We start from the raw sequence: 144,179 nt of genomic DNA, 5'->3' as shown, positions 1-144,179 counted from the left end.
ACACTGCAACTGCACATGCAACTGCTGTAATTAACTGCACACTCGGCTATGCACAGAGAATCATGAAAAAGTGGACCTCACTAGTCAGATCCAAATATATTCATAATTATGGGTATAGTACATTCAGAGCCATGGAGGTAGAGTACATCAGTGTCTTGAAGTCGAGATTATTTAACAAAGTGTCATTATTAAAAATACTAAGTTGAAAAAAGTCAGACATGCGCATCTTTTCTTTAGCTTTATAAACAGCTAATTAACTTGTTAAAGTTAGTTTCAGCGTCATAGTTTATGCTGAAAAGTAGGATTTATTTGCTGGAGGAGACTATTTATAGATTCGTCCAATTTGTCTTTCTGGAATGTAGTAGAGGCCAAGTTTATCTTCCAAACATTATATTTGTCAAGTTATTAACATCTCTTTACAGTATGGAGAAAAAAGGGATTTTGGCATTAGCAAGCTCCTTTGCTTCCTGTTTAGGTATTGCTGATCCTGAGAAGGATCTTTAAATGTCAAAAAGTGCTCCCAGAATGACTGTACTGAAAGGTTTTTCACTAATTGTTTAGCAGTTTAATTTCATCATTAAAAAACACCCACCAAAAAAAAAAAAAAAAAAAAATCCCACATGCCACAGATTTTCCCTACGTTGAGTGAAATCTGTGGGGCATCTGCACAAGATGATCCTTCCCCTACTTCAGTTTACAAGAGGGAAAGGAAAGATACAGATTGGACTTTTGCACTCTGCATAGCAGTGGAAACAGTGCATTCTACCTACCAATGGTGCAGACCAGGCTTAGGGACTGGTTGGTCACATTATGGAATCAGGATACTATTCAGGGCAAGTGTGCACTACAGTGCTATATCAGCGCAGCTGCACTGATGCAGCTGTAGCATGTCTGGTGAAGACATGAGCGTCTCCTGCCGACATAGTGCCGGTGTGGACAGCGCAAAACTTGCGTTGCTTGTGGGGAGGGGGTTTCACACCCCTGCGTGATGTAAGTTAGATCGACTTAAGCGATACTGTAGAACTGCCCAAGAGTTACCTGAATTCGTGTGTGAATTGGTGAGAATATATGTGGCCCAATGATTGATGTTAATATCTGGGGTACTTACCTTTTATTAGTTTGCTGCTGCCTGGAACTAGACTTTATATCCCCATCTATCCTTCAGCACATTCAATAAGCTATTACTTGGTTTTATCCAAAACTTTGTTTCATTTCACCAGAAGGAGAATTAACACAGAAGCCAATACAGAGAGCCTCCGCTGGGCCAGATCCTCAACTGTTCTTCAGGAGCTGTAGTCAGTTCCCTCGCACAGGTTGGGGCAGCTATTGTAACCTGCATTAGCTTCCCTAAGGGACTATTTTGGGAACCAGGGACTTCAGGGCTCCTCTGTGCTGTGGCAGCTCTATACCATCTGATGACATCTTCCCCCAACCCCATATAGGTTTTAGAGATGCTGTGTGGCAATAGAGCAGCATAAAATGGGTGGAACACAGCACACAATTGGGATCATTGACTTTAATAGGGTTACTTCCAATTTATGCAAGTATAACTGCTGAATAGGGCCCCACTATCTCACACCACACAAGCAAATAAACCAGAGTCCAGGGCTCCTGCTCTTCTTTAGGCTACATGGCTGTAAGTTCCATGGAAGGCATGTGGGATGCAAGTTTGATTTGCAATGTAAAGGTTGAAATTCCTTAGCATTTTCAGCTGTGTCTAGCATCTATTAATAAGTAATGACATTTAAGCTCACTCATATTTGAATTGCACATAAGTTAATATTACTACTTGTGCATTGGATGTTATGGAAACCACAACTCATAGGCTTGAGGAGTTGGCAGTGTAGTGATTCATTAGCATCAATAATATTCCTGGTCAATGAAGACCTATTCTTGAACTCAGAAAATACTGCTTTCTTGGTTTCACTTAAAAAATACACAGATTTAAATATTATTTTTAATGACAAACTTGGCTGTTGGGTTGGTAGCAGAAGTATTTTGCCAAGTTTTAAAATTAATACAAACTATTTAATTTGACATTTTTATCTTGGATGCAAGTAGGTCCACATGCTGCATTTTATCATTCCAAACATATCCAGTTTTGGGTAGATTTTCACTGCTATTGTGGACATAAAAATTCCTAAATATGACTGCTGAGGCCAGTTATTGTCAATCAGATTTGCACATTGCTAAGCTCACCTCTTCAGTTATGTAAAACCCTGTACAAACAGATTGCCATATGGCTCAAGAGAACAAGTTTGTGGCTGCCTATCAAGGGGTACTCACTCAGTGCCAGTGGTGTCTCCTCCCAGCTGCCCTGGGGAATAGCTGTCCAGTGCCTCCCTCTGTGGTCTCTCCTCCATTTTCTTTTCTCTCTGCAACCCCTCTCTCGCTCCAGAAGTTGCAGCTTCTTTTTTGTGACTCAGCCGGCCAGGTCACTATGGAGACTCTCCTTCTGGGGAAATAGAGTCACACTGGACCTGCTGCCCAAGATCTGCCACTTTGTCAGTGGCTGGTAAGGGAATGCAGGCCCACCCACTACTCCAGGTTCCAGCCCAGGGACCCTACAATGTGCAGCCAAGCTCTACTCAGTTTTCAACCTTGCTGCTCCCTACTCTGCCTCCCATAGGTTTTCTTCCACCAGAATCAGGCAGGTCAGGGGACCATGCCCACTTTTTAAGATGGACATAGTTTGGGGAGGCAGGGAGGCATTGCCCCTCTAAACTGCAAGGCTTGGGAAAGTGCGGAGTGGCTCCAGCAGGGGCTGTGCTTTGCAGCAGGGGAGCTGATCACAATGCTGCAGATGCTGGATGGCAGCTGGTGGGAAGAGGAGGAGGAGGATGGGCTGCACAGCTGGTTCCTAGGGAGCTATGTGCCACCGCTGGAGGTAGCAGACCAACTACCTGGGGGTAGGGGAGGGAATGCAGGAGTTAGGGGAGAAGGGGCACAGGAATCTGATTTTGGCCTGGCCTCCCCTCTCTTCTACAAAGATTCCAGTGCCTTTGTTTTCCTCTTCACCCTTCTCTCTCCTGAGTCCACCCTTCTCTCAGGGTTAGGTTCCTACTCTTTCCCCTCTAGTACACAGACGGTGGCTGCAGACTTCCTGGCTGTAGCCTTTTCTGTTGCCAGCTTCCTGAGTTCATACTAGCCCAGCCCACACCCGTTCAGCTGAGCTTCTTCCACCAATCAGGGGTTGCTTCTTCAGCCTAAACCCCTCATGTGTGGTCTATCACACTAATTGGTCCTTCTCAGCTTCCTTTTGGTGCTGGTGTAGGATGAACACCCCATCACACTGCCTAAGGACTTCTAGTCAACACAAATGGCACTGTGTTGTGTATCACATTCACCTGGAACTTTGTGGTGAGAACAAAGATACAACTCAGATCCTCCTGCTCCAGAAGACCTTGCCAGTTGAATTACAGGAGAATGTCTGTTAGCAGTATAGAGCATATGACACACAGTTGAGCAGCTGATTCCATCCTGAAGAAGTAGTGGAACACAATCACAACAGCCTGTGCATTACAATGTATTTCATTTCAAACTCCTTCTTTTGCATGTTTGTGACAAGTCCAAATTCTTTTCCAGCATCTGAAAGTAGGCCATCAAGTTACAGATAAACCACTTTTGCAAGGTTGTGATTTAGCACATTAGACATAACTTCCCCTTTTTAGCAGATATAACTCTCATCTGTGGCACATGTTCTGCTTAAGACTCTCCTGGGAGCATGGCAAATTGTTCTTACCTTGCTTCCCAAAAAAAAGACAAAAGTCCTAGACAGTGCAGTCAGGATAATGGATCACTATTGGTATGGTTTTTCATTTAGGAAGGAAATTAACTAACTTAATATAATGTTCAGATTCACAGTTCTTCCAATATATTATTTTGTTCTTGTGTCATGGGAGGGTCTGTTGGGCAAATTACCTCTCTGTAAAGTCTTTTCTTCTTTGAAATAACTGCTCCTTTAGCTATAAGAAGCTGGACTTCATGTTTTTCTTAACTCGCCTAACACATTGACTGAGCCCTACTTTACAGTATTAATGCTCCAAGTTTAGGGCACACTTCAACTCAGTTCTATTTAATAGGGTTCTTGGAATATGCTTTTCATACACAGCTTAGTATTCCTTTTGCTCTGTGTTGTGCCCCTCACTTAACACAGCTTTCAAATACATTCAAATGAAATATAAAGTTGTCATCTATAGTTAGCAAAAGCCAATGTAAATTTTGTCCAAATAAGAACAGTAAGATTTGACTCTATGTAAAATGGGTGGGTGGTCCTAGTGCAGTTTCTAATGAATAGATATCCACAATAACCACCATCAGAATTGACATCTTTGCTGACAATCGTAACTCAAAGGCCAAAGAATGAATAGGCATGGAGTATAAAGAAGTCTCTCAATCCTACAGGTGATCCTTAGAAGCCAAGGTTAAGACTCATTGGTAGGCTATTATGGAGAAAGCAGTATTGCTATTCATGCTCTTGTATGGGTGAAGGTTTTCAGTATCCAATATGGCATACTGCACCTGCACTAACTTCACTTAAAAAAACCACAACCAAACAGACTCTAAAGCCATCAACATCTTTCATCAATTAGTTTGCTCTTGCAGAAAGAACGAGACAATTTGCACGCTCTTAACGTTAAATCATCTTGACTGTAGTTTGTTGTTGTTTTTTTTACTTGCTGCAGGAAGCATTATTTTAACATTCTGATTAGATACAGAACTAGTTTGATGGAATAATTTTGAGTAAGTAGAATATTTTGTGTCAAGCAAATCAGCAAGATTACAGCGGTTCAAAGCATAGCACTTTGCATTCTGTTAGTATTGTGTAATTCTTACTGGCATATGTCTAGTTAAAACATTGTAATGTATTTATGTCAGCATTTGTGTTAGAGAATTTAGCAAAGGCACTGCAGCAAGAAAATGAAATCTAAATTTTAAATAGAGCTTCTTGGATTACATTAAATTGATAATATGGCTGCTGCATCGTAAACCTTTTTTTTTTTTTAAAGATTAATATGTGGAGGCTGTGAACACAGAAGTGTTGTGAAAATGGTTTGCTTGAGTTTGTATTTCAGAACTCCCATGGAACCACCACTTCTGCCTTATTATTGGATTTTTTGAGCTATAGCTTAGTGAAATATTAAACTGTACTATGCATGTAATTTCTGTTTTTTGTTTTAACAGGATAAAAGATGCTTAGGTTTGAGAGTACGGCAAAGCAGCTAGCAAAATATTCTTCTAGGCCACTATGGAGACAACTATGTGCAGCCACTACAAATATACCAGTGTTAACTTTGTTCACCAAGGTAAAAAATTAGTTTGTAAAGCCAGACAGGAGGGCCTAAATATCAGCCTTCCAGGAACTGTAGGTTCAAATAGATCCCAGACGGAAAGGCTCAGCCCTTAATCTTTTAGAGGTAGAGAGATTTAGTTCCATGCAGCTTACTGTGTGGGCATCGTTTGGGTGAGACCTTATAGTTTGGTTCTACTCTATGACTCTAGAAGTGGCAAGAGGGAGCTGCAGGATTATTGTGGCTCAGTGACTCCTTAGCCTGTGGACCCAGTTTACAAGTTAAAAGTTCTTTTATTTAAGAATATGTCTACACAGCAGCTGGGAGGGCGCTTCTCAGCATAAGCAGACAGGCATGCTGGCTCTGCTCAAGCTAGCTTGCTAAAATTACAGTGGGGCCATAGTGGCATGGAAGGCTGCTTGGGCTAGCCACCCAAGTACAATCATGCCCAACCCCCACGTACATATTTGGATGGGTAGCCCAAGCTACTGCCAGTGCTGTCACGGCCACACTATCTTTAGCACATTAGTTCGAATAAAGCTAGCACAAGTGCCTGCCCATACCGGGAAGCACCCTCTCAGCTACTGTGTAGAGTACACCGTAAGTGGCTTGACCTGGGATTGGAAGGTAAAGGTGAGTTCTTTATCCTATATCACTATCCTAACAGAAGTGTTGATGGCCAATTAGGCCCTCAATGACACCTGTGCAAAAGCCGTGTCAGTCGGCCTGAAAAGGTTTAACATTAGTTCTATCAATGATGCACCAGGAGAAATAAAACCCAACCATTCCCTCTTTGGGTACGTCTTCACTTACATCCGGGTCCGGATGTAAGCAATCGATTTTCTGAGTTCGATTTATCGCGTCTGGTTAAGACGCGATAAATCGATCCCGGATCGATCCCGGAAGTGCCCCGGATCGATCCCGGAAGTGCTCGCCTTCGATGCTGGTACTCCAGCTCGGCGAGCGGAGTACGCAGCATCGACGGGGGAGCCTTCCTGCCGCGTCTGGACCGCGGTAACGTCGGACTAAGGTACTTCGAATTCAGCTACGTTATTAACGTAGCTGAATTTGCGTACCTTAGTCCGAAGTGGGGGGGTTAGTGTAGACCAGCCCTTTGTTTTGGTGGCTCTGCAGTGCTAACAGGAGTAAAAAGCAATAAGTAGTTTCTGTCTGAAGACTGAGCAGATAGGACTCTGAATGCACCCAGCAAGCACATCAGTTAAGCAGGAATGGGGGCTATTTGTATATAGTCACATTTCAATGTAGAACCTTAACTGAGATCCTGTGTTCTTTGCAGAAGTATTAATGATCCCACTTCACTTTTCATAGGAAGGAGTTTCATTTGGTGCCTTTGGCTAAAGTTTTACCTTCTGCACATTGTTTTTGTAGCATGTTATTTATTGATTTTGATTGGTGATCCCTCGATTCGAGATGATCACTACCACGGATTTACATATAGGTCCTGAGATGACTCAGGAGTCCGATACTGGTGCATGTATACAGATTGCAAAATGCTCTAAGATGAAAGTTTCTATGTAAGTGTAAACTGTTGTGAATTTTAAATAAAATGGGAAAAGTGTGAATTTTCTGAGAGAAGATGAGACTGGAGAGGCTTCCTTATCATTGAGTAATGTTTGTTTTTTTCTACCCAACCTGGAAAAAAGTGAAATTACATTACAAAAGTGCAGACTTTCTGGAAAAAGAAAAGTCAGCACTTGTTTCTTAATCAGTGGAATGTGTGTTATGAGAGGAAACATACTTTAAAGTCCCAGCTCTGTCTCTGCCATCTGATCCAGCACTGTGCTTTTTCATAATCCAAAGGGCAATAACGTAGGCAGTATTGGCATTCATTTTAGAGATTAATAATTGGAAAAAGCTCTTTTGCATGATTATTGTGCATACATACTGATTAGCAATTTGAAATTCTGTGACCAAATTTCTGATAGCAAAGTTGAAACAGTTTTCTAAACTGGCCTCTTTTGTTGAATACATGCTTAAGGTAAAGTACTTTTCACGTCTCACAGAACGTGTCATAGCACTGGCATTTACAAAACAAGATCTCACTAAACTGCAGGCTGCTTTTAATAGACCGATTTGTGCTCTCAGTTTATCCCCATTCACCCCAGGCTTGTGCTTTTTTTTTGTTTTGTTTTGTTTTGTTTTAAGTAAGGACAGGAGTAAGTATGAATGAGGCTCAGCATAAGTGAGAATGTATTGTATAAATAAAAACTTCTCCTTTCAGCCTCTTCTGTTGCCCAGCACATCTGGATATCTCTTCTGTATTAAATTCAAATTCTGTGTGCAGCTAGGGCAATTGAACATATATGCAAGCTGCTGAATGTCCCATTAAAGCAGTTTAAAGTCTGTTTGCAGAGACTCTTGGCTAGTCAGAGCACAGAATTATTTCTGGGCATGGTTCCCATTGGAACTCAATGCTGGCTTTATTAAAGGAGTAAAGTGCCATGACTTGCTTTGTTACTTAGCACTTGTCCACACACACAGACTGGAAATAAAATAGCTAAATAGTTTTAGATCCAAACCTTTACTTATTTCAATACAAGGCTTGGTTTATTTAACTGTAGTTCAATCAAAATAATAGACCCCTTAATCCAAAATAAGTGTCCCCACACAGACTTGCATCAAAATAACTGAAAGTGTGAATTCAAACTGATAAAAGCCTGGTCTAAATACACAGTTTCCCCAGTTAACTTAAAGGTGTGATTCTGCCTTTAATCTGGTGCAAATTTGTGTGTGGACAATCTTATATCAGTTTAAACCTGGTTTAAATTGTGCCTGTAAATGTATAGCTATACTGATAGGAGTATCCAAGCACCAAGTTGCATTGTTTTAACTAAGTCAGGTCTTTAACCAATTCAAATTCTAATGGTGCAACCTGCATGCTTAGACAAGCCCTAAGGCCGTGGCTACACTCGAAACTTGAAAGCGCTGCTGCAGGAGCGCTTTGAAGTGCGAGTGTAGTTGCGCGTGAGAGCTCTCCCAGCGCTGCAGGTACTCCACCTCCACGAGGGGATTAGCTTACAGCGCTGGGAGCACGGCGGCACTGTTTACACTGTAACTTGCTGCGCTCGGGGGGGTGTTTTTTCACACCCCTGAGCGAGAAAGTTGCAGCGCTGTAAAGCACCATGTAGCCAAGCCCTTAGTAAGGAGAAATGGTGCATCTCTGTCTGCCTTTCTGCCCCTACCAGCTCATTTTACCAGCTCCACTACCTTAGCAATCTTTCTTTCAGTGATAAGCCATAAAGAGTTGAGCATCCCGTAGGTTTAGTTTGAAGAGTCTAGTCTGTTACAACAGATTACATGCAACAAAATTCTGTCAGCCCTTCTCAATAACACATACGCTCAGCTGATTCACCATCACCAGCTCTTCCACGAGTTACAAACAACAGCAGCTGCACCCCAAACTTGTCCTTTAGCACCTTGCATAGGGTTTCAAACATTAAGGGTGTGTCTTCACTGTCTAGCCTACCTGACCCTACCCAAGCTAGCTTGACTCCAGCTAGCACGGGTAACAATAGCAGTGAAGAGAGCACAGCACAGGCAAGTGAGCCAAGTGTGTATCTAGGTAGGGTCCATGCTGCGCTTGTATTATCTGCGCTGAAGCCTATACTGCTTGTCTTCACTGCTGTTACTCACAAGCTGAATTCAATCTAGCTCTGGTAGACTACACAGCAAAAGGTGTGCAGAGACTAGACATACCCTAAAAAAGCTTTGGGGAGGGAGGAAAGGAATAGACATTTTCCATCTGTGAACAGTACTTCATGGCAAAGAGACAGAACCATCATGTTTTTCCTGACTATATTTTGTGTTAAATTACTATATGCCAAATAATGTACACTGATGTGTATGTGGAGTGACTCCAGGGAAGTCAAGTTTTCCAGTTATACATTGGGGAAGTGACTGTAGAAATCAACCCTATGACTATCCTATAACTTGTCTTCAGAACCATGCAGCTGTGTCAGCTTTTAGAACTTGCAACATTTCAAAAATATTTTTATTGTGGTCACAAATTAAAGGTAGAGTCAAAAATCTTAGAGGTGTTGACCGGATGAAAAGGGAGATTTCCTTTTTATTACTTATATAAAAGAGAATTTACACTCTTGCAATCTATGCTGTGCAGATTAAAGTGAGATTTTGAAAATGATGTGGCAATGAGGAGAGAACCAGCATTTGGAATAATGATAGCATGTAACATACCTAGAAACAAGTTAACAGAATAATCTGCATGTCTTATTCTTTTAAGATGATCTGCATATTTTCCTTTAGAACCTGTGCCCTCTGTGTGATGAAGCAAAAGAAGTGCTTGAGCCATATAAAAACAGGGTAATGAAATACAATACTGCGTATATTATATAGAAAGAATAGTTTCTAGGGGACCTTTCTTTGTAAAAGAAAAATTGCTTGATGTTATTTGCATCCATTAGTCTGTCTTGGGCAACCTTTTCAAGAAAGTTTTAGCACTGATTTACTAAAACTCATTTTTCAAAAGTATTTTCAGACTCTGTGGCTCAAGTAAGTGTTAGCAAACTAAACCAATGAATACAATGTTGCAGCTATTTAAAAAGCTTTTGCTACTATAACAGGGGTTCTCAAACTGGGGGTTGGGACCCCTCAGGGGGTCATGGGGTTATTATATGGGGGGGTCGCGAGCTGTCAGCCTCCACCCTGAACCCTGCTTTGCATGCAGCATTTATAATGGTGTTAAATATATAAAAAAATGTTTAATTTATAAGGGGGGGGGGGTTGCACTCAGAGGCTTGCTATGTGAAAAGGGTCACCAGTACAAAAGTTTGAGATCCACTGTACTAGAATATACATATATCTCAGGTTTATAATGCAGTTTGCAGCAAAACTGTTGTGAGACAGGTCCATCAAATATTCTTTGCCCTGTGTCACTTGAGAGTACTTTCCCACCATCCTCTCCAACTAATATTCTGTCAACTGCCTGTAGTGCACTTTGACCAGTTTTTGAACCCCAGTTGCTTGAATTTAAAGCAAGTGGTGCCAGCAATAGTAGACACAAAGAAATGCTGCACCCATGAGCAAAACAAAAAATGCCTGTCGACCCACCTGCAGAAAGAAAATGACTAAGATCATATGTGGTACAGTTTCTCACTGGAAATCCAGGGAACCATGCTGGGCTAAACATTCAGATGGTCGTTGGAAGTACACAAGCAAAGTTTGTGGCTACATCCATTTTCTGCCTGCAAAATCTGTATTTGCCCTGGCATGGAAACATAGAGGGCCTGCTGAAAATGTGACCCACCTTGTTAAAGTAAATCTGAAATGTGATGAAAGACAGCAGCTATTTTTTTTAAAGTGTCCAATGTTATAAAATGTTTAACATTTAGTTCTTTTCTTTCAAAGTTTATTTTGCAGGAAGTGGATATCACCCTTTCAGAGAACGCAGTGTGGTATGACAGATATAAGTATGACATACCTGTCTTCCATTTAAATGGGCAGTTCCTAATGAAGCATCGGGTAGACGTTAAAAAACTTGAGAACCAGCTTGTGAAGCTAGAGTTTCAAAATGGTGAAAACCAATGAAGGAAATGCAGCTATTCTGAGATTGGATTGAAGGGATTTTGAACAAATGGTTTGAAACTGTTGCATACATTATCAAACCACATTTTCTTTGGAATGTAATGTACATATTTAACATTCAAATTTTAGTTATTTGATTTATATTCCATTTTGTAGTAATGATGAAGCTCATCTGACTGAATAGCAACTCTTCATCTGCTATCCTAGATGGTTTTGTTTTTCAATGAGAGAATAAGTGCTATTCCATAGCAGCAGATAAAATGAAATGCACTTTCAGATCATTCATACACCCTGCACTGACAATAAAGGAATGTTTAAGTTATGTCTGTATGAAGTTTCTTCTGTAAGACTTTCAGAGTGTATCCCAAATGCTCATTTTGATGTAGAGGGGAGAGCTGTTATAAATGGGGAGGGGGATAAAAAAAAAAATCAAACTTATACTCTTTATAGAATTATACCTTATAGAGACCTGGATTTAGTTGTTATTCACCCGTGAAAACTGCGTGGGTGGTTTTTTTTTTTTAAAGGGATGAACATGTTACACTTAAGCCTAAAATGTCCGCTTATGTTAAACAGGGAGATTTGAGCTCTTTAGTACTCAAGTAAAAATATAAGTGAAAGTTAAATTGAACCAAGAGTGCCCAATTTTTCCTTGAAACAAGATTTAACACTGCAAACATGCCTTTCTGTGCTAGCTGCCACCTTCATGTTACTCTCTGGAATTAAAACACCTTAAGAGTTTCCTTGTAAATCTGCTGGCATGAGATAAGGTAGCTTCTCCCTTAGGCTCAGGCTACACTATTAAAAAGAAAACATGCTAGCATGCGGTTCTCTGCCACAATTAGGGATGCCCCTGTCATACCAGGGCTTTTTCTTAATTTGCCAGGGGGCACAGAAAACATGATTCTCTAATTGTATTATAGGAACAGTACTTGGATTTAGGGTTAACAGTCTTTTCAGTAGTGTAGATTGGCCCTTACGTTCTCTGACAGAACGCAAGAAAATGACATTTTAGTCCCATCTGTGACTTCACTGTATCTTAATTTAGGACTGGCAAGCTTCTACTAGTGCATTTTTGCATCACAGAGCAGAAAAGAATAATGTGGGTAGATGGAACTCCTTAAATATATTTAAGGAGGAGGATGAATTGAGAAAGTTAATTGTTGTCCTTTAGGCTGAACAGTCTATAGTACTAACTAAATAGTACTGGAAAAGTGATTTTTTTCAGTCTATTTAATCAATCCATCCATCCAAAAAGTAATGTAATTACTACATTTCTGTTCTCTTCAGCACTGTTGTATCTGAGCACCTTCCAGAATTAGGAAATTAAACAAGAAACTTGTCTTATCAAAAGGTGGGTCTTCTTCATTTTCAATCCTTAAGAAAATTCCAAACAAGGACACACACACTAAGCACCAGACAGACTTACCAAATTAAGATCAAGCATTCACTACAGAATTTCACACTAGTTTTCAGAGTCACAGAACTTCAGAAACCTGTGCCCTCTCTGAGTCCTGCAGAAAGGTGGGCATCATTAATGAAAGAGGCAGGAATGTAATTGAAACTATATTCAATTAACAAAAACCCACAGTAAAAACATGTACTTAACCCAATCGCGTAGGCTTGTTTTGGAGAATTCTCCCTCAACAACTCAGATTAGCCATTTGACATAGAAGGTAACAGAAGGGCTTGTTCCCTCACGAGTCTGAGAGTATACCCAGCTGTTGCATCTGTATAACACCCTATCACCCTGGCCTTTGATAAACTACTTCTTCCCCTTTTTATTCTTAGGTCCACTCTGCCACTTCCTTGGCCTTGATTCTCAGCTATCTTGCCCCTGTCATGACCACTTACACCTGTGCAAAGCAAGTACAAAGGGTATGGAAAATATTAGCACATCAGAACTTTGCACAGGTGTAAGTGATTGCAGCAGGGCCAAATTAAAGGCATTGTATCGTAACACACACACCAAATCCACAACCAGTTTCAACACCCATTGTATCAAAGCACCCTTCCTGCACTGGATGTTGAAAAACAGGTCTGCCCCACCCATAGTCATATTCAACCACCGAGGGGGTGTTCTTAGAAGGGAAGTAATTTCTTTGTATTTGTGCAAGGCCAGGGAGACTTTATAACATTTAGGCTACCCCTTAAAGAAGCATATTGAGAGGGTGCCTTTAAAACATGGGTCTGAATTGCCTCTATGTCAGCACACAAGTGCTAATTGGTTCCTTTCCACAATATACGAAAATTTCACAGAGCCAGAGTTTTTCCCTACTAGTTTTTTGTGATAAAATAATAGCACTGTATAGCGCATTTCATCAGTAAATTTCAAAAAGACAAAGCATTGTTACCCCTATTTTACAGATGGCATAGAGAAGTATGAGATTTGCCCTGTTTCACAAGATTAGTCAGTGACAGAGCTTGGAATAGTCAACAAGTCATAGCTATCCCTGACATAGCAGTATTTTCCCTTGTTTTTATGATATCTTCTGTGTGGGAAATCTCAGGAGCAAAAGTAAACCTTTCTGATCAGGTCAGAAGATAATGACTTGTCTGTGCCTTATTCATTAACACTGAGAGTGGGGAGTTTTATTGTTAACTACACATGGTATTTTTCTAATACTTTGTATTTTAATGTGAATGCTAACAGGATTTATAATAGCATTATTTCCATGGATCACAAATTAAATTCTTATCTCTGGGCTAACTTGTACTGAGGAGATGGAAGCTTCACAATGGTCAACCAGATGGACTTCCTAAAATAAAATCAATCTAGCTTAATAAGAGGTTGCCTCTCTCCAACCCTTCCTCCTAGGCAGGATCAGAGCTGATTCTGCATTCCTTATGCTTTCCCATACTAAATTTCTGTTCATAGAATCATAGACTTTAAGGTCAGAAGGGACCATTATGATCATCTAGTCTGACCTCCTGCACAATGCAGGCCACAGAATCTCACCCACCCACTCCTGTATCAAACTTATGTCTGAGCCATTGAAGTCCTCAAATCATGGTTTAAAGACTTCAAGGTGCAGAGAATCTTCCAGCAAGTGACCTGTGCCCCACGCTGCAGAGGAAGGCGAAAAAACCCCAGGGCCTCTGCCAATGTGAGGAAAATTCCTTCCCAACCCAAAATATGGCGATCAGCTAAACCCTGAGCATGTGGGCAAGACTCACCAGCCAGACACCTAGGAAAGAATTCTCTGTAGTAACTCAGATCCCACCCCATCTAACATCCCATCATAGGCCATTGGGCATATTTACCGCTAATAGGCAAAGACCAATTAATTGCCAAAATTAGGCTATCCCATCATACCATCCCCTCCATAAACTTATCAAGCTTAGTCTTGAAGCCAGATATGTCTTTTGCCCCCACTGCTCCCCTTGGAAGGCTGTTCCAGAACTTCACTCCTCTGATGGTTAGAAACCTTCATCTAATTTCAAGTCTAAACTTCCTGATGGCCAGTTTATATCCATTTGTTCTTGTGTCCACATTGGTACTGAGCTTAAATAATTCCTCTCCCTCCCTGGTATTTATCCTTCTGGTATATTTATAGAGAGCAATCATATCTCCCCTTAGCCTCCTTTTGGTTAGGCTAAACAAGCCAAGCTCTTGGAGTCTTCTTTCATAAGACAGGTTTTCCATTCCTCAGACCATCGTAGTAGCCCTTCTCTGTACCTGTTCCAGTTTGAATTCATCCTTCTTAAACATGGGAGACCAGAACTGCACACAGTATTCCAGATGGGGTCTCACCAATGCCTCCTTATCTCTACTGGAAATACCTCACCTGATGCATCCCAAGACTGCATTAGCTTTTTTCACAGCCATATCACATTGGCGGCTCATAGTCATCCTGTGATCAACCAATACTCCGAGGTCCTTCTCCTCCTCTGTTACTTCCAACTGATGCGTCCCCAGCTTCTAACAAAAATTCTTGTTATTAATCCCTAAATGCATGACCTTGCACTTTTCACTATTAAATTTCATCCTATTACTATTACTCCAGTTTACAAGGTCATCCAGATCTTCCTGTACGATATACCGGTCCTTCTCTGTATTGGCAATACCTACCAGCTTTGTGTCATCCGCAAACTTTATTAGCACATTCCCACTTTTTGTGGCAAGGTCAGTAATAAAAAGATTAAATAAGATTGGTCCCAAAACCGATCCCTGAGGAACTCCACTAGTAACCTCCCTCCAGCCTGACAGCCATGCCTAGATGATCCTTAACCTCCACTCCATCCTCAGTGTTTAGCGGTCCCGCTTCTTCTTTCTTTGTTTTCTTCTTATGTAGATGGCTATAGAATCTTTTACTATTGGTTTTAATTCCCTTTGCAAGGTCCAACTCTACATGGCTTTTGGCCTTTCTCACTTTATCCCTACATGTTCTGACCTCCTCAATAAGGTAGCTTTCCTTGCTGATCACTCCCATCTTCCACTCCTTGTAGGCTTTCTGCTTTTTCTTAATCACCTCTCTGAGATGCTTGCTCATCCAGCTTGGTCTACAACTCCTGCCTATGAATTTTTTCCCCTTTCTTGGGATGCCGACTTCTGATAGTTTCTGCAACTTTGACTTGAAGTAATTCCAAGCCTCCTCCACCTTTAGATCCACAAGTTCTTCCCACCTAAATCCTGTAAATCTGGGAAACAAAACAAACCACACCACCACCACCCACAGCAAAACAAACCCCCAAAGAGCACCAAAACACTGCTAGAACACCGCACACTCCCTTCACTAGCCTGTCTGTTCCTCTGCCTGCCTCTTAGTCTTCCCCCCAAACTCCCCTTGCAAACTCCCACTCAAATTCCCCTGTTTACAGCTCTGTTTGCTGGCTCCTGTGCTGCTGCCTGACTGGCTGGCTACCTTTATAGGACCCCTAGTCAGAGAAGCCCCGCCCCCTAATCAGGGCTCAGCTTCTCTCCCAGCACACTGCCCCTACCAGCCTCTACACATACAAATACAGCTACAAATAGCTACAAATACCTTCTCCTTCAACAGAAGTCCCACTCAAACTCCCGTTTACAGCTCTGTTTGCTGGCTCCTGTGCCGCTGCAGCTGTCTGTCTGTTGACTTAAATAGGAGTATTGGGGATGCAAGGAACTTGGGTTTGAGCACGCAGACCTCCTAGATTTGAGAGGTAGATTTCCCTGCTGACTAATGAAAAAGAGTACTTTCATCCATTTATTTTGGAAAAAAACTCCCCTTTCAAAGACTTTATTTTATGTACAAGATATAATGCTAAACACTCCACATTTACCTGAGAAAACATTACTACTCTCCCTATTCTCACCCTGAGACTCAGTCTCTTACCAGAGAAAGGAACATAAGAACGGCCATACTGGGTCAGACCGATGGTCCATCTAACCCAGTATCCTGGCTTCTGACAGTGGACAATGCCAGGTGCATCAGAGGGAATGAACAGAACAGGTAAGTGATTAATCCCCAGTCGCCCATTCCCAGTTTCTGGCAAACAGAGGCTAGGGGCACTTCAGAGCATGGGAGCATGGTTTTGCATCCCTGCCCATCCTGGCTAATAGCTATTGATGGACCTATCCTCCATGAATTTATCTAGTTCTTTTTTGAACCCTGTTATAGTCTTGGCCTTCACAACATCCTCTGGCAAAGAGTTCCACAGGTTGCCTGAAGAAATACTTCCTTTTATTTGTTTTAACTCTCCTGCCCATTAATTTCATTTGGTGACCCCTAGTTCTTGTGGTATGAGAAGGAGTAAATAACACTTCCTTATTAACTTTCTCCACACCAGTCATGATTTTATAGACCTCTATCATATCCCCCCTTAGTCGTTTCTTTTTCCAAGCTGAAAAGTCCTAATCTTACTAATCTCTCCTCTGAGAAAAAAAAACCTCTTCACCCTTGTCTGGCTGTACAGGCACGAAGACTGAGGTACATTTCAAATTAGAGGGTGGGGCATAGGAGAAATAGCAGAATTAAAATTCTTTCCACCAAAGGAAACACTGCAGGACAAGGTGACCGAGCAACAACGTCTCTGATGTTACTGAGTGTTGTTATAAGATCAAGGACGATAAGGCCATTGTGGAGAAACTAAATGAATTTTTTGCATCGGTCTTCATGGCTGAGGATGTGAGGGAGATTCCCAAACCTGATCCATTCTTTTTAGATGACAAATCTAAGGAACTGTCTCAGATTGAGGTGTCATTAGAGGAGGTTTTGGAACAAATTGATAAACAGTAATAAGTCACCAGGACAAGATGGTATTCACCCAACAATTCTGAGGGAATTCAAATGTGAAATTGCAGGACTACTAACTGTAGTCTGTAACCTATCATTTAAATCAGCTTCTGTATCAAATGACTGGAGGATAGCTAATGTGATGCCAATTTTTAAAAAGGGCTCCAGAGGTGACCCTGGCAATTACAGGCTGGTAAGCCTGACTTCAGTATCGGACAAACTGGTTGAAACTATAGTAAAGCACAAAATTGTCAGACATGTAGATGAACATAATTTGTTGGGGGAAGAGTCAACATGGTTTTCCTAAAGGGAAATCATGCCTCACCAATCTACTAGAATTCTTTGAGGGGGTCAACAAGCATGTGGACAAGGGGGATCCAGTGGATGTAGTGTATTTAGATTTTCAGAAAGTGTTTGAGAAGGTCCCTCACCAAAGGCTCTTAAGCAAAGTAAACTGTCATGGGATAAGAAGGAAGGTCCTCTCATGGATTGGTAACTGATTAAAATAGGAAACAAAGGGTAGGAATAAATGGTCAGTTTTCAGAATGGAGAGAGGTAAATAGTGGTGTCCCCCAGAGGTCTGTACTGGGACCAGTTCTATTCAATGTATTCACAAATGATCTGGAAAAAGGGGTAAACAGAGAGGTGGCAAAATTTGCAGATGATACAAAACTACTCAAGATAGTTAAGTCCCAGGCAGACTGCGAAGAGCTACAAACAGATCTCTCAAAACTGGGCGACTAGGCAATAAAATGGCAGACTAAATTTAATGCTGATAAATACAAAATAATGCACATTGGAAATCATAACCCCAACTATACATATAAAATGATGGGGTCTAAATTAGCTGTTACCACTCAAGAACGAGATCTTGGAGTCATTGTGGATAGTTCTCTGAAAAACATCCACTCAATGTACATCAGCAGTCAAAAAAGTGAACAGAATGTTGGGAATCATTAAGAAAGGGATAGATAAGACAGAAAATATCATATTGCCTCTATATAAATCCATGGTACGCCCACATCTTGAATACTGCATGCAGATGTGGTCACCCCATCTCAAAAAAAAAAAAAAGATATATTAGAATTGGAAAAGGTTCAGAAAAGGGCAACAAAAATTAGGGGTATGGAACGGCTGCCATATGAGGAGAGATTAATAAGACTGGGACTTTTCAGCTTGGAACAAAGATGACTAAGGGGGGGATATTATAGAGATCTATAAAATCTGACTGGTGTGGAGAAAGTAAATAAGAAAGTGTTCTTTACTCCTTCTCATAACACAAGAACTAGGGGTCACCAAATTAAAGTAATAGGTAGCAGGTTTAAAACAAACAAAAGAAAGTATATTTTCATACAACGCACAGTCAACCTGTGGAGCTCTTTGCCAGAGGAGGCCGAGACTATAACAGGGTTAAAATTAATTAATTAATTAATTAATAGAGAATAGGTCCATCAATGGCTATTAGCCAGGATGGGCAGGAATGGTGTCCCTAGCCTCTGTTTGCCACAAGCTGGGAATGGGTGACAAGGAATGGATCACTTGATGATTACCTGTTCTGTTCATTCCCTCTGGGGCACCTGGCATTGGCCACTGTTGGAAAACATGATACTGGGGGTATGGCTACACTTGCAGCTGTACAGCGCTGTGAGTTAAACCCGCCTTCGTACAGCTGAGTAGGGAAAGCGCTGCAGTCTGTCCACACGGACAGCTGCTAGCACACTGTCGCGGCCACATTTGCAGCTGCATTGGGAGCGGTGCATTATGGGCAGCTATCCCAGCATTCAAGTGGCTGCAACGTGCTTTTCAAAAGGGGGGGGGTGGGGTGGAGTGTGACAGGGAGTGTGGGGGGAGAGAGAGGGTTTTTGGCATGCTGAGAGTGTGTCAGCACACTGTCTTGTAAGTTCAGACCCCCTTGTCCCCCATGCTTCTCACTCAAAGCAAAGAGCAAAATGTTTGCTTTTTCTCTCTGAAACGGAGCTTTGAAATAGCACTTCCGCATTCCTGCAGCCGATCACAACAATGAGAAGAGTGGCCACTTGATAAGGGGATTATCACAGCGCAGTAAGTTAACTCCTCGTTCACACTGACACCCGGGAGTTGTGGCCAAGGAGCAGCAAACATTATTCCTCTCAGGGAGGTGGAGTACCAGCAGCGCTGTAGCCGTGGAGATACAGCGCTGTACGTGCCTTGCCCGTGTGGACGGGGAGTGAGGTACAGCGCTCTGGGAGGCTTTATTGCGCTGTAACTCACAAGTGTAGCCAAGGCCTGGGCTAGATGGACCTTTGATCTGAACTAGTAGGGCCATTCTTATGCACAGGGCCGTTCTAAGAGCACAGGCTGCAAGGCACCATCACTGCACTTTTGCAGACCTGCCAAATCCAAGGTTTTAACTGCTGACTACAGATTTGCTAAAGAGAAACCTGAGCAAGCTTCTGATGCCAACCTGATGCTGGCTCATCATGGGGACAATGGAAAGAATTGCATATGAAAACAGAGAATTAGTTGTATGTTTTAAGAAATAGCCCTCACACAAAAACGTTTCAGGGTCATCTTCTGTCTCCCTGTTATCACCAGTTCTAAGAACACCAGGTGTGAAATCCTGGTCCCAGTGGCAAAACTCCCATTGACTTCAGTGCAGCCAGAATGTGTGTCAGATGTAGAATTTTTAAATATCTTGACTTGCTGTGGGTTTGTTGTTGGTCGTTTTTTTTTGGGGGGGGGGGGATTAATTAGTGATAGTCTAGCTTGAGATAGCACTAACAGGGCCTCCTCTCCCTCCATTTTAGGACTTGTCACAATGAAAGAGAAAAAGGAACAATACTGGAAATATTGCATGGCAACTTGTATTATTTATTTTGGATTTACGTACAGCGTATGACATCTCATAAACATACTAAGCTCCCAGCAAATGCATGCAGTAATCCACCATGATGTTTGTTAAAGAATAACTTTAAAATTAGTAGGCATGTGCTCCTGCAGAAGCTAAATTTAGGCAAATTTGTGAAAATTTGCAGGGCTACTTTTTTTGGCAGAGGATATTGGCAAGAATGCATCTGCTCTGATATCCTTCAACAATGTGTATTGTAGAATGGCATAGTAGACATATCTAGTAACTTATTTGCCACTTATACCCAAGTTTAAAAAACAAACAAAAAAAACCCCAAACCACAACTCCCTCTTTCCTCCCCCTCCCATACCTATAACTAACAGATATGTGCCAATTTTTCATCATGCTCATTTGCTTGAATCCCTATACCCTACCCTTTGTTTGTGTCATTAGATTGTAAGCCCTGCCAGGCAGGGATTACCTCCTTTCTGTGTTTGTGCTGGATGTTGCACAATGTGACTCCAATCCTAACTGTGGCCTTTAGGCCCAAGCAAAATGTAAATATTTACTAATAGTTATTCCTCTCCCCCCCCCCCCCCCCCCGCAAAAAATAGAAGTTCTCCCTGGAATTTGGCTTATCCTTCCAGTTCCCACACTTCTAAATAGAGTTTTTCCACCTTTTCTTTAATCTCTCATTACCAAGAAAGCAATGGGAATTAAGACAAAGGCTATATTTGAGCTTTTTATACAATTCTGAATTAAAATGGGGAAAAAATCCTGTTTAGCTTAGGCCCCAGTCTTGCAAACATTTATGCAGGTATTTATCTTTAAGAATATGACTAGCCACATTGACACAGTGGTTAGCTTCACAAAGGGACTTAGGCACCTAGAAAATCACTGGGATTCACAAAGCCTGAGTTAGGTGCTCAGGCTTCCTATACCTTGAATGGAGAGAAATACATGTCTAAGAATGGGCCTCACAACAGCCAGCATGCTAGGTGGCACCCCACCTAAGCTAGCCAAAGGGATATAGTGAGGAGAGAGGGCCACTTTCAGGGAGTTTAGCACCTAAGTCCAGGCTGGAAAGAGGCATTTATTTGTGCTTGGAATTCTAAACTACAAGCCCTCTCCTGGAGGCTGGTGGCAGTGAAGCACTGCTGCTGCCAGCACCTCACTTCTAACTTTTAGCCCTGTAGTAAACATGCTCACCTGGGATGTGGGAGACCTCCTGTTCAAGTCCCACCTCTACCTGATGAGAAAAAGGGATTTAAACAGGCATCTGCAACCTCTGAGATCAGTGCTCTAACCACTGGGCTATGGGATATTCTGAGGTGGGGCTCCCTCAATCTCTCCTGTTGCAGCTGTTCCACTTTGGATAAATAATAAATCACTGGAGCCATGGGACTAGGTTCCAGGCCTTCTACACCCTAGGTGAGCATGCTAACCATTAGTCAAAAGAGTCATTCTCAGGCATCTCTCTCTTTCACTGGCCCAATGGCTTTTTAATTATTTATCCAAGGTGGAACAGCCTCAATTTGAGAGACTGAGAGAGCCACCTCCCAGAATATCCCATAGCCCAGAGATTAGGGCACTCATCTGAGAGGTAATATATCTCTCTTCAAATTCCTTCTCCTCATCAGGTAGAGAAGGATTTTAACCAAGGGCTCCCACATCCCCGTAAGAATCCTAACCACTAGGGCACCTGCTCTCCACCCCCAATTTTTGTGGAATTAGGCATTCTCTGAGCACACCTACCGGATCAGGCCCCACAGGCGAGTTAGGTGGAGCAATGCCTATCTTCCCCCTGTTCAGGCACTGCACTGGAGATTAGGCTGGAGAGAGGTGTCTAGATGTCTAGAGCAAGGCTGCAATGCACGTACCCAGAGGCAGAAACATAAGCACAGAGGGAACTTTCACTGCGAAAACTTAGGCATCCAGTGAGTTTACTACCTACAGGGTTTGGCAGCAGCTAAGCAGCAGTTTTGTGAATACCAGTGGTGCCTAAATCTCAAATGTATGGACCTAAGACCCTGTGCGAATTTAGCCCAATGTGACTACAGATGTGAGTAAAGGTAACCCCAGCTGTAAATGTTTAGAGGATTGGGGCTTAAGTGTCTTCTTGACTCTCCCAGAGCAACAGTTTCTACACATCTTTATTCAAAAAATACAACAGTAGTCTACAGACACTGTAGTTACACCAGTGTGAGGCTATAATTCTTGGACCATTATTTTAGAGTATTGGAGTTTTTTTTAAATTAAGGGCACAGTGCTGAATTTAGGATTGAGGTGGAGGCCTAGCTTCAGGAATCAAATGCTTTAAAAACCCACACCAATATATATATCAAAACCTAAGCTTCAATCCTGCAAGCTGAGGCACAAGTGCTTTTTCAGTGGGACTCCATGAGGGTGTAAGCCAGGGGTAGGCAACCTATGGCATGCGTTCCCAAGGTGGCACGCAAGCTGATTTTCAGTGGCACTCACACTGCCTGGGTCCTGGCCACCGGTCTGGGAGGCTCTGCATTTTAATTTAATTTTAAATGAAGCTTCTTAAACATTTTAAAAACCTTATTTACTTCACATACAACAATAGTTTAGTTATATTATAGACTTATAGAAAGAGACATCTAAAAATGTTAAAATGTATTACTGGATCGCGAAACCTTAAATCAGAGTGAATAAATGAAGACTCAGCACACCACTTCTGAAAGGTTCCCGACCCCTGGTGTAAGCATTTGCTGATGTAGATCAGATTGCAGGATCACGTCCTAGAAGTGATTTTTACTAAGGTCCCATCCTGTCAAGTACATGCTTAATTTTACTCAGACAAGTACTCCTGCTGAAGCCAAATGGGACTGCTCAGATGAATAGAGTTAGACAGGTGTGTAAGTTTGGGGTCTAAATGTATCTATTTTTTCAAGTACACCTCTACCCCGATATAACGCAACCCTATATAACACGAATTCGGATATAATGCGGTAAAGCAGTGCTCCAGGGGGACGGGGCTGCGCACTCCGGTGGATCAAAGCAAGTTCGATATAACACGGTTTCACCTATAACGCGGTAAGATTTTTTGACTCCCGAGGACAGCGTTATATTGGGGTAGAGGTGTATATTAGTTATTTGTATTACTATATGCCTAGGAATGCCAGCCATGGATCAGAGCATCATTGTGCTAGGCACTGTACAAAAACAGAACACCAAGACAGTTCTTGCCCTGAAGAGCTTACAATCTAAATACCTAACTGGCACCTTTGCTGCCCCCAATTTCACATGAGAGAGCATTCATGCCATGGGGGTTATTAAAAAGCCTAGTGCTAAACAATACACCTAGATGCAAAGATTGTTTTTTGCCAGTGGAAAAACAAAAAGCAAAACCCAGCAATTAAAACAAACATCTGCAGCAACATTGGTAACTAATTCATTTTTGTTTTCAGTATTCTTGTATGTGTAGAAAAGCAACACAACGAAGATGTTAAAAACCACACATTAGTGACCAAGCTTATATTTTAGGTGGGCCCAGCTGTCTCTAAGCCCTTATAATTGTAGATATTTCTTTGAGAAAATTCACTGATGGCATAAGCAGGGACAACTCTAATGAAGTCAATAGATTGACAGACATGATCACCAGTGGTGAATTTGATCCAATAAGAAGTCCCTTTATGAGGGATGGAATCAGAGGTACTTGTGACTGTGGTTTTTTAAATGTGATTTTAACATGTTGCAGTTCTCATTGACTTCAGTGGAAGTTACATGTGCACAAAGGATCCACCAAGCTCTAGATGTGCTTTCCTCTAGAATCTTTGACAGCAGGCTTTTGTTTGGTGACTTTTCTAGCAGGGAAACTGCTACGGGGTTCAACGTGTCCAACAAACTGATAATGTCTTAAATAGATAATTGTTCACTTACGTTCAAAATTAAACATTTAATTAGTCGATTTAGTGGTTAACTTTCTGTCCAAAGTCTGACACAGCCAGAATGTTAGCAAATAAAGACTCTCTCCATGCAATTGTTTCTCTTCTCTCCTGACCCTTCCTTCATCCCAGCTTCTTATGAATCAGGTTGCTTTGATTACAATTTGTGTTATAAATTAGCACTTTGAAAATGAAAAAGCTTCATTACAAACATGAATTCATTAGTCTTCATAACACACCGGAGAGTAGTTATTCCCGTTGGCCATACTTGGAAATGTTAAGTGACTTGTGCCGTGTCACAAAGGGAAGTACATGACCACAGGTGTTCGTTCCTGGATCCCAGTTTGTCCCTCCCCAGGCACTCCTCCTCTTCCAAGCCCTCTGGAGAATATTTATAGGAGCAATTCCACTCTGAAATTTAACACTATAAAAACAATACCTTCTTACTTAACAGACGTGCTTCCCTTAGTGCAGGGATCGGCAACCTTTGGCACGCGGCTCCCCAGGGTAAGCACCCTGGCGGGCTGGGCCGGTTTGTTTACCTGCCGTGTCAGCAGGTCGGCCGATCGCGCTGCTCCAGGCCAATGGGGGTGGCAGGAAGCGCTCGCCCAGCGCCGCTTCCTGCAGCCCCCATTGGCCTGGACCTGCGAACTGCGGCCAGTGGGAGCCATGATCGGCCAAACCTGCCGACGCAGCAGGTAAACAAACCAGCCCACCTCGCCAGGGTGCTTACGCTGGGGAGCTGCGTGCCAAAGGTTGCCGATCCCTGCCTTAGTGTGTTTAGTCATCTCTGCAACACAAGTTTGTACTGCTTTATTACTTTTAATGCTGCAGAACCACACAGAAAAAATGGAGTAAACTGGATTCTCTTCCTTTCTTGTGCATCATGCACAGAACTGTTTACTAGAGGCCAATTAGCTTGAATTCAGTGGAACTGCACAGATGCAACTTTAGGACATAATTTAACTAGCAGAACCTTTATTGCAAGTGATGATGCAATAAAGGAAAAAACCCAAATTGACTCTCGGAGGCCAGGCTGAGTTAAAGAAAAATATTCACTTGTTTTTACTGCAAGACTGGGTGTTGAGAGACAATGACCGCAGAACCCCAGGGCAGCATTTGCACAGTTGCATTACAGAGCAGAATTGCACTTCCAAGCTCTTTTCCTTGCACAGGTGTAAGAGATCAATCTCTTTAAAAACCATTTACATCCTCTCCCCTGCCCCCCGCTTTGTGTTACGTATTTGTTTTGTTTCTTGAATTGCAGAATAGCCTGATGGCCCTTTATGTCTTGCTTTTCCTTGCACATCTTTGCAACTAAACCCGTTAGCCAAACCAGCCCCTGAAAGGCTACAAAATGGATTTGTGTAAATAATACATTGATCTGTTTACATGCCGGGCCCTTTTATTGCTTGCTCGGCGGAGATGGAGATGCAGCAGCAGCAGGTCCTTTCAACGCAGGGTTTGGTTTTCTGCCTCCTGAAGGCTTTGACCTGGCGACTTCTCTCGGATGCGCCTCCGCTCGCTGGCCACCAGGGGTCCAGACACGCGCTGCTTCCCAGCCGCTCTTTGTCCTGCTGCTTCCCCCGCGAGCCCGCCTCCCCATCCCGTTCGGAGCTCGCGGCTGGAACCGGGGGAGGGAGGCGGCTGTCGCTGCCGGCTTGTACAAGTGGCCGCCAGTCAGGAAGCAGAGCCACGCCCCCGACTCCCTCCCCTGCCTCGCCGGCCGGGCTGCTCCAGCCCCCGCTGCTGTTCCACCTCGCTCGCTTAGCAGGTCAATGAATTGCCAGAGGCTTGAGGCTGAGGAGCTGGAGAAGCCCGACTCTGGAGCCATCCTCGAATCCCTGCCTAGCAAACATGCGCCTCTGCACTTTCTCTGATTCCCCAGCCAGGAACGTAGCTGCTTGAGAAGTTGGAAAAACCAGGAGGACTAACAGGGGCGTGTAAAGCTATCCGGAGCCACAAAAGGAGGGTGAGTGTGCACGGTGTGCAGCGAGCTCTGCTCCCACCTAAGCTGAGTTCTCGGTGGGCATGAAGTGTGTGCGTCTGTCCCTCGGGGTATAGGCTCTGTGAGCTCAGTTGTTCCATAGTAAATCCCTAGAGGATGGTAGAACTCGCCCCTGTAAAAGGTGGCCCCCACTGAAACTTGGTGGGCAATAGCAATACGAGCTGAAATATTTTTTGAAATACTAATGCGTAAAAATGTCTGTTGGAGGTCTCTCTTTAAATGATCCATCTCTAAACCAACAATTACCTGTTTGTTTTCTTGGCTGCCCCTTTGCCCACGGGTAACTCAAAACAATGTAGTTCATATTCCAAGCCACAAGCAATGACAATATGGAGTACATTGGATTTTGATAAATAATAAAATGTAAATAAAGTCACAGCATGAAAATGAACTGAAGCTAATAACTTCTGTACAGATAATTATGTTTAATGAGGATTTTTAGCAGACAGTTATATATAGTAGGGACACATACAAATAGGTTAGACCAGGTAGGATTCTGTAATGATATTCTAGTCTCCTAGGGAATTATTACAGTTTGCCTTTTGTAACTTACAATTTAAAAAAGCAACAACAATCAAGGAAATTATTTAAACACACAACTGTGAAACAAACAAATATATATTATAGCCACACACTACATATACATATGTACCCACACAAAACATGAACACACAACCATATGCTACAAACACAATTTATATATCTAAGTCATTGAAATGTACAAATAAAACTCATAATATCACAACATTTGAAGTTGCAACACAAAATAAGAGCTACAGCTCTCATACTGCATCCCTAACTCATACTTGTGTATTTTTCTCCCGCTAGGATAGGGAGAGCTATGAATACAGTTTTTTATGGAAAAATATGGCTACAATATTCATACCTTTGTCTTCCGTTTATGATTTTGTGTGGGTCTATAGTATTTCTATGTTCATATGTGATATTATACATATTCACAGTGGTTCAGTTTTAGAATTCCTGTATAGTTTCTTGTTGACCGCAAGTTTCACTGTTCTTTTTAAATATAGAGATCATTATCTGTATATATGTCTCTGTGCATGAAAATTCGTTGTGTGTACATATCACATTAACTTCTCAGGAGCATTATATAATATGAATGTGGTTTTTGGTTGTGTGGGCATGAAATTGTGATAGAAAACTCAGTCTTGAACTACCCCTGGACAGAGGGGAAAGGAGAGGCAGACTAGCGTGTTATTATGTGTGTGTTCTTCTCTGTGTGTGTGATTGCATCTGAGTCTGTCTGAGTCACTCTGTGTCCATGAACTTTACAAGCATTCAGTTCAATACCATTCAGTGCAGATTCCAGTTGCTGGTTTACTGCCAAGCAGCCAGCCAGCCAACCCACCTGTTAAAATATAACATGTACATTCCAGTCAAAGCACTTGGAAAAGCAACAAAATAACAATAAGAAATAATGTGTTATCTTAACACAGGCATGTGTATTAACTTCTGCCTTGATGTACCATAATGGAAAATGAAGTCTTTGAGTATAAGCCAAATTGCATTTTATTAGAGGTTTGGATTAGTGACTAGTCTGTTGGGGGTTTATTTGGGCAGAGAATTGAGAGTCCACATAAATGAAATATAATTTGACATATACACAACTTAATTTCTACTTGGATAAGAATGCTGTATCTATATCAGGATGGATTTCTACTTCTGTTTTTCATAATATACTGATACGTAATTTTAATTTTATTACCAAAAAAAACTGCAACAGAAATAAACAAGGGTTTATTAAAGTGACTGTTCCAGCAACTACAGTTAAGGCTGCTTCTTCAGCAATTCCATTGCAAAACCACTTCTTCACATACTTAAAAATACCCCACACATCCTGAGTCTCAGTGTAGGAACACTGTATCCTTTTTTGTGACTTAATCTTTATACAGTGGCTTGAAGATGTAAAGAGCTATGTACGTGTTAAATATTGCTGTCTATGACATTTTAAAAAATAGTTTGATTTAAATTTCAACAAGTTTTAAATGTACCAGTTTAACACTCCCTTGCACTCACCTTTAAAAATGGTTTGAACATTTAAAAAAAAGTTAAGGGAAAATAATTTGGCAAACAGTAACTACAGTACATGGAGAAATCTAACCACTTCAGGAATTACTGAGCTGTGTAAAGTAAGCGCTATCTAAGGCTATGTGTACACTGCACTTTTGTTGGTAAAACTTTTGTCGGTCAGGAGTGTGAAAAAAACCACACCTCCGATTGACAAAAGTTTTACCCACAAAAAGCACCGGTGTGGCCAGCACACCTACTGACAAAGCTACCACTCCTCGTTGGGGGTGGTTTATTTTGTCGGTGGGAGAGCGCTCTCCTGCTGACAAAGAGTGGCTACACTGTGTACCTTACAGCAGCACTGCTGTAGCGGCCCTGCTGTGCTGCTCTTAGGTGCGCAGTGTAGGCATAGCCTTACGAGAAGCAGAGTTGTAACTTTTTTCATGAGGATATTTAAGGCCTAACTAATGCCCATGGAAGTAAGTAGAAAGACACCCACTCACATCAGTGGGCTTTGGATCAGGCTGTTGATACACTTACAATACCAGAACCCACCTCGTGCTAATCCTGTGAAGAGACTGACATGGACAAATTCCTGCACCTCTGCCGATCCTCACTGATTTCATTGGGGCATCGTGTTGATGCAAGGGGTCTGACTGCACTGAGCTTGTTGCAGGATCAGGGTCTGCATAATCTATATGTACTTGTGCAATAAACAGGACTAGTTTTTGAGATGCCATTACATCTCAATTGGACACTGTAAATAGTATTAGCCATTGTACAACTTGTAGTGGCTTGGTGTTCAGAAAGTTGTCCGTTACAGTCTGTCACATAGATCAAGCAATCCACCTGTAACTACACTTTTCATGTAAGTGGTTATTTTAGCAAAAGTCAAAATAATATGGATGGATGATAAGTCTTTAAACTTCCAAGTGATGGACTTCACTGACCTGAATGGAGTAGTTTGGAGTTAATTTAGGCAATACCCACTTGAACTCCATTAGGGCCCTGTTCTGCAAGATGTGGATTCAAAAATTCATCGACTTTAAGGCCAGAAGGGACCATTGTTATCATCTAGTCTGACCTCCTGCATAACTGAGGCCACAGAGTTTGACCCAGTAATTTCTGCATTGGGCTCATAACTTCTGTTTAAGGAGTGCCCTCACTTGCCTCTCATGTCAGTGGGAATTAAAGGGTGCTCAGAATCACACCGCTCTTTTGCAGGTTTGAGCACTAAATGAGTATTAAAAATCCACTTTTTCACAGATCTGTCATTAAATCAGAACTGTTCTGGCATATCATAATTGTGCATATAACTCCCATTAAAGTGTATGAACACAGTCACACTTCTTGTGGGATGTACACTGGTGAGAGCCTCCTGCTTCCACCTCAGGAATGAGGACTGAAGCCTGGGACTGCCAGTAAGGGAAAGAAGTGACTCTTGGAAGTGGGATAGGAGGACTCCGCTCTTAGAGCACTGTCCCAATCCACAATTCTAAAATGGCACCTAGCTGCCTGCCTTCGGTTTTCATGCCACTCCTTCCACTCTTGTTGGATTCTGCCCATCACTGAGTAGCAGTAAGATTCTGGGGGTCTTTCTGACTTCCCATGGCTGGTACTTTTGGTAGTAGGAGGGGAAAACACCTTGGGCCTGATTGTGATCTCACACATGTGTAAAACTGGTAAAAGTCTATGGAGTTACTCCTGATTTACTTCAGGAGAGAGGAGAGTCAGGATCCTTGTATTTCATGGTTTCTGCCACAGATATTGTCACAGCCCCCCCAGCCATCAACTGGGAAAAGAAAGCTGGGGCTGTAAAATAAAATTGACTATACAATTGTACCTCAAGGCAAACATTTTCTATAGTGGCCTCTGCTTCTGGGTGCCCAACCCCAGACTCCAGTTAAAGTCAGTGGTGTGAATGCTCAACACCTTTGAAAATTAGGCTCATGGTGTCTCAGGCCTTGGTTACACTGGCGCTGTACAGCGCTGCAACTTGCTGTGCTCAGGGGTGTGAAAACGCCCCCCCCCCCCGAGCGCAGCGAGTGCAGCACTGTAAAGCGCCAGTGTAATCAGCGCCTGCAGCGCTGCACGCTCGCTCGCAGCGCTTCAAGCTACTCCCCTCGGAGAGGTGGAGTACATACAGTGCTGTGAGAGAGCTCTCGCAGCGCTGGTGGCGCGACTACACTCGCAGCGCTGTGAATTCCTAAGTGTAGCCAAGGCCTCAGTTTGCTGCGCCACCCTGGTGCATCATGGGAGATGTAGTCCTGCCCATGGGGAGAATGAAGACATGAGGAACTTGAAACTACAAATCTCATGACGCACTGCAAGGCTCAGACAGAAACAACAATTAAAGTTGATCTGAAACTAAAGGTTTTGTTCCAGGTCAACAAACAACTGAAATGTTTCAATTTGGAACTGTCAAAACATTTAGTTGCAGTGAAAACTGTTTTGACATTTCCTAGTTGAATTTTTTTTAACTTTTCATTCCATCCAAAATTTCAATATCAAGAAAACAGATGTCAAAATATTGGAATGACCTATGAAATGGAAATTTCAGGTTTTGATTCTCTCTAGAATTAACCTCTCCAAGCTGGGGAAAAGAAATTCTCAAGTCTTGTGCAAGAAACAGGATATTTTTAAAAATAGTTAGACTGCCACCAAGCAAGCCAATATATTTTTATGCTAAATGCCTGCCCTATTGCACTCATTTGTTCTGATGAATTCAATGGGACTACACAAATACTTAAAGCTAAGCATGTGCTTAAGTGCTATGCTGGTTTGAGGCCTTAATCTTTGATGTTGCGGTAGAAAGGGAGATTGGATTGGCCCAGTTCTGGAACTGAAAAAAAAATCAGTGTTTTCAAGTCAATAAATAGATGACATTATATAATTATAACTGATAATTAACTATGGTTAACTAAGAGTGCCATGTATGTAGCTTAACGAATAGTGATGTGAGAGCCACTAGCCCTTTTTCCGTCACCTGTTACTTTACACTTACATGCATTTAAGTTCAGTAAGAAAAGTGAAGAAGGATTGTGAGTGCTAGTCTGCAGGAAAAGTACAGCAGATGGAAAATTTAATACAAAGAAGGTGAGAAATAACTAATAAAATGTCAGCTGAAGTAACAAGATGCATGTGGGTGTGTGCTAGGCTGTAATTCACTGGGATGTGTTCTACTTCATATTATATATACGTATGTATATTTTTATTCTGTGTTCTGGGGCTAACTAGCTGAACAATGTCTAAGAAGCAGCAACAGAACTACATCCTGCCAACTTTTAGAATTAAGGGAAAACTCTCAATGGTAGCAATCCGGATTGATGTTCCTCTGCTGTACTCACATTCTTTTTCCTGCCTCCTAATTTTTGTATCTATTTTTAAAATACATATGTTTATGAAGTTTGCCACAATGAGTCTCCTGGGCTTACTCTTCTTGGCTGGAGCCATCTTTAGAGTAATACATCATCAGACCGCCATTGATCTAATGATGTACCTATTACTTGCTATTCAGATATTGGCAAGAAATAGAGTAAGGTTCTAAATGTTTGCATCAAAAGGGCTAGGGGAAACTAGTTATATTGTATCTAATCTTTGCACGCAAGCAACCATATTTTTAAATATATATGTACTTTCTAAAGATGAAATGTATATCTTAGAAAGAGTTTGATTATATCTGCTGCAGGAGAGGGAGAAGTACTAATTTATATGAATTCCAAACCTGGATTCCAAAGTGTATTGAAGGAAAGAGAGTAGACTTCATATTGGTCTTCATACCACCACTTTTTAATAGCAAAAGGCCAGATTTTTCCAAAATATTCAGCCTTTCCTCCCCCTGCAAAAAACAAACAAACAAAAAAAAACAACACATTTTCAAAAGAGCTCTGCTCCCATTTATGTACCTACATGAAGTATCCAGATTTTTTTAATAGTGTTCAGTTCCCTATGGAAAAAACACAATATTCAGTGAGAGGTAAGAATGAAATAAGCAATGTGGTGAGGTCAGTTTTCAAAGTGAAAGTTTTGTAGACCTCTTTATTAAATGTAAATATGAATCGAGGTGGTTGCATGCTATTTGAACCTCTTCTTTATTTCCTGATCCATTAATAGATTCTGGGTTAGACTGATGAGGTGGGAGGTTCTGGGAGGATGGATTTTCTTCTCTTTACCTTGCTCATCTTTCTTTGCCCTCCATTCCCTTGACCCCATGGTCCCTTTTTCACTTTCCTCCTGCTCCTCCCTTGTTCCTTTTTCTGCATGGCTATCATTCTATTCTCATTTCCCTCTTTTACCCACTCTCCCCCTTGCTTTCCCTTTTCCTTTTTTCCTTACTCTGTTCCCTCTAGTTTTCTGCAACTCTCATTGGTCTTAATCAGTTTTCTCATCACTCTAGCCCTCTCTGTTAGGTTTTACATCTCTCTCTCCCATCACTCTTTGCCCCTTTCTTCCGAGTTCCCTCTTCACTCTTCTTGCCGCCTTCATCTCTTCCCAGTCCCGTGGTGTAATTGCTCTTTTTTGCTGTTTCCATGCCATCTGGTGTGTTCACATGGGTAGTCCTGCAGCACTTACTAGCAGGACCCTCGTGACTCTACCAAAGCCCTTTGCTAAATTACCTCCAATGCATAGTTAATCTTGGTCTCTAGCTGCATATGAAATATTTAAAGCTAATAAAGAACTGTCAGTGTTAATAAAGAAAAAGACTCCAGCCCCACAACATAGACTATATCCCTCCTACTCTGCAATCACCCCTACCTCAGGCAAAGGGATTGGCCTTGAACAGAGACCTGAAGGTAAGCACCCAGGACCTGTCTAAGCAGTGAGAGGGAAGTGAATTTTAGAGCCAAGGACCTACCATTGAGAATGCCTGGTCTCCTGATTGTGGTTTACGGTGGCACATAGGAAAAAGGGAAGTGGAGGCCCCTCAGGTAGCCTTGACCCAAACCATTTAGGACTTTATAGATCACTGTCAGCTCCTTTGATTGCACTTGGAAACAAGTCACGAATGCAAATAGGAAGTCAGTACAATTTTTGGAGAAGTATTGTAATACGCTTCCTATGGCCACCACTACCAAGCTGTATTCTGCAGCATCAAAAGAGTCTATAAAGGTAGTTCCATGTAGGGTGCACTGCAGCAGCCCAATCTGGAGGTTACAGAATGTTAAATTGCTATAGCTAGGTCCACATCAGAGAAAAGTAGTTGCAAGCTCCTTACTAGACCTAGATGAAGTGAGGCACTCTTGGCCACCTCCTGGGAAAACAGGAGTAGCTGGGATCCAAAATCCCTCTAGGATCATCTAGGACAGTGGTTCTCAAACTTTTGTACTGGTGACCCCTTTCACATAGCAAGCCTCTGAGTGCGACACCCCCTAATAAATCAAGAACACTTTTTTATATATTTAACACCATTATAAATGCTGGAGGCAAAGCGGGATTTGGGGTGGAGGCTGACAGGTCACGACCCCCCAGTAATAATCCCCTGGGAGTCCTGACCCCCAGTTTGAGAACCCCTGGTCTAGGGAAAACCCGCATCAGTTCCAGAGAAAGGGACAAATTAATTCTCTTAGTCTATGAGCTGGGCTACAGAGTTCGGGCCATCTCTCTTTACCCACAATATAACTCCCACTGATGTGAATATAATTTTTGTGCAAACCTTGTTTCTCTTACGTCCCCGTCCCACTTTATTTTTGCACAGCTGTCTTTTTTTAATCATTTTCTCCATTCAGCAGTGTGATACTTTGTAAGTCTTTATTATATATAAACAATAGCATACAGAGGCCCAGTAGGAGCAAGCACTGTTGTGCTAGATACTGTGAAATCATCTGAGGAGGCAGTCTATGCCCCCCAGAGTTTCCAGTTGAAAAAGATAAGTGCCACATGGAGAGGAGAAAGACACCACACAGACATTATGGTTATATAATTGCAAAAAAGTTATAGATAAGATGCCAACCATTTCCATCTTCCCATTAACCTGGCCACCTTACATTTGCTGATCTTTTTTTCTAGGTGTCATGGTAAAGATGGCACTTGGAGAGGGGTAATGGCTTTACAGGGCGGGGGGACATCTCATATGTAACAGACAGCATGGAAAAGTCGGAAATACCTTTGTGAGAAATTGACATGGGCCGATGAAACTGGTGTAGTAGAGGATACAGTAGAACCTCAGAGTTAGGAACAACACAGTTACGAACTGAGTGGTCAACCACGCACCTCATTTGGAACCAGAAGCACTGTATGCAATCAGGCAGCAACAGAGATTTTTTTTTTTTTAAAGGCAAATACAGTACAGTGCTGTGTTAAATGGGAATGGAGGCTGTTCATAACTCTGAGGTTCTACTGTACTATTGACAACAGCAGACTTGGGTCCTCCTTTGGTTTCTTCTCCTGCTAGCTTTTTTTGCAGGGATGGAGCCAATTTGCTGTTTTGTGGTAATTTGATTTCCTAATCCCACTGCCGTCTCTGTCAATCTCAGTTGCATTCTCTCTGAGCTTCCCTCTCATATCCTTGAGGCAAGTGAGCAGTTAGCCAACATCACCCTCTAGGAACTCTAACACTAGTACTCTAGAATGAATGTCTTCCTCCCCCCCCAACCTATTCTAGCCAAGTATTCAAACAAGTCTCTAACTAACTGTTTCCAAGACAGCTGCCAGATTTAAGAGACTCCAGTATTCAATGAGCAACTCACATAGTGTTTAGAGCACTAGGTTATGTGTCCATATCATGCTGTGTCACTTAGAGGCAAGCTTACCTATTATTGAATGAGCTGGAAATTTTCTCCCATGTTCATCTCATATATTACAGTCTAGTCTTCTCCAGCACATTTAGAGCCAGAATGAGTGAAACTGGATTAAGTCAAAGAGACGTTCATTTGTCCCCTCTTAAGTTGGATCAGTCCCACCCAAAGTTGGACATCCAGTCTGAATCTATTTGCTCTTAGCCACGAAACAAACATATCTCAGCGCAAAAAACATTCAACTCTGCTTCCAGGCTATACACCTTAAGAATCCACTCTGGTGACAAAGACAGTTGATCAACACAACCTTGACCTTGTTGTTTGAGCGCCTGGGTTTTGAGTTTCTTGTGGTGATGAGTATGGAGAGAGAAGGATGCTTAAAAAGGAAAACAATCACAAAACCCACACAAAAAAAATTTAAACATGTTGACTACCTGTTCTGCAAATAAAAGGTATAATTCCCCCCTCCATTAGTCTAGTATGTGAGCACTCACAATCTTTAATGTATTTATCCTCACAACATCTCTGTGAGACCGGGAAGCACTAAACACTGTTACCCCCATTTCATAGACTGGAAACTGAGACAAAGGGAGACTGTGTCTCATCCAATGTCCCAGAGGAAGCTGTGGCAGAATAAGGAATTGAACATGTGTCCCAAGTCCCAGTCTAGAGCCTTAACCACTAGAGAATTCTTCTTCTCCTTATATCTCCTCATATCTATGATGTGATCTTGTCTAAAATCTCTTAGGGGCACACTGACAGACAGAAAGCCTACTCTTAGGTTCACTCTGTCCAGTGTAAAGGCAACAGCTAATAAAGTCACAACCATCCACAGTTTAGTCATTGATGAGGCAACCAGCATTTCTTGTACAACTGAAACCTGGCTGGATAAGCTAAATGAGCCTCTCTTGAACCAGCTCTTTCCAGTTAGATGCAACATGCACTGAGAGGGAGTGGTTAGGTTGTGTTACCAATAGCCCAGCTATAGGAGTTATCTGACTCTAAAAACAAATATATTTGATTGTGTCCAACTAGTTTGAGTCCTGGAATGTTGTTAATTTGGGAATAATTATGGTGCACAGGCTTGTATTTCAATGACTTCCAAGTCCATGTGGGTGATGGCTCTCCACAGAATCTTATGGCTGCCGTGACAACATGAAACACTCACATACTTCAGCCCACGGGAGAGCACGTTGTCATGGTCAGAACTTCCACTCTTCCAATTTGTAGCCAGGACCATCTTTTGCTCACATGTTTGTGATCTTACGTTTTTCATTGCTCCACCCATGAAGACAGATGAGCATGGTAGGCTTTCATATTTCTTAAAGGCACAGTGTTATACAGCAAGTAATTAACTCTCTCAAGGGGTTGGTAGAACAGTATGATTTTCTGTCCACAGCTATTGCTATCATTGCCTCTAAGCATATAGAAAAAGTAGAGTGAGGATTGGCATTCTGTTTGCAGGATTTGAGAGTAGACTTGACAGCATGGGAGTAGCATAAAGAAAGTTCCCACATCAATGGCAAATAACTTAGTACTTAGAGCACTGTTCCAGGCCCTACACCAATGCCAATAAGTTTTGTTTGTTTTACTTTGCTGTGGTACTGTAGCTTTGCTGCTGCCAGGCAATTTATTATAAACCATTTCTGAACTTTTAAATACAGACCACAATTACATAAACGTTAATAAATACATACGTTGTTGCAAACTCCTATTTAGCTGGGCACTGGATGTATTTCCTTTCTTGTAATTGCTGATTACCAACATATGTCTCTCCCAGCTTTCTCCTCTTGTAGTCAGCTTTCTCCTCTTGTAGTCAGTCAGTTTGATTTCACTTATGTCACAAGCTAGCATCATCACACTCTCTTGCCCAGGTGTGAAATATAATGCCTGACACTGAATTCTAGCATCTGCGAAGAAAGCAGACAGGAGGAGTGCACAAGTCATCAAATATATTCCTAATTACACCCAAATATTTTGATGATCAGCACTGAATGGTAAAGAGAACAAGCATAGGCAAAAGAGGCTATGGTAATGTATGTATTAAGGAGCTAAAGCAGGGGTGGGCAAACTACGGCATGCGGGCCGTGTCCGGCCCATCATACCTTTTAATCTGGCCCTCAAGCTCCAGCCAGTGAGCAGGGTCGGGGGCTCGCCCTGCTCCGCGCATGCTGTGGCGCCATGTGGCTCCTGGAAGCAGCGTCATGTCCCCCCTCCGGCACGTAAGGGCAGCCAGGGGGCTCCACACGCTGCCTCTGCCCTAGTGCTGGCTCTGCAGCTCCCATTGGCCGGGAACTGCGGCCAATGGGAGCTACAGGGGCGGCACCTGCAGACGGGGCAGCGCACAGAGCTGCCTGGCTGGCGCCGCACCTCCACCTAGGAGCTGGAGGGGGGGACATGCTGCTGCTTCCGGGAGCTGCTTGAGGTAAGCGCCGCCTGGAGCCTGCACTCCTGACTTCCTCCCGTGGCCCAACCTCCTGCCCCAGCCCTGATACCCCTCCTGCCCTCCGAACCCCTTTGTCCCAGCCTGGAGCACCCTCCTGCACTGTAAACCCCTCATCTCTAGCCCCACCCCAGAGCCCGCACCCCCAGCCAGACCCCTCACCCCCTGCCCCAACCTGGAGCCCCCTCCTGCACTCCGAACCCCTCAGCCCCAACTGGAGTCCCCTCCCCCACACCCCAATCCCCTGCCCCAGTCCGAAGCCCCTCCCGCACCCTGAACCTCTCCTTTCTGGTCCCACCCTGGAACCCGCACCCCCAGCCCAGAGCCCATACCCCCTCCCACACGCCAACCCCCTGCCTCAACCCAGAGCCCCCTCCCATACTCCAAACCCCTCTGCTCCTGCCCCAGCCCCCTCTTGCACTCCAAACCCCTCATCCCTGGTCCCACCCCAGAGCCCACACCTCCAGCCAGAGCCCTCATCTCCTCCCATATCCTAACCCCCTACCCCAGCCTGGAGCCCCCTCCCGCACCCTGAACTCCTCATTTCTGGCCCCACCCCAGAACTCGCACCGCCAGCAGGAGCTCTCCCCCCCCCCCCCCCGCACCCCAACCTCCAATTTCGTGAGCATTCATGTCCCGCCATACAATTTCCATACCCAGATTTGGCCCTCAGGCCAAAAAGTTTGCCCACCCCTGAGCTAAAGCATCTTAAGTTTTCTGATCCTTGCATTCTTTGTTTCTATAAATGCAAAGTTTACAAGAAAATCTCTTGATTACTGCCTGTCACGGATCCTAGTGAGCATCCACTCCTGAGCACCCTCTAGGACTGCTGGGGAGGGGGTGGGGGGGATACAAGCCTCTGTGCTGTGGATCCCTTGGGGTGTGTTAAGCTTCTAAAGCCTCAGCAGATTGCCACACTGGTTCCTTCCTTGGCCTTTCTGGCACATTTCCTGGGCACTGACGCTCAGTCTGTTACCCCATCATAGAAATGGGGCTCCTTAGCCTCCAAAACCCATCACTGATACCCAAGATGTCCCAGTTACTTAAATACACCTCTTTCCCACAACTCCACCCCGAAGCTTCTGGTTGCAGAATAACTCTCTCAGGGGCACGCAGCAGTTATGAAACAGTGAACATACACCCACTCTGCTCCGTCTAATTTCTTTAATCTTTTTTATACTTAATCATGTCAAGCACAGAGGAGTTCAGATCATACAAAGCAACAAACACAAAATGCATGTCCCTGCCTCAGTTTCCTCACCAATCCAGGGCACTCTTGGGGCTGGGATCTGAGTCCCTGGGGTTATCCCGAGTATTGGGGCCATCTGAGCTCAGGAAAGTGGTCAGGGCTGCCCTGGCCTATGAAGCTACTGCATGCTGGGTGACCTCTCCCTGCTTGAGCCCCTCAGCCAGCTTCTGTGACCTTGCTCTCTCTTTTGCCCTACACTTCCTTTTCCTGTCTGGTTCCCCCATTCCTCTGTTTCTTTATTGCAACCCTACCTGGTCTCTCTTGTTCTCCTCCTGGTAAGTTTCCACTGCTCATAACTTCCCCTCTCCCTCCAGAGGAACCAACTTTTTTAGCATAACCTTTGTGAGGTCTAAGTACAGTTGTTAACTGTTAATATTTCCTGTTGTCCCTGTCTGGTGTATCTGCTGTAAGGCCAGACACATACATATAGACACAGATGATAAAGCAGTTTTTCAAAATACAGTTTTGCAATATCAGTCAGAATTAAAAAGTTGTACTGATAGCCTCAATTCATCACACTGTCATTTGGCTACATGTATAAATACCAATAATGTTAAACTTATTGCTCATTTGTAATGTTCTATTTTTCTAATATCTTAATTAGGGCTGAACAGTTGAATCTAGCAGTAATGCTAAAAGAGCTGTTCTATAAATTGAGGGTAAGAAGCTAAAATTATTTTCTGAGCGTAGAGGTCATATTCCTTCTGGAAATATCTTTTTTTCTTAGAAGTATAAGCTGATTTCTTAATTATTCTACAAAAACTAGGATCTTAAAATCAGTTTTAATAGTGGACAAGAGCAGATATGTTTTTCCAAACCCTGACAGAAATTGAGCTTTCTTGTTCCCACTCACCCTCCTGGGTGTGTTGCCAAAAAGGGCTGTACAGACTACTGGCAGTGTCTTACCCATATCAGTCAGGGCACCCCCGATGGGAGTGCTTAGTGAAACACCCTCTTCTTCATTAAGAGCAGACCTCTCAGTGACCTCAATAGAAGTGGGATAAGGCCTTCAACTTCTGAGAGATGCAGTGTTCAAATGCCCATAGTTAGTTTATATAATAAGAGACGTCATGTTATTTTATTTTATTTCAAAATACTTTAAATATTTTATTGTATATTCATGTCATATTAGAGGCAGTTCAATAAAAGGCTATTAGAACACAGTTTTCTTTGTATACATTTCCTGGGGAGAGTTCACTACCATTAATACTTGTAACATACACAGATTTAAAATATAGTTTCCTATATTCCTGTTAAATGACATTGGAAAAGACATATAGACATCAGAGCACTGGTTAAAAACAATTTGTTTTTGCTAAAGATGGCTTCAGTTTGCACGTTGTGTGTGTGTGTGTGTGTGTATATATATATATATACATGGGTGAATGCAGTAAGAGGGCCCCATATGGTTCAACAGAGAAAAATTCTCCCAAGGCTGTGTGGATGGTAAACAGCATGAGTGTATAGAAAATGTATAGCAGAAGCAGTTGCAATTAGAAAGAATCCATAATAGTTACACATGCATAGCTGGAATACTTCTCAAGTAATATGAGTGAGGCTCTTCTGGTACAGCCGGAGCTGGGCATGTGCTTTTCTGTGTGTGAATACTGTGCTTTGAAAGCTCCTTTATGATTCACAAAAGCAGCTGCTTTAGAGCTGGAGTGGCTGCAGAGTTTTTGCAATTCATTTAATAGGTATATCGCAGGCTGCTCCCATCTGTTTTGAAGATTTGGGAGAGTTGAGTATTGGGAATTTACTTGTTCACCAGTGGCAGTGACAAGGAAGTACACAGTGTTGTTGTTCATTCAGAGTGAAGTAGTCCTTTCTCGACTCATTTAAGGACTGTGGATCAAAGCTAGCAAGAAGACCTACTAAAGTCTACTCAAAATGTGAGTTGGCTTTAGTTGGGCAATCAATATAAATTTTGTAAAGTCTTCAGAAAGGTAGCTCATGCTCAACTTTGCATTAAAAATGTTGAAGAAGATTCCTAAGCTAGAGTTCTTCAAGTATCTCCAATAATAGTAACATTTCAGATGTTAGCACTCAATACAAAGTCTTTTCATTCCAGTGATTAAGTAAAAAAAAGTAGGTTTTTTAGGGTCTTCATTTCGATTTTCAATAACTGCTAAATGTTTCGGGTTTTTTTTTTTTTTTTTTTTTTTTTACATTTTTGTCCCTTGGTATAACGTTTTTGCTACCTATTCCTCTGGTAGTCAGTCAAATCAGGAAGCTTGCAATGACTGCACAATAGCTAATCTATACCTGTACACTGTGCTTGTAATGTACTGTATCCATCACATGTCATTTTAAACCCACTATTTAAGTGAAAATAAATAGCAGAGATATGATCTTCTCAGAGTGTCCACTTGGTTTTCAGCTTTGGGATAACATTTCTTATAGAAAAATCTTATATAATTTAATGGGAATGAAACTAATAGGGTTCTAAAGTACTGTCAAAATCTAAGCTGGAAAAGAGACAAGGAGATCTTCCTTTCTACAATGGGTTTTGTTTGTTTGTTTTTGGTTGGCTTTTTGTTTTAAACCAGACAGAATTGTATCAAAGAGTTATGGTTCTCTATTATATTTTATAGGATTTTCCATAAGGGAGAGATAATGTATTAGTAAATGTAAACAAAAAAAGGGGGGGATGATGAGAGAGAGAGAGGGGGTGTGATTATTGAGAATCATTTATAACCATATATAAAGTTTCAGTAATGCAAAAGCAAAACACTTCCTTCATAAAGGCGCCTGTATCTTGGATTCAGAGTTGGCTAACATTTGTCAGAACAGTTTTCTGGCAAAGAGTAATCTAATATGAAATGCAGTTTTCAAATTTCAGATTTGAGCTTTGAAAAATCCCATATTAGACTTGAACAAGGAGGTCACTCTTAATGGTGTAACACAAGACAGGAAATGTCACAGTTAAGATTAGAAGCCAAACTGATACATCTTGCCACCCTCTACTCTGTTGTCCATTGTGAGTAACTGAAAGACTTCTCTCAGTCTCACAGTGTTAGCAAGAACACCCTTTCAGTCCATCATCCCCGGTTGTGTCTAGACAACTCAATTCCTCAATCAGAAAACGTAAGTCATCCTGGCTTGTTCACTGCCGATGTCTTAAAATCCTAGTTAGACAGCAATATTTTCATTGTGTTGTACAGGAACAATTGCCTGTACAAAAATTACTTACAGATATTATATAAGATGAAGGAGAGGGATGGGCTAGTGCTATGAGCAGAAGAGTTAGAGAATCCAAGGTTCTGTGATCAGCTCTGACAGCAGCTCTCCTTGTGGCTTTGGGTAAGTCACTTCATCTCTCTGCCTCTGTTTACCTATCTGTAAAATAGGGACAATAAAACTGAGCTACCTCAGAATACTGTCAGGATGTATTAGTAAGTGCTGTGAAGTGCTTAGGAGATGAAAGGCACTGTAAAGTGCACAGTATTATCATCTGAAATCATTGCTATACCCTTTAGAAATGTAATTCCTACTTAACCCATACTCTACAGAATCTTTATGTTACTGTTGATGGAAAAACACTTATTTGCATGAAACAGGATAAATATTTTCCAACTTAGCTACATTTACTGACCATATTGACTCAGATGGCCCAGCATATTGGTTTTTGTATCTTACTGACACATTGCAATAAAACAGTGTTTCCTGTTCCCTCCCGAATGTGCAGCCCAAGTGTAATAATGAATTCCAGTGTTTTGAATAAAAAACAGTTCTTTGTCACTGTTTAATGCTTGTATCCCCCTGACTATTTATCAGATTTCTCTCTCTCTCTTTTTTTTAAGATGTGTGACCCTTGGAAATAAAATGTGCTAAAAATGGTGTTTAAAATTTCACTTATCATGGATTGTAAATTGGCCTGTGTGTCAGAGAGAAAGGAAAAAGCATACACTTCCACAGAACTGTATATATCTCCAAGTTTTTACAGGAATGCTGAAAAGAAACCCAGAAATGTGCATCTTGAAAGACTTGTTATTAAGAAAAACCAAAATAAACATGAATCTTGTAACTGCTAAGCAAAATGCTGGAGCAAAACAGCTTTTCTGAATCTGATCTGCTTCTAATACCACATTTGCTGGTGCCAGACTGAGACTTACTTTGGATACCGATAGAAACCATCTCCTCGTGCTAGATGAAGCAGTTGAATACATGCCCAAAAAGCCTGGGGTTATTTGGATGAGTAGATGGAGGCATGCAGCGATGATTGAATTTGAATCTGTTATGAGAGCAAGTATTCATTCACTCACTAAACAAAGTCCTGAACAGAAATAACCTAAGCTCATAAATGTAGGGTACTCTGCACAGATGGTTTGGTAGCTGTTGCAGTAACTTACAGAAATTTCTAGGCTCCCATTTTCAGAGGTAGTTATATGGATTAAATGCTTTATTCTCTTATATTCTTTTTAAAGAAGCTTTTAGAGGACATTTTACTAGTAGGGAAGCTTCCTGGGGCAAGTGACCTCATAGTTAACTTTCAAATCCATAATCTTAGTCAAGATTAAACACATGACCAGATTTCCTCCCCCAACCCCCAATTTAGCCCCGATCCTTTTTTTATGGTTGAATTAAAAAAAAAAAAGTGGGCTGAGTTCTCACAGAAACCAGCATGGCATTAGACTCTGGTACAGATCACAGAGGGGCAGTGATGTTTTACTTCTCATTTGCCTTGAAGACTTCTTAGCACACAAGATTTTTTGCAGGAAAATAGGAAGGGTGGGGCTGGCACTGCTCTGCCCAAGAAGCTTTCATTTGTATGCTATTATTGTACTGTACGTCTCCGCTGCCCTGAGTTTGTATGCTGTCTTGCCACATTCTCTCTGACGCTATGCAAGAGAATTGGAGAATAAGCACATTATGGGGGGTAACGTGATTGGTCTTCTGGGAGGATGTCAGTTTCTGTGCCCTTCAGCATCCTTTGCTACGTGGTGCAGGGAGCAGCATTGATGTAGTTTAATTTGAAGAAAGGAAAAATCATTGTGAACCACCCTCAAACCTGATGATGAAATGAAACCGCTCAGGAGTGAAACAGCGCAAAAAGCGCACTCGAAATGCTGTCTCCACTGGCATCAGCAGCAAGATTCATTGACTTGAGTGGGGCCAAGATTTCACCCTTTGAAAGAGCTTTATTACTTTCAGCAAGTAAAAACAGAGTTACCTAACAAATACAGAGCTAAAAAACCTGTTTGTTTTGTGAGAATGAAATAAATGAGTGACTAATAGTTGCACAGATGAGTTAATATCTGTTCTGGCCTACATAGTGTAAATAAGGGTTTCCTAATGCATAATATCCATGGTTGCCCTAGCGTGCCTATTAGTATCCAATATCTACATATAATGCAGCTATTTGAAATAACTGTGGTTATTTAAGTATTTTATCCACTTGTATTTTGGGGTTTTCTTTTATGAACTATAGTACAAATATGGCTGATAAAAATGTGAGTATGAAAGGGCATAAGTGATATAAAAGTTGCTACATAGGAGTAACTAATTCCATCTGTAACTTATGCTGTAACTTTTTTTTAAACTACACGAGTGCTGTCATTTCAAACTTTTACAATGGGGAAATATTTCTCTACAGCTGATTAGTTGTTTTTGACCTCCCACAGCCTCTGACATTGTCCCCAGTCATAAAAACAGACAGCTGCTGTTGTTGGCTGGAGGCATTTAGTGTTGGAAAAATCTGTGCCACAATGGATGAAGGTGACAAAGTAGAAAAAACTGTTAAAATGATGGAAAGGCTCTGCTCCCTCAGGGAAGGCAAGGGTTAGAAATTTGAACACTTCTGGCTTTGGGTATGTGCTAAGATGAGGGATTCTAAATCAGATCAGAGTATTTGGAAGTAGGGCATCTCCCAATACCAGACTTCCAACCTCAGCACCACCAAAGATGAATGGAAATAATTCCAATAATCCATCCACAAACCCTGTTCATATTTTCATATTTGTAGAAGCTTATTTTGGGCAACACTTTACCACACTGCTTTTCACATACATATCCCTGCTCAACTAGTCCCCAAAGATCTACATGGGAGACATGAAACTTCTTTTCTCCCATTCTTGATGCCTTCAGCCTCTCTCCCAGTCCCTTTCTAGTCCTTTTAGCAACTCTGTTTGTTTCTTTCCACGCTCCATCCCTGACCTCTCCATAGCATCCTGCAGCAGATGCCTACCTCACCAGTGTAACTGCCTCAGTTTACCCACCAGTTCTCTCTTTACATCCAGCAGTTTCAGTGCTTTTGACCTTCCAGCCAAAGCAAAAGTTAATGTGTTCTCAGGTTAAACCGAAGTCCCCAAAAAAAGAACATCCTTGGCCATTGCCGGAACACAGTCTTCACCCTCTTGACACAGTGCTGTCACAAGAGCCATTTTGCCCTCCTAGGCTAAGCAGTCCCTCAGTCCTTCCCTCTTCCTGCAGGAGATTTTTCTCACCAGTCACCACCACTAGGTGGGATCATCAGGGAGCTCCAGCTCTCCCTGTACTCAGGGCAGGAGCGCTGGGACTCTAAACCATGGGTCACAGCAGGTCCTAAAGACAAGACTAGTTTCATAATTCACCGGGCCAGTCCCTACTACTGCATGTCAGAATCTTCACTCTTCTTCACAGCTCACCAGTTATCTCTTCGCCATCTCTTACCCTCGCCAGGGCTCCTTCTTTTCTCACCCATCTCTAGGCCTCTTCACCATAGTCCCCCCTGGGCTGCCTTCCCAGCTCCCTTGGTGAAGAGCCTCTTTCCAGGTCTTGCCCTCTCCCTGGTCTCTACCAAATTGATTATGGAGTTAGTATTATCTAGTATTGCAGTCACCCAGTCCTAGTTACATGTTCCCTGGAGTTCATCTCCCGTCAGTGTCACCAAACTGCATTACACAGAATGCCCATCTCTCTGACATGTCCGGATGTGACGTTCCCCTCTGGTGTTATCCGGACCAGTGATCTACTAGGTCACTCCAATCCTGGACTCTGGGAGCCAGCCTTACCCTGCTCTGCTGTAAGAACCCCCACTGGGCTGCTCATGCACAGCCTCTGGCATGTAAGCCGCTCCCAGCTACTTGCAACCAAATGACACTAGCCAATATCTCCAGTCCCAGACACAAGCCTAGGAACCTCCGTCTTGCAATGTCCAATTATGCCTGCTGGACGCTGGCAAGCTTATGAGTTCACCAATTTAACAAAGAAATTGATATGTAGCAGGCTTGTTATCCCAAGGGGAGTCTCTGACACACTTCAAACTAAACACACTGCTTCAGATAGAATAAACAAACACATTTATTAACCATAAAAGATAGATTTTAAGTGATTATAAGTCAAAGCATAACATGGTCAAATGAAAGAATGCGTTTTGCTTTAATAAGCTGATCTTAACACTTTTAATGCCCTTACAAACTTAGATGCTTCTCACCACAGGCTGGCTGGTTGCCCTTCAGCCAGGCTCTCCCCTTTGAACAGCACTTCAGTCACTTTGTGGTGATGTCTGTAGATGGAGGTGGGGGGGGGGAGGGGGGAGAGAGAGAGAGAGAGAGTGAGTGAGCGCATGGCAAACGTGTCTCCCTTTTATCATGTTCTTTCTTCCCTCTTGGCTTTGCCCCCCCCCCTTCAGAGTCAGGTGAGCATTACCTCATCGCAGTCCCAAACTGACCAAAGGAAGGGGGGCGACTCACTCGAGAGTCCAACAGATCCTTTTGTCCTTGCCTAGGCCAGCGTCCTTTGTTCCAGTGAGGCTGGGCTGGGTTTGCCCCATACATGCCCTGATGAGGTGTGAACTGCCTCTCTGCTCTTGGAGAGTTTTTGCCTGGGCTCATTTTAAGCCATGAAGACACATTTTCAGCCTCATAACTATATACATGAAATTATAACCTGTAACAACAATTACTATAACATCACTATAACAACAATGCTCAGTGCATTGTGAGCCTTCCAAAGACACCCAACATGACAAACTTTGCATTGGATACACACAATCATTTTACAAGGATGAACATGGGGTGCGGGTGTCGTCCCCCCCCCCCCCCCCCCGAGGTACAGAGCATCACACCAGAATGGATGTCTCTGCCAACTCAAGCATAAAATGTCCAAAACGCCTTATCTTCCCTTCCAAGCCTTCTCCATTATCCCCATTCTTTCTCATAGTTCACAGCTTTGTCACAGACCCATAACTAAGAATTCACTTTGACTTCTGCCTCTCCCTTCCCCAAAACATTCAAGCAGTGCCCAAATCTTTCCAGTTCTTCCTCCACAACGTCTCTAAGATTCCCCATTTTCTTTCTAACACTACAGTTAAAATGCTTGCTCAGTCCTTTATTTCCCATCTTGATTACTCCAACTTTGTTCTCGCTGTTTCCCTGACCCTACATATTGCTTTGATCTTGTCACCTCACTCTTTGGATTCCTCCACTGAATTAAGTTTAAAGTTCCATCAAAGCCTCTTCCTCCTTACTTATCTTCATTTTGTATTGTTTTACATCAGCCTCACATCCTCAATGTTTATGCCTGACTTATTATACTGTTTGTCCACATCTCACAGCAATTTCTAGGTCTTCTTCCATGATGCCATACACAGAAAGCCTTTCCTGAACTCATCCACAAGGCCACTACTCAAGGCCACTCAATACATTTAGGTCAGCTGGAATAAGCAGGGAAATCATAGTTCATTCCTATGACTTTACTAATATATAATACTTTAATCAGATAAGTAATTCCGTAGTGGTTCCGTGGTAATTTTGCATGCAGTGATGCCACCTTCTCCTAAAATGCTGCTAGATTTTGAAATACAAGAACAAAATGCAGCTTCAGAGCTAACTAAGGGTAAAGGCCTGCATATGCATTGTTACTCATTACAGTGTCAGATAACAAACCACTTCAAACAGATTTGGTATTCTCAGACTCTAACTTAATATGCTACTAAGAGGGAATGCCAAAAGCTAATGAAGGCTGTTGTGCAGCTCTGGAAACAGAAAAATCTGCTCATACCATCCAGAAGTTTGAAAAAATCAAAGAAGTGAGGGTGAGCAAAGCAGGAGCAGGGCATGGGGAAGAGAGACTTCTCGTGTATGCACTAAAAGTATATTGTGTTTTAAGATAGACTATGGGCTTGGTCAGCTTTCTTATTACAAAAAGAATGATAGCGTTAATTCTTCCTAATTTGTAATCTGTGCATTGAATTATGTTAACTGTCTGAGACGGCCTACGTGGTGACATACAACTTTGCAGGAACATAGTGTTACCTCTAAAAATAAAATGCTATAGTACATTGAAATGGGCACTATTGATTTGTGTCAGAGTGCTTTCCAGTATAATAATTGCAAAAGGCTAAGACCAGGTTTTCATAACTATTTCCTGTGAGAGTTGTTGTTTCCTGTGCATAGGTGATCAAATCATGACTATAAACCCATAGTCATGGCTTTTTCTTTTTGCTTCATATAGTAAACAATTTTAAATCAATTCTAAGAAATTAACAGCGTGTACAGCAGGGGTGAAAGTAACTTAAAGGACTTACCGGTACTGCCGGAGTCCGGGGGGGGGGGGGGGGGGCTCAACCGGAAGGGGCGTGGCCTCAACTGGAAGAGGTGGAGCCTTTGGAGCCAAGGGCCCTTTAAATCTCCGCCGGAGCTACCAGCTGTGGAGGCGGCTGGGAGCCCCGGGGGCCATTTAAAGGGCCCTGGACTCCGGCTGTTGCTACCGCAGCGGAGCCCCAGCCCTTTAAATTGCTGCCCGAGCTCCACTGCCGGAGCCCTGGGGTAACGGTGGCGGCCGGGGGCTCCGGCAGTGATTTAAAGGGCACAGGTCTCTCGGCCACCACTACTGCAGCGGAGGCCCTGGCCCTTTAAATTGCCGATGGAGCTCCAGGGGCTCCCGGCTGCTGCCGCTACCCCAGGGCTCCGGCAGTGGGGCTCGGGCGGCAATTTAAAGGGCCCAGGGATCCGGCTGCCACTACCGCCCACGGCTCTTTAAATCGCCGCTGGAGCCCCGCTGCTGGAGCCCCCGGGATAGCGCTGGCAGCTGGGGTCTCCGGTGGTGATTTAAAGGGCCCGGGGCTCCCAGCCACCTCCACTACCCGGGGGCTCCAGCAGCGGGGCTCTGGCGGCAATTTAAAGGGCCTGGGGAAGTTGGTCTGGTACGGCATACTGGCTCTTGCCGGTACGCCGGACCGGACCGGCTTACTTTCACCTCTGGTGCACAGTCATTTTACTTCTCAAATTGTCTATATTTAACACACGAAAAATAGTTCTAGTCCCCGTGTTTGTGACTAGAATCATTGAAGACAAGGTGATTCCATACTAATGAATTGTTAAAACCAGACTTAGGTTAAAATATTGTTCTGACAGATGTAGGCATGATCCTGAGAGATGCAGAGTACCTGCAACTTCTGTTGACTTCAGTGGGATTTGTGGATGCTCAGCACCTCTCAGGATTGAGCCTTTATTCAGCAGAGTCCTTACCATCAGTTAGTTGCATCTAGGTGACCTAGAGCAGGGTTTCCCACCCAGGGGTCCACTGTCTCCTGAGAAAAGCAACAGAGGGTCCTGTGGCACCTTTAAGACTAACAGAAGTATTGGAGCATAAGCTTTCGTGGGTGAATGCCCACTTCATCAGACTGGTCTGACTGGTCTGATGAAGTGGGCATTCACCCACGAAAGCTTATGCTCCAATACTTCTGTTAGTCTTAAAGGTGCCACAGGACCCTCTGTTGCTTTTTACAGATTCAGACTAACACGGCTACCCCTCTGATACTTGTCTCCTGAGAGTTTGTAGGGTTGATAAGGAGGAGCTCTTTATTTCCAAAGGAATTTTAAGATGTAGCAGACTCCTGGAGATTAACAGATTCACACATCAAAACTTTTCTGTTGCATTCTTACGCCTGGGAAAAGACCAGAGTAATGACACTTCAGTGAGTGACCAGAGTTTCAAAGGTGTGTCTCTGCAGCGGTGTATTAGAATACAAATAAGGTCAGCAATACATAGTGCCTCATTAAGTGAGCAGTTTTGTTTGTGGTCCAGATGATCTATTACAAAAATTGTTACTTCTCCTCCTCTATGGCATTTCACCTTCATGCTCTTTATATTTGGGCAGCTGCCCAGGTAACCAAAGAACCAGAACCAGACCTTTAAAGTGGGACAGGAAGCCTCCATTAGAATAGGCTTGGGGAAACTTGTCCTTCATAATAACCTTTGTTAAAGGGACATTTGTCAACTGGAAACATAATCTTTTTTAAAAACGAGTTAGCGGTAAATGCAGATAGTGCATCTGCCCTTGAGCATCCTTTCAATTTTTGTGGGTTTACAAACAGTCTCCTATTTTAAAATATATATATTTTTTCTCTTGTGTTCCTGTGTACAAGACCCCAAAACATATGACAAGAGAAACTGCCAACAGTGAAACTGACCCCAAAGTGCTGTCTAATGCGCAAACTAAACTAAGATTTTTTCCCTCCTAATCTGTCAATTTCAAGACTTAAAAGTGGTTCAGATTTCCCCATGAAAAAGGGCTGAATGAGTGCAAGCATAGAAAAATTTAACACAAAAGGAATTATGAGTAATTAAAAGGAAGGATTAGAAGGAGTTTAACAATAACAGGCACTACCATTGCCCAGTAAATCTGTACTATGGAAACTCGCTTTTCCACCGCATTGAGGAGTTGGTGGGCATTTGGGATCTGATCCTGACCATTGGTTTTGCTATTGATTTCAATGGTAGCTGGATCAGATTCTTTGTGGGCAACTTTGCAAACTCTTATTTTGGCAGGATATATGATGTACCTATAGAAATTAAGCACTGCCATGTTGTATGCTCACTAGCAAAGAGGCATTTGGAGATGGATAAATTGCCCAATGTTATGTGTTTGAGAGAGTGATGTAGTCTCAGACACCAGCTGTTTTTTTCTCTTGCCCTTATGTCCTCCTCTCATGTCTATCCTTCTCTCTTCAGCTGACATTTCTCCGGAAGAAATGGTTTGGTATATATTTGGATGGGTCAAACAAACTCTGTGCTGTATCACTGACTTTTGCATAACATGGCTGAATAATCAAGTTTCATTTCACAAACAGGTCTGAAGCAATCATTGTTGATCCAATGAAAAACAGAGGTCAGTTTCAAAACTAAATCAGGTCTCAATTTATTTTATTACCTTAAAAAGATAATTTCTCCTTGCACTCATTCCTACCATTTCCTGATTTGGCCTTTTTGAAGCCATTCTTCTTTTCTGCTGAGACTCTGTTGTTGGTTGAGTAAAATGTCATTGTCTTGCTTTTCTTAGGTGTCTGCCTTATCTTGTTACATGTTTTCTCTCTCATTTTTCTTTTGTCTCCCTATCTTCTCACTCTATCATCTTTGACATTCTCTGCCACCTCAGGGCGTCTAGCATCACATGCTACTAGTACTTCTCACTTCTAACTCCAGTAATTTCATGTCAGTCAGATGAGTGCTGGAATTAGAAGCTGTCCATAGAGCCCTACTACTGCATTTTTCATGCTGACAAAGAGGCTCTCAAGATGAATGCAGCATGTAAAGTCAGCTATATATCCAGTAAACTACAGTAGACAGCATTACTCCTGTCCCAAGCCATCATACCCAAAAGTTTTGGTACACCCTGGGATATCCACAGTGCTAAAAATATACCTGCACAAAAATAAAGTCTTAAGGGACAAATGCTCATGCTCTATCACCTGGCTGAAAGGGGCAAAAAAGTTTTCAAAGCCTGTGATAGGCAGATCAGATGATTTATATTCAAGATATCAAAGGTAAAGAACTTGTCTCCTGCAAAACATTCCCCACGAGAAGTAGTTGCCATGTGGGTGGACACACAAAGATAGACACTCAAAAACAACACTGCAGGGTGGCCATCTCATCCTCAGTGTATTCTTTCCTTCATACAATACTTCAGAGCTGATGCTCAAGCCATTGTTTTTGGGAGCACAATGTTGCACGTGCTAGTGCCTCAGCAAGTCAGAAATGATTTACATTAAGAATTTTTCAGTTTACATTCTAAATTAGGCAAAACTGTTTTATCTCCCTAGTTGTGTGCTGCTGATAGAATCCTGCTGTAGGATCTTTGGACCTTTATGGGGCTGATGAATAGGAAAATATATGCATGCTTCCTGGAAATTTTTCCTTTCTTCAGCTATTAGGTCCACAGATCTAACTCATCCTGTCCATGATAAGGGGTTGCTATAGAGCTGCTAAATGAATAATAAAGTTCTCTTCCTCTCATTTTTTATAGTGAAAACTGTTTTACTCGTAATAAGAATTTAGTCTGTTAGAAGGGACAGTTTCATAGCCATGGAAGTTTGGCAAGAGGGGTGCGCCCCTGCACAAATGACTGAGAGCTCTGAGTTCTGCCTCAGAGCTGCCCATAGTCTGCAGACTCATAGCTGGATTTATAGACCTTAATACTTGAAGGAAGGAAACGTTGGGTAAGCATTTTTTAGACATTTGCTCTTTCCCCAGGCTGTCTTGGGTGGATGGGAAGTCCTAGTTTGAGAGGATTTCACATTTAGGACTTTGGTCCTAATTTGTAGGTTTTATTATTTCCTCTTAGCACATGTGCAAGATGAGCTCCAGATGGGCACACTGTTAAATACATCAAAATAAACAAATCCGTTGTCCTCACTGGAGCTAGCATACAGGGAGTTTAGGCAAGTAAGAACAATACTTGGCATGTTTTCAAATACTATTATTTTTCTTCAGTGTTTTGGGTGTAAACTAATAAAGAAACTTGAAAAATGCATCCTTTTTAAAAGAGTAACTTAACTGATCCTCAAAATAACTTTATGGTCCTGTCATGTCATATCATAACACCAACATGGTGCATGCTGAAGCATCAAAAGGGAGCAGGTGCTGACTAACCAGGATTTTAGGAGACCTGAACAAAAATATAAAAGTTAGGTGGGTGCTAATGTATTTTCTACTCATTATTCAGAACATAGTACATGATTCACTACCAGTACGAGAGAGAACAGTAGAGTTTTATGGAAACCTTTGAATTACATACAGAATCAGAAATATAGTGTTGCTTATAAGTCCTTGAATTAGAATTCCAGTTTAAAGACTAATTAGTCTCTGGCACACACATGATGGGTTAGGTGAAGAGATGGTTGCATTTGATTATGGATCTCTGACTGAAAGTTCCAGAGTAGATCTATAAAAAGGCCCAAATAGGATGATTAACCTTGCACAACACCCAGAGTTAAAAATAATTGTGTGCTCGTATTGACTGTCTAGTCTGGTGCAAGTAATAAGATTTGAACAGTTTCATTACTGCTTGGTAGGTGCTAGAGTATAGGACCCCTTTCTCTTTTATGCTTAGTAAATAGTTTTCCTAGAACCATCAATGTTTGCACAGTAAGTGAAGTGTGTAGCTTCTCTATATTTCACGTGACATGGAAAAACCCCCACCATTGGCACGATCTGTAGATCAATTCTGAATGGAAGTTAGTATATTGAAGAATCTTGTGGGAGTTATGTTAGCCTGGTGTATTGAAAGTGCACAGTGCTAAACATTTTGTCACTGGGGAATATATTTACCAAGGAAAATAATACAGCGCTAATGAATACAGGGGAAAGAAACAGACAATAATGGAAGAAGTTGTCAGTGCTGCTAATTTTTTTATTTAAGAAATGCAAGCTTGTACTATATTACAGAGTATAAAAAGCTTAGGCAATAGTATTAAAGGCTGTTTAAAATTATATATGAGGATGCTGTGCTATTGCCAACAACACTTTCATGCCAATAGTATTTTCCCTCCTTCTGTGTAATGTTTTATGGTTTAGTTTGCCTGATCAGTACTACTGGCCAAATCCTTCACTCAAACCAAAAGAAAGAAGCCAAGATGAATCTGTGCCATGTCATGGCTAATGCAGTGTTGGTTTGTTCAGTTTTTACAGTTACAATTTACAGTATTTAGCAAGCAGTCATTTACCGACATTCATAGCATCTGTTGGGTTGCTTAGTCTGTATTTAATATGAAGAACAAAAATGGGCCCAAACCAAAACCCTAGGCCTGAGCCCCCTAAATTAGGGCCAAGTTGAGATCCAGGTGTGGATCCTAACTGCCCATCTGTGCTTTCAGAAACAAGAGATTTTGAAACTGCTGTTTGATTTGACTTGCTTGAAGTGTAAATTTTGACCTGTACATTGTTTCCCTTCTTAGCAAAACAAATAAAAAACAGATAAACAAACCACTATGGAACTCTGAGCCATATCCTGTTCTCTCTCCATAGCACAACTCCTGTCAATGTCAGTGAGTTATATGCATGGATCAAAGGCAGCATATGGTCTTTATACTTTTTTTTTAAATGAAGACATGTTGCCTGCAGAAATGCAAACCTACCAATCATAATCAAAGTATATAGGAGGAACTAAACTTATTTATAGGCTCAAATTTCAGAGTTTAATATCTGCAGATTATCCCCACTGGGTACTTTGTTTACTCAGATGTATCTGAGTAAAAAATATTTCATGTGGACCAAAAGTAGCCAAATTGGGAGCAGGGGAAGGCACCAAAATAAAGATGTGGAGCCCAATCCACTGTTACTCTGAACATTTACACATGTGCCACGTGAGTGTGAAACACTGCCTTCTGATTTTAGTAGTGTCCTATACCTACTTTTCACTTCTATTTAAATGGTCACACAGGGCAGGGACAATGGAGAATCTGGTTCATTGTATCTATTTGTTTATGAAAAAGCGACTAGGTAAGTGTATTAGTAATTTAAACAGCCACTTTTAAACAAGTTGGATTAATTTGTCTCTTTAAGCTTTCTTCAAGGTTAGGGATGTAAGTTAGCCCCAGTTGTCTTTATTTAATTTGAGCATTTGAAAGACTAGCCTTTTGGTAGTTTGTAGATATTTTATACCTGCGTTTGAGCTAGTCTTTTCTTTCTTGGCTTTTTGTAAGTGTCTTATCTTGAACAAAGTGTAATAGCTGATCAAAGCTATCAGTGGCATATCCATTTCATATTCAGAAAGAAATAACACTTCACATTTGTATAACAACCAAAAATTATGTAAGCCTCTGACTCCCACTGAGAGAGCGCTACATATTAGACCAAATTACAGATACGTCAAATGAAGCATAGAAAGGTTAAGATCAAAATGCTCAAAAGTGGTGTTTGATTTTAGGTACCTCCAGTTTTGGGTGCCTAGTTGCCTGGACATGGGAAACAAAATGTAAAAGGCCTTGCTGACCACAGTTATTTATTACAAGTAACATACAAAACAAAACCTTTAAAACCCTCTCCCTTTAAGGGCTAAGACAAAATATACCAAGTTTTCCTTCCCTTCATACAAGAAGGGAAAAGGTGCTAGGCTTATCTCGGCCTGACAGTGCTAGGCTTGCTCGCCATTAGACTTCCCAGCAACTTCCTTCCTCCTTCTCTTCCCCCCCCCTTCAATCAGGACAGGAAGCTGTGACCCTCACTTCCCCATGCATGGAGTGGGGTATATTCACCCCCATCATAGTGCCCAGCTTGAAACACTGTTTCTGATTTTCAAAGGTGTTGAGTATCCCACAGCTAACCTTTGATTGCATTTAGAGCTGTGGGTGTCTGGCTTCTCTCATTATCAGGCTGAAGATGTATCAGAGTGGGCACCTAAAAGTGGAGGCACTCAAATTAGAGGTCACTTCTGAAAATTGATATAATTGACTTGTGCAAGTCAACACACAGTAAACCAGATACACCTCAACCCCGATATAATGCTGTCCTCGGGAGCCAAATTTTTTTTTACCACGTTATAGGTGAAACCGCGTTATATCTAACTTGCTTTGATCCACTGGAGTGTGCAGCCCCGCCCCCGCCCGGAGCACGGCTTTACCGCGTTATATTCAAATTCGTGTTATATCGAGTCGCGTTATATCGGGGTAGAGGTGTACTTAAATTCCAATTGAAAATGTCCTTTTAAAACAAAACAAAACCTAAGAACCAGCCTCATCCTAAGAGTACCTGCAAATCCCAGGCTCTTTAGCACATTGACTACATAACCTCCTGTGTAACCTCTACCCATTTCATTACACAGAATCTACCACTAAAAAGTGTAATAGAATTTCCATGCTTTGTTTTAAGGCTAACGGAAAGGAACAATAGAATCACTGGAGATTAACGGGAACATAGTGAGACGGGGGAGTATAAATTTGAAGTATAGATTACATTTCAAACAAAGTACATCCTATAGTTCATACCAAACTCTAAACATGCACAAAGATTCAGACCACTATGCCTTTGTTTTGTTACCTCACTAGAAGAAAATATATATATTGGCTTTATATTTCTTTACACCTTACACAAAAAATAACTTAGGCTGATCCATGTGATGTTTCAGTGAATTGGTTGGCACAGAAATATAGAAAGAATAAAGTTGTGCAACAGACATAGCGATGGGATTGTTCTTCATGTCCCATAAAGTGCTGGTCCCCATTCATTTAAAAAGAATAGTATGGGAAATCCGGAACTATAACTAACTTGGCTGGAGATATTGGACTCTAAGTATGTGCTAACAAATTAAGTATTCCTGACATGCAAATATAGTATTTAAAATTATCTGCACAACGGGAGTTGGGGGGAAATGTATTGTGCCCATTTTTCCTCCTTCATGTTTAAAAGCAGCATGAAATATTTTATCATGAAAATTCTGCTTCTTTGTTCACAGTAGGAAATCTAGTCTTGTCCTGTTTTTGCTGGAGAGTGCATTGAAATTGAAATGAAATTAATGGAGATATCCCATCTCCTAGAACTGGAAGGGACCTTGAAAGGTCATCGAGTCCAGCCCCCTGCCTTCACTAGCAGGACCAAGTACTGATTTTGCCCCAGATCCCCAAGTGGCCCCCTCAAGGATTGAACTCACAACCCTGGGTTTAGCAGGCCAATGCTCAAACCACTGAGCTATCCCTCCCCCCCTTGACTCCTCCACTGGAGGAGTCAAGACTCAGAATGGGAGTCATCTTAGCCCCTACTTGCTTGGGTGGTGGGCAGGGGAATGAGTATTTCACAAAGAGAGCACTCCACTCACATCTCCAATTTTTTTTAAAATATCAAAAGTTTTATTGAAATAGGGATTGACAAAACCCAAAAGCACTGTTTTCATCTTTCTGACGAAAATTCCCTTCCCTCTCACTTGCTTAGATTTCAGTCTTGTGTGTGTTATACTCCTGCTAGTTCTCCAACCCTACTGCAGAAATAGAGAAGTAAAATGTCTGATATTTGTAGTGTATAAAATCAAAACAAACAAACAAACCACACCCTTTCAGGCTTTCTGAATATGTGAAAATGAGTCCAAAAAAGTGCACAAACACCTTTTCTTTTCATTTGCAGGTTTCCTTTAAACCCCATCCCTAGAAATGCATATGTATCCAAGGGATTAGGCTTGCAAGATTTAGGAAGAAGTGATTGTGAAGATGGGAGGTATATATATTTACTGAAAGTCTTAATACTTTTTCGTTATTGGCAAGGCTTCAAAAATCTACTCATTTGTAGAGTATTAAGTTTTCCCATGTGTATGTCTTCATGTTCTGTGGAATCTAAGCTTTCATTTTTTAAAAATGGTTTCCAATCCTTGTGGTTTCAAAAAGAGCCTTCCAAATGTGAAGAGAGGGTACTGTCTTCCTAATTCTGCAGACAGCTCCAGTGCCCACTATTCCTGCTCAGAGCTTTTCCAAGCTGCATTATAGTGAAAACTCAACCAAGTCCTGTAAATATATGCTGCTGCTATGCAGAGTCATGTGGGGAGCAGTAAAACAGACAAGAAGCTGGTCATTCCAGTGTCTGCTGCTCCCTCTGATCACCGCTTAGCCTAATAGCAGCAGCAGCATGAAGCTGCTACTAAGCGAAGCTATGATCAGCAGAAGAGGCAGGAACTGGAAGTAACGAGGAGTCTGGTGGCACCTTAAAGACTAACAGATTTATTTGGGCATAAATTTTCATGGGTAAAAAACCCATTTTGGGTTTATGTCCAAATAAATCTGTTAGTCTTTAAGGTGCCACTGGACTCCTTGTTGTTTTTGTGGATACAGACTAACACGGCTACCACTCTGAACTGGAAGTATTCACTGGGGAGGATGATTCAAAAATAGAGGCCTGGAGAAGGATGAAATAATGGAGACCAGTCCATCTACTCTTATAGCAGACAGAAGATTCTGAAGCTGGGACAGCGAGAGAGAGAGAGAATGCTCTCTTTCAACAGCCAGAGTAGTATGCTGGATAGAAGGAATTTATCAATTTTTGATCAGAAGCCTAAGTGGAGGCTGATAGGATGGAAGTCCATAGATATCTCTCTGGTTGAAAACCCAGCACCTTCCTCTTTCTCAGTAGCTAGAGAGTGGGAGGGAGACTTGGCATCTCACCTGAGAGCTTGTCAGTCAGTTTGTAAGCATCTTTTCTATCAGTTTTTGGGTAGTATATTTAAGTCTTCTGGTTATTAGATGTCACAATTTCAAAACCCTTGTGCGTGGAGTGTACGTGTGTTGTGTCCGAGGGAGAGGTTGGTGTGAGGATGGTAGTAGGAAGAGAGAGAGATTGATGGAATATATTAGCAAAGAAAATTATGGTACTGAAAGAGACAGTAAAGAAGAGAGTGGAGGAAGGAGAGAACAAAATGTATGAAAATAAAGAGAGAGAAGGAAACAGTAAGTACACTGAAGACAACTCAGGGAAAGATACACCATAAAGGGAAAGTGGAGTGAAGTCAGGAGGGGAAAGAAAGTAAGTTAAAAGAATAACTATTAAATAGAAAGCTGATTTACACTGTTGCAATTAAATCCAGCATACTACAAATAGGCCATGATTGTATTCCTTTAAATTAAAGATGGGGGTGGAGGGGAGATCGTGTTGTGGTCATGGCAGCACAGATTATTTTTAACTCTGGTTAGTTTATTTACTTCTCAGGGATGGAGGATTTGGGAACTTTTTTCAAACCTTGATCATTGTCATATAAATAGTTTGTACTATTTTAAATATTTTTCTATTTCATGTGCTGTTGAAGAATGTTTGTGTGAGATACCCCTGATGGTGAGAGCTATGTTTCCCCCTGGAAAGGAAAGGCACCATATCATTCCACTGTTCCTGACCTGCTGATTAGTGATGTAACAGTTTGACTCCTTTTCTCACTGCCCCTTTGAATTAGGTGTTGCCAGTCACTAAATATTGACCTGTTACAAGCAGAAAAAGAAAAACTTCATGCATGATGCAAGCCAAACAGTATCAACAATGGATTGGAGATCTGCCATTCTTTCTCAAAGAACTGAATAGCACAGGCACCCACTAAAAGTAAAGGAAAGATGCCTGTTTTCTTAGCACTATTACATTTATATAGCACCTTTTCAACCCACAGAACCCCCAAAGTCTTTACGAAATGCCGTATTAGAATTGTCTGTTGTTGAAATTCGTCCATCACTGAGTGAAACACAAGAACTAACAGCTCACAGCAACAGAACTCAGCAGTTTAGGATAGAAAATGATTAAGAATATTATATCCAGTTTTAGTTCCAGGGGAATTATGGTAAGTGAAAGTAATTGTCTAAACTGAAGGTTGGGCACAACACCAGGGTTCACACCCCTATTCTTATGAAAAATTCCCTATCTTTGTCCATTAGTAGCCAAGACCTCAGGCAGCACCTTGCCTCCTAGGGCTATGTGAGAGTATTGGGTCATTAGTGACTTAGAAAGAAGAGTTCCATAGATTGAATTTCCACCATCACTTCCTTTGCCACTGAGATGGGGGAGCCTCCCATCGAGCAAGTAACTCAGCCTACCTTGTAAGATCGGACACGGTGCTGTGGTTTCTATTAATGAGCACCTGAGATCAGTGTTCTAACATCTATCGTTTCTTATTTATCTTTGGGAAAAGGTCACATGGAAACTCATTTTAAGGTTGTACAGAAGACTGGGACCAGATTCTAACTGAGATCCTGTCCCTTTTTGATGCTCATTGTCATATAATTACTTTGTACTATTTTAACTATTTTCCCTTTCATGTGCTGTTGAAGAATGTTTGTGTGTGTAAGACTCTGGCTGCAAATGGCCAACTGGGAATTCCCCTGGCACAGGACTCTCGCCTATTGGTGGAAAGCTGGCACAGCCTGGGGACACATTGTGGGAGGGGAGAACCACTAGCCTGCACTGGCATGTGGTCTGTTCTAGTGTCAGAAGTTAGAGTAGTTCCTTAGCTGCTGTCTTATTGGGGCCAGCACAGATCTGTCCTCGAAGTCAGGGAGCTGAAACCAGCTTCCTGATGCATTCTCTGCCCAAGTCAATCTTGGGCCCGTGAGAGAAAAAGTTAAGCAGGTCTTTATGCTCTTACATACAAAAAAGCAATATTGTTTAGTCCAAGAATCTAGGTCATGCAGCTGTATATTTCATACAAGTTACCAGCATATGTGCTGGCTCAGCTGCTAGATTTAAAGCAAGAAAGGGGAAGCAAGTTCCAATCCATAAACTAATTTTCTACATTAACTTACCAACCAGTGAAATTTATGTAGACAAACCTATAAGACTATAAGAATGGCCATACTGGGTCAGACCTAAGGTCCATCCAGCCCAGTATCCTGTCTACAGACAGTGACTAATACCAGGTGTCCCAGAGGGAGTGAACCTAACAGGTAATGATCAAGTGATCTCTCTCCTGCCATCCATCTCCACGCTCTGACAAACAGAGGCTAGGGAGACCATTCCTTATCCATCCTGGCTAATAGACATTAATGGACTTAACCTCCATGAATTGATCTAGTTCTCTTTTAAACCCTGTGTCATAACTATAAAGGGAAGGGTAACAGCTCTCCTGTGTACAGTACTATAAAATCCCTCCTGGCCAGAGACTCCAAAATCCTTTTACCTGTAAAGGGTTAAGAAGCTCAGGTAACCTGGCTGACACCTGACCCAAAGGACCAATAAGGGGACAAGATACTTTCAAATCTTGGGGGTGGGAGGCTTTTGTGTGTGCTCTTTTTTGGGGGGGTTGTTCGCTCTTGGGACAAAGAGGGACCAGACATCAATCCAGGCTCTCCACATCTTTCTGAACAAGTCTCTCATATTTCAAACTTGTAAGTAAACAGCCAGGCAAAGCGTGTTAGTTTACCTTTGTTTTCTCAACTTGTAAATGTACCTTTTACTAGAGTGTTTATCTCTGTTTGCTGTACTTTGAACCTAAGACTAGAGGGGGGTCCTCTGAGCTCTTGAAATTTGATTACCCTGTAAAGTTATTTTCCATCCTGATTTTACAGAGATGATTTTTACCTTTTTCTTTAATTAAAAGCCTTCTTTTTAAGAACCTGATTGATTTTTCCTTGTTTTTAGATCCAAGGGGGTTGGATCTTGATCCACCAGGAGTTGGTGGGAGGAAGGAGGGGGGATGGTTAATTTCTCCTTGTTTTAAGATCCAAGGGGTTTGGATCTGTATTCACCAGGGAATTGGTGAAGAGTTTCTCAAGGCTTCCCAGGGAAGGGAATTAGCTTTGGGAATGGTGGCAGCGGACCAGATCTAAGCTGGTAGTTAAGCTTAGAAGTTTTCATGCAGGCCCCCACATTTGTACCCTAAAGTTCAGAGTGGGGAAGCAGCCTTGACACCCTGTTATAGTCCTAGCCTTCACAACCTCCTCAGGCAAGGAGTTTCACAGGTTGACTGTGCTCTGTGTGAAGAAGAACTTCCTTTTATTTGTTTTAAACCTGCTGCCCATTAATTTCATTTGGTGGCCCCTAGTTCTTGTATTATGGGAACAAGTAAATAATTTTTCCTTATTCACTTTCTCCAAACCACTCATGATTTTCTATACCTCTATCATATCCCCCCTTAGTCTCCTCTTTTCCAAGCTGAAAAGTCCTAGCCTCTTTAATCTCTCCTCATATGGGACCCGTTCCAAACCCCTAATAATTTTAGTTGCCCTTCTCTGAACCTTTTCTAATACCAGTATATCTTTTTTGAAATGAGGAGACCACATCTGTACGCAGTATTCAAGATGTGGGCGTACCATGGATTTATATAAGGGCAATAAGATATTCTCTGTCTTATTCTCTATCCCTTTTTTAATGATTCCTAACATCCTGTTTGCTTTTTTGACTGCCGCTACACAGTGCGTGGACATCTTCAGAGAACTATCCACGATGACTCCAAGAGCTCTTTCCTGATTCGTTGTAGCTAAATTAGCCCCCATCATATTGTATGTATAGTTGGGGTTATTTTTTCCAATGTGCATTACTTTACATTTATCCACATTAAATTTCATTTGCCATTTTGTTGCCCAATCACTTGGTTTTGTGAGATCTTTTTGAAGTTCTTCACAGTCTGCTTTGGTCTTAACTATCTTGAGCAGTTTAGTATCATCTGCAAACTTTGCCACCTCACCATTTACCCCTTTCTCCAGATCATTTATGAATAAGTTGAATAGGATTGGTCCTAGGACTGACCCTTGGGGAACACCACTAGTTACTCCTCTCCATTCTGAAAATTTACCATTTATTCCTACCCTTTGTTCCCTGTCTTTTAACCAGTTCTCAATCCATGAAAGGATCTTCCCTCTTATCCCATGACAACTTAATTTACGTAAGAGCCTTTGGTGAGGGACCTTGTCATAGGCTTTCTGGAAATCTAAGTACACTATGTCCACTGGATCCCCCTTGTCCACATGTTTGTTGACCCCTTCAAAGAACTCTAATAGATTAGTAAAACATGATTTCCCTTTACAGAAACCATGTTGACTTTTGCCCAACCTGTATAGCGGATAAGCTCCAGGTAGCAAAGAAGTCTTTTCCATTCACTTTGTTGTGGCTTACAGTGCCTTGCCTAGAAAGGCTTCGGGATTTAAAAGAAAACAAACACAGTGAAGAGCTAGTATACAATTTAAATACATTATATACTTTTTTCATGGTTATAGCCCTCAGGCATTCACCTTTGTGACATACAGCATCTACCACAATGGGCCCAGATTGTAACTGAGAACTCTGGCTGCAGCTGCAGTATAGAATACTAAACAAAAATAACAGGCTCTGCTTTTTCCTGGGCAATTGGGAAGAGTGAGGGCATGAAGAGCGTGGAGTTTTGAGGTAATATGGGATATTTCTTTAGTTAGTTGCTCTTTAGTTAGAATGACTTGATTTTATCATCGAATTGGGCTTGTTATGGTGTTGGAGAGAGTGGACAGCTGTTTGTGTAATAAATTTGGTCTGATTTGATATTTTAACTGCTGTACAGGACAGGCAGTGTTTAGTTCCTGTTAGAAAAGACAATACATTAAAAAGTTATGTCCTTTAATGTAAGGGCTGCACTTATTCTCTGGGGTGTAGAATGCTGCAGTTGTCTTTCTATTCTCAATAGGACTCTTGCTAGAAATGCCACAAAGCAGTTGTCTTAATGGAGGTCTCACATCTAACCCTTTTCAGCTGTAAGAAAAATTGCTGTGTTAATGGCTATGAGGGTTAAGGTGGCTTTGCACACTGAAGTGGGGGGGCTCCAGGATAACATGGTGGGCAGCTGAAAACACTTGGATGGTTTTCCACCAGCAGGAGGAAAAATCTACACAGATGGGAAACAATTGAAACACTTGTGCAATTATTAATTATAGTTTACTTCTGTGTTTCCTTGACCTCATATACTTGCAGCACAGACCTTAAGTGTAGCCATTTCTGGAGGCCCATGTTGATTTGTGTTAGCTTTGAAGGGAATTACACTCCCGCTCAGAAGAATATACTTATTTTTGTTACTCTATTCAGATTTTTTTTGTAGCTTCGCATAACTAAGTGCGTTGAACTATTAAACAAGACACCTGTGAGTTAGAAGTAGTCAGATGGTAGAGTAGTTTGGGCAGTAGACTTTGGTTAAAAAGCCGGAGTTATTTGGAAGAGTGAGGCACAACCTATGATTGACTGCTGTCTAATTTGTTCTGTTTGAGGACATTTGAGGGAACAGGTTTACATGCAGTAAAGTTTTGTGCATTATATGCTCACATAGTCATTGCAAATGCCTCACAAAACATTTGAGGTGCTTTTTATCTATTAAAAACAGTACGAAAAATGCTCCAAAAGATGAGGAAAAATGTTTTGGGAGTTTTATTGGCTTTTTTACTCCACTAGCTTAACAGGCTACACAAGAGGCTATAGTGTGGGTTGAGGCTAGGAAAGATCAAATCCAGACTAAGGTCTGATCTTGATTAGCTTTGAATGACAGTAATTGTCAAAGACTAAGCATGTGGCTGTGTTTTAGGAACAGCAACCGATTGAGTCTGTGCAGATGTCCTTTTAAAACTTTTCAGGAATAGAAAAAGGATGAAGTAAAGGAGAACACTAGTGCCATGCTATCTACCAAGTTATTTGGGAGAAAAGAAACTTTTGCTGAGAAGTAGAAAGTGAAATATAAAATATTAGAAGGTTGGAAGTCTCATTAAAAGTTTTCATGGCAAAAGTAGAGACATACCATGAAAGGGTGTGTGGTGACTTTGTAGGACAGGAGCTGCAAGTTATAATAATTGTAGAATTCAGAATGTCAAGTGGGAAGACCAGATTGAGAAATATGTGATGTAAGGCATGTGAATAAATACCAAACAGCTGTGGCCTATGCTCTAGCAAAGGGGTTTTCAAACAATGTACCCCCATGGGGGGAGGGGGGCATGAGAGGGTTGTTGGGGGGCACAAGGATCTGAGTGGTTGGGAGTTTTTTCCTTGTTTCTTTGGGGGGGCACTATGTACTGGTCTGATTTCATGGGGTGCCCAGCCCCACCCACTCATGCCCAGGTGCAGGACAGGTACGTGGAGGTTGGTCTTGCAGTCCCTACCCCCTTGCCCTCTCAGGCTCCATTGCCATTGCAGAGCACACCTGGCACTGTGCCACCATCCTGTTTCCAGACAGCTGCCCTGGGAGCCACAAAGCCTCACTAAAGCTCACTCCCTTTCTCCCCTCCCTCTCTGTCTCCTGCCGTGGCTGTGCTGGGAGTTAGCATGGCACTAGCAGGGACCTTACATGTATGGAGGGAGGTGTGACGGGTTGGATCACAGAAACCCCTTTGGGAACTTCCAACTGATGTGCCAAGACTATTTCTGCCCCTGCTTTCCCTGCCAGCTTGGGACTCCAGCACCCTGTCTTGTTGAGCCAGACTCGCCAGTCTGCTCCAACACAGACCCAGGGTCTGAACCACATACCCCAAAGCTGCAGACTTAACTGAAAGCAACTTAAGAAGTGTTCCTGTCTTCAACACTCAGATGCCCAACTCCCAGTGGGGTCCAAACCCCAAATAAATCCGTTTTACCCTGTATAAAGCTTATACAGGGTAAACCAGGGGTTGGCAACCTTTCAGAAGTGGTGTGCCGAGTCTTCATTTATTCACTCTAATTTAAGGTTTCGCGTGCCGGTAATACATTTTAACGTTTTTAGAAGGTCTCTCTCTATAAGTCTATAAACTATTGTTGTATATAAAGTAAACAAGTTTTTTAAAATGTTTAAGAAGCTTCATTTAAAATTAAACTAAAATGCAGATCTTATCAGTTTAGTGCAGTGGTTCTTAACCTGGGGTGCACGCACCCCCGGGGTAGGGCCGGTGCAAGGAAATTTTGCGCCCTAGGCGAAACTTCCACCTCCCCCTTCCCCCTGCACATCGGTTCATTGAGGGGCAAATCCCAACGAGTCTTTATAGACCCCAGGGGCCAGCCTGCTCAGGGGCCAGCCGTGCCCAGGGGCTGCTCTCCAGACCAGGTTCCCCCCTACCCGCCCCCTGAACTCCCCGGATGGTGCACAGCGCCCCCTCGAGCCCTCCCCACCCCACCCCAGTGGCCCCTGTCCCGAGTCCACTCACTGGCTTTGCTGGGCTTGGGCCGCTGCAGCGGCTCGGCAGGGAGAAGCCGCCTTCTGGAGGCACCAGAGAGCCAGAGTGTTCTGCTTGCGGCGGCAGCAAGCTCCAGCCATGGAGGAGCCGGCACGGTGCAGGGGGGCAGCAGCCCTGCAAAGGCGGCGACGCCGCTAGCGGGGAGCAGCCATGCCCCCGCCCCTCCTGCCCAGGCTGCGGCCCGGCGCCCCCCCTGGGGGGCTCCTGCAGGCTGCAGCGGATGCATGTGAGCGCCAGCCCCCAGGCGCCCCCCGGCTCCCCCCTCATCTAGGGTTACCATATTTCAACAATCAAAAGAGAGGACGGGGGGAGAGCCCCACCCCCATCCACTCCCTCCCACTTCCCACCCCCTGACTGCCCCCCTCAGGACCCCCAACCCCCCCCCGATCCTTGTCGCCTGACTGCCCCCTCCTGAGGCCCCCCCACTCTAACTGCCCCCCTAGAACCCTACCCCCTACCTGTCCCCTGACTGCTCCGACCCTTATCCACACCCCGCCCCCAGACAGACCCCCGGGACTCCCACACCCCATCCAACCACTCCCCGCCCTCTGACAGGATCCCCAAAACTCCCGACCCTTCCAACCCTCCCCCTGCTCCCTGACTGCCCCCCAGGACTCCCCTTACCATGCCCATTCCAGTCAGACGCTGGCTCCACATTGAGGCAAAACACGCTGCCGCGCGCACAGCCCCTCCCCCGTAGAGTGCTGAGGCAGCGGGAGGGGGGAGCTCTGGGAGGGGCGGCGGCTCACACTCCTGGGAGCCGCAGAACCCGAGCGCGGTGAGGGGGGAGCCAGGGGGCGTGCCTGCCCGGGCTGCAGCCCGGTGTCCCCCCCGGGGGGCTCCTGCAGCGGATGCATGCGGGCAGTGGTCCCCGTGTGCCCCCCGGCTACCCCCTTGCTGCGCTCGGGCTCTGCGGCTCCCGGGAGTGTGAGCCACTGCCGCCACCCCTCCCGGAGCAGGCTCATGGCCCCGCGCCCCGGCGGCTCACACTTCCGGGAGCCGCAGAACCTCAGTGCGGTGAGGGGGGAACCGGGGACGCGCCTGCTGCCTGTCTGGGGTCCCGGCCCCGGGTCCCGGCCGCTGGCCCCGCTCAGCCTCCTGCCGGCCTGGGGTTCCGTTCACTCAGCCAGCAGCGGGCTGAGCGGGACTGGCGGCCAGGACCCTGGCTGGCAGCCGCGTGCCAGGAAAAATTGGCTCGCGTGCCGCAGGTTGCCGACCCCTGCGGTAAACTAATAAATTGTTCGCCCTCTATAACACCGATAGAGAGGTATGCACAACTGTTTGCCCCCCCCGGTATTAATACATACTCTGGGCTAATTAATAAGTAAAAAGTGATTTTATTAAATACAGAAAGTAGGATTTAAGTGGTTCCAAGTAATAGCAGACAAAACAAAGTGAATTACCAAGCAAAATAAAATAAAACATGCAAGTCTAAGCCTAGTACAGTAATAAAACTGAATACAGATAAAATCTCACCCTCAGAGATGTTTCAATAAGTTTTTTTTCACAGACTAGATGCCTTCCTAGTCTGGACACAATCCTTTCCCTTGGTACAGCCCTTGTTCCAGCCTACACATACCCATCTACCCCGGCTGGGAGGCTCACGCCCAACTGCAGTATAGACATACGCATAGGTTGCGCTAGGTTAGAGCTGATTGTGCCCAGATAAGCTCTTTTAACCCCTTCCTGGCTAAAGTGAGAACCTGTGCCATCACACAGATTAAAATCTCCATTACAGTGTGTGACAAGCTGCTAAGGATACCCAGACCTGTAAGACACTATGCACCTCTCTCTACTAATGGGAACGTTGCTGCAGCTGTGTGACAACTCCCTGATACATCAGCCTGACATCTGCCTTCCCAAGGCTCTCCCAGCCTAAACCTTGCCTAGCAGGCAACAATCCATTAACTCCAGCCACTGGGCTCCGCAGGGTTCTCTCTGCAATGCACAGTCCCTATCACTGTACATTCACAGAAGATAGTAAATTCACTGCTCCTTTAATTAAAAAAAAAAAAAAGAAGAAGAAGAAGCAGGAGCATACTTTCTTGGCTGGCATTAACAATCACTTCAACTCCATCAAAACACTGGGTTGTTTTACTTTTTAATTTAAATAATGTTGTTAAATATATGTTTGTTTAACTAAAAGAGGTTTTAAGTGAGTTTTAAGTATACAGGATAAAAATAGAAAGGGTTACAAACAAACAAAAGTAAAAAGCATGCCTTCTAATGGCTAGAATCTAATTGAACAAGCTATAGTCTTTGTTCAAGATAGTTTCCTTACCAATCTTCCTTTTCCAGCCCTGGCTGACTAACTTTTAGTTAGGATCCCCATGAAGTCCAAGATGTTAGTTTTCTGTGTCTCCTCAGGTGAAGGATAACCTAGGGTTCGCCCGTCCTGTAAACCTTTGAAATGTATCCTCCGATGAAGTTCCTTTTCCCTGCTGGGTATGGAGGCCAGGCTGCCCTGGTTTAGACTCCATGCTGTCGTCTCCTCCACTGGTGATTTTTATCTCTTCCTACAACCTCCAATACAGATGAATAGCCACTTGAATTTGGTCACACCTGGTTTGAGGTGTTGGCTTTTTTCCTTTGTGTGGCGAAAACCTGTTTATCAACTCCCCCTGACATACCTAAAATACACGTTAGTTATCATTTTGGCACATCTGCATAATTGTTTGTGGGTTGACCATACATACATCATGGCAGAAATACTAATGATCAAGTGAGTTACTAGTTTTCCAATGACACATTACATGACACCTTTTAGATACTGATTATAACAGTAGTGAGTTGGGGTGCACTGAGTGGTCAGGCCAGCTGAAAGTCATTACTAAGATATTAGGGAGCCCCTTATATTCTGGCATAAGGATGCTCTTAGGGTCACAAACTGCATTGATTTTCCCAGTCTGTACAGCAGCAAAGGAATCCTTTTAAAGCACTGTGCTTGTCACATATGCACTCAGGGTTCTGGAAAAAGCCTCACTATCCTAGATTTTTAGTTCATGGAATTTGTATAGAAACACGTTAAACTGAATTCACAGAAAACACAATTTGGACATGAAACATTTTGTTTTTTTGAATGTCAGCAACAATTTTAAATTCAGCTTTTCAAGGTGCATTTTCCAATTTTGAATTGTCTTTTGTCACCTGGTATTTCTGTAGGACCCCACACAGGCTAAGTCTAGTCCATGGTAGCTAAGCCTATTCTATGTGTTGAGGAGGATCAAGAGCAGCCACTTTGACTCGTTTCTCAGACCTGTGTGGAAGGACTGGAGGAGATATGTCCTCAAAGACTCCTGAGGGGCCTGCCATCCACCCAAGAAGGTCAGATGAATGTAGCAAACCAAACCAGATGTCTTTTTCCTTCTCTCCCTCTCACCAGATGATAAAGTCCACTGCTGTCCCCCGGTTGAGTGTTATCTCCTCTCAAAGAGAGAAAAGTCAAAGATGGCTGTTATTTCACTTCAAGTTGTACAAGCAGCACCTATTTGTGCTTAAACATGTTTAGTGGTGAAAGATATCCACAGCCCTAAAATGGAAGAGTGAAATATCAGGAGTGTGAAATCACACAAAGCAAAATGGAGAAATTGTGTGCAAAAATTTGTGTGTAACCAGGTCCTTGTTTTCACACTGCTCTAATATAAACAGAACCACACACACACACCCCTACTACTACTACTCATTTAGGGTTGTTTTCTTTTCTTTCAGACAATCCACTGGATATTTGGTATTTTGGATTTTCACAAAATTAAGTTTAACTATTCAGAGCTTTGCCCATACACTTTGGAACCCACTGATTAAAAAAGCAGTGCCCCAAAGGGCCTTTATCCAGGTGTGGCTCTCAGCAAACTATATTGTAAACAAAATCTAATTCTCTGGAAAGTGCAAAGTAGATCACCTGCATGTTTTTCAAAGAAGCCATTTATAGCAAATACAGCTGCATGCAAATGGTTTTTATTTTTGTTATGTAAGTAGGGTGCAGCACTTTTCCTGAGATGTTCCCAGTATAGCCTGGATGCTTGAGTGTTCTTGTATTATAGTCTCCATCCCCTCTAACGCTATATTATGCACTACTCTGATTTTGTTGGTAAATCAGAATGTGTTTGAAAAAGAAGATGTTAAGAGAACATTCAAAATGTGTGTGTCTGTCATTTGAGTGAACTATGTTAGACTCTGAATTCTAGCATTGAAACTTTTTTTATATAATTCGGACAAAGAAAATCATCATGCTGTATATCAGTTTTCCTTAAAGTCAGATTTTAATTTTGTATTGTGTGTTTGTATATACAGTTATAAAATCCTAAAGATAACTAAGCAGGTAACAAGCCAGGCAAACCACCAACTCTAGGGTTTGTCCTTAAATATTTTATCAGTTTAAAAAGGGTTAGGGTAACAAACCCTTTCCTTGTATCTGCTATTCTATTACTAGATCAAGTCACAATAAAACATTCAGCACTGAGATTTGAAATCTTGTTCCTGAATTGCTAACCTCACAGTCTGTTTCTTTCACACATTTTTCCAAAGCATCTTTACCAAAACATTTTTCTGGAAATTGATTGATGTTTCACTTTTCCATGTTGTGAGTAATCTGTGCTGAAATCTAGTGCCAAATGTACTGGTTTAGTCCGCTCAAAGTTTTGTTTTCACTGGAAAGTTCAGATATTTTAAGCCAAAAGGAATTACACTGATCAGCTAGTTTAACTGACTGCAAAAAAGAGGCCATAGAATTTCACCTAGTAATTCCTGCAATGGAGGGAATTATTTTTCCCTGCTACATAAATGAACAATTTCAAGCCCAGTAACTTGTGATTGAACTAGAGCAGATCTCATCTTCATTTAAAAACTTCAAGTGATAGAGAATCTAACACATCCCTTGGGAATCTGTTCCAAGGGTGAGCTACCTTCACTGTTAAAAATATGCATCTGATTTCTAATTTTAATTTTTCCATCTTCAGCTTCCAGCCATTGGATTTGTTAGGACATTATTTGCTAGGGGCCCACTAAAATCAGATTGCTTCTTCTTGTGTAGGCACCTTTAGACCTTGATAAAGTCACCTCTTGGCCTTTTCCAAGAAAAGTCCTCTCTCTCCCCCATCCCAGGGGGATTTCTTCACCTGAACCAGACCAGAAGAGAGATGGAAGTCTCAAATGTGGAGCATCTTTGCTGCATTGACTGCACCAGTGTAAACCTGTATCTCAGCAACTTTTTTTTACCAGAGTGTGATTACCTGGGCAAACTAGTTAGGAGGCTCTTCAAAGGGTCAGCATGTAAAGTCAGGTCTATGGCAAATCTCTTTGGCTTCCTCCTTCATGATTGTTTCAATATGGTTACATTCTCACCAAGGGATTTATCTTGTAATTCTGTCTCATGTAGACATCTTTGGCTGAGAACTTAGAAATGATGCACACGTACAGCAGTTACTGTCATTTTAATTTCTCAGGAGATAAATTATTTGAAGAGTCCTTGGAAAAGCAGTTGCACAGTCCAATGAAAGAGGAGAGCTGTGGGTACTCAGCGCCTCTGATGATTGTGCCATTTGTTAAGTATTTAAATGCCTAGCTTTTGGTATCCACCTTTGGAAATGTTAGCCTGGATGCTGAAGAATTGACCATTAAGGAGAATTTTATGTCTGTCTTTTGTTTTATTAAATTTAAGCTTTGTCAGGCTTCTTAGAAACCCTATGACTAGTTCCCCACTGTATTTTGAGAACATGCAGTTCTTTTTATTCATGCGGATGTGTGTCTGAAGCAATGATAAAGTTCCCTTTTATTGTTATCAAATGTAGAAATACTGATGTAGTAAATGCTGACTTCCTGTACGCCAGGCTGTTTGTGAGCAACCGGCTGTTGTCACTGCCACTGTGGCTTGTGTGGGGGAGGGAAGGAGGAAGTGCTCTTTCCACATTAATGGAGATCAAATTGGTGCTGGTTTTTAGACAATCTGGGCAAAATTCTCTACTGTAATCTTAGTACCTATAGGAAGAGCGTAGCTGAAGTTGACAATGCAGCTGAGATTTTTAACCTGGCAGTAGGAATTTATCCCTGAAGTCAGACTCTCCCCTCCCCCACCACTCTCGAACATAATTGCACCAAAACTAATGTCCAAACTTCTGTCGAAGGTTCCAGAAACACTCAGTGTTGTATTGCTTACTATGCGATAATCATGGCAGAGTCACCATGCAGAAGTCACTGTAGAAGTAAAGAAAATTAACTAATCCTTCTTAGGCAATATGAGCCCATCCTCTAGCAGTGCAGAGTGCTTTTTTGGAAGAGCCAAGCATTCTCTGCTCCTACTTACCCCACATTTGCCCTTTAGAAACCAAAGTAAAAACTTCTATTAACGTCAACGACAGCAGGATTGGGCGCACTGACTTCAACTCTTTTTAAAGGTACTCAGCATTCCTTGGGAGGCGTTTATCACTATAGTGGATGGAGACCCAGGTTCGTGTTCTCTGGTTTTTAAGAGGCACTGGATTATTTTTACTGATTAAAAACAAGTGTTTGCTATTGGTTTTAACCATCTCTAAAGCACTCTTCGCTGTTTAAGTACAGCAAGGGTACACAGAGCTGGATTTTATGTAGTCTCTTACATGATCAGCCAAAGTGTTAGCTGAATTCTTATTGCAGGCCTTACCTTTTATGGAGATGTGGTAGGCAATCTTGCCACTCCCCCACCATACAAATTTGTTTTTTAAAAATGCAGTATCTGCCTCAAAGATTGGAACATGCAACCTGCAGCAGAGTTTGAGTTTAGTAAACTTTAAAAGGGGTCATAAGTTTTGCAACATTGTAAATACATGTGCACACCAGATTTTAAAAAGCTTTAAATATTTTGACACAAAATAGTATGACAACCAAATGAAGACAAAGAAAGTTTACTGGTAAAAGCGAGGAGTCCTTGGTGCCACAAGGACTCCTCGTTGTTTTTACTGATACAGACTAATACAGCTACCATGCTGAAAAGTTTACTGGATTCATCTAGTTGAGAGCTAGTACATAGCACAATAGCCTTGGACACTCTACAAATAATACTAATAATTCTGAAATTAGAGTTTAAGCAACTAAACTTGGGTGCTAAGTACCATATAAACATAACACAACAAGACAGTCCCTTCCTTTTACCATCTAAAGCAGACTAGAGACAAGAGACTATAGTACATAAACAGGGGAGCAAAAGATAACAATGAGCTGATTCAGATCAGCATAAGTGATCACATAACACCAGCAGGGAAATCCTGGTCCCATGGAAATCAATGGCACACCTCCCATTGACTTCAGTGGAGCAGAGGTTTACTCCAAATGCCTATTGTAGGCATTTTCTAGGTATCATGGCAGAAATGCATTGTAAAGAGGGATCTGAACAAAGACAATGTGATTTTGTGCATTTTTACAGGGAGCTAATCCTTATGAGCAGCATGGGAAATTCCCACAAACATTTCTGCACAATTTTGGCGAATGGACAATGAAGGCTGGTATCATTGGCAGAGTGGATGTGGGGGTTGATGTCTGAATACCATGTAAGAGATAAGGGTGGGGATAGGCCACAGAAGGGTCTTAAAAGTTAAGAAAGATAGTTTGTGTGTGTGATGCATTACAGAATGGGGACTGAGTAGAGGTATGCAAAGAAGGGGTGATGCAGTAGAAGCAACGAACCAGGAATGCAAAGCATTGTGGCAGAGTTTTGAATGGGTCTAAGTGGGGCAAAATGGCATTTTTTTTTTTAAAGTGCAGAGAGGAGGAGGTTGCAGTTGTTGAAATGCAACATGATGATGAGGGCTTGGATGGAAACTTAAGTTGGGTGGGTGGAGAGGCTGATCTTAGCGATATGGAGTATAAAGCAGCAGCAAGATTGAAACTGTCTCTCACTGCACAGAGAAAGGAAAGAGTCAGAACAACACCCAGATTATGAGCCTGAGTGACAGGGAAGAAGGTGGGGGTGTCTACGAGGACTGGAAAAAAGGAGGGCGGAACACGCAGGAGGGAATGAGAAGCTTAGTTTTGGCCATTGAGCCAGCGATGACCATTTACAGTAGTAATGTCAGAATATAATATCAGCTCAGACTATATTAAATGAGTGGAACAAATGCCTGGCACCTTGCATTTCCCCCCTCAAACATCTGTGCACACGGGGAGGGCTATAAGAAGAGTTGCTTGGAGAGACCGGATGAGATGTATACTTGGGGAAGGTGGAGGTCCCTGCCTACCTTCTGAGTGCTGGATTGATCACCAGGCTGGGAAACTTTTGTTTGTTCCTCTTTTTGCTTATGTTACCTTTCTTGGTGTGTGTTTTATAAAAAATTCTCTGCTGCTGAATGCATCACACTGCCTGTTGCTGGGTCTTGTTTCTGCTCAGTCACCCTACTGGTTTACAGTCGCATTGATTTCTCAACCATGGGGGCTCTAAAAAACAGTTACTTTTTAGGTGTTATTCACCTCAAATACTGGTGGGTCAGTCCAACTGCAGTAGGTAACGCTGTGCTACCAGATTCCCTTCAACTTGAAATAGACTTTGGCATCATGTAAGTCTTGCACTTTGTATTGTATTTTTATTGTAACGTGTTTTGGGATGCAATTATTTAAAAAATAAAAATAGTACTTCTGTTAATTGCAGCCTTTGTGGAAAAGCAAAAATAAATACTGATATATGTAAACAGGTCAAATACTACTCCTGATAAATACATACATATGGCTACATTTTTGTTAAAAAAGGAGGTTGTAAGAATAAAAAAAGTCAAAGAAAAACTGCCTAGTGGGCATCACACTGTAGTGATGGCTTAAGCCACTGACAGATTTCACCTCTAAACATAAATAGCGCTTATTAATAACAACAATAGCTTACAACTCTTATCAACAAGTGAGGGAGCAAAGCTAGTACTCCCCACCAGGTACTAAAGGAAGGCAATATAGGAGAAGTAACTCAGATAAGTTAACTCTTGTATCTACACTCTCAAATCGCAAGTATGTGTTGGAATACATACAAAACAGAATGCATTGTATTTACGTAGCATTTTTTATCCAAGGACCCCAAAATATGTTTTGTTTTGTTTTCTAGAATTAAGGCCAAATCATATCCTATTTGGGGGGGAAAAAACTGTGGTAGGGCCCATAAACTGATAGTATTTCTTATTTAGTATACTGCAGAAACGAGTGGGAAAATTAGTCCTCCCTCCCATATATAGAATGGTCAAGAATATGGCCTCAAAAGGCTATCACAGATATAGGAGGACATGAGCATTCCCTGGGAACTTGAGGTGTGTACACTGTCTGCGTTAGACTGTTGCCTAGGAAGGTGGTGGGAGCAGAAAGGCAGAGGATGGGTTCTCTCTCATATCTAACTCTCCATGACAGCACAGGTCTCTCATCAGAAGGGGCCTGTGACTGGTTGGAAACACAGCTGAGGGAATGTTTTACACCGAGGGGCACTACTCAAGGTGATGACAGTGTTATTTTCATGGCTTTTTCCCTACTGGTAGAAGAGGGCAGTTTAGTGGAGAGTGGTTATCACCTATGTATCCCCTAAAACTGCAAAATCTCAGACCTGTGGAATTTCAGGGAAAAGACTTGATGCTGCTATTTCCCTGTCCTCCACACTTTTGTTTTCAAGAAATTAATGTGAACCATTTAGTTTAGATTTGCAACTTCCTCATGAAATAGGTAAGTATTATCACCCTCATCTTATAGATGGAGAACTTGAGGTACAGGGATGCTAAATGACTAGCTGAAGATTACAAAGCAGGTTTGGTGGCAGGGCCAAGTCTGATCTAACCACCGGAAGGCACTTCCACGTATGCAATACTAACATTTTTCAAGGCACAGCAATAGTTTTACAACAACTCGAATCACAAGGCTAAGTTAAAACAAGAACTAGTGATCAGACCAGTCACCATCGCCTCTTCCATCAACTGATTCCTCCAGTTGCAAAGGGAAAGACTAAGTTATAGCAATAAGTCGAGGAGGCTGAAGGTGACACTATCCTGCCTTTTCCAATAACCCATCTTCTCCAAAACAAAAAACAGAAGCAAAGTACATGCTACTTTAATGTGACCAAAAATCCTAGCTTTTTCCACTTCCAATTTTAGTTATGAGAAATTCTAAGCAGGGTTTGGGGAAATGAAGCACAAGACAATTTGGCTCCATAAAAAATGCCTCCCCATCTTTCTCTTATCTATCTTCTGATTTTAAAAGGATGCTAATTTACAGCAGCTAGCCAATGAACACAAATGGTAATTTTTTCTGCATAGCAAGAAAATGTCTAGTCAGTCTGCATATGGAACTCCCATTTACCTTAGTGGAAGTTCCATCCCAGAGCAGTAGCAGAATTCAGCACTGTATATGTGTAAACGCAGCACAAAATAAATGTGCTGATCCTAAAACTCATCCATTAAATTTATAAAAAACCCAGCTACTTCATTATTTGTATTACAGTAACATCTAGGAGACACCAGACTAAGAATATAAACTCTTTCAGAGCAAGAAATCTAAATAGACAGAGGAAGAAGAAACAGAGGCATAAAAGTGAAGTGAGCTGCCCAGGGTCACACAAGATGAGTAGCAGATCTAGGAATAGAACCCAACCCTTCTGATTTCAGAAGTTCAGTGCCCTTTCTACTCTTCTCCCCTGTTTATAGTGACTCTCTACATATACATATAATTAATGCTGTACCTTGTTCTGCCAAACAACAATTTTATCTCTTCAAAAGTCAGACCAAATCTGAACATACACAAACATATAGTAGAGAGCAAGAGAGCTAAAATTAGATAGGTCTACCAAATTCTCTCTCTCATACGCCAGTTGGAAAGTACTTCTGAAAATTACAGGCATGAAACCAATGCTGTAATTTGTTCAAAGATTGTGATAAGGATGACGTGCAAGAAAATCCCCTTTTTGATTAATTTCAAAAGCCATTCTGCATATATTGTACTGGGTATGTCTACACTACGAAATTAGGTAGTTTTTTAGAAATCGATATTATACAGTCGATTGCATATGTCCACACTAAGCGCATTAAGTCAGCGGAGTGAGTCCTCAATACCGTGGCTAGCATCGACTTATGGAGCGGTGCACTGTGGGTAGCTATCCCACAGTTCCTGCAGTCTCTGCCGCCCATTGGAATTCTGGGCTAAGCTCCCAATGCCTGATGGGGCAAAAACATTGTCGCGGGTGGTTTGGGGTACATGTCGTCAGTCGCCCCTCCCTCCATGAAAGCAACGGCAGACAATCGTTTCGCGCCTTTTTTCCTGGGTTACCCGTGCAGACACCATACCACGGCAAGCATGGAGCCCACTCAGCTCACCGTCACCGCTGCTGTTGCGGGCAAGTCTACTATGGGTGCTGCTGTGGACAAGTAGCCAATGCATTCATTGACGTTCTGTTATCAAGGGTAGTGACTCTGGGAAATGTGTGGGCCTTTTTAGATTTTAGGTGCATCATATTCCTGTCCTTTGTCGTTGGTGAAGAAGTCTTGCAGCCGTACATTCCAGTCTGGTCAGCGCTGTAACACCCCATAGCATTTCTGTGGTTGACACATGTAACAGCTCCAGGGCTCTTGCTCTTTTGCCTTGGCCGAGGTACTTGGCCCTACCCGGACCTCAAAGCATTCGACACAGAAGCACCTGCAGCAGCTGACATTGATACACAGCAGCAGCTCCTTGCCTTCGCAGCAGATGGTGCAGTAGGACTGCTAACCATCGTCATCCACCGCTTCTGCTGCAACTCTGCTCTCCTGCTCCCCAGAAATGAGCTCGGGGGATCCATTCACGAAGCCTGGACAGTAGTAAGGAGCAGTTCAACTATAGGCTGAGCAAGTGCAGAATGGTGGTAGAATGTGCCTTTAGACATTTAAAAGCTTGCTGGCGCTGTTGGTCAGACCTCAGCGCAACCAACATTCCCATTGTTATTGGTGCTTGCTGTGTGCTCCATAATATCTGTCAAAGTAAGGGGGAGACGTTTATGGCGGGGTGGGAGGTTGAGGCAAATTGCCTGGCGTCCGATTTTGAGCAGCCAGACACCAGGGTGATTAGAAGAGCACAGCAAGGCGCGCTGCGCATCAGAGAGGCTTTGAAAACCAGTTTCATGACTGACCAGGCTTCGGTGTGACAGTTGTGTGTGTTTCTCCTTGATGCAAACCCGCCCCCTTTGTAATTTTAATTCCATATAAGCCAACCACCCTCCCCCCTTCGAAATAAAGTAACTGTTGTTTTGAAACCATGCATTCTTTATTAATTAAAAAAAAGAGATAACGGACAAGGTATCCCGGTCACCCTAAATATAGTTATCAGTTTTAAATCCCCTCTCCCCTTGAGAACATTATTATAGGGGAAAAGTGACTTTTTTGGTTTAGCTTTTACCCTTTCTCTTATGACAAACTAAACGGGAAGAAGCCACTCGTACCAGAGTTAATGTCCACACGGGCGGAAGGGTGAGATATACCTTTATAGCTTTATCAGGTTACATTTACACATTTGTTCTACCAAAAATCTTTCCTGTGTCAACAAGGTCTGTGTGTGTGTGTGTGTGTGTGTGTGTATATATATATATAAAATCACAGAAAGCTACTTTGAAATAATTGCTGGAGACATCTAGTCAGGCTAACTCAGCCTCATGAATAGAGCAGATATGTATGTATAGCATTATAGGTGTCATAGATGTAATGGCATTTACTCTTTGGAATGATTGTTAGCTCATTGAACTGAGTACTGTATCTCAGGATCAAAGGGACTTTTTGCTTCGGGGGAGAAAAGCAAAGCTGATAACAATTCCCATTCAATTTCATTGAATGGAATTATGAGCTTTTGTTAGCAGAATTCAGTAACTGAAAAGACTTGTTAACATGACCGCTAATTACTTGTAAATTGTCATTTTAACACTGTACCTGATAAGGAGAAAGTAATCAGAAATTATTTGTGGACATGTTATTCAAGAAGTAACTTTGATCTGAAAAGTCATTATAATTCTGGTTGTTTCACAAAGATCCCAAGCTCCAGGGGTGCTGGAACAATTTTATAGTGGGGGTCCTGAGAGCCATTGAACCAAACTGTAAACCCTGAATATAGTGGAAACCACTTCAAGCCAGGGGGTGTAGCAGCACCCCTGGATCCAGCACCTATGCCAAGCACATTTGTTTTGAAGAAAAAAACTAACTATAGAAAATTATAAAAATGTGATTATTAAAAATCAGTTGATCTCTGAACAGCAGTTAGTACTGATTAATCATCATGACTGATATTACCAAAGGAGAGTCAAAAAAATACTTGATTTAAGAACATTTGTCTTGTGAAATGTATATGTCTAGGTTTCTGCCTTTGATTCCTTTTCTTTCTCCATTATTTCCTGATCCCTGCTAAGGGATCCACCAATTTTGCTACCAAAAAGGAGGCCTCTTAGTCAGGTATGTACACAATAGAAGTCAGCCACAATAGCAGTTATCTTGGTGCCACATATCACTTTCCTCCTCTAACTTTTCACCATTGTGTTACTTTTCAAAATAATGCTATGAATTACTTTTGCAAACGTATTTCAGTTTACGAAATGTTCACAAGCTATTTCCCCCAACTCACTGTTGACCTATGTAATTGGTCAGCTAAGAAACATGGCACTGTTTCTGCTCTCAGACTGGATGACTCCCATATCCTCAAAGAGCTTTGAAGATGGCCCCATGACCACTTTAGCTTCAGATAGGGTGGCACAGACTTCCCTCAGATTTTTTCGGAGGGCCAAACTGTCAAGGGGGTGGCATGCTTGCCATGTTCTGTTCAGGTGCAGTTCTCTGAGAGAGGATGAGAGAATCTTGGATTTGGTAATCTTTTCAGTGAAATAGGATGGGGCCCCTTGCATTGGGAGGAACTTGGATCTGACATTGGATGAAGACGGTTTGGGTAGGTTAAGTATTATTTTACCAGCTCTTCAGCTAATGAAAAAGTGTGAAAAAAGAAAAAATGTTTTGTTTTCATTCAGAATTTTCCATTAAAAAAAAAAAATTTTTTTTTAAATGTTGTGGTGTGTGTGTGTGCGTGTGTGTTTGTTTTGGGAACTTATTTTAAAATACCCCAACCTCCTTCATGATACGAAGCTTACAGCCTACATACCACTAGGAGTCCCACATTGGTTCTGTCTATGGAACTGCACATCAGATGACTGAATTTGCCAGAGTTCATTTTCAAGGTGCGGGCTCTTCTGTATCTGAGGCAAACAACATGATAAGTCCACTTCTCTTCGCTCTCTTTGTGCTTGTGATCTACCAAGTAGCCTGCAGGAGTGAACTGTGCCAATACAGTACTGTTGGAGTCATCTAACTATTACACAGTGTCACAAGTCAGGCACCTCGGCTGAGATTAGCTCATGAAAGATGTTGCTTTCTCTCCGGACTGCTGTTTCACTGATCTGTGGGAGTGAGAGTCTCAGATGACTGACCATCGGAGAAACAGGCACACACGAGGTAAAAGGAGCAGGCAGAAAGTGCCCATTATTTGATCCCTGCAGGAGAATGGATCTCTTTGTACTGTATCTTCCAATGCCTATCAGGTGAGGAAATCCTGGGCATTTTGAGTACTTGCATCCGGATTTTGTTGTTTCGCTGTACTGCTGGATTCTGAGAACAGAACAGTTTTTTCCTAACTGTCTTGGCTACAAATATTAATCTAAAAATTGACACATTCAGTACAACAGGATTTTGGGTTGGGAGAATGTGAGATAGGCCTACGAGCAATCCGTACAGGGTTGGCAATTGCCAGGAGGTTAGGGAAATGGGCTAAGCCAAATGATTAATCCCTACAGGTTGGGGTGGATGCCTGAAGGGCCTTATAGAGCTCAATATTCAAGTGTTAATTCTAAGCCTGGCTTTTAGAAAGGGACAGTTTAGGAAAATAGCAGCAGCAAAGAGCAGTTGTCTCCCTCCCTCCCTCCAACTTCCTGAGAGAGGGAAGGGCAGAGATGGCTGTCACAGTTCCAGACAACTATATCTGTATTCCTCTGTGGTCCTTAGAGGGCACTTCCTTTAGGTTCCCAGCTCCTCAGCCATCACCTTTCTTGGGTAGAGACGTGAGTCTCTTTCCCTTATGACCAGGGTCTTTCCAGGCAGCACAGTTCCCTGCCTACACTGAAATAACCCCAGCAACTCAGACTGCCTAAACAGCATCTGCTCTGTTTGCTCACTAAAGGCTATGAATAGCTGTAATTGCCAGCAGTCACAAGTTACTACCTTAGAAGCAAGCACATTTATTCTTAAGGTAAAAGCATGACAGAGAAAATGTATTTAAAACAATAAAAGTTCCTAGATGGATGCTAAAAGCTTCCAACAGTCTTATGGGGCCTAAACAGGCCAAAATCCTTCTCAGGAAGGATTGGAGCCTCCCTTTGACAGATAGTCCTGTCCATTTGCTGGATCAGAAAGCAGGCCCCAAGTCATTTTAAACCCATGCTATTTATCTGAGCTGAGTCCTTTTCTTTGTTTGTTGGTCTCTGGAAAATCCAGTTTGAACTAGTATATGCGAGCCTCTCCATGTGGTGGTCCTTCTCCAGAGGTGTTACAGTCAGAGAGAATTTGCTTGATCACTCCCCTCACTGTTCATAGTTCCTGGAGGAGCTGTGGTCACCATCCCCATGGGATTACATATAATCCATGTCCCACAGTGATACATAAATTTAACACAGTAAAATCTCCCAATGGGGTTGCAGGAATTTGCCATATCTGTTACAATGGCCACTGGAGCTGTTTGACCCAGCCTTTAAATGCTTGATGCTGGAGAAAGCAGCAACACAGAGAAATTCCTCCCATGGAGTGGGGGGGAGAGATCCCTTTTGATACATATGACCATTGCCTTTGCCTGCATTCTGTTGTAATGTGTAATGCTACCCACACTTCAGAACAACTGCGATAGGTATACTTAATAGGAAATAAATCCATAAAATAAATATTGCAAGTGTGGTCTGCATGGAAATACTGTGATGGGGAAAAAAAAGTGAAAGTGGCTGGTGTGTTTTTGTTTGATTGTTTTTTCTTTTGTCATCAGCAGTGATACAAATTTGTGCTTACTGACATGCAAGCACCACCTAGGGTGGGCCAGAGGACTCAAGCAATTGCCTTGAGACCTTAATAGCCCAAGGTATTTATTATGAAATGAAAACAAAGTACTTGAAGTTATTGCAGTGAAAAAGTTGATTTTACATTACAAGCAATTCAAACAAAATATTCTACTGTTGGCAGTTTATAAATAAATAAATATAGGGGAAAATCACCATATCACACACAGGGATTATATCCTGCATTTTAAACTTTATCTTGTGATCAGGATGCAGCATTGAGTGATAACTGCTGCTCTTGTTATGGCTGTCTTCAGCATTTCCTCCAGACAGGCTCCTGTGGAGGGGCAATATTTACAGCTAGTGCTTTGGCAATAAAGAATCACATGCCTTGATGGGCTGCAGGAACTCATGATTGGGGGGAGGGAGGAGAGAAACAGCTGCCAGGGATAAGGTCTGGGCACAGACAAGACTGGGATACTAGCAGTGATGATAGATGCAGGGCTTTTTTTATTTTTAATTGTAACTGCAGTTGTTTGCCCTTTGTACTGATATTAAAAACAAAAACAAAAACCAACCAACATGTATCCAGTATACTTGTAGTAGGATTCTTAAAAACAGATGTGTGATTCTGAGTTTTGGCATCTCTCATTTGGGGTGTAAAGTTGCACACTCAGACATGGCGAACCTTGTATTTGGATAACCTTTGAACAAAGCCTGAATGAAGATCATCAATGTTCATCAGTTATGACCGAGTGAACATGCTGAAACTCTCCCTCTAAACTGTCGTTAGCAAAGTGGGGGAAGGCGCGTTAACACAGAAGCTTCAGTTTAGTTTTCACTTAAAATACAAGATACATTTTTCTGACTTCATCATCAAAACAGATCTCTAGTGCCCTAATTCCAAGTCTAGTTGAATGCTTACCTCTGGAGAGACAAATGAGAGGATGAGGTCACAGCTGCAATAGCCTGTATCATTTCAGCAGAGCATTAGCCCAGTGAGAAAGTTCACTTTGTCTTGGCTTAATTATGAGTCTTCTTTTAAATGTTAATCTTATTTTAATCAGAAGATACGTGTTTAGGGCCAGGTCTCCAGCTAATGTAAGTCCGTGTAGCTCCACTGAAGTCAATAAAGCTACATCGATTTACATCAGGACCTGGCCCATAATTTCATTCTGTTACTATTAATGTTGGTACCATGCTTTGAAAAGGTAAGCCACAGTATAAGGACTAAGTATTCTTCCTCATTCATAATGTTGCACTAGCAGCTACAATTGACAGATAAAGATTATGGGTTTTGTAGTTTAGGGGTGGGTTTGCCAATAGTGACAAACCAAACAAGTATATCCTATCTTTGTCACATTAAGATATTGGAGAGCAGTGTTTTCCCATTGCTAGATGCACTGGAAGCCCTGGTTAGTTGAAAACTGGAAGATCGCTGCTCTCATAAGTAGCTCGGGGGAAGGTACTGGTTTTCTGAAGTGTTTTAAAAAAAAAAAAAAATCACAACAGTGGCACAAGATCAGTGTTGTTTATTTATCAGCCTTAGGCTGTTCATGAAAGGATCAAATTCATTATCTACAAAATGTTGTGAAATAAAGGTAGAAATAGTTCGGGCGTGTCTACACTTAAAATGCTACAGCAGCACAGCTGCACCACAGTAGCCCCTCAGTGTGTAGACACTACGTATACTGACGGGAGGGGTTCTCCTATTGGTGTAGGTAATCCACTTTCCCAATAGGCATAATTAGGTTGATGGACAAATTCTTCCATCAACCTAGCACTGTCTACATGGGAACTTAGATGAACTTAACATCATCATCACTCAGAGTGTGGATTTTTTATGCCCCTGACCAACGAAGTTAAACCACCTAAATTTCTAGTGTAGACCGGGCCTTAGTGTTTATGTCCAGATTTAGTAAGTGTACATGGCACATCGTAAGGCTCCCAATATTCAGAGTTGTCATATTGTTTTCACACCAATGTAACATTAAAGTGCCACTGTCCCCTTGGATGTTGTGGCCATTAAAGCAGCTTTTAGGAACTGTACCACTTAGAGCTCTTATCTCAGTATAGCAAAATAAATAATCCGGGTGCAGATGGAGCTGTCTGGAGAACTGTCTTCTAGAGTCCTGTTTCTAAAATTACAGAGTTAAACAGAATACTGCTATCTAGGTCATTCTTTTCTATAGCATGCATAGGTAATCACAGTTTTTCACATAAGTTTGTACATAAATTGATATATATTTTTAAAAAACTATTTCTGAGGAGCATTTGTATTGAGACTACATAGTCTCTCTCTCTCTCTCTCTCTATATATATATACACACACACACACCTACAGAATAGATTGCTGATGGGGACAGATCCTATCCCCACCTCATGCAGCAGAGCTGCAGCAGTTTTGTTAGTACAGGACCCCTCCTCAGCCACAGGGGTGTTTTTCCTTATAAGAAGTGATCTACAATTTAGTCTTTGCTAAAACCTGAATAACTGGTGTCTTCAATAGGTTGGGAGGAGCACATCAATAGTTAGGGTTTTGAAGCTGCCCTCACTTACATAGCAGCTGTCACTCGGTTATTGTGCTGTGTTACAGAGGTACACTAATCCTGCTTCTAAGAAGTGGACGTAATTGCTGGCTGCAGTCCTTGAGGTGGTGTTGGTTTTTAAATTGTAACGTGTGTAGTGTTAAAACATTTGGCTATTTCTCTGATGCCTGATATCCCAGTCCCATCTGTGTGAACATCCAGCAAGTTATATGATATTAAGGTAGTTGAATGGATTACAATTGATATTGAGAGTATGAAAGTGGAGTGGGGGGAGAGGCAAAAGTGAAAATGGCTCACTTGGTTTTATATCAGAGTCTGAGACTAAAATAGCAACAACTATGGGGAGACATCTGCTGCAAGGAAACTTACAGTCCTTCCAGTTTCTTTATAAGAAGTTTCAGAGAGTGGTGGTTATATCCAGATAACTTCTATTGATTTACAATAGTTTTCTCACACTCCAGCTATCTGCACCCTTAAGTGAAAGATTACAAAGTCGCAGTGTTGTGACTCAAGTTTTATTATGTGACTGGATATTTTAGGTTTTTGATGTTAATAAATCCAAAGCAAACATGGGGTTAGATCTGTAGGGCTATAAGAAAGTGCCCATTTTACCCAGGAATTACCCTTTTAACCTAGAATTGCAGTCAACTGTCACCTGATAAACAGTAGGTGCAGTAACCACCCTGTAGTTGCACAAGAAATTGACCAGAAGATATTTTCCACTTTCAGGATTTTTTCCCCTTTGGGCTCTTGCAACTTACGCACTTTCTTCTCTAAAGAATTATAGATTTTAGTTTTCCTTAGAACAAAATATAATAAGATTTCATGGGGGACTAAATGGTTTAGTAAATTTATACTGGAATATGGTGCTTTCCTCCATAGTTTTGCTAATTCAATCCAGGTCATCAGTAACCAAAGGCTATCATCATCAGATGGTTGTGTCAGTAATTATGTTAGACGAGACAGGTGATTTCAGTTCAGTTCCCAGTGGGCACTTGTTCACATCACATACCTGATAACTTAATTAGCATGCTTATTGGGCATTTCAGCAGGATCCAAGAATTTAATGGGTATGAAGAAGACCTCATGAGCAGAGCTGTCAAGCAGCCATGTTTCACAAGCACTAAATCCACATAATTTTTCTAATTACATGAAAATTGGAAAACATCATTTTGGAGAAGGACTCCATGTTGAGGAAAGGCTTGAAAAAGATTGTGTGAATCAGATTCTATTTCTAGTTGATTTAGTCACCACTCTGCATCAATATTTTTCATTTAGGGTTAGGAGTTAATTGGAGATGAGATTGTATCATCATTGTATGTGTGACAAAGTAAATCAAATCACTAAGAAATATTTTACCCCAGAACCCCAAAGAACCCCAAATAAATTGACATGTATGAATAACAGATGACAATGCCCAAATGGTGTGAGAAGTATAATTAACCAAGAGAAATTCAGCAGACTACTAAAATGCACTTTTATGGAGGAAAACAGATGATTGCAAAACACCGTTTCCCCTTAAGTACAAACTAAGATTTCACAAATTATGGATTGGGGGATTTCTGAAAGCCAAAAGTCAACCGCTTAAACATAGTAGCCAAAGATTGCAAGATTGCAAGATTGTAAGCAAGGAGGAAGGGCATGTTCATGAGCCTAATTCAAAACTAGAAGGTGGCTGGCCTGTAGTTATCAAACTTGCGGGGTGAGGAAAGAATACTTTTGGCAATAGAGAAGAAGTAGGGTGTACATTACCTGATGGAAAAAGTTATTACAATGGTCCCTCAAAACAAGACAAAAAGGCATGCTTTCCTCCTGACTAGACAGAGGCAAGGCAAGGATTCAGTGTCTAGGTAAATTTCAATATTCCATTAAACTCATAGAAAAATATTGAGACAAAAAAAGTCCTTTTGGGTTGCCATAATCGGCTGGAACATCTGTACTGTTAGTTTTCGCGAAGGGTTTCAGAGATGTGAATATAAGTCAAACAAGATTATGCAGCTGCAAAAAATGCTAGTATTTTGGGGTGTATTAACAGAAGTGTTGTATGTAAGACATGGGAGGGAATTGTCCCAATGTACTAAGCACTGGTAAGGCCTCAGCTGGAGTACTATGTCCCAGTCCTGGGTGCCACACTTTAGGAGAGATGTGGACAAATTGGAAAAGTCTAGAGGAGAGCAACAAAAAAGATAAAAGCCTTAGAAAACCTGACCTGCAAGAAAAGGTTGAAACAGACAAACCTGGGCATGGTTAGTCTTGTGAAAAGAAGACTGAAGGGAGATCTGATAATTGTCTTTAAATATGTTAAGGGCTGTTACAAAGAGGAGTGTGAAAAATTGTTCTCCATGTCCACTGAAAGTAGGACCAGAAGCAATCAGTTTAGTTTGCAGCAAGGGAGATTTGTTAGATATTAGAAAAACTTGCTAACTAGAAAGGGTAGTTAAGCTCTGGAATAGGCTTCAAAGGGATCTTGCAAAATACTTATTATTTGGAGGTTTTCCAAAAGAGGTAGGGCAAAACACCTGCCAGGGATGGTCTAGGTGAACTTGGCCTTGCCTCAGCGCAGGGGGCTGCATTTGATGAATTCTTGAGGTCCCTTCCAGTGCTACACTGCTATGATACTATTCTCAAAGAGTAGGTCTGTTAGGGCAAGGACTGTGTTCTCTCCTTTCTCTCTGGTTCAGATCACAGACTTGGGAGCTTATAAAGTCAAAACAGATAGAATTGGAAACTGAAGTTATTTGATCTTATGTAGGGACTGCATTGTTGTTCTCCAGCCGTGTTGGATTACTGCTGAATTTGTTTTAGAGACTTAAAACCTGAACATTAGTTGAACAAGGGATTATCATCCCTGTTTGTTGAAAATATTATTTGCTGGTTTAATTTTTCTAGGCCCTGTCCTGACTCGAATAGCCTTTCTGGCTCCAAGTCTTCATAATTTTCACATTTCGGAGAGCTGGTAGCTTTGGAAGTGGCTCCTGTTTAGAAGAGACCGTGGTTCAAAAAAGCTTCTGCAAACAGCTGCGGATTGTACTATTAGTAGCGCAGAACCTTACTACACCCCACTTAATTGCCATGTGGGATCATCAGAATGACAATAGGATACACTCAGGGAGTCTCCAGAACATCTTAACATGGGGATAGGTTTGTGCCTGGCTGGTTTACATTGTTATCCAGAGACATTCTTGAGGATTTGCATGGCCTCAAAGCAGGCTAACCCTGATTGAGTTTCCTAAAGGGATGGAGAGAGGACATATATCCCTCTTGCCCACAAAAAAACTCTACTTTCTGGGGGAAATGAAGAGGATGGGGCTTGATGAATGAGCTTTACCCCTTTCAGAACCCACAGGACCAAAAACCCCCATCCTCCAGTAGTAGGGTGACCAGATGTCCCGATTTTATAGGGACAGTCCCGATTTTTGGGTCTTTCTCTTATATAGGCTCCTATTACCCCCCACCCCCGTCCTGATTTTTCACATTTGCTGTCTGGTCACCCTATCCAGTAGAAGGTTGTTCTTTACTTCTCATCAGTGCCAGGTAATAGCTCTAGGGAAGCAGGATCTCTAGATGGGGAGGGATGGAGAGGACTAGGTGTGGCATAGGGAGTTGCAGGAGGCAGGGAAGTCATTTACATTAGTTTTTCCAGCCATCCTCCTGCCCACTGCAACTCCCAGCCTTGGAGTTGCAGAGATTGAGCCATTTTTTCCTTTATTTATTTTGTCCTTTTGCAACATGCTGACTTCCTCCTCCCCCCCTCCCGTCCCTTTATAGGTTGACCTGCCACAGAGCCAGCATCTGCAGCCAAGTTCTAGTGTTTCCACTCTTCAAATCCATGGATAATTTCTGCAGGGTTAATGAGGCTTTGCGATACACAGAATGGTGCACACAGATGTGTTTTCTGAGACTTGGATGGATCTATAAGAAGATATTGGTTTAAGAGAATAACTAAAGAAATTTCATAATGATCATATCCTAAGATGTAATGGAACTTGATGGCCTTTGAACAATTTGGCCTGAGTCCCTTCCTCACATTTATAAAAGGAGAATGAATCTCAAGTAACAACCCAGATTTCCTTAATACACCTCTACCCCGATAGAACGCGAAATTCGGATATAACGCGGTAATGCAGTGCTCCGGAGGGGCGGGGCTGCGCACTCCAGTGGATTAAAGCAAGTTCGATATAATGCGGTTTCACCTATAATATGGTAAGATTTTTTGGGTCCCGAGGACAGCGTTATATCGAGGTAGAGGTGTACATGGACATACAGAGAATAATGTTGGGGTTAGTATGCATCTCTTTTTTTAGGGGCAGGAGATCAGCAAATTGTTTCTAAAATTTATAGTGCATTAAAAAGAAAATAATTTACATTCAGTATGCAACTGTTCCTGTGAAGCTCAGGAAGCTTGTGTTTAATGTGATCCTGTTAATGTCACTAATGTTTTGCTTTCAATTAGTGAAAAGGTAGCTTTTGTAAACACAGTTGGTTTGTGCGTGTGTGAGAAAGAGAGAGAGATTTCATAACCTTATATTAATCACAATTGTTTTGGATTTCAGTTCATCTTTTTAAAAGGTTGTAGAATGTAAATATAAGTGAACTATTTAAACAGTGTGGACTGGAGAGCATTTTCTGAGACATTTCATGCTGTTTCTTTCACCCCCAAATGAGAGGAGGACTTGAAAGGGAAATGTTCTAAAGCCAGAGTTGCCAGCTGCATCTCTCTTCAGCTGATCTTCATAATGGTTCCTTCTGGGGGTTAATTTGCTTTTCTCGTAAGCATCTGATACTGGCCACTGTGGGAGACAGGATGCCAGACTAGTGAGACCACTGATCTTGTAACAGATGTTAGGCGACACTCAGTATTTTTGTGGATACCTCTCAGGTACCACAAAGGAACCAGGATCTGGCCATAGTTGGCCATTTTGAGAATTCCCAAGGCTGGGAGAGAGTTCTCCACTAGCATAAAGCTCCTGCACCAAATACCCCTCACCAAAGTAAGGGGTACATTGAAGGTGGATGGGATGTGTCAGAAGTGGAAAGGAGGCAAGGCAAAGCTATGGTACACCAGTCCTCCGCTAATCCCATAGAAATCCTTTGCCAGTGGCATAAGTTAGAGCAGTCCTTAGCCTGCTCTAAATCATTGCATGTGTAGGGCTGACACAAATGGCATAATGAGATCTGACAGCTTCTCAGTCATATACTAAGCAGAGCAGGGCACATAAGATAATCTGCCCCAGAATGTTTATTTCTGGGCAGAAATCAAAAGAACACTATCAGGTTGAAATTCATACTAAAATCCCCACTATCCCAATCACATTCCCTTACATTTCATTCTAATAATAAAGAATATTAAAAAAAAAATCTGATTGCCATTTTGTTATCTTTTGGCACCTCACTCAGCTTAGATAATAAAAGTAAACTTCTCCAGTTTGTGTTTATTCGGCTTCTAGTAAGGTTTACTTCCTGCTTCTCATGATCTAGCACAATGCTGCAATATTTGGCTTGGAAGCATTGCAAGAGAATGTTTAAATTCAGACAAGCCATTTTCATTTAAACAGGTAATTAAAAGTAAGTTAACAAAATATCGGCCCCCATACCCCACATGTTGGCCCTAATTTACTTAACATTCTCCCTTCCGATGATTAATAATAGAAGGCTACTTAAAAAGTATTCCATGTAGCTTTGAGGCTTCCCATTATCACTGCCACTGTGCGTGCTCACTGCAGAAAACTACGAGCACATCCTCCCTGACTGCACCTTTGGCAGATGGGAGGAACAGCAATCTCAGATTTCCTCTCATATTGCCATGCACAGCAACACTAGCGGAGTATAGGGACCAGCCAGCATGATCACATTTTTAAATATAGAATCCTCTTAAATGCACTCTCTTTTTGGCATTAGGAACTATTTGTTTTGAAAACACACAGCATAATTGAGTTTGGTATAAGGTAGCTTTCCACAAAATTCAAGATAGAACTCTGTGTCTAAAAATTATAGAAGACCGATTTAGAATTTACAGCTCATTCTCTCTGGGACAAAGGAACTCTTTTTGTTCTTTTATTAGTGCATCTTCCTGTGTGGAAGCAAATGGTAGGAGAGTATTTTTAGTCACTTTTGTCTGGAGAGTAAGAGAGGAAAGGGAAAAGGAAAGGAGATTAATTTTATATTCCTTTTTTCTTTAAAGAAAAAATGTCTTTTTAATCTTCCAAAATATTTTATTTAATTCATTTGCCAATAAACATCAGATGCTAAACCAGTGCCAAGTAAAACACTACAGGATAAAATACAAAGCAAGTCCTCCTTGGGGGGAGGGTTAGCTGGCAAGCCCACAAGATTACATAGGCTGATTACACACTATTATTTTGAGACAGCACATATATAAATAAGTTAATGCAAGGGAGTGCTTTCAGGGAATAAAGTACTCTATACATGCTATGTTTTATTTATTTATTGAGTGCCAACAGTGGGCTCAGCACTGGACAAAACATTAAAAGCGCTGGCCCCCACCCCAAAGGGTTGATAATCTAGTCCTGATACTAGATAAACAATATAAGGAGAAAAGGCGCTACCTGTTCCATCCGCACCCAAAATCCCACTGTACCTCAGTGCACACGAACTGCAGTATTCAACCCCAGATGATACAGATGCATGGGTCACTACTGAAAGGCTTCATGGAACAAAGTGCTTGGGGTTTGTAGGATGGGAGAGAGGTGGCTGGTATAGGAAATCATTTTAATATGAAATGACTATGTAGATTGAGAGATGGAAAGGAAGTTAATGTAAAATACATTGACAATGTCAAGTTACATTAGTATGCATTGAAACGGTGATATGATTAGGATAAAAACAACAATTTTAGATACTGCATTCACTTGGCTTTCAAAAAAGTCAATTTTAACCTTTATTTACTTATTTAAAACCATTGTCCACACCATGTTTAATAGGCTGGTAAAAAAGCCTTTGATGTCTGTGTGAAATTGGTAGAGTCAGGATTGCCAAACTCATCTGTTTTTAAAAAAAAATTAGGCCCCTCAAAATCCAGAGATACTAAATATAGTACATGTTGAGTGGTGGGTATTGTGTTTTATTTGCCTTCGGATTTGAAAAACTTTAGGTTTCAGATTTTCAAGCTTCTCTCTTCAACCATGAGGACTGGAAACTTACTTTTAAAGAAGTGAAAACAGATTCTGATATAATCACAATTCCAGCAGCTGGGCCTTTAATAAAAGCCCCAAATATCACAAGACTCAATAAAATCATGAGTTACTAACACTGCAGAGAATTTAGATATTATAATTTAAGGAATAAAATTAATCAAAGATTGGGACCGTATTATTCATTGGGTCTGATCTTTGGAATTTTTTAGTTTTTCAAGTCACTTGCCAACTCAGGCCTTTTTGCCTTAGAGAATTTTTTCCCCCAAAAAATTACCCCCTATTACTCCACCACTATTAGCATCATTGTGAGCCCTAACACAGAGAGTCTGCTAGCCTGCCTTTGAATCACTATATTGATTAGACCTTCTCTGAGCAGCATTAGAAGACCAAGGCTCCAATCTTGCAGAGGCTTCCAAATGTACGGTGAGAATAGTCCAGGGTTACTCATTGCATGAAGTTAAGCACATGTGGTAGGCGGCCTTTGCAAGATCAGGGTCTGTGTGGGAGTCCTCTCTCACAGTTCATAGCCAGCATGAATGGAGAATGAGGCCTATAGTTTGTAAAATTAAGTGTTTGCTGGATTGGGACTTTAGGTATTAAAATGGTGGCAGCAGGCAGCAGTCCATTGGTTGCCCCAATGGTAACAATGGTGAGACTTTAATAAAAACAAAAACACAACCATTTCCCTAGGTAGACAAGGCTGTAGTTGTAAATGGGGGATTTGACTCTGACCACTATCCCCTAAGTTTCCTCCTACAGTTAATGTAAACTAAGGGCGTGGTTTGCCGCACACTGACTGACTGTGTGGGCAGGATGTGACTCTCTAGCACACCACTACTAATTCGCCCTGTTGACACTGCACTGTAGCAGCATCCAAATGTACGTGGCGGGCTGGTGTGTTGTAGATTGTGCTGGCTTGCCATGCACTAACTTGCTGTGTAGACAAACCCTAACTAAGCTGGATCTACAGCCCATTGACTACAATAAGAATCTTTCCATATAAACTTCAACAAGATTTGAATCAGGTCCTAAATGACCTATTCTCTTTAAAATATATAATTGTTTAACTAACATTTCAGCCTCACAGCCAAGTAGTGTAAGCAGGAAAGCGTTCAGCTATAAAACAATGTGGTATAAGAAGTTAATTTGTATCCTTTTCTTGGTGGGCTGGTTGTCTTTGTTTTGTTAGTTGTTCCAAAGTGCACTTGTTTAGTCTCTCCCTTCAGCCTATAAGGGTATGTCTACACTACGAGAGTAGTTCGATTTCACTTAAATCGAATATGTTGAATCGATATTGCAAAGTCGAACGTGTGTGTCCACACTAAGGACAGTAATTCGACTTTGTGAGTCCACACTAACGGGGAAAGCGTCGACATTGGAAGCGGTGCACTGTGGGCAGCTAACCCACAGTTCCCGCAGTCCCCGCTGCCCATTGGAATTCTGGGTCGAGCCGCCAATGCCTTCTGGGTAAAAAAAAAAGGGTCGAGGGTGCTTTTGGGTACTTGTCGTCATCCGTCCGTCACTACCGCCCTCCCTCCCTCCCTCCCTGAAAGCGCCGGCGGGAAATCAGTTCGCGCAATTTTCCGGTCAGTGCCAGCGCGGACGCCACAGCACTGCGAGCATGGATCCCGCTGCGATCATCGCTGCAGTTGTGGCCGTTGTCAACGCCTCGCAGGTTATCATCCACCTTTCCCAGAGGCAGATGCAGATAAACCAGGTGAGGAGGCTACGGCACCGCGGTGAGGGCCTGAAGTCTGAGAGTAGCACAGGCCTGTCAGAAAGCACGGGACCCAGCGCCGAGGACATCACGGTGACAATGGGTCATGTGGATGTTGTGGAACGGCGATTCTGGGCACGGGAAACAAGCACGGACTGGTGGGACCGCATAGTGCTGCAGGTCTGGGACGAATCCCAGTGGCTGCGAAACTTTCGCATGCGGAAGGGGACTTTCCTTGAACTTTGTGAGTTGCTGTCCCCTGCCCTGAAGCGCAATGACACCCGGATGCGAGCAGCCCTGACTGTCCAGAAGCGAGTGGCCATAGCCCTCTGGAAGCTTGCAACGCCGGACAGCTACAGGTCTGTCGCGAACCACTTTGGCGTGGGCAAATCTACCGTGGGGGTTGTTGTGATGCAAGTAGCCAATGCAATCGTTAAGGTACTGCTGTCAAAGGTAGTGACCCTGGGAAACGTGGAGGTCATCATAGATGGCTTTGCCGCGATGGGATTCCCAAACTGCGGTGGGGCTATAGATGGAACTCACATCCCTATCCTGGGACCGGAGCACCAGGCCAGCCAGTACATTAACAGAAAGGGCTACTTTTCAATGGTGCTGCAAGCACTAGTGGACCATCGGGGACGTTTTACAAACATCAACGTCGGATGGCCGGGCAAGGTTCATGACACTCGCGTCTTCAGGAACTCTGGTCTGTTTAGACGGCTGCAGGAAGGTATTTACTTCCCGGACCACAAAATAACTCTTGGGGATGTGGAGATGCCTACAGTGATCCTTGGGGACCCAGCCTACCCGCTAATGCCCTGGCTCATGAAGCCCTATACTGGCGCCCTGGACACTGAAAAAAAACTGTTCAACTACCGGCTGAGCAAGTGCAGAATGGTTGTGGAGTGTGCTTTTGGCCGTCTCAAGGGGAGATGGAGAAGCTTACTGACTCGCTGTGATCTCAGCGAAACCAATATCCCCATTGTTATAGCAGCTTGCTGTGTGCTCCACAATCTCTGTGAGAGCAAGGGGGAGACCTTTATGGCGGGGTGGGAGGTTGAGACAAATAGCCTGGCATCTGATTACGCCCAGCCAGACAGCCGGGTGATTAGAAGAGCCCAGCGGGACGCGCTGTGCATCCGGGAGGCTTTGAAAGCTAGGTTCCACAGTGAGCAGGGTAAGCAGTGACTTTTAAGTTTCTGTACAGAGAAGCTGAACCTGCCCCCGATTCTTTACCCAGTTAATGTTGACTATCCTCTCCAGTTACAGAGCCCCTCCACCCCCTTCCCAAAAAATAAAATCAGTTTTATTTTGTTAATGAACACCGTTGTCTTTATTACTGTTTTCGCGGGAATGTTTTAAACCTGGGACGCAGACTGTGGTGGAGAGCGGGTGTAGTGTACTGATGCAAATGATCCTTCTAAAGTCCAGGAATGACAGGATTCGCAAGGGCGGACTGGTTGTTTCAACGGAGCCTGCCAGCCCTCCTGAGCGGGACTGCGTGTATGTGGGGGCTATGTGACTTTATGGCAGGGGTAGGAGGGTTACAGATCCCCTGCTGCGTGGCTCTGTGATCCAGGACAAGGACCGCTGCATAAGATCTGCAACTGCCCTCCCCCGCCACAAAGTCACAGAGCAACCCCCCCCACCCCACCCCCCCCGCACAGAACATGAAAACCACCTCCCAGACTGACCAGGGTAACTAGTCACTGCACTGTGTATGTGCCCTGCTGCTGGACCTGCCCCCGCCTCTGTACCCTGCTAAAGGTGACTGTCCTGTCCAATTACCAAGCCCCTTCCCCCCCTTCAGACAGACTCTCCCACAAAAGAACATGATTGAAACAGTAATGAACAGAAACGTATTTTTTATTAACAACCACACATGAAACTGGGGGGGTGAAACTTGGACGGGGGCTTGGGTGAGGCGGGCAGGAAAGGACTTTTCAAATTTTGGGGAATGACAGCCTTCTGGTGCTTGAGCAGTCTGCAGGGGTCGAGTGAGAGTTTTCACGGACTCTGCCGCCCCTCCTTCTTTGGACTTTGGGCGAGGGGGGTATGGGACTTGGTGGCGGGGGAGTGCGGTTACTGATAGACTGCAGCGGGGCTCTGTCCTCCTGCCTCCGTTCCTGCAGAACATCAACAAGGCGCCGGAGCGTGTCCGTTTGCTCCCTCAGAAGTCCAAGCAGTGTTTGAGTCGCCTGCTGGTCTTCCTGCCGCCACCTCTCCTCACGGTCCATGTGTGTCTGGTGCATTAGGGACAAATTCTCCCTCCAATGGTTCTGCTGTGCTGCCTGGGCTCGGGAGCAGCCCATTAGTTCTGAGAACATGTCCTCTCTCGTCTTCTTCTTCCTCCGCCTAATGTGCGCTAGCCTCTGGGAGTGTGATGCCAGGCTGGGTTGGGAGACAGTCGCAGATGTGGCTGTGGGAATGAGAAAAAGGTAGTGAATTCCTCCGAAACATAAATGTAGTTGTGAACAAAGAACATAGTCTTTCTCTGTGAACAAGACCATGCACCGCACCTATCACATGCGCACTCAGGACAAGGTCGAATTTTCGGACCTAGCCTTCACTGCCTGGGGTCTTGCACTGCCGATCTGGGAAGCGGGGCAGGACACCGGAATTTCTGTAGCAGGCAGACATGGTAAGCCATAGACTTGTGGCTGCTTAAAACTTTAGTAGTACCACTGGCCTCCATTCACATTGAAAGCAATGCCAGTCTCTGCTGCCAGCAATCGGCCAAGCATGAACTCTGGCCCTGTCCCACCCCCTCGCGGATGTCCCAGGGAAAGATCCCTGTATGCTGCCCCTCTCCCGCCTCCACCGCGTGGCTGTAAACCAGCGGTTACAGTTCTGTAAAGGAACTTGCAAGCAGTCCCAATACTAACAGTCCCCTACCTAATTCAAAGCAGGTCATCATGAGCGACATAACAATAATGAGGATCTCGGACAGCGATAAGGAAAGGATGCTTCGGGAAAGCCAGCAAAGACCAGGGCCCTATGCCGCCATGCTGTGCAAGGCAATGATCCCGGAGTACTTGAGGATCTCCTAGCGCGGGAACGTCTCCTACTTCGGAGGACCCACTAAGGCCGCTCTCCCCAGGAACCTGATGAACAGGCTTTCCCATTACCTCCAGGAGAGCTTCGTCGAGATGTCCCTGGAGGATTACAGCTCCATCCCCGGTCATATAGACCGCATTTTAATATAGCTGCAGTGGCAGGGACTAAAGAGTGGAGCAGCTTGGGCAGCAGAATCATGCACAACCGGACACTGTTAGATTTTTTTTAAATAGTTGGAACTGATTACTTAAGCGCCCAGGGTAAAGAAATCATGAAGAACACATTGTTCTTATTCTTAATATTCCAGTTTTGTTAAAAATAAATGTTTAGATGTTTAAAACACTTACTGCTTGATCCTTCCCCTGAATCTGTGTCCGGGTTAAATGCTGGGGAGGGTTGGTAGGGGATCTCTGTAAGGGTGATGAAGAGCTCCTGGCTGTCGGGGAAATCAGCTTGGTAAGCGCTGTCGACTGCCTCGTCCTCCTCATCTCCTTCCTCATCTTCCCCGTCTGCTACCATGTCCGAGGAACCGGCCGTGGACAATATCCCATCCTCAGAGTCCACGGTCAGTGGTGGGGTAGTGGTGGTGGCCGCACCTAGGATGGAATGCAGTGCCTCGTAGAAACGGGATGTGTGGGGCTGGGATCCGGATTGTCCGTTTGCCTCTTTGGTCTTCTGGTAGCCTTGTCTCAGCTCCTTGATTTTCACACGGCACTGCGTTGCATCCCGGCTGTATCCTCTCTCTGCCATGGCTTTAGAGATCTTCTCATAGATCTTTGCGTTCCGTCTTTTGGAGCGCAGCTCGGAAAGCACGGACTCATCGCCCCACACAGAGATCAGATCCAAGACTTCCCGATCAGTCCATGCTGGGGCCCTCTTTCTATTCTGGGATTGCACGGCCATCTCTGCTGGAGAGCTCTGCATCGTTGCCAGTGCTGCTGAGCTCGCCACGATGTCCAAACAGGAAATGAGATTCAAACTGGCCAGACAGGAAAAGGAATTCAAATTTTCCCGGGGCTTTTCCTGTGTGGCTGGTCAGAGCATCCGAGCTCGGACTGCTGTCCAGAGCGTCAACAGAGTGGTGCACTGTGGGATAGCTCCCGGAGCTATTACTGTCGATTTCCATCCACACCAAGCCTAATTCGATATGGCCATGTCGAATTTAGCGCTACTCCCCTCGTTGGGGAGGAGTACAGAAGTCGAATTTAAGAGACCTCTATGTCGAACTAAATAGCCTCGTGGTGTGGACGGGTGCAGGGTTAATTCGATGTAACAGCGCTAAATTCGACATAACAGTCTAGTGTAGACCAGGCCTAAATGTGAAAGACAATCTGAGGTCAGCTTCACAGAACAAGAGAAAACACGCTATATGGAAAGAATGTCACACAGGGTCAGACTATGCCTTTCACTGCAAGTGAAGGGTCTGTTATCCAGATAGAGAGTGCTAGAGTCCCAGCAAAACATGCCTTCTTGTGACTCTGGTATGCACCCCCTCTCTGAGGTAGTGGAGATCCCTTTCCTCTTCCCATACCCCCTACTCTCACCTCACCTCCTGTGCCATTACTGTAAGAGGAGCTGTAGGGATATCTACTGTGACTCAGACAGCTGCTGTTGGAAGTCACAAGAGAGCATTTCATCAGAAAAACAGAGGTACTAGAGCAATTTATCAGAACACTTGCAGTTCCCCCTTAAAGGGAAGTGCTATAGCAATAATAAATACTGTACAAAGAAGGTTGCTCTTATCCAGACAAGAATATTTACTAAATGGAGTACTTGGAGATTTTAAAATTACCAAAAGTGGTGCATGGAGGTTTGCCATGTTACTCCCATTACAGTAAATGGTGTTATGGTTAAATCTCTTCTTAGCACCTTGAGGCCAAAAATTAAAGCTGAGGGTCTAATGTTTGGTTCCTAAATCCACTTTTTAGACACCTATGTAAGTGATCTGATTTAGAGGAAAGAAGAGCACCTCTAGCTCCCATTTACTACAATGAAATTTGTGAATACCAGCCCATCTGAAAACTGCCCACGTATGCCTAGGGGTCTATGAGGATTTAGTCACCAGAGTTTAGGCACTCAGGTTTGAAAAATTTGTCCTTTAAAATATGCCTTTGAATAACAGAAATGTGCTATGTACATATTCCAAGTGACCTAGTTCTTGGCAACAGTAGAACCACATGCTTTGGGAAGACACCACCAGTTCCGCTTCACCCTCATCAGGCAATGCTAAGAAGCTATATTTAGTTATGAAACTATTATGGTGAAAAATGACACTTCCCAATTCATATAGACCTAATCAAAAGAAAAGCGAACCATCCCAAGGTTGCCACACAACAATTTTTGACAGTGCTGCAGTTTTGGAGTGCTAACACTGGCCTCTCGTGTGAAGTTGCTAGGTTTCTGCCAGAGCTGTACCTGATGCTGCAGCAGTCAGAGGTCTCTGCTGGACACAGCTGCAAGCTATGGGTTGCAATTCTTGCTACCCCAGCAGAGGCCACTGCTGCACCCAGTAGAGTAAGTCTGCTCCCCTGTTTGTGCTGAGCATGGGAACAGAGAGCAGCTTACAAACCAGGCTAATTTTTGAACTTGCCTGGTTAGCAGTACAACCATCCCTGCTGAAATATCTAGGCACAGCAAAGTGAATTAAAGGTACAGTAGACTGGGGGGTTGCCCTGAGTTCAGACTTTGGTATAGGTACCTGATGTAGCCAGTGGTATTTACACTAGTGGCATTTTGCTTACTTTAATTGGGGGAGGAGAGGGTAAGTTCTACCAGTGTAAATACCAAGTTTGCCTATCTACAGCAGGCTGAAATCAAAAATCTCTGTTCCCCAACAGAGACGAGTCCTCGGACTTCAATTCTGAATGTCCTTACTTTTGTCAATTTTGATGCCAATCATCATAGAAGTTTGTTTAAATTATTTTGAGCAGTAGGCAGTAAAAAGGGGGTTGGGGAAACAATTGAAGAAGAGTGTTGTGTCAGTTTCTCCAATGCAATCTCACTAAACTATTATTTATGTGCTTATATAGTGACGGGAGGGGTTCTTCCATCACTGTAGTAAATCCACCTCCCTGAGAGGCGGTTGCTAGGTTGACAGAACAGTTTTTCCATCAACCTAGTGCTGTCTGCACAGGGACTAAGATCAGCTTAACTACATCACTTGGGAGTGTGGATTTTTTCATACCACTGAGTGATGTAGCTGGGTCAATCTAATTTTGTAGTGTAGATCAGCCCTAGGAGTCAGGCCACTTTTTCAAAATGCATCTAGACCCAAAGCTGTAAAATTTGCAGGTGTCAGCCAGCTAGTTGCGAGTCTATTGGCCTTAAATTTACAAGTATGTGTTGGGTATACAAATAAAAATATTCCTATTGACTTTAGTGGAGCAGAATCGCATATTATGTGTGCAATAGGCAGGTGCAATTTAAGTAGCCTCTTTGAAGATTTGGGTTACAACAACAACATACTGTCAGGAACTTGCAGAGTGTAACTGGAAGCACATATTACTTTGTTTTTCTAGATTGTGATTAAGTGATAGACTCCTGGGACTTTATTCACTCTTGTGTTCCACCAGCTTCTGCTGGCAGAAACCCAGGCACTAGAAAGTCCATTCACTCGAAGAGACATTGCAGTGACACAAGGTATCTGCAATCCCCTGCTCCAAAAAGGAGCCTGGAGACAGCTGGCACAGCTCAGGAAGTATTTGGACTGGCCTGGGAAAATCTGGTCAGAACAGAGGATGTGCTGAGTGCTGAGTCATGGTTTCCTCCTCCTATTTGTCCAGTGTTCCAGAAAATCTTCTGAGAAAAACAAGACCGACATGTCCTGACTTTCTAGTGCTAAGAGGACTAACAAAAACATAGCACCCCTTCTTTATACATCTAAAGAAAGAAAGACATAACCTCTGTTTTCTCCCCGCTTTTTCAGGTCAGCTTTACATTATTTATTTCTGTTAATGGAAGACTTATGAATAAAACTAAAGGGCCAGATTCGTAAACATACGTATGTGCCCTAGCTGTATAGTGGAATTCTCAGCTCCGAGTTAGCCAGCTCAGGCTACCTGCATTATACACAAAGAGTTGGGCATCTATGAAAGGGATACTCAGAAGTGAGCAAATTGAGCAGGCATCCACCTAAGCTAGCCAGGTGGCCAAATGCAAACAGTTTGGGTCCAGATTCTAAGGTACTTAGATGCCTAATTGCCAGTGATCTGAACCTTAGACACTAGACTGATAGGCCCCTCTCTCTGTTAAGGGTTCTCAGCCATGAAACCTCTCCTGGCATTAGGGCTGAGCTGCCTTTAGGCACATTTCTCCTGAAAAACTGGAGAAATAGACCAACCCACCCCAGAATACCCAATAGCTCAGTGGTTAGGGCACTTGCCTGGGATGTGGGAGACCAAGATTCAAATCCCTTCTCTTCGGGACTTGAGCCCAGGTCTAGCTATGGGCTATTCTGAAGTGGTGTGGGAGAGTTCCCAATCTTCCTTGTTGTTGCTGTTGTATGAACCATTAAATATTCACTGGGCCAGAGAGAGAGAGGCTACAACCTAGTGTCTAGGGCATTCATCTGGGTTGTGGGAGACCTGGCTTCAAGATCCTGCTCCAGATCAGGCAAAGTGGGGATTCAGATTTGAGTCTCATTCACCAGCAGAGTGCCCTAACCACAGGGCTATTGGGTATTCTGGACACACACGCTAGCCCACTGGCTGTCTTCTGTGCAGGATCTGCTGATGCTATGGGCACTCTCAAAGCATGCCCACAGGATCAGGCCCCACTGATGAGATGGGCAGGGGAAATACGGTTTGAGAAGCTTACTGTGGCAGCTCCACGGCTTTGGCCTGCGCAAGGGCTCCAAGCTGCTGGTTAGCTGCGAAGTGTCGTTATGCATGCCCATTGGTGGAAAATTAAGTGCAAAGGAGACTTAGGTACTTACTGGATTAGGTAACAGCTGAGCTATGGTTTTAAAAATGTCAGTGGGGCCAAAGTATTGGACATACAAGCCTAACTGCCTTTGTAAATGTGGCCCAAAGTTTGGCTAGTTTAAGTATTTATTCATTTGGCAAACGTCATGAACTTTTTTCACTGGTGAAAACTTTATTTATACTTGATTTATACATACATTCATATTTAATCAATTGGAACATTGCTATTTATACAGTTCTACTATGCCAAGGGGAAAAAAAAGTAGTCACATCCTCTAATTGAAAATGGTTTGAAATTCAGGGCATCCAAATAGGAGCGTTGATTTATGGATGGGCAGACATTTTGAAAACATACAACGAATAAAGGAACATTCAGGGATCTGTCCTTAGTCTGGTTCTATTCATTATCTTCATAAATTATTTGGATAATGGCATAGAAACTACATTAATAAAGTTTGTGAACAATACCAAGCTGTGAGGGATTCCAAGCGCTTTGGAGGACAGGATTAGAATTCAAAGTGATCTTGACAAACTGGAGAAATGATTTGAAACAAAATAGGATGAAATTCAATAAGGACAAATGCAAAGTACTACACTTAGGAAGGAACAATCAGTTGCACAAATAGAAAATGGGAAATGACTGCCTAGGAAGGAATACTGCAGAAAAGGATGTCGGGTTATAGTGGATCACAAACTAGGAGTCAATGTAATACTTTTGCAAAAAAGCAAACGTCATTCTGGGATGTATTAGGAGGAGTGTTAAAGCAAGACATGAGACATAATTCTTCACTCTACTCAGCACTGATAAGGCTGCAACTGAAATGAGGTGTCCAGTTCTTGGAAAAAGATATGGACAAATTGAAGAAAATCCAGAGAAGAACAACAAAAATGATCAAAGACCTAGAAAATATGACCTATGAGGAAAGATTGAAAAAAATGGGTTTGTTTAGTCTGAAGAGAAGATGTTGGGGGGGGGGGAGAATGGGGGACGAAAAGATAAGTTTTCAAGTATATAAAAAGGTTGTTTATAAAGAGAAGCTTGTTTATAAATTGTTCTCTTTAACCACTGAGGAAAAGGATGAGAAGCAATGGGCTTAAATTGTACCAAGGGAGATTTAGGTTAGACATTAGGAAAAACTTCCTAACTGTAAGGGTAGTTAAGCACTGGACAAATTACCTAGAGAGGTTATGGAATAACAGTCATTGGAGTTTTTTAAGAGGTTAGACAAACACCTGTCAAGGATGGTCTAGTTGTTATTACTCAGTTCTGCCTCAGTGCAGGGGTTGGACTAGATGACCTGTTGATGCCTCTTCCAGTCCTACATTTCTGTGATTCACACTGAATTGCCTTGTGCCACTGTCTAGTAGTAGTGGCATGCAGTTCTCGGACATGCAGGTTTATAAAATTGTAGTTAATATACAGTTTAGAGCATAGCAATTTTAAGGCTCTGCATGTTCAGACCAACTGAGCTGAAAATTGTGATCTACAGTATTCAAAACTAGTAAGATGTGGGCTGAAATAAAATCAGCGTGAATTGCTCAACAATATCAATGGAATCAGCATTGCGCTGCTATATATTGTAAAACATTACAGTGAAATCTTGCAAGTATTACATAGCATGCCTTGCCCAAGTGGTAACTAAGCAGAACATCTTCCTGTTTCCACATTCTCAACTTGTATCCCATAGCTCCTATAAGTTGTTTTTTTCCCCAACACTGAATGCTGCTAAGTTATGAGTTTTAACAGGTTTTTTTTCTTTTAAACCACAGCACTGAATGTTATTCTAAAATTGTTTTCCAAATATTCTTAAACTCCCAGTTGATCCCCCACTGATGTTCATTGTGAAAAGAATTGCAGGTCTAATAATAATATTTGGCACTTTTGTAATTCTCTGTCCAACCTGTGTTTTGTGCCCTCCTCTGGTGGATTTTTAGAGGATAACTGTATAGCTACCAGCTAAGGGAGTTATATCTTGAACTCAAGTAGTAGAAGCTCATGCTTTTAAGTCTGGATGGCTCAGGTTCAATCTTTGGTGACTAGCTACGATGGAGGTTGCTCCACTTATAATCCCTTTAATCAGAGGTTCTGAATATGCTTTGTTGTAGGCAGAGCTAGCCTATAGTTAAGCAACCGAAAATTTAGAATGGGAAGTGTTGAAATGTTGGGAAGCCTTATAATTTTGCCAGTCTGGAACATCCATCTGAGGGATGGGGGTGGGGGGGAGAGGGAGGGGGAAGAGTGAGATAGGACCAGGAAACTGGGCCAAGGAATCCAGAGCGGTAGTGCGGGGCAGTTGAAATCAGATGAGGAGCTGGAGTGGGTTAGACAGCAATAGGATAGACAGAGAGTGGAGGGGACAGGGGAAGAAGGGTCTTTGACTACTACGGACCACTCTGTTCAGGAGCCTGGAATAGACCCAGGATTCCTGAGTTTCACAGTTCCTCTTCTGTCAGCAGATATCTGTGAAACCCAGTGGCAAAAAGTGTCTCATCCCCCTATAGAGCTGGTCTATCACATATAGGATGACAACATACTGCCTCTGCCATCACTTACTCCATTAGCTCAAGTGGCAGAAGTCTGTGCAGTGGATCTAAAGGTTCATCAGCAGGGTTGGAGCCATGCGAGTTTCACTATGATTCCACATGACAGAATTTCTGGGGCAGTTCAGTTTTGATTTTTACAAAAAAACCTGGGGAAATACATACAGAAACTATGTTGAGAGAACATTCAGAAATGCCACAGGTCAGTTAATTCAGCCCCTGTGTGCCAGTGAGTACTTGACTTTGCAACTTTAACAATATAAAGGTGGCTAAGAATCCTGGTCCCTATTTTGTGTTTTAAGTGAAAATAGGGGCAGAGAGGTTAAGTCATTTGTCCAGGGTCACACAACAGAATCCAGGCCTCCTGACTCCTGTGCCTGTGTTTTAAACACATGATCATCTTAGTCTCCCACTGCATATCAGAGCCATCTGGATGTCCAAGGAAGGGGAAAGGTGATAAGTGAAAGGTAGCAACCAGAGAATTCCGGTTCTGAGAACTGTCAGGGAAGGCAAATGCTGCACTCAAACTGCAGCTAGGGTCAAACTTGCCCAGAGCTGTAGGAGAGTTAGAAAAAAGTCACAGAATGGCCTGGCGCTTTAAGGGAGTTGTGCTCAGCCCCACCTGTGCCTGTGGGCTGGGATGGTGAATAATACAGAAAATACTATAATAAGAACATAAGAATGGCCATACTGGGTCAGACCAAAGGTCCATCTAGCCCGGTATCCTGTCTTCTGACAGTGGCCAATGCCAGGTGCCCCAGAGGGAATGAACAGAACAGGGAATCATCAAGTGATCCATCCCCTGTCGCTCATTTCCAAATTCTGTCAAACAGAGGCTAGGGACACCATCCCTGCCTATCCTGGCTAATAGCCATTGATGGACCTATCTAGCTCTTTTTTGAACCCTCTTATAGTCTTGGCCTTCACAACATCCTCTGGCAAAGCGTTCCACGGGGTGACTGTGCATTGTGTGAAGAAATACTTCCTTTTGTTTGTTCTGAACCTGCTGCCTGTTAATTTCATTTGGTGATCCCTAATTCTTGTATTATGAGAGAGTAAATAACACTTCCTTATTTACTTTCTCTACACTAGTCTTGATTTTATAGACCTCAATTATATTCCCCCCCTTATTCGTCTCTTTTCCAAGCTGAAAAGTCCCAGTCTTATTAATCTCTCCTCATATGGAAGCTGTTCCATATCCCTAATAATTTTTGTTGCCCTTTTTTGAACCCTTTCCAATTCCAATATATCTTTTTTGAGATGGGGCGACCACATCTGCATGCAGTATTCAAGATGTGGGTGCACCATGGATTTATATAGAGGCAACATGATATTTTCCTGTCTTATCTATCCCTTTCTTAATGGTTCCCAGCATTCTGTTCGCTTTTTTGACTGCCGCTGCACATTGAGTGGATGTTTTCAGAGAACTATCCACAATGACTCCAAGATCTTTCTTGAGTGGTAACAGGTAATTTAGATCCCCATCATTTTATATGTATAGTTGGGATTATGTTTTAAAGATATAGAAGATCAGTGGAGTGGGCCTCATCTGAAATACTGTGTGCAATACCAACAAGGAGTCTGGTAGCACCTTAAAGACTAACAGATTTATTTGGGCATAAACTTTCATGGGTAAAAAACCCACTTCTTCAGATGCATTGGTCCATGCATCTGAAGAAGTGGGTTTTTTACCCACCAAAGTTTATGCCTAAATAAATCTGTTAGTCTTTAAGGTGCCACCGGACTCCTTGTTGTTTTTGTGGATACAGACTGACACGGCTACCCCCTGATACTTGTGTGCAATACCAATCTCAAAAAGGGTCAGAGAAGGTTGTGGCGTGTGGAAAAAATCATATGAAGAGATTGAAAACATTAAGATTCTACCTTAGAACGAAGATAAGTAAGGGAGGAGAGGAATTAGGAGAAGATAATGAATGGTAGAAGGTATAGTAGGAACTTCTGCTCTCTGTGTTTACCCAAGAGCAGGGGAATCTTCAATGAAAATAGGATAGGAAATCCAAAGCCAATAAAAGGAAATACTTTCTGTGACGGGTTGGATCACAGAAACCCCCTTGGGAGCTGCCACCCGATGTGCAAAGACTACCCCTGCTCCTGTTTTCCCTGCCAGCTCAGGACTCCAGCACCCTGTCTTGCTGAGCCAGACACTCCCGTCTGCTCCAACACAGACCCAGGGTCTGAATCACTTGCCCCAAAGCTGCAAGTTTACCTGAAAACAGCTCACAGAAGTGTGCTTGTCTTTAGCACTCAGATGCCTAACTCCCAATGGGGTCTAAACCCAAATAAATCCATTTTACCCTGCATAAAGCTTATGCAGGGCAAACTCATAAATTGTTCGCCCTCGATAACACTGATAGAGAGATATGCACAGTTGTTTGCTTCCCCAGGTATTAATACATACTCTGAGTAAATTACTAAATAAAAAGTGATTTTATTAAATACAGACAGTAGGATTTAAGTGGTTCCAAGTAGTAACAGACAGAACAAAGTAAGTCACAAGCAAAATAAAATAAAATGCGCAAATCTATGCCTAATCAAACTGAATACAGATAATCTCACCCTCAGAGATGCTTCAGTAAGCTTTTTCTCAGACTGGACATCTTCCAGGCCTGGGCACAATTCTTTCCCCTGGTACAGCTCTTGTTGCAGCTCAGGTGGTAGCTAGGGGATTCTTCATGATGGCTCCTCTCTCTCTCTGTTCTCTTCCACCCCTTTATATATCTTTTGCATAAGGCGGGAACCCTTTGTCCCTCTGGGTTTCCACCCCCCCCCTCACTGGAAAAGCACCAGGTTAAAGATGGATTCCAGTTCAGGTGACATGATCACATGTCACTGCAAGACTTCATTGCCCACTTGCCAGCACACACATATACAGGAAGACTAACAGGTAAACACAACCATCTGCAGACAATGGTCCTGGTTAATGGGAGTCATCAAGATTCCAAACCATCATTAATGGCCCACACTTTACATAATTACAATAGGCCCTCAGAGTTTTCTAGTTTTAGATACAAGACTGGTACATTTATACAAATCAGATGATCATACTCAGTAGATTATAAGCTTTGTAATGATACCTTACAAGAGACCTTTTGCATGAAGCATATCCCAGTTACGTTATATTCACTTATTACCATATTTTCTCTAAAACTATCCCAGTTACATTATATTGACTTATTATCAAGTTTTTATAAAACCATATAGACTGCACAACATCACACTTTCCCCCACACAGTTTATAATTAGACTGTGGATCTCATTGCCCCAGGAAGCCACTGGGGCCAACAACATGCAAGAGGATTGAACATTTATATGAAAAGACTATCCAGAGTTATCAGTTATAAGAATTTTTGGAAAGAATATTAAACCTCATGCTTCAGGGTTTATGCTAGTCTCTAATCTGAGATGTGGAGCCCACCATATGTGGCAATATTGCCTTCCCAGAAGCCAAGGAAGGTAAGGTATCTACCTTAATCTCCCCACTCTGGTAAACTTACTGTCTCCCCACAGTGGTCCTCCAGCTCCCAGCACTGCTGGATCAGTGACATGACTAAGCCCTCCAGATATATCACACAAATCCACCCTTTCAAGAATTAATAGAACAAGTTTAATGGAAACAAAGCCATCTCCCAGCGGTCCTGGGACTACAGAGATCTTCCACAGTTTGCTTAGGCTGCATCCTCCCAGGGCTACCTAACATCTTCACCCTCTCTGGGTAGTAGTTCCTATTCTAGCTCCCTCCTGGGTTACTGTTCTAGCTCCTTCCTGAGTTCAGCAGTTCACTTTCCCTGGTGGCACAAAGTCATCAAAGGGGTTCTTTCTTCCTCCCTCACTGAAGTCCCAGCCTCAACCCTCTAAGCAACTGCAAGCATCAATTCCTTTCAACACTGCCTACAGCAGTACCCTTTCCCAGGGCTTCCCAATTACCCTTGAGTCAAGGCTCAGGGTCTCCCAGCCCCGCTTTTCAAGCTCACTACAGAGAGTCAGCCTCCCTCTGCCCTTTGTATCACCCACCTGACCTTTCTGCAAGAGAGTCTTCCATCTCCCTTCTCAGTGAGATGAGCAGGCTTCCACTTTCTTATTGGAAACCTAAGTACCCATTGCCTGAGGAGGAAGTTAACTAGCACAGGTAGGGCTGAGCTCAACTCCCTTAAAAGGACAAGCCCACCTTCTGGCAGTCCCCAAATGATATTTTTCAGAATGACATTGACATAGTTAAGTACTCCTGTTCTGCAATACACAGTCATATATATTAAAAAAAACATTAAACTGCCCTGAAATAAAAATCTGCAGTTTTTAATAATAGCAAAAGCATATGAACACAAACTTCTTGTTTTTTGTGTGCCATATTTTCATAAAGACTTCTGGGCAAAATGGATTCATCTTCACCAGCAAAATTTGCCAGGCAAATTGAGGGGCTCCACTGAGGTCCTTAGAAAACATGACCTTATCAAGTCATGTAAGGATTGGTAAGAGCAATATGTGCCTTGGTTTCCCGTTTGGCCTTGAACATCACTAGCTTGACATTTCTCCTTGATGCTTAATGATTACCTGTTGCTCACTGTTTTAAGTTATGTTAAACTGGGGGGAAAGATTCTGGAGAGACAGATAAATTTTCTTAAGGAATGTAAAAATAAATTAATAGGAACCAAAGCGTCCCCACAGATTTGGTTTTTGTTTTTCCATGACTATAACACTCATTAGGGAAACCTTCTCCTGCTAACAAGTTAGTGTGTGTTTCCCCCCCCCCCTCCCCCCTTGGTTCTAAAGTCCCAAAGCTGATTGATATAAGTTTGAGTTGCATTTCTTGAAACGAATCAGAGGCTCCTGGGAATGTAGAATGGGAAAAGAGAATGGGTTTCCAAGCATATGAATACAACAGATGCATTATGTGCTGTTTTTAATAAGGGTGCTGAAGAAGCACAAATGGGCAGTTTACACAAGAGCTCCACTTCAATATTTGTATAACTTTTGCCTCCTACTGCCTTACAGTATAAGAGCTTTTTTGTCTCATGTGAATCCATTCCAAACCACTCAGGGTTTCTACTGAAGCTCTGAAGAGATTCCCTCGTGACTAAAACTGAAAATCCACTATTGTAATTGAATTCATCAGCATGATGGTGCTTTATGAGTTTAAGAAATGAATTCAATTTATGCACAATAGTCAAAAGTGCACTGAGGATTCAATGTATGTGCCCATTGTAAATTCAGGTGAGCTGTTGAAATTCCTTCCCTGGCTTTTGAGGCTGGTTTTTGACATCTCCATATGTTTGAATATAACTTAATAAGAGTCCGAGTGCCTTGCATACAGGTATTTCTGGAGTCCTGTAGTTTCTCTTAATCCCAGAGTTACAAGTCTCTTACAGGAGGAAAATCCTTCTATAAAGAAAAGCTATTTAAGTGACTGTTTGTTGTTAGGAATACTCAGCTGTTGGTGTAGCCAAGAAACAAAGGCCTATAATTTCATTTCATACTGTGGATTGCCAACATTTGGTGGCACTTTTGCCCCTTCGTTGGGGGTGGGGGGAGGGGGGGAAGAGAAAGAGAGACAGGCTTCCTGATCTGTATATTGTCTGCTTTTGTGTTTGAAAAGCCCACAGAAAGGGGCTTGGAATAATAATTTAAAACAAAGGGGGTGGGGGAGAAATAATACCACCAGTGAGCTGTATTGTACCACAATGGGTGGGAGCAAGCAGATCAGGAAGGAAGAGAGTGTGTATAAGCTAGGGCTGACCTTTGCTGGAATAGCATCTTGTAATTTTCAATAAGTCATTATGGGGAGAAGGATATGGCCTTATGGCTAAAGCAGAAGACTAGGATTCAGGAAATATGGTCCTGGCTCTGCCACAGACTTCCAGAATAACCTTGTGCAATTTACTTAAACACTTTTTGGGCCTCAGTTCCACTCTCTACTTCTCTGCCTCACAGGGGTGTATTGAGATGTACTACATTATTTGTTGCAAGGTGCTTCAAATTTCTCAGAAAAAAATGTTACATGTAAGTGCAAAGTACTACTATCATTCAGCAGGCACATGGTAGTCACTGGGCACTAGGAGAATAGGGAGATTCATGGTTTGAACAGTACAATGGGAAGATAATTTTCTCAATAAAATTTTGGTTAGATAGGAGAAGGGCAAGGTGGGAATCGGAGTCCAGACGAGGAGGTTGCAGTAATCAAGGCAGAGAGAGGAAATGACAGATTATAAACATTTTCTCAAGTGTGTCAGTAAGTATACACTTGTTACCACATACTCAATGCCAGCTCTCATTAGAAACAGGATCGAGTCTAGGACTGCCCTCCTGAGGTTTCCAATTTCAAAGTTTGGGGCAAGTTTATCTCACTAGTACCTTTTCTGTTCATCTCGATCTTTTCATATGGTCTTGTCACTTTGTATTAGCGCTGCCTTTCTCTGCAACTCCTGGCATTTGAAATAGTCCTCCTACCTCCTCAGTATTATATCTCTCATTAAATGCCAGATGGAAAGACACATTTTCTTCCTTGCCTTTGCTCTTAATCTCTCCCCTTCTGCTAAGATATTTGTAGCCACAATGGAGAGATTTCCACATATTTTGGATGGAAAACATTCCGAATGAATTTGGGGTTTTATTGGCTATAAAGATTTATTGTTCTTCAGAATCAACATCGACTTCAGCTTTGCCTTAGTCAGTATGTACCTCTCAGGACAATTAATCTTGGTCTTCACCTCAGAGTACAATATGTGCTTATTATTTAAGCCTGTAATTGTATTAATTCCAAGCATATACTGTGGGATGCAGTTTGCATGAAATACATTCCCAGGGGTATCGTGTTTGGAATCAAGTTAATTACATTTTAGATCTATGCTAGAATTGAAAAAAAAAATTGAAAAAAAAGTTATTCTCAAGGCCTGAATTAATATCATTATCGATTTTGTTAAAATGTTTTTTTCCATTAGAGAAGTGAAAATTATTAAGTTAGACAAAGAATAGGGCAGGGTTGCTCCACTAGCCTGGACTGTCAAGGCAGTGCTGTGCACAAGGATTTGAATTAACATCCCAGATGGGAGATGGCTACAAAGAAGAGTTCTGTGGGCTTTAATAGTCTGCAGTTAGTTGCATCATCTGGTGTTTCAGAAAATGCTCTTAAAAAACTTATCAAATGGCTGATGAATGTGTTTGTAAAGGCTTGGATGGTCACTTTATATGGAACAATCAATTTGCTGTTGTACATAATGAGGTCAGTGATGCAACCAGAAAGGAAATATATAATTCTCTAGCATGGGTCTGTAAGCACAGTACTGTCTAGGCTATTTAAGTTTAATGAAGCAGCTACTCTGCTGCTGCATATTCTTGTTGAACAGTCTCAGCATGTATTTTAAAACAAAAGTGTTACTGGTAATCATGTCCCTGCACACTCTCCTTGGAAATCCGGTGGGTCCTATTCTCATAAGAAGTCTTCAACTTTTATGTGCTAATGGTTTTGAAATTAGTCATTTGCTTCATTTTCATTGTAAATGAGGGTCAGAATGTGATTTCTTTCTTTTCCCTGTTCTCTGAACATTGAAACTACTGTAAGCTGGCTCATCAGCATCCACTTCTCTCTGGGGTATAGAGTTTGAAAAGTAGCTGAAAATGATCCCATTAAAACACACAGGTTCCCAGGCATTCTTTCCTATTCTTAGAAACCTGTCTAAGAAGGCCTGCATCCATTCTGAAGCTTGCATTGTACAAATGACATGGCATCACCATCACATCCTCGCATCTCCCAAAGTCTTACTGCCAAAGAGGTCCAGTCAGGAAACTTCAAAAATTCAGCAGTGACATGCCAGTGTCTGTTCAAATCCAATGAGATCCAGTTACATTAATTCATTCTTTAAACACACCTTTCTAAAGGGCTCTTAAAAGAAGTAATGATTAATATTTAAATGCACGGTTTGATTCCTAGCATGCAATACTATACAAATGATGATGGCTGAAACATGAATTAAATTTTGGGTTTTTAAATGGACTAAATGTTGTGCACAGACAGAAACACTTAGGCACAATATAGGTCTGGCTCCAATTTGCACAAAGAATAATAATCATTCATAGCACTTAAAGTGGTATTTTACATCCATGGATCTCAAGGCATATTACAAAGGAAGATGGGGATCATTCACATTTTATAGATGGAGAAACTAAGGTCTAGAGAAGTTAAGCCCAGAGCCTCAAGAGGTATTTAAGCACCTAACTCCCAAAAAGGATCAGGGCCCAAGTTTCCAGGCACAGTGCTCCACGTGCTATACATTGACTCACACTGCCTTGCCTTAAAAATCATACCTGGACATAATGACCATCATTATGTGAAGCTGCAAAGAATGTGTGTCCAAAGGCTCTGTCTTCTTCCCTTATTGCTAGTGTAACCTTTGCTTTGCAATTACCACTATCCAGGACAGCATATAAAATATATTCTAAGTGATGGGAAAATGAGCCAAACGTATGAGAGAGCCATATGCATGCTATGATTTTTACCTCTCCTTGTGGCATGAATTATTACGGCATGCAGACTATCATTAAGTGGGTTTGTGTTACAAATGCTTGGTATTTGTTGTGTCTCTATTCTGCTGTGTTGGTGAAGTAATGCGCTTAGCAATAATGGATTATTTTCACAGAGGGATTTCACAGAGTAGATTATCAACTACTTTCTCTTTCAAGATGTAACCTTGTCAGTTTGTGGTCAGAGGCAAGTGTCAAGTTAAAATGAACCTAATACATTCATTTGCAACACAGGCAAAAGAGACAGACAGACAAAAGGTTCCAATCTTTTCATTTATCACCACCATCACTTTAAAAATCAACAGAGAAAAACAAAGGAAACCCTGTACGTGCAGCTGATTCCTAGATATGCACATTGCACAAGTTATTTTTCAACTATAAGTAATATTTTAAGCTTTCTTTCAATACCAAGAGGTAGATAGGTTTGGGGTTATTTTTTTCTTAAAAAAAAAAACTCTCTCATTTCATAGAGATCAATACGACAGTTACACACACAGATGTGCCTGCTGCATTGTTATTAAATGCCACGGGTTCTTGTGTGTGTGTGTAAAATTTGTAAGAAGATAAGGTGCTACTCCAACCCTATTTCATTTTAACTAATGGGATGTTGGTTGCCTGTAATTTTGCATTCACTGTTAACAGCCCTGCTTTAATAAATTGTTTTCTGATCTGTTCCTAGATGGAAATCCTGTATGAATGTGAAAACCATTAGCAAAGTAATTGCTGTCTATTACCATGACAACCAGCCGCTGCAGTCACCTGCCTGAAGTCTTACCAGACTGCACCAGCTCAGCTGCTCCCCTAGTAAAGACGGTGGAGGATTGTAGCAGTCTTGTGAATGGACAGCCGCAGTATGTCATGCAAGTTTCAGCCAAGGACGGGCAGCTTCTGTCAACAGTAGTAAGGACTCTTGCCACACAGAGGTACAGTAGTACCAAATAAAAAACAAACAACCATGTAATTGATCATTAAACTGTTTTAGCTCGGAAGTGTAGAAAGGGGCTAGAATTACAGTATTCAAGTCTGTGTCAGACAAGAAATCTATATAAAAAAGCCAAACACATATACAGGCTCAGTCATACCTGTTTCTATGACAATTAAGTAAGAAGCTAAAATCCATCATGTTTACTTTTCTATTTTAAGTCACACACAGAAGAAGAAGAAGATAGATGTGTTGCTGCTCGTGTAAGATTTACTACTGTGATAATTAAACATCACTATAATTTTATCATCATCACCATCTCACCTTTTATAATTAAACTCTCATTATACCTTCATGCAAAAAAATGTGGCAGTGCTGTCCGAAGATGCAGATGGTCAAGTGAATAAGTTTCAATAATTTCTCCTGATTTGTAAAAAGAAACTTCAGAATGTTACTCCTGACAACTTGTGAATGCTACTCATTACTTACTGATGAGAACACTCATTCCAATGATGCTTCATACATGGGTTTCATCTCAAACACGCACTGTCACTATTAAGGTACAGAATATTGCATACAGTGTTCCTCTCCCTCCCTCCTCACGTGCTGTTGCTAATACTGCCATAACACATTTTGTTCAGACTGCCATTCCTAAACGATGTCACACGCTCTAACTCACTGAGCCGGCAAAGAATCTGTCTCTCATGAAGATTCACATGCAGGCTTTGTTGCCGGAGCCATTTCTCATGTGATTGATAGCAGCTTTTCATGCTGTTGATGCACACTGACAGATTATGTGGCAAAATATATATTTAAGTCATATACTTTGAGTCCACAAGCTGGGTGGGTTTTTTTGTTCTCTTAACACTTTATTAAGAGAATCCATAAGGGTTTGACAGTATTCACACAGGAGATTTTGGGCATTTCCCTGATACTTTAGAGTAGTTCTGGATTTACATCAGTGTAACAGAGCACAGAATCAAGCCCCCTGCATTGTTTAAAGGCAGATGTTATTAACTTGCTGGGGTGTCATGTAAAAATATGGGGGTTTTTTGGAGTGAAACAATTATTCCTTTCAGTTTTTTATCAAACTGAACTTACTAGCTCAGATCTGCATGTAATGTCATAACAAAACCACTGGGTTTTGTTTTTTTAATAAACAGTGGGCCAGATTGTCCCTTCGCTTAGGCCACCTTTACACTTCACTGGATTTGACACTCGTGTAGTGAAAGGAGAACCTGGCCCCATATACACAGGGCACCATTGAAAAGCAGCCAGAGCAGGGGTAGTGGGCAGCAGTAACACATTGCACAATAATGAGGAGGGGAAATTTGGGTCAGTGACAAAGAGACAAAGGCACTATTCTTATAAGAAAGCCCTGTGAACCCAAAGCATCGATACAGAGTTGGCGTTTTCAAGGTCTCAGCCAAAAGATCCACACACATGAAAATGCAACTTATTCAATTTATCTGCCTTGGCCGGATGAACGGCTATGTTAATCCTGCTGGGATTTTAAATTGTGGGTCCAGGGAGTCCAAGCATTTCAAGGCTGATACTTAATCTACCCCTCTAGCATGTTACAGTTCTAGCATTTCAGGGATTTATTCCGCTCTTATTTATTTTTCATGCATGTTACTGATAGTTACATGTGTCTGTAGAAGGGAGAACTGAGTCCTTAAGGCTTTTGTAAAGGAGAGGTGCTCTTCCCCTCCCCCATCTGTGCCCCATCAAAAGTGATCCTTCTTTTGGCTGAGAAGAATCACACTGTTCCTTTCAGAACCCAGTAATGGTGCTCCTTAGCTGGCCATAAGGAATTGCTCCAGATGTGTGGTGCTGCCTTCACCAGACCAGAGCATCCTGGATCTCTTTAGTGTCCAGTCACACTTGGCTTGGAGACTCTGCTCGTATACTTGGCAGTGCATGGTGCTGCCTGGAGGTCAGTTTGTGTCACAGGGTTATTGTTTCAGGCTAAATTAGTGTGTGTGTGTGTGTGTGTGTGTGTGTGTGCACGCATCTTATCCTGTAGTTCAGTGGCACAGATCATGACTAAGGCTATGATTTTGTCATGGAGGTCGCGGACTTCCACGATTTCCAAAGACCTCAGTGACTTCATTCCTGGCAGCTGGGAGCTGCAGGGTCCAGCTGCCTCCTGCAGCTGCAGGGAGCTGTAAGATACCCTCGCCGCCTAAGGCAGAGGGCCCCCAAGCTCTCAGCCGCCATGGGCAGCGGGGGTACCCGGCAGCTCCCAGCCGCCGTGGGAGGGCTGGGGGATTCCCACAGCGCTCCCTGCCGCTGGGGAGGAGGGTAGGGGGACCCTGCAGATCCCCTCCGCCACTGGTGGCAGGGACACCCTCGAGCTCTGAGCCCCCATGGGTGGTGGGGGCCCCAGAACTCCCAGCCACCCTGCAGCTGTCCAGTCCCTTCCTATAGTATCATGGATATTTTTAGTAAAAGTCAGGGACAGGTCAGGGGCTTCTGTGAATTTTTCTGTATTGCCCATGACCTGTCCGTGACTTTTACTAAAAATATCCATGATAAAAATCTTAGCATTAATCATGACTAGTGTCCCTGTAACGGGCATCCACTTTGGGATAGAGTTAAAATATACTCTGCTGCACTTAGAGATTTCTCCTGTAGTGCACCCCCCACCCCAAAGTGTTTCCTGGTGTATTTCTTTCCCTACATTGTGGGAAATGATAAATTTGTCAGTGTAAGTAAATTTTCTGTATATTCCCTTCTCCAACTGTTAAGGACTTCCTTCCAGCTTGTCACTGTATAGACCAGAACTAGAGCACTTTTGAACAAGAATATCAAAGGTGCCTTCAATCTTTAGCCTGGGGATCATGCTGTATGCTAATGTATAAATAAATACACGCTGTGAACATCCCATCTTGTTATGTTGGAACATGGGCTAAGAGAGAGAAATTAGGTGCTTTACAACCTAATATACTGACCAGCAACTTCCCTTTCTTGTTTGGCAGCCCTTTCAATGACAGGCCAATGTGCAGGATCTGCCACGAAGGCAGCAGTCAGGAAGACCTGCTCTCTCCATGTGAATGTACAGGAACCCTGGGGACTATTCATCGCAGCTGCCTGGAGCATTGGCTGTCCTCTTCGAATACCAGTTACTGTGAACTCTGCCACTTCAGGTTTGCAGTAGAGCGCAAACCCAGGCCGTTAGTAGAGGTCAGTAAATGAGCCATGTCCTCAAAAGCTTAGTTTTAATGAGCAAGTGATGTATGTTTTACACCAGGACCACAAAGCCTTTGCAGCTTCACTGAAGCAAAAGAAAGGCTGTGAATTTTGGGCATTGGGAGGTGAGGGCAGCAGCAGTGCAGGAATAACAAAACCTTCATTTTGAAGCAATCAGCTTGAGTGAGAAGAATGAAATTGATGGTTTTGCTTCACTGTAAACATCTAAACGAACATCATCTTGTGAACAGTCTGCCTCAAGTAGAAAATGCAGAGTATATCATTTTGGCTAGGCTGGTAGAGAGCCATCTAGAAAACAACGGACAAAAAAATCTATGGAATACTAGACAAACGTTACTTGGGATAATGAATATAGGTCAGGAATTAATTAACGCACCTCTCCTCCCTCCCCCCCACAAATCTGGCTTCTGTTTTAAGCCCCTAGAAAGGAATTGTTCTTGTTGGAGGTTTTACATTTTAGCACTTCTCAGATGACCCTTTTGCTTCTTCTTGCCTGTGCACCAGACTACAGAGTAATATTCAGCAATCGTTTCCCCTTTGTCAGTTAAAATGTGGCTATTGCCTACTGCAGTTGCTTTAATTAACATACAAAATTGCCTGGTCTCGTCGTGCTAAAAAGCAGTCAAGATATGGGTTTGACTTGACTGATAAACTTGCTTCTCCCTTATTTTGACTTCTAAAGTATTGTGAAATTTGAATCCCTTTTGTAATTAAAACTGAATTGCTTCAAAATGAAGGTTTTGTTATTCTTGCACTTCTGCCCCCACCTCCCAACACCCAAAATTCACAGCCTTTCTTTTGCTTGAATGAAGCTGCAAAGGCTTTGAGTTCTTTATGAGAATAGTGAAAAACATCTTATTTCATGTTGGTTGGGGACACAGAGATTCAATCAAGTGCTGAACGTGCTTCATGTGTGGCTGATTTTGGATTGGTACTGTATGTTTACATGGAAAAACTGACAATATAAACGGAAACAAATTCTTGTTTTCATCTAATTCATAAGCAGCAGGAGGTAGATTCTGCATCCACCAATCCCATCATTTATCTGTTGGAAAAAACTACATTGGCCCAATTGGGTGGGAGTGGGAGATCTTCTCCAGGGACTACCAATGATGCTTTGTGTTGGACCAGTTTTAAACATGAGGACACTTTAGTCTTTCTTGGGTTCAGCAAAGCAAAGATCTTCTGCTAGGTTGTACATGTTCAGTATTGAATACTAGGAGCTATAGTTTTGTCAAGTCATAATGGGAGGGGGAGGAAATCCTTTTCTCTGGCCCAATCCTATCCCCTGTTTTCCAGTGGCTTGTCTGAGCAACTGAACAAGACTCAAGCCTCACAGTTTGAGAAATGCTGATTTTGGATGTTCCCAGGCTAACAGTGACTAAACAGCAAAATCATCATAATTGGGCTATACTCAATAAAGGTGACATTTTCTTATCAACCCACTCTAATCCTGAATCAAGCAAGGTGCAACAAAATAGATCTGTTTGTGGTTTGAGGTCCCTACCATTGTGAATTTGCCTCCTAAGGAACAAGATGAATGACCTTGAGACCGTGTGAAATAAACAGCTAGATTTTAGGGTCCAGCCTGTTTCAACTTTGTCCTCACAATGACTGCTCATGAAATTTTCTTTGTACAAATGGAGTGTGACATTTTTCAGAGTTAATGATGATGGCACAACTTGAGAGTGAAATCTAACTCTTTCAGAGCTGGAGGAGGCTAGCTGTTTGATCCTCCATGCTGAAGTGACCTCTCTCTCTCTCTTTAACAAAAAGTAACTTTTTTTTTAAATTGTCTTTGGTTTCTCAGTTAAAAGAGAACTAAGAACCAGATCCAAGCACATTTCAAAACAGTACACATTGCTAGTTACCATTTTACTTTTTACTATGCAATGTTTACTTGATTCTTAACTACCATCTCCCCAAAGTTTTTATAGGGTGATCAACAGTGACATGAAGGAAAGAGCATAATGAATGCACCATTTTTAAAAATAGTTTAAATCCTCATTTAAGCTCAAATCACTTTTTTGGTGTAAGATCCAATGAATTAAAATTGGAAGGAACAAAGTAATAAAAAGGGGAAATATTATCTGGATTTTGAGCAAAAGGACAAATCCAAATAGAAAATATCACAAGTTACCTTTATTTCTATTAATATCTTTATCATGAGTATAATCTAAACTTAAAAGTTTAATATATTGTTTCTTGAAAACAGTGCACATACCTAGTCTAACCTAATGATTTTTCCATAAAGAAAAACTGAATCTTCTTCCCACTAGAAGAAATGTTAAACCATTTTCTTAGAAAGAAGCTAAGAAAAGGGCCTGGATTATATCCCCCTTATTCATCTCTCTCCCAATTTGAGCACTGCCTGTTATACTGCTTAACCATGGAAGGAAAATGGTTTAAACAAAAACAAACAGCTATTTAGCTTGCCTGAGCTGAAAGTTTCACACACTTGAAGACCACTCAAGCTCTCAACACCCTAGAGAAGTTGGGTGGTGGTAGGTTTAAAGTGAACTGAGCAACAAGCGGTTTGGCTGCTCATTCCACCATATTACTCCCCTGTGCACTTTATTATTATAGCACCAGAAGATTCCTCTGCATTTGTAATGATGTGATCAGAACAGGCTATTGGATTCACTATATTTTTTCAGTATTGTTAGTAATTTTTTTCTTTAAAAAAAAAAAAAAAAAGAAAGAAACCAAATATTCCCTCGTGTGTCAGAAGATTGATTGGCTTCACCTTGAAAAACATTTCTTCTCACAGTGAAAAGTAAGAGCCATGCTACACCTGATACCAGACACTGTCAAATTTAAGATGCTGAAACTCTAGTATTACTCTGGACATGGAAGAAATCCATTATGTGATAGTTGATGTGTGTGGATCTGATGTACTTTGTGACTAGGGTGACCAGATGGGATGAAGAAAATATCGGGACACATGGTGGGGGAGGGAGGGGGTCCTGCCGGCGGAGCAAAAAAAAAAAGCAGAGCAAGGGGGGAAAAAAAAAAGCAGAGTCCCGCCGGCAGAACAAAACAACACAAAACAAAAACAGGAGTGCGAAATATCGGGACAAATTGCATCCCAACCAAACATCGGTCGGGACGCAGGACAAACGCCTAAAAATCGGGACAGTCACGATTTTATCGGGACGTCTGGTCACCCTATTTGTGACCAACTGGAGGGATCTCAAACAAATGCATTATCTAATGCAGGGGTGGGCAAACTACGGCCCATGGGCCGGCCCCTCAGAGCTTTGGATCCAGCCCGTGGGATTGCCCCCCGTGGCGCCACGGGCCCCGCGCCGCTCTCAGCAGCGGCCGGCCCAACGTCCCTGCGGCCTCCGGACCCTTGCCTCCAGGCACCGCCCCCCGCAGCTCCCATTGGTCGGGAACGGGGAACCACAGCCAATGGGAGCTTCAGGGGAGGTACCTGGAGGTGCGGCAAGGGCAGCACACGCGGAGCCCTCCTCCAGGGGCCGCAGCACTTCCTGGAACGGCGCGGGGCCGGGGACAGGGCAGGCACGCAGGGAGCCTGCCCTGGCCCTGGTGCGTGCCGCTGCCACCCCAGAGCCCGAACCCTTCCTGCACCCCGCCCCCCAACTCCCTGCCCTAAGCCCCCTGCCTGCACCGTGCACCCCTCCTGCACCCCAACTCCCTGCCCTAAGCCCCCTGCCTGCACCGTGCACCCCAACCCCCTGCCCTGAGCCCCCTCCTGCAGTCTGCACCCCTCCCCTGAGCCCCTTCCTCCACTCCGCACCCCTCCTGCACCCCAACTCCCTGCCCTGAGCCCCCTGCCTGCACCGTGCACCCCAACCCCCTGCCCTGAGCCCCCTCCTGCAGTCTGCACCCCTCCCCTGAGCCCCTTCCTCCACTCCGCACCCCTCCTGCACCCCAACCCCCTGCCCCAGCCCTGCATACAATTTCTCCACCCAGATGTGGCCCTCACCCCAAAAAGTTTGCCCACCCCTGATCTAATGGAACAAAAGTAAAAGTAAATTTACTTTGGGTGCGATCCTCAAAGATCCTTAGGTGCCAGAGTCCTGCTTGTAGGTACCACTGTGATCTGCAGAACTCCTGCTTGGCAGCCGCCTACCCACATAGGTCCCTAAATTCACTTGGTGCCACAGGCGCCGACTTTCCTATGTGCCGGGGGGTACTCGACCCCCGGCTCTGCCCCAGGCCCCACCCCCAATCCACCCCTGCCTCTGGGCGTGTGCACTGTTGCCTTACTCTAAACGCCTGGGTGCTTATTTACAGCGTAAGCCCCAGAGCGATTCACAAACTAGGGAAGGTAGGTGTTTGGCCACCTAAGTCACGTGTGAGAGCCTAATCTGGTTGGCTGCCTCTGAGCAGACCTATTGGATCAGGCCCCTCAGGAGAGTTCACACAAAGCAGCCAGGGCAGAAGATCCTCCCTTATAACCTTTAGCCTAGTGGATTAGGGTACTCACTCAGAATGTGGGAGATCTCTGGTTCAAGTCCCCATTACTCCTAAGGAAGAAAAGGGATTTGAACAGGGATTGGCCACCTCTCAGGTGAATGCGCTAGCCACATGGCTTCCTACCCAGTAGGGGTTTTAACGTATGTGCTGCCTCCCCATTTCCTGCTCTGTGCTTAACTCTCTTAGCTTGTTGAACAGTACATTTAGAAGAGAGCCATAGGGTCAGCTGAAATGTGCAATAAGTTATTAAGAAATAAGATTTGGAAAATGGAAATTCAGAAGAAAAGCTTCACATGATGTTTTGATCTTCCTTTGGGATCAAAAAGGCATGGCAGTATTTTTCATGGTGAGAGAGATTCGATTTCCTCATTTCTTTTTCCTTTAACAGACCCAGCTGCTTGATAAGAATTGTATGAACAATTTAAAAGGAATTTGTTCCCTACAGGCTGTGAAGGTTTTAGCCAAATTGAAACTGGGGCCTGTTTTCACATATTTCAGTTATAAAAATTAGTGAGATATACAGTAAGTCACCTGATGGACAAGTATTTTTAAGGTGCTTTTGTTTTATCATATAGAAAACTTTTTAAAGAGTGCCAAAGACCCAGCATGTTTTATGTACCGCTATATAGCAGCACTGCAGAGTTCATCTTGCTACACTGAAACCTCTTTGTACCTTTTTTAAATTACAGCTCACTGGACAAGCACACTATGACTGTGCTCTTTTATCTGTTGCTCTGTAGAACATCCAGGGACTTAGCTTAACACCTTTTGATACTTAAATCAGACCCATGTAGGATTTTCCTCTTATTTCATGTACTTTTTTCCTGCCTACATAATAGTCAATGCTGTATTTTCATCAGCACAAGAGACAGCTAATAATTCAAGGGAGCACCCTGGGCACAGACATCTGTTCAAAGAACTAGCATTCTTTACACCAAACTAGTATAATGTTATGATAGTGAAACCTTAGTTAGAAGAAAGACTGAGTTTAGAAGATAATACAGGGAGCCACCTCAAACAGATTATTAACTGTATTTAAACAAAAAGTATAATGCATCGAGATTCTGCTCATTCAAGCTCCAGCTATGTTACGCTGAGGATATGTAACGTCATCTTGTTCCTCTTGTGTCAGTTTAATGCCCACCATGGCAACAGCAATAGATAAAATACTGAAAATGCATCCAAATACAGTAGGAGGGTGCAAGGAAAGCAGACACATTAATGCATAAACATGGGGGAGATTGGAAATTTAAAAGCCTTTTGTGTGCACCATATGGATCTGAGTAGCATTGCCTTTAAAGCCCTGGAAAATATGCTAGTCAAAGTATGTCTCATCTTAACAACAGAAATTTGGATAATGATGTATTCTGATTTACAGTTCTATTTGCTATGTTCCCTCTTGAATTTAAATTTACACTACACTTAGACTGTTGACATTAGAAGTTATTGCCATATTTTAAATCAGCCCAACTGAAATAGCACTTTAGATATGTATTAATTGGTTAATTTAAAAAAATGAAACATAAGTAAACAGTGTGGGCTAGTAAAGAATCAAGTAAAGATAACATTAGCATAGTAATATTGGATAGATGTGAACTTCTTATTCTCTGCCAGCCCATTGTTAGCAATGGAGCTTGTGATAGGAAAAAACTAGCTCTGGGCATGAAAGGATTAAGATGAGTTTGCATAATAATTAAAAACTTTTAGAAGCTTTGCGCTGAAATCTGAATTGACTTTCTGTGCAGGGCTTTGAGCCTTGCTCTCTTTTTATCCTTTGGGGTTCTTTCTGTGCATTTTCTCTCTCTGCTGCTCAATGAAGCAGAAGGTTAGTATTCAGTTACTGGAACAGAGGAACACCAGGAGTTGTTTAACAGAGTTAGCAAAAGGATAACTCTCAAGACCAAAAGGAAAATGTTTCAGATGCATGGTCAGCAACAAGCAGCATTCGATTCATTCTGAAAAGTTGGAGAACCTGTATCTGGCAACACAGCATTAGGGCAAGAGAGCAGATAACTTCATTACATAGTTCTAAAGGGAATAAAGGATGTGCTGCAAGATTATTTGAACTCCTTTCAAAGAGATGGAAAGGGAGCACAGAAAGAACTGGCAAGAGAAAAAATGATCATGGACAACTAATGTATTTGCTTTAAACAGAGATTGACTCTGTGTGCTAAGAAGCAAAGAGGGGTATAACAGCTAACCCTGATTAACCTGCACTAAGTAACTGTGCAGTAATAAGACACTCGGGTTGAAATCCTGGCTCAGTGAACTCAATTGAAATTTTGCGTTTGATTTCAGTGGGACCAGGATTCCACCCAAGGGGCCTGGTTCTTGAATCCACACAGGCAGTATAAAGCAGCTGTAAACCTGGTGCTTTGGACACTTCAGAATCCCCCTTGAATAAAAAGAATGAGAGGTACAGTACCACTGTAACAGCTTTGTCACCTTCCCTCCCGTCAGACTCCTCTGCCATAGAGAGATGACAGAGGGAAAAGGTGTGGCAGGGGTGATTTTATGTCCCAGTCATCCCCACCTGTGGGAATGGCCCCTTGGGGCCAAAGGCAGACAGGCATATTTTCGAGCAGCATTGCAGTTTCAGTAGTCTTAATTTAAGGTGCATGTTTAATTTATAAGGAGTATTATAAAGAGAAATCTAGCTCAACATACAGCTTTCATTTACTGCTAAGGTAATAAACACTTCAGCGTCCTAACTTTTTTTTTTTACATCTCTTCAAGTTGTATGTATACCATTTACTAGTCACTCTCAATGGGGAGTAATCTAGATAAATCTAAACAAGTCAGAGGCTTAGGCAACTTGGAACAACAGAAAAAATAACTCTCGTATTAGTTACAGAAGTCTGTTGTTACAGAACTTTTCTCTTCTGACTTTCCTCAACCCCTTTTTGGCTCTCTTGTAGTACTTGGGTGTGAGGATATGAATGAGAGACAGGAAAAACCTGGGTGTGGAGACGGCTCAGAATACTTACCAGAGAGGGAGATGCAAAATGGGACCCTTAAGGCTACAGCTGCTTGGCCTTTTAAATTTGGGAGAGAGAACTACTAGAAATGAATGCTGGGAAATGTTCCTGTAAGAAACAACTCACACTGGGGCATTTAGTCCCAACCAGGCAATCATAGAGGAAGCAGCTCCTATAGAAGGGATTGCAGCCTTTCTTTAAGGGTTAGGGATTGGGCTGGAAGATAGTGGGCTTTCAAAGGCACAACTCCTTGCGTTTGAAATAATTATGTTAATATGTTTTCTCTAGATGTTAGGATTCTACAATAAAAACCTAGATTGCAAATGGGACACTTCAAGTGTCCAAAACAATGTTTGCTACTGCTCTATCGCATGGGGCCAGATGTTTCCTTTTGCTAGAAAAAAAAAAAAAGTGCTGAAGGTGACAGTTGTATTGTCTGCTGGCTCTGAGGGTTGCCCAACTTCTACCCAACTATCCCCACTAGTTTCTATAGCTCTGAGTTTACAGATCACACTTGCAGAACATAGAGTGTTCATCTGTTAGCTGGCTCCATACACAGATGTGGAGCTAGATGCATCCCATTTAGTCTGTCACGCTCTGAGTTTGAAACACAAAACATGATTCTTGGCAATTCTATCCCACATGCTTACTTTTGTCTTCCTAGCTGGGAATAGCAGTATCCGAACTGTATTTTTGCTTATGCCGAAAGACAGTGGTTCCAACAAGTAATCAAAGGGATTTTTCCCCAGATATGGTTTGAAACGTTTTATTTACTACAATTGTCACCTCAAATATGACCTGAGAGTGGTGAATAAGAAGGCTGCTTATAGCAGCAAATTAGGTAAGACAATATTGTTTTCTTGGGGCTGGAAGAAGCTGCATAGATTTTATGCAGCTGTTGAGTAACCCACTGATGTATTCCCTAGCCTATCATTACAATGCTTCTAAACACAGATTTTGTAACCCAGGACTAGGATATAGAACACACCTGACATTTATAGTGCTGTATGTTGGCAGAGTGAGTTGCATGTCAGCTTTTAAGCTGTGCCACGACACTAATACCTTGTGGCATTGCAGCTGCAGAGCCTAGTCACTTACATACAATCATAGGGTTGGCTGCCATTGAAGTCCATGATAAAACTTCCATTTCAAAAGGTCAGGCTCTGCAGCTGACCAAGATGCTTCAACCTGCTCCCTTGGTAGGCTAGAGCACTTCTCAGTTGCTCTTACTGTAAAGAGTATTTTTTCTAGCACAAACCTTTCACTTCAAGCCATTGCTCCATCTGTCTACGGAGGCCATAAATAATTCCCTTCCTTCATCAATAGTTACGTTGATGGTATTTGATAGACTATGATCACATTCCTTCTAAGTAGTTTCTAAATTCTATACATTTAGCTCCCTCAATCTCTCTTCATGCAGGATTCCTGTAAACTGATCCTTGTATCAAATTTGTTCCCATTCTTTGTGTTTTTCCTCTCTCATGTGCTTCCTAAACAGGCATATCATTCCAGGTGTATACACACTAGGGCTATGTAGAGTGATACTACTAGCTCTGCATGTTATCCCTTTATATACTCCAAAAGGAAAGTGACTTTATTTAAAAAAAAAAAAAAACAAGGTCATTAAGGTCCAGAGCTTGCAATGAGCTCAACACAGGCACAATGGGCTGCCCATGTGAAGCTCATAGCAGAACTGGAGCTGGGCAGTGTAGTTAACTATTTGTCATTTACAAGGCTCAGGCATTAAAAGAAATGAAACTGAGAGTAAAGGACATCAGATCTTACACTGCCCACGTAATTAAAAAAAATCTCAACAATTGAGAAGAAATGCAAATAGAGTTTGTTTCCCCTTTAGAGAAGTAACCCTGGTTTGTTCACAGTTCAGCAATGAAAATATGCTCTATTGCCTTGGTTAGTCTCCATCAACTTCGTCTACAGATAATCCAGTCCAGTTTTCAAATAAAAAGCAGTTTCATAGATATTTTATTCTCCCTTCTCTTAAAACTGCCTCCTGCTTGAGCCAATGTCAGAATTGACCAATGTGTCCGGTTTTGTGCTGTAATTAACTGGGCAGATAGGCACAAATAAACAGACACTTTGCAAATATTTCCAACCGAAGACATTTTTAGTGATCACATTGTCTTGTAACGCCACAGCGTTCTTACTCAGCTCCCTCCACATACTCAGAAAACATTCTCACTGGGAATGAGACAAACGTAAAAATATGAATGGCTGAGGTTTTTTAAATGGGGTGTGGGGGATGGGATTTAGACAGAAGCCCAGCCTTATAACAGAAGTATAGTTGGAAACTTATATTTGAAGAGACTATTACTTTGCCATAATAAAACTACATACAGCAGCAAAGCCTTAAACCCTTACCCTCTACCTCCAGAAGCACAGGCCCTTTATCAACTGCACTAAAGGAACCTGTTTGTTAGTTGTCACCTAAACACTTCCTAAAGTGAAACAATCCCATTGAGATTAACATGTTCACAGATCTACCTAGTGTCAATCTTTACATTAAAGGCAAAACCCTTCCCATTTACCTTGACAAAAGGAGGGACTAACCACAACAAAAATTGCTAACTTTGCCTGACTGCAATCTGCTTTCTACAAGTATAGCTGGTGTCTCAGCTTTCAAGGAGCATGAGCTGTTTGGAAAGTTTGCTACTTTTTAGCTGAAGGGATACAAGTTTCAGGAAAAAAAGGCAAAAATTCAGGGTAGATATTAAGTACCTGTAACTCAGCTTGGTGGATTTTCCTCAAAGGTTGTAGAATCTTCTTTGCCTCCAGAGTAAGTCTGGCAATTTTCCAAGCCAAAGTTATAGGGGAACCAAAATAGAGCTTTATAATGGAAGCTGACTGCAACCTTAGGCCCTGATCCTGAAAACACTTAGGCATGTACTTAACTTTAGCACGTGAGTCATCTAATTGAAGTTAAGCATGTGAGTAAATGTTTGCCCATTGGGGGCCTTAACTCTGGAGAGGCTACTACCAATGCTCTTTCTACTGGCAGCTGGTATTTATTTAGTTTGCTATTGCACGCCCCCTCACCAAAGTATGCCTGAAACGCTGCTTCCAGATATCTGTCTCCAGTTTCTGCTGATTTCCCTTTCCTAAGTGTAGGACTTCAAGATCATGACACATACCCCAAAATGTCTCAAGCCCAATCTGACATTTCAGGAACACAGTTCTGTGTTTTGTGATGTTTGCTCAGACACGATTGTGACGTGGCAGTCTATGTGGTTTTATAAAAATATGCTAATGAGTGAATATAATGTAACTGGAATATGCTTCATGCAAAAGGTCTCTTGTAAGGTATCATTACAAAGATCTACTGAATGTGATCATCCTATTTGTATAAATGTACCACCCTTGTATCTGAAACTAGAAATATGAAATATAACTCTGAGGGCCTATTGTAATTATGCAAAGTGTGGGCCATTAATGGTGGCTTGGAATCTTGATGACTCCCATTAACCAGGACAATTGTCTTCAGATGACTGTGTTTACCTGTTAGTCTTCCTGTATATGTGTGTGCTGGCATGTGGGCAACGAAGTCTTGCAGTGACGTGATCATGTCACCTGAACTGGAATCCATCTTTAACTGGTGTCTTTCCATTGAGAAGGAGGGGGTGGGAACCCAGAGAGGGACAAAGGATTCCCGCCTTATGCAAAAGATATATAAAGGGGTGAAAGAGAACAAAGGGGAGAGAGGAGCCATCATGAGGAATCCCCTAGCTACCACCTGAGCTGGAACAAGAGCTGTACCAGGGGAAAGAATTGTGCCCAGGCCTGGAAGGTGTCTAGTCTGAGGAAAAAACTTACTGAAGCATCTCTGAGGGTGAGATTATCTGTATTCAGTTTGTTTAGACATAGATTTGCGTGTTTTATTTTATTTTGCTTGGTGACTTACTTTGTTCTGTCTGTTACTACTTGGAACCACTTAAATCCTACTTTCTGTATTTAATAAAATCACTTTTTACTTATTAATTAACTCAGAGTATGTATTAACGAAGAGCAAACAGTTGTGCATATCTCTCTATCAGTGTTATAGAGGGCGAAAAATTTATGAGTTTACCCTGAATAAGCTTTATACAGGGTAAAATGGATTTATTTGAGTTTAGACCCCATTGGGAGTTGGGCATCTGAGTGTTAAAGACAAGAACACTTCTGTTAGCTGCTTTCAGGTAAACCTGCAGCTTTGGGGCAAGTAATTCAAACCCTGGGTCTTTATTGGAGCAGATGGGAGTGTCTGGCTCAGCAAGACAGGGTGCTGGGACCCTGAGCTGGCAGGGAAGGCAGGGGTAAAAGTAATCTTGGCACATCGGGTGGCAGCTCCCAAGAGGGTTTCTGTGATCCAACCCGACATAATGATGAAGTAAACCAATTAAGAGGAAACTTTGCTCATTTGTTCATCTCAGGAGTCTGAAGTTTCAAATTATTTGATGAGGTCAAATCATTTTTCAGTATATTTATGTTGAAAGGGGATCTTTGGAAATTTCAAATTGCTAGCTGTGCATATGTGAAGTTTTCCTTTTAAATACCAAGGATGGTTTTGGAGCAAAATTATGCTGGTCAGAGATTTGTCTCACTGTAATTCATTAATTGGCTTGTAGACATAAAGTCCTCCAGGAGTGTCACAAATCCACAGATTTGTGAGTGCTGGAGTTTGTATTTGGATCTTTAAATTACTTGAAATATGTGGAGTCACATGAAGCCAGTCAAGTCAATGTTAATTGAACAGCTTTGAAGAAGACCAAGAGTTCAGTTTAATCTATCTAAGGTAGATGACAGCTTAAAATTCAACTCTGCTTTGAAAAGTAACTATGGAAAAATGGCACATTCTTACACAACAGATCCCTGGGTGTTCCGTCAGTCAGTGTGCCTACTGATGGTATATAAATGTTTACTACTGTTTGCTTCTGTTTGCACTGTGGAGATAAGAGAGAGTGGTTGGATTCTGGTCCTTCTTGTGCATCAGCAGAATTGATTACTACATGCCAGTCACTTACACCTGTGCTGCGTAAGAGCTTTTACATGTGTAACTGGGGGCATAAGACTATAGGTGCTGCAATAGCGTAACAGAGTGATGGTCTGTCTAATCCGGTATCTTGTCTCTGAGACTGGCCAGTATCAGATGTTTTATAGGAAGGTACAAGAAATCCTGAAGTAGGCCATTATTAAATAACCTTCCCATGGCGAGATGTCTTCCTAAACCTTGTCAGTTAGTGGTTGGCATATGATCTAAAGCATGAGGCTTTAGATCCCTTCTAAAAAAAGAAAAAATACCGTATATACTCGTTCATAAGCCAAATATTTTTGGTAAAAAAGTGAAGCATCAAAGAGCGGGAATTGGCTTATAAATGGGTCTACACCAAAATTTGATGATTTTAAACTCTATGGAATCATTGAATTGAATATCTAATACATTGTGGTTTTGTTTAGCTGGGGCGTTTGCAGGCATGGAGCCCCTCAGCTCACTGTGGCCGCAGTTCGCCGTTCCCAGCCAATGAGAGCTGCGGGAAGTGGCTGGACATGGCGAACCATGGCCACAGGGAGCTGAGGGGCTCCATGCCTGCAGACGCTCCAGGTAAACAAAACGTTCCAACCCACCAGCGGCTTACGCTAATGGGCCAGGAGCCAAAGTTTGCCATCCCATTTATTGATCTCAATACTGCAGCCTTTTAAAGTTGCAAAGGCTTTGTTTAGTGGACTAGATTGGCTTGAAATGAATACTAAAAGAGCAGTGCTGCAGATCTGCATGACATTTGACCCATGCAGTTCACAAAATGCTACACCTTACAAGCCAATCATAAAAATACAATGAATTATAGTACTATAGCACTGGTGTCAGTCTGCTACTGTGTAATTTGATCTCTTCATGCATTTCTACAAATGGACCTCGTAAGTCTCGAGCCAATATGAAAATATAACGCACAGAATCGATGGAATCTCTAATAAAATTTAAATAGCCTATTATCGCCAGAGACATGCCAATCTACAGGGCTGCTTTGAAATAAACAAAGAACAATAATAATTTGACAGTGATAAAGCAGGTGACATTCCTATATAAAGTCCTACAAAATCTATAACTATAATAATAATAATAATAATCTATTTTCATACTAGTATTTAAAATGAACAATGGTGAAATCAAAAGAAAACGGTCTGCTTATCACGCAGTGTTGAAACTTAAAGTTGTTGAATATGCAGAAGCAAACAATAATTGCGCCGCTGCTCGTGAATTCTGTATCAATGAGAAGCAAATAAGAGAATGGCAAAAAAATAAAACAACACTAAAAGACATGCCAAGAAGCAAGAAAAAATGTCCAACGAGGTCTGCTTCATTTCCTGAGCTGGAGAAAGATCTCAATAATTGGGTTGTTGAATGTCGACAAAATGGGTACATTGTCACTAGAACTGGAATTCATCTGCGTGCTCTGCAAATGTCGAAAGACGACAAATACAACTCAGTAAAGCCGTCAGTGTTCGTCGCATCAGCGGGTTGGTGTACTTGCTTCATGAACCATCATGGTCTCTGTCTTCATCAGCGAACAAAGATAGCGCAAAAGCTGCTGAGAGATCTGGAAGAAAAAATCAAATCTTTCCAAAGGTTTATTATAAAATATCAAAAGGAATATGCATTTGAACTGTCACAAATCGGAAATATGGACGAAACACTGACGACATTCGATCTCCGAGCAACAAAACGGTAACCGGTGTTGGTAAAAAAGCAGTTTTAATTAAAACCACTGGCCATGAAAAAATCCATTTTACGGTGGTTTTATCGTGTTTGGCAAATGGATCAAAGCTCCCTCCTGTTGTTATTTTTAAAAGAAAAACCTTGCCTAAAAACATGAAATTACCTGCTGGTGTCATCCTACGTGCACACGAAAAGGGATGGATGGATGAAAGTGGGACTATTGAATGGCTGGAAAAGTGTGGAATAAGAGACCAGGAGCACTTTTCAAGAAACCGGCTATGCTCGTTTGGGACATGTTCGGGGCACACAAGACAGATGAGGTGAAAAATGTGGCCAAAAATATGAAAACTATTACCTGGCTGTAATACCTGGAGGCTTAATTTCAGTTCTACAACCGCTTGATGTTTGCCTGAACAAATCCTTTAAAGACAGGCTACGCAAAATGTGGTCTGAATGGATGTGCTGAGGCATGGCGAAGTTGACAAAAGGCAGGAATCAATCTGGTCGCCCAGTGGGTCAAGAACGCGTGGGTGTCCATTCCCTCGGAAATGATAGAAAAATCATTTTGCAAATGCTGTATCAGCAATGCACTCGACGGGTCAGAAGATGATGCCATATTTGATGATGACACAATAGAGGCTGAGGATGAGAAGGAATATGAGTCTGAAGACGACACTGCCGACATCCACGATGACAATGCAGGTGCAGCTGTGACTGAAGTAGAGTTTAATGAACTGTTTGGTGAATCAGAGACTGATTCAGACTTTGAAGGATTTTAAGACTTTTTAAAGTCTGATATTGTTCTAAGTTACTCGTTTTAAATATCCATGTACTGATTTTAAATATTGACTGTAATTGTTCAGTTATTATTATAACAACAACAGGTTTTTCATTAATTACATTAAAATAATTCTAGCAAACCTTTTGAGTGTTTCTTGTGACGCCAACTTTTAAAATATAGCAGGGGTCAGAAAACTTTGGCTCCTGGCCCGTCAGGGTAAGCCACCGGTGGGTCAGGACGTTTTGTTTACCTGGAGCGTCTGCAGGCACAGAGCCCCTCAGCTCCCAGTGGCTGCGGTTTGCCGTTCCCAGCCAATGGGAGCTGTGGGAAGTGGCACCACTTCCCGCAGCTCCCATTGGCTGGGAACGGCAAACCGCGGCCACTGGGAGCTGAGGGGCTCCGGGCTTGCGAACGCTCCTGGTAAACAAAACGTCCAGGCCCACTAGCAGCTTACCCTAACGGGCCAGGAGCCAAAGTTTGCCAACCCCTGAAATATAGGGTTGGCTTATGAAAGGGTCATACAGTTTTTGCTATTTTTACCTATCCATCTTGGGGGGTCGGCTTATAAACGAACGGGCTAATGAACGAGTATATACTGTGTATATATCTTCTTTACTATAATAGAGGATGTTTTCATTTTCCATGTAAATATTATATGTTTTTCTGAATACTACTAGACTGTTTGACTCAAATATATTTTGTGGCACTGAAGTTCCAAAAGTTAATTGTGTTGTATGAAAAAAAATTCTTTATTTTTTTAATTTATGTATTATTTTGCTTGGATATCCCCTCGTTCTTGTATAAGAACAGGTAAATGAGAGCACCCAATTGACTTTCTCTCTAACATTCATTATTTTCTGTATTTCTATCTTGTACCCTCTGACTTTTTTCCTTTTTACACAATTCCAGCATTCTTAGTCTCTTTTCATGTGGACGTCTCCCCACGCCACTGATCATTTTTGTTCTATGGCTCTGGACCTCTTTTATTTCAACTAGATCTTTTTTGAGATAGGGTGACCAGAATTGAGAACTGTATTCCAATGAAGACTTGATTTATTAAACTGCACTGTGATATTTTCAGTATTATTTTCTAACCCATTCTTTATATATCCTGTTTGTTTGCTTCTCTAATTTGTCATTGCACACTGAGCAGAAGTTTTCATTGAATTGTCTACATTGACTCCTGGTCTTTTTTTTCCTGAGTGGTTTCAGTTACTTCGGAACCCAGTAATGTGTACAAATATTTCAAATGATTCCTTCTAGTCTGCACTGCTGTGCATCTGTCAACATTGCATTTGCATGTGCTATCATGCTACTCATTCAGCTGGCCTCCTTAGAACCGTCTAAAGCTCCACATAATCTTTTCTAGTCTTTACAAACCTACATTATTTTGTGTCATTTGCAGATTTTGCCACTTCACTGTTTTCAGATAATTAATCACTATATTAAACAACACAAGTCCTAGTACTGAAGTTGGGGCACCTTACTCTTAATCTTTTGCCTGGCAAAAAACTGACCATTTATTCCTGATTTATGTTTTGAGACCATTGAGACTTATTGAATCTTATTTAAAAAAAAAGTGCAAATTAAATGCTGCAGTGCAGAGCTGACAGTAGCATCTGGCCCTACATCTCAGTCTTTCATAGCACGCTAGCACCTCTATACCTCAGGATCAAATAGTCCACTCAGTACTTTGCTGGAATCATTGTGCGGGTTTCAGTTTCATGAAAGAATTTGCTGGCTTGATTTTTTTAGCTGTAAAATAGGTTGACAGTGTACGTTTCCAAAACAAAAGACTGAAAACTAGATTCTAAACAGAAGCATATTTAGGAACAAGGGTATGCTATGTTGGGAGGAAACGTGCAGTGACTGAATTCATGCAGCCAGTACAGTGGATTACACATTTGCAATTTTGGGTTCATATTTCAAAACTAACTTCTGAAATATAAAGCATTTATGCTATAAGACCTGCTTGTATCAGCTCCTGGAATGTTCTTGTTAAATTAATAATTGCCCTGTCCATATTCTCTTCATCCAATACCCAGTTTCAGTCAATCTTTGCTATTTGTCCCACTGGACCAGCTGGGTCAAACAAGATGGAGCCATAAAGCTGGGTGTCATTAACATATGGAGGCAAAAACCCTGACTGACTTCAAGACTGCGCTTGATAAGTTTATGGAGGGGTTGGTATGGTGAGACTCCCTACAATGCTATGTACAGTAGCTGATCTGCGACTGCTAGCAGCAAATATTCCCAATGGCTGGTGATGGGACACTAGAGGGGGAGGGCTCTGAGTTATTACAGAGAATTCTTTCCCAGGTGTCTGGGTGGAGGGTCTTTCCCACATGCTTAGGGTTTAACTGATTGCCATATTTGGGGTTTTGAAGGAATTTTCCCCCGGGTCAGATTGGCTGAGTCCCTGGGGGGTTTTCGCCTTCCTCTGCAGCATGAGCCACAGATCACTTGCGGGTTAAAATTAGTGTAAATGGTGGATTCGCTGTAACTTGACGTCTTTAAACCATGATGTGAGGACTTTAGTAACTTGGCCAGAGGTTAGGGGTCTATTACAGGAGTGGGTGGATGAGGTTCTGTGGCCTGCAATGTGCAGGAAGTCTGACTCAATGATCAAGATGACTTTTCTGCCCTTAAAGTCTGTGAGTCTATATGCAAACCACATCATCCCTTATCTTTTCCTCACTAACTCTCCTAACATCCCCATAGAGCTTGCCTTCGCTTGAATTCTCAATCATGTTAATTGACTTACATAAAATACAATTGTTAATTCAAGTGTAGGTGTTTTATACCTTACAAAAATTACACTGCACCGAGAAAACACTATAAAGTGTGTGTGTGTGTGTGTGTGTGTGTGCCCCTGCCGCCCCCCTCCTTCTTCAGGATAGGCCTCCTCTCTGAATGCCAGCACCACAGCCAGCCACATCCTGCTTTGATGGAATGTCCCAGTATGGTGCATGCCAACACCATCACCACATAGTGTGAGTTGGCCAGCTACATTTTAGGGAGGGGAGGGCCTAACCTGAAGCAGAATCTGAAATTATGTGTTGAATGCCCCTCACAGCATGGTTAATTGCAGACACTAGGAGTATATCTATACTGCAATTAAAAACCCATGAGTGGCCTGTGCCAGTTGACTCAGGGTCGTGGGGCTTGGGCTAAGGGGCTGTTTAATTTCAGTGTAGACAGATTCAGGCTGGAACCCAGGCTCTAGAATCCTGTGAGGTAGGAGGGTCCCAGAGCTCAGGCTGCAGCCCAAACCCAAACATCTGCATAACAATTAATCTGAGCCCCTCAAGCCTGAGTCAGCTGGCATGGGCCAGCCACAGGTATCTAGCTGCAGCGTGGACATACCGTTAGACCATGGTGCTGAAATAAAAAGATTTTACCATTTTAGGCTCTTACTTGGAGAAGTGAGGTGGTGAACATCTGCAGTAGCACTGAGACCAATGGGAGTTGCAGATGCTCAGCAACTCTCGTTGTAGGTCACCTTTTAAACACTTATAACAAAAATATTTCGATAGGCACCTCTAAAAGGAGAATCCCCACTCCTGTTCCCTTTAGTTCCTTGCATTCTCCTTATGTCAAGTATCAGAGGGGTAGCCGTGTTAGTCTGGATCTGTAAAAAGCAACAGGGTCCTGTGGCACCTTTAAGACTAACAGATGTATTAGAGCATAAACTTTCATGAGTGAACACCCACTTCGTCAGACGCATGTAATGGAAATTTCCAGAGGCAGGTATAAATATGCAGGCAAGAATCAGTCTGGAGATAACGAGGTTAGTTCAATCAGGGAGGGTGAGGTCCTCTGCTAGCAGTTGAGGTGTGAACACCAAGGGAGGAAAAACTGCTTTTGTAGTTGGCTAGCCATTCACAGTCTTTGTTTAATCCTGAGCTGATGGTGTCAAATTTGCAAGTGAACTGAAGCTCTCTTTGGAGTCTGGTCCTGAAGTTTTTTTGCTGTAAGATGGCTACCTTTACACCTGCTATTGTGTGGCCAGGGAGGTTGAAGTGTTCGCCTACAGGTTTTTTGTATATTGTCATTCCTGATATGACTTGTGTCCATTTATCCTTTTATGTAGTGACTGTCCAGTTTGGCCAATGTACATAGCAGAGGGGCATTGCTGGCACATGATGGCATATATAACATTGGTGGACGTGCAGGTGAATGAACCGGTGATGATGTAGCTGATCTGGTTAGGTCCTGTGATGGTGTTCCTGGTGTAGATATGTGGGCAGAGTTGGCATCGAGGTTTGTTTGCTGCAAAAGCAGTTTCTCCTCCCTGGGTGTTCACACCTCAACTGCTATCAGAGGACCTCACCCTCCCTGATTGAACTAACCTCGTTATCTCCAGACTGATTCTTGCCTGCATATTTATACCTGCCTCTGGAAATTTCCATTACATGTGTCTGACAAAGTGGGTATTCACCCACGAAAGCTTATGTTCCAATAAATCTGTTAGTCTTAAAGGTGCCACAGGACTCTCTGTTGCTTTTTACATTCTCCTTATGGTTTCTCATTACAGGGATCCATGGAAATTGAACAAGGTGACAGTTATAATCAATCATTTCTAGAAGCAACCAAAACAATCAAACTGTTTTAATGTAAAAAGTTATAGGCTCTTATTTTTTAATATCTTTTATACAAACGACATCTCAACATTTTAATGCTTAAGTGACCTTGAGGTTAGGGGTTAGTCTACATTTGAAATGCTACAGCAGCACAGGTGTTGTGCTTTAGTGTAGACACTACCTACACGAACAGGAGAGGTTCTCCCATCGGTATAGATGATCCATCTTCCCAAGTGGCAGTAGCTAGAATTCTTCTGCTGATTTAGCGCCGTCTATGTGGGGATTTAGGTCAGCTTAACTGTGTGGCTCCAGGGTGTGGATTTTTCACACCCCTCAGCGACATAGCTGGGTCTATCTAATTTTCTAGTATAGACCCACCCCAGGACATTAAGGGTATATCTACATTAGAAATACTGCACTGGTCTAGCACTGTAGTGTAGACATTACAGTGATGGAAGGGGTTCTTCTATTGCTGTAGTAAATCTACCTCTCCAAGATGTGGTAACTAGATGCCATAAAAACTGTTGCCACCACAGCCATGTTTCTATACCATTCTAACAAGATTTTACTGACACTTCTTTTGTTTCAATTCCCTTCTGCAGTGGCTAAGAAACCCAGGCCCGCAGCATGAGAAACGGACTCTGTTTGGAGACATGGTGTGCTTCTTGTTTATAACTCCACTGGCGACCATCTCTGGCTGGTTGTGTCTGCGGGGAGCAGTGGACCATCTGCACTTTAGTAGTAGGCTAGAAGCTGTTGGCCTCATTGCACTCACTGTCGCACTCTTCACTATTTACCTCTTTTGGACACTAGTAAGTACTGTTTATCTAACGATCATGTGGTAGGGTGTGTGTCATATTCTATTACCTTTTATAGGATTTTTTAGAGTAATGTCTGTAGGGGACCTATAGGTTTCATCCCAATTAAACTATACAGAACTCTTCCTTAAAGGTACTTTGCCTTTGGTATTTGGTAATAACTGACTCAGAGCCCCATAGGAGATGGCAGGAGGGAGCGAGAAAGCCCGAGGGGAGAAGTGTTCAAGACAGATGTTGCAGGAGTGAACTGTCATTGAAGCTGTGGGGAGGAGAAAAGGGAGATTTAAGATGGATCCTGGCAGCCTTAAAATGGCTGCCACATGGCCGTGGCACAAGCATGGTCTTCTAATTTGACTTCTGACTGCTATTATGAGTGCAGATACTTTTCAAAGTGCTGAGTTTGTGTAAAAATTTAATTTTAGTAGAATATTTTTCACATCCCTGCTTCTTGAGGCCCCATGTATTCTGCCATGGAATTTGCCACGGAATCCACACCTTGCTGCAGGATGGTGCTTCAGAATCTAAGCGTTCATTTATATAAAAAATAGCCTCATTTTGAGCTCTTGTGATACCCCTCCAAATGGGAACAGAATGCAAGGGTTTGGCTGTGCTGGAAGGTGGCTGAACCAATATAGCCACCCCCATGCAATGCACCCACACTTGTGCTAAAAAATTCCAGTGCAGCCAACAAACCCTAAGCCATGTTGCATCACTGAGGCTGCAGGCAACCTGAAGCAAGCAATAGCTCTGAGCAAGGTGTGACCTGCTTCATTCATTCCATTTGTGGTGTTGGCAGCAGCGTTGCCAATACGCATAATTGCAGGCCAATTTGGGAGCTCTCACAAGAAAACACATGCAGCTTAGAAATTTTGCCCAAAATGTCTGCAGTTTCGCCCTTCTGTCCTCAGTGCTGTACTTAGCTGTTTCCTTTGGTGAGTTGCTGCAAACATTTCCCTTTGGCAAGTGTGGCTTAATTCTTCAGTTTGTAAACACACTAGGTTGGAAGCACACTAGAAGTTAGGCAGCAGAGTGTTTTTGTATTTGATGCTACCCCTCAGGTTACCTTACAGAGCTTGTAGATTTCAGATGATCACTAAGATACTTATGTACTATACATCCAAGTCACCTTGAAAGCCCAACTGGAGCCTGATTTGTTTCTTAATTTCAGAATTAGTAGGGTTTGGAACTATGCAAAAATGGTTTGGCTGAATAATTAGATTTCATTATTCTTCGTGCATGGACTCCTGTGGGTGCCCATTAAATAACTACTGCAACAATTAACTGAAGCTACTAAAAGCTACTTGGGTAGGGCCATTCTTACCAACAACATTTAAAAATCACTTATTCGTTTTAAAAAAGGGTTTCTCCTTTAGGAGTATGGAATGAGAAGTGTGTGTCTGTGTCTTTCAAAATTTTGGTAAGTGTTTAGATATTATGGTGATGAGCCTGATATCAATATGTAGCTCAATCAGTTTAACTGAAATACACCATCTTCATTGCACGGTGGCCCCCTAGTTGTGGTTTTTCAACCGGGGAGGGAGAGGAGGGGAGAAATCTATATCCATTTCACTATATTACTCAGGGCAGCAGGAGGTAGATGTGAGAGGGAGGCAAAGTATCTCACTTTGCAGAACAGCAACCACTCCTGTGACAGGTTAGAGCACAGAAACCCCCTTGGGAACTGCCACCTGATGTGCTGGGACTACCTCTGAGCCCATTTTCCCTGCCAGCTTGGGACTCCAGTACCTTGCCTTGTTTGAGCCAGACATGCTTGCCTGCTGCAAACACAGATCCAAGTCTGAACCACATCCCTCACAAGCTGCAGGCTTAACTGAAAACAGCTTAAGAAGTGCTCCTGTTTCCAGCACTCAGATGCCCAGCTCCCAATGGGGTCCAAACCCCAAATAAATCTATTTTACCCTGTATAGAGCTTATACAGGGTAAACTCGTAAATTGTTCGCCCTCTATAAGGAGATGCACAGCTGTTTGCCTCCCCCTCCCCCCCCCCCGCAGATATTAATACATACTCTGGGTTAATTAATAAGTAAAAAGTGATTTTATTAAATACAAAAAGTAAGATTTTAAGTGGTTCCAAGTAATAACAGACAGCACAAAGTAAATTGCCAAGCAAAATAAAACAAAAACACACAAGTCTAAGCCTAATACAGTAAAAACTAAATGCAGGTAAATCTCATCCTCCGATGTTCCAATAAGCTTCTCTGACAGACTAGCCTCCTTCTAGTCTGGGCCCAATCCTTTCCCCAGGTACAGTCCTTGTTCCAGCTCAGGTGTTAGCTAGTGGATTTCTCATGACTGTCGCCCCTTGGTTCTGTTCCACCCCCTTATATACCTTTTGCACAAGGTGGCAATCCTTTGTCCCTCTCTGGGTTCCCACCCCTCCTTCTAAATGGAAAAGCACCAGGTTAAAGATAGAGTCCAGTTGAGGTGACATGATCACGTCACTGTAAGACTTCGGGCTTGGCTACACTGGCGCTTTACAGCGCTGCAACTTCCTCGCTCAGGGGTGTGAAAAAACACCCCCCTGAGCGCAGCAAGTTACAGCACTGTAAAGCGCCAGCGTAAACAGTACGGCTCCCAGCGCTGTAAACTAATCCCCTCGTGGAGGTGGAGTACCTGCAGCACTAGGAGAGGTCTCTCCCAGCGCTGGCGCACGATCACACTCGCACTTCAAAGCGCTGCTGCGGGAGCACTCCAACAGCAGCTCTTTGAAGTTTTGAGTGTAGCCACGGTCTTCATTGCCAACTTGCCAGCAAACACATATACAAGAAGACTTACAAGTAAACAGAGCCATCTACAATCAATTGTCCTGGTTAATGGGAGCCATCAAGATTCCAAGCCACCATTAATGGCCCATACTTTGCATAACTACAATAGGACCTCAGAGTTAAATTTTATATTCCTAGTTTCAGATACAAGAATGGTACATTCATACAAATAGGATGAACACACTCAGTAGATTATAAACTTTGTAACGATACCTTACAAGAGACCTTTTACATGAAGCATATTCCACTTACATTATATTCACACTCATTAGCATATTTTCATAAAATCATATAGAGTGCAATGTCACACCTCCCATTTCGGAGGAAGTGAATTGAGTGGTTAGAAGAAGGAAGCCAAGTAGCCAGGACTGGGATCTCATTGAAGCACTGCTACACAGAATGAGTTTGAGCAGGTCACTTAGGTGCTGTGTGCCTCAGTTTTCACCATCTACAATATGGCTGTAATGTTTCTGTACAGACAGGTTGTAAGACTTAAATACTTTTGTAAGGTGGCTTGACATGCTTAGCTGAAAGGCACTGTCTATATGCAAAGCATTTTAGAATACTTTATCAGCAAGACAGTAAGTTCCTCTGGAAAGGCCAAGATTTTCAAAGCAACTATGATTTTGGCTGCCTAACTACAGCACCTTAAAAGGGCTTGACTTTCAGAGGGTATTAGCCACTCAACTTCCAAAAATCAAGCCTATCCCAAGTGTGACATGTTGGGAACACACACAAAAAAATCACATAACTTTTGAAAAATCTTGGCCCTATTATCTTTACTTTTGCTACAGAGCACCATGCACTTCTATATAGCCAATCTTTGTGTTACCAGAGTAAAAAGCACCATCAGCAGATCCATTCTAATCTGAAAGATAGGAACATAGGCGAATCTGCACTGCTGTTAGAGAGCCAGGGAAGGAATATTCTTATCACTTCAGGATAAAGTATATGTGCAGCACAGTGATGCTCCTTAAGGTTCTGGAAAAAGTAAACAATAAAATTTCAGTTTACTTCCAACAAATCAGTTTAATTTTCTCTATAATCCAAAACTGGCATATGGGTTATTTATACACCACTACACCTCAGTGAACCAAGAGCTTAATGGGCTGCCAACGGGAGACACTTTTTTGGTAGAGAGGTTCTTAGGGACAGGGTAAAATAGCTTCCTTGCAAATTTAACAGTCAGTGTCCCAGAAAGACTATTGCTTTTCTTCTGAATTTAGTCAATATCTCTGTGACCTATACACAAAAAATGCTTGTGTGCTTGAGTAGGAAGATCTGCAAGCTTTCTATTTAAGCCAAGAATTTAGGGCCAAATTCTGCTTTGACTTACACCCTGAGTAGTGCCTCTGACTTCTGTGGGATTGGATAAGGTGTCTATCAAGAGTATTATTTTAATCCTCTAGTTTGCAAAACAATGTAATTGCTGTTTAAAAATATTAAAAACAAATGCCTCTCTGAACGAGTTCACAAAGCACCTAAGTGAGCTTTGAAGATGGATTCCCCCAACCCTTGCTATCCAAGTCCAAAGACAAAGATGCTTAGTATGCCCGTGACTGATGTAAAAAACATACATTTTATGTAGCACCTCAGGAGTTTCATGTCTCATAAAATGGCTTCTCCGAGAAATGCAATGGTGAGCAGCCCTCACTGTTACTGAAATTCACTAGCTAACATCACTTAGAAACTGCCCTAAGGCAAGAACCCATCATAAACAAGCTGTCAAGCTTAAGTAGGATAGCCTGTGAAAATGTCTTAAAACAGTTCCAGCCTGGGTTAACAATGCAGCTATTCCAGAAAGGACTTGCTTGATGCTGCAGAGAACTAGAGCTAAAATCCAGATTGTCTAGAGGAGTTCTTTTGTTTTCTGTCCAGAATTTATTCTGAATTCTGCCCATTCATTTCAGAGAAAGTTCTTTACCTCATTCCAATGTGCCTTCTCCTGCTGTTAGCACACTCATCCATTTAGAGACCTCATGCATGTTCATGTGTTCAGTGAAAATGGAGATATAGGCTATGTCTCCACTGCAAAAAGCTGTGTTTTTACACCAGATAACTAACTCAGTGTAAAATCCTAGTGGAGAGAAGAGAGACATAGTAGCTAGTTGAGGTAAACCACAGGTGGGGATATAGGATTGACCTTGACTAGCTCTACTGAGATAAACGCTAGGATTTTATATTGAGATAGCTAACTCAAGACAGCTTTGAAGGAGACATTTGCATCACTTAAAATAAAAGCGCTATCATTTATGTTCCCCAAATCCTCCTGGCAATCTGCTCTGGATGCTTACTTGCAGCTCCTAGAGTAAGGACATGAGTAGCTTCCTTTGACAGTTACACAGCCATAGACTGAGTATATTGCAAGCTCTGGGTAAACAAACAGCAGTACCTTCCTATTGTCCCTCCCTCTCCCCAGACTGTGTCATCTCCAGATATAGTGTCTTCATTTCACTCCATAGCTCCTGGATAGCAATGACAAATGACAAGGTGTCTGTCATCAGTGCACAGGCAGTTCCCACCCACGGCTCAAGAGTACTATATTATTGTCATGTATTACCAATACACTTCACAAATAAAGGGTCTGATACCATTGCCTTCAGTGCTAAATACATATAAGGTAATTGTGTGTGCAAAAACGGCAGCCAGCTGTCAGTATCTACGCCACAATCACTTCTCTCACTACTGCTAATGCATCCACGTGAGGGATGGAACACAATAGCTTTTAACACACTGTTATTGCTAAACATGTACTTAAGACAGGAGGTGAAGTGTTCTGCATCCAGTTGAAACGGCAGTGGGTCTTTAGATGTTTGGAAGCCCCATTCCCAGTTTGTTGATAATTTCTGACTGAAAATGGATAGACACAAAAATGTGGGCCTTTCCCCTCCCTTCTCAGAGGGGACCTCCTCTTACCCTCTTCTTATCCCTAGGGTGAGTTACTGCCATTTTCTATCTTTTTTTTTGTTGCTGTCACTCACCTGCTCCCTGCCTTTTCCTGGCAGCCACTCAATCCTCTGCCTGTGCCTTCCTCTCTAGTCTCCCACTACTTCCAGTCTGCTGCCCGGCTCCCATATATTCCTCATCCCCATAGCCTTCCTCCAAGTTCCCCTCTCTCCCTACCCCCACCCCATAGTCTCATTCTTTGTACCATGTTACCCCTCAATATCTCAGGCCTAGGCCACACCTAGTGAATAAAAGTGGTCATCTGCACTGACATTAATCTGGCTTCAAACTCATTCAAAATACAGAGTACTAGTGCCTATCTTTACAAGGGCAACCCCACTTCCTCTTGCAAAATATGAAGGGAAACGTTGGCCATCTCACCTGAGGGCAATCTGGCTTCAATTCCACTGAAAACAAAGGTGGCCCTTTTTAGTGCAGGTAAAAGTCATAAGCAATCACCAGCTTTTCTGGAGATCCTGAGCAACTTAAAAAAAAAAAAACCAAACAAACAGCTCCCTAAATTGAAATACTCATGCTGCCATGGTGAGAACTGGCAGTTCTGCAACATGGCGCTCAACTACTGTATCTTCTGTGGAGTCTTGAGTCTGACACATTAATTGGAAGAAAAAAAAAGGGGGGGGGTTAGAAGCAGGAGAGCATAAGCCTCAATCATTTATATATGTGCCTACCTGTGAGCTACTTGCAGATCTTCACAATGAATTTACTATCAGTGTCTCAACTGTCAGCATTAAGCTATATGTCAGATTCATTTGTTTCCAAGTTGCTGCCAATAATTTTAACACTTATGGAAGTGGCTCCCCAGACTGGGGAGATAGCTAGTTTGTAAGATTGTGAGTGCTTCCAGCTGTGGGGAGATAGGAATGGACTCTGGCCCGGGTTTTATCCCGAGCAACTCCACTTCCCTGCTGCTGAAAACTTGTGATGCAATCTGTGCAACAGTTGTTTCTAGCCTCAGATTGTCATCTCGCTACTGTTTTTATCCAACCATTAGGCTGGTAATAATGAGAATGAGTGGACAGCAGCTAATGGGGATGGGTAGCACAGGGGAGCGGAAAATAAACATACTAGCATTCAGTACAATTCATTACAGATAGAACAGCGGTTCTCAAACTTTAGCAACCCCCCATTTTGATTTAAATTTTTTCCATAGACCCCCAGGGGTGTTTATTCTTTGTTTCTAATTTATTTCATTCTAGGACACCAAGCATTTTTAAATTTATAATCTATTCTCTCTTGATCTTCCGTCAGGTGTCATTTAGGTACCACTGTAGATTATACAACGAATGGCGTCGGACCAATCAGAGGGTGATACTCCTAATTCCAAAATCTGTCAGTGTTCCTTCTAACCAGCAGTCATTGCTGGGCCTTCATTCAGTCAAAAGGAACTCAAAGGAGACAATCGTTTGATTTTGGCAGTTCTGTACTGGAGTCATGCACTAAATATACTTTCTTAAACCCATGGGCTCTGATTCCATCCAGAACCTGGTACAGTGCTATTCCGGTTTACAAACTCTTTACAGAGGAAGAAATCACTATTTTAATTAAAATCATGGATGCTGCAATCATATGATATTTGCTAAGCTGCCAAACATGTTTATTTAGCAGATACTGTATGGAATTCTACAAACTCATGTTAATACCTGCCTTGTCAGTGATGCAAATCCTTTTTTTATTATTGTTTAAAAATATTAAAACTATGGTAATTAACAATGCAAAAAATTTTTTAGGAGTGCTTTCTTTATTTCTACAGTATTATTTCTGTGGATATCTGAATAGGAACCAGTGCTGAATATTTTATTTTACTGACTCAAAGAAGATGACATTACAAGAAGGAAATTGTGCTACTTTAGTTTTATTTGAAGGGCATCTTATACTAACCTTGGATTATTAAAAATGTTTTTAAAGTGAGTTCTACAAATGGGCATTCTATTTAACATAAAACCCCCTTAAAAAGCATTCTCTTCCATTTGTTGTTTGGTAGTGAAAACCTGATAAAAATGCAAAATGTGTGAAAAACAAGTATCTCACAGATTGCAATAATCTTCGAGTCAAAAATATTTCGTAAAGCAGTTCCCAAAAAAGAACTGTTACAGGGTTATTTCCTTTTCATTTGGAATGAGCAAATTAGCCCCCAATTTTGCACTAAAGTTACACTGGTGTAACTAAAGAGTTAGTTACTCTTTATTTACCCCCAGCTAAATTTGGCCCGATTAATTAATTTTGTAAGGGGGACTTTGCATATATAATGATCTACTAATTCATTAGACATTTCCTAGGAAGCCTGAACATGTCTTGCATAACAATTAGCCTTACTCTAGAAATGCTGAATTTTCAGCTTGACAGGTAAATTTAGCCGAGTATATAAATTCTCTCATTGTAGCATTGAGACTAAGGCTCTTTATAAAATGTAAAACACTACATGCTAT

At 42.4% G+C, this 144,179-nt stretch overlaps 2 protein-coding genes across 4 annotated transcripts in view; both read left to right on the top strand.

Moving 5' to 3' along the window:
• C6H5orf63 (chromosome 6 C5orf63 homolog) overlaps positions 1 to 11,175 on the top strand; it is a 17,342-nt gene extending 6,167 nt beyond the window's left edge. For all 3 annotated transcript variants that reach the window (XM_065406621.1, XM_065406624.1, XM_065406623.1), the window contains exons 2-4: positions 5,185 to 5,306; positions 9,576 to 9,632; positions 10,677 to 11,175. In XM_065406621.1, the coding sequence (XP_065262693.1) occupies positions 5,193 to 5,306; positions 9,576 to 9,632; positions 10,677 to 10,856 (351 nt within the window). In that variant the 5' untranslated portion in view covers positions 5,185 to 5,192 and the 3' untranslated portion in view covers positions 10,857 to 11,175. The remainder of the gene's footprint in view (positions 1 to 5,184; positions 5,307 to 9,575; positions 9,633 to 10,676) is intronic.
• Positions 11,176 to 25,554: 14,379 nt separating this feature from the next.
• On the top strand, positions 25,555 to 143,460 carry MARCHF3 (membrane associated ring-CH-type finger 3). Its single transcript, XM_065406534.1, has 5 exons — positions 25,555 to 25,775; positions 112,233 to 112,476; positions 115,457 to 115,661; positions 135,785 to 135,994; positions 143,002 to 143,460. Exons 2-5 carry the CDS (start codon positions 112,289 to 112,291, stop codon positions 143,158 to 143,160), a joined length of 762 nt encoding a protein of 253 aa, XP_065262606.1. The 5' UTR covers positions 25,555 to 25,775; positions 112,233 to 112,288; the 3' UTR covers positions 143,161 to 143,460.
• Positions 143,461 to 144,179: the final 719 nt, after the last annotated feature.

This window comes from Emys orbicularis, chromosome 6 (assembly GCF_028017835.1).
Source record: "Emys orbicularis isolate rEmyOrb1 chromosome 6, rEmyOrb1.hap1, whole genome shotgun sequence".
In the NCBI taxonomy this organism is placed as follows: domain Eukaryota; kingdom Metazoa; phylum Chordata; order Testudines; family Emydidae; genus Emys; species Emys orbicularis.
The sequence above is the reverse complement of the archived record's forward strand: the minus strand, read 5'-3'. Positions and strand labels throughout refer to the sequence as shown.

Bases quoted from the DNA above. Each gene is read 5' to 3' on its own strand.
- MARCHF3 (XM_065406534.1), top strand. From the start codon at position 112,289: ATGACAACCAGCCGCTGCAGTCACCTGCCTGAAGTCTTACCAGACTGC. The intron at 112,477-115,456 runs GTACAGTAGTAC...CTTGTTTGGCAG, and splicing joins AGGACTCTTGCCACACAGAG to CCCTTTCAATGACAGGCCAA. The intron at 115,662-135,784 runs GTCAGTAAATGA...TCCCTTCTGCAG, and splicing joins AACCCAGGCCGTTAGTAGAG to TGGCTAAGAAACCCAGGCCC.